This window comes from Giraffa tippelskirchi, chromosome 6 (genome assembly GCF_054371585.1).
Source record: "Giraffa tippelskirchi isolate mGirTip1 chromosome 6, T2T-mGirTip1v1.2.pri, whole genome shotgun sequence".
NCBI lineage: Eukaryota > Metazoa > Chordata > Mammalia > Artiodactyla > Giraffidae > Giraffa > Giraffa tippelskirchi.
In genome coordinates this window covers 34,083,217-34,227,395 of record NC_137280.1, presented here as the reverse complement: position 1 = coordinate 34,227,395, position 144,179 = coordinate 34,083,217, and the positions used below count along the sequence as shown (strand labels likewise).

The 144,179-nt window shown below is 38.2% G+C and overlaps 3 protein-coding genes, 1 long non-coding RNA gene and 1 other non-coding gene across 5 annotated transcripts; 1 reads left to right on the top strand and 4 right to left on the bottom strand.

Moving 5' to 3' along the window:
* Positions 1–77,098: 77,098 nt before the first annotated feature.
* TRNAR-CCG (transfer RNA arginine (anticodon CCG)) lies at positions 77,099–77,170 on the bottom strand. Its single transcript has one exon. It is a non-coding gene; the product is annotated as a tRNA-Arg (tRNA).
* Positions 77,171–90,614: 13,444 nt separating this feature from the next.
* On the top strand, positions 90,615–97,793 carry LOC145508759 (uncharacterized). Its single transcript, XR_014055593.1, has 3 exons — positions 90,615–90,706; positions 95,420–96,063; positions 96,821–97,793. It is a non-coding gene; the product is annotated as an uncharacterized LOC145508759 (long non-coding RNA).
* Positions 97,794–104,046: 6,253 nt separating this feature from the next.
* On the bottom strand, positions 104,047–108,777 carry LOC145508949 (myelin P2 protein). Its single transcript, XM_081496731.1, has 4 exons — positions 108,705–108,777; positions 106,608–106,780; positions 106,292–106,393; positions 104,047–105,267 (listed from the first exon to the last, which is right to left on the bottom strand). Exons 1-4 carry the CDS (start codon positions 108,775–108,777, stop codon positions 105,217–105,219), a joined length of 399 nt encoding a protein of 132 aa, XP_081352857.1. The 3' UTR covers positions 104,047–105,216.
* Positions 108,778–118,088: 9,311 nt separating this feature from the next.
* FABP9 (fatty acid binding protein 9) lies at positions 118,089–121,771 on the bottom strand. The gene is made up of 4 exons (XM_081496732.1): positions 121,699–121,771; positions 119,337–119,509; positions 118,435–118,536; positions 118,089–118,271 (listed from the first exon to the last, which is right to left on the bottom strand). The coding sequence occupies exons 1-4, from the start codon at positions 121,769–121,771 to the stop codon at positions 118,221–118,223; spliced, it is 399 nt and encodes a 132-aa protein (XP_081352858.1). The 3' UTR covers positions 118,089–118,220.
* An 11,200-nt stretch (positions 121,772–132,971) lies between these two features.
* LOC145508947 (fatty acid-binding protein, adipocyte) lies at positions 132,972–137,335 on the bottom strand. Its single transcript, XM_081496729.1, has 4 exons — positions 137,190–137,335; positions 134,288–134,460; positions 133,653–133,754; positions 132,972–133,189 (listed from the first exon to the last, which is right to left on the bottom strand). The coding sequence occupies exons 1-4, from the start codon at positions 137,260–137,262 to the stop codon at positions 133,139–133,141; spliced, it is 399 nt and encodes a 132-aa protein (XP_081352855.1). The 5' UTR covers positions 137,263–137,335; the 3' UTR covers positions 132,972–133,138.
* Between the last annotated feature and the right edge of the window lie 6,844 nt (positions 137,336–144,179).

Below are 144,179 nucleotides of genomic sequence, written 5' to 3'. Positions count from 1 at the left end.
ATTTTAAGATATTATTGTTTTCCTGTGTTATAAAACAGTTATTTCAGTTGATTTCCTTTAACTCATTTATTTTCTTTCACTTAATGTGAAATTGTTCTATGTCAAAGTTAGTGACTGTTTATTAGAGGACAAATAAGCCTAGACTAAAAACACAGTTGTATTTCCTGGGAGCTGATATTATGGCCGTTACTTGATGGTAGGAGTAACTTGCACATTCAAGATAGAATACAGACTCGTTAGTGTGACTTAATAGGTTTAGTGCAGTTGTTTCTAAGGTGGCATGGAAGTGATACACCCAGATCGCTGCTGGTAATGGGGAGTAGCACAAGAAAGCAAGATAAATCAAAGTAACCTGGCTACTATCTCACTTTCTTGTTAAGTTGGTCCTAGGTCCTGATATTTCCATAACTGGCTTATTCCATAAACCTCAGAGAATTGTAACATTATTTTTGCACTATTTTGGATACAGCCATAACTTAAGTGATTTGCTTTCCCTCTGAGTGTTTTTTATTTCTATATCTTGAGAGAGAATTCATTTAGTTTGTCACCATCTCATACAAAAAACTGTTACTAATAAGTTTTATTCCAAGCTACTACAAAGACCATTGACTACTCTCAAGTTCAAGCTCAATCCAGAATCAGCCCAATCCCTAACTCCATTATTTATGTGCACAGTATCAACTTTTTCTTCTCCTGATATATACACCATGAATCTTATCAAATAAATGTCTATAAACCATACTTGCTCTTTCTGTCCTCAGGGGTGATATAATGATTGTGGTTATAGGAATCCAGAATTTTATAGAACTTGTTTTGGTCTAAGACCTATTATTATCTGGTTCTCCCTGGCTACTTCAATTGGTTTCCCATTACTCTTCTCCTTTCTATATTAATAACAAATGGATTATTACTAGTCTCCAAACATTCCATGATTTTCTTGTTGTCTTTTTTTTTTTTTGCATATGTGCTTCTCTTCCACTGTATTATTCCATTCCCTTGCTTTATCACACAATTAAGTTCTTCTCAGATTTGCAAATTTGGGATGGGTACCACTTATAGGATATCTTTCATGTTCATTCCTAAGCTCAAAGAAAATTTTAATTTTCATGAATAACTTGAGGTTAGAGACTTTAGTAGTATATTACTTGGGATAGGAGTGGTTGCTCTCACATACAGTACTCAAAATATATAAATTATCAAGTATGTATGATAGAAATTTACTTTTCAGTCACATAAACTCCCAGAGATATTACTGTGAAACTTTTACCTAACTAGTGATTCAGGATTTTAGCCTTGTACTACCTTGTAGGTTCATCATTTGACACTATGCTCATCTGTATCCAGCTGGTGGAAGAAAAAGAATGAAGAAGATGTAGTCACTTCTTAACAACCTTAATCTGGAAGTAATACACATCACTTCCTCTTGTTTCCATTGGTAAGAACAGGTCACATGGCCCAAACTAAATGTACTGAAGTTGAGAAGTTTGTTCCCTGACTGGGCTGCAGTTCCTGGCAACAACTCCAGGAAGGAAAAGCATACATCTGGGGGATAAGAGTTAGCTATCTTGGCTAGAGTTAATATTCTTATGTTTGCAATGACATAAACTTCAACTTGTGGTGGTGGTTTAGTCGCTAAGTCATGTCCGACTCTTGCGACCCCATGGACTGTAGCCTGCCAGGCTCTTCTGTCCATTGGATTTTCCAGGCAAGAATACTGGAGTGGATTGACATTTCCTTCTGCAGGGGATCTTCCTGACCCAGGAATCGAACCTGGGTCTTCTGCATTGCAGGCAGATTCTTTACTGACTGAGCTATGAGGGAAGCCCATACCTCAACATAAGAAAGCTTAAACAACAAGGTTACTTTAGTGAAGTCACTCAAGAGGTAGTTCTGAGAATCCAAGAAAGAGCAGAAAGGATCAGGCAAACTGGGGAACTTCAGATATGAACCTGGACACACAATGCCACCTTGGCTATCTATGTCTCTGTTTTTCCAGCTTATTAATTTGTCCTCTCCTATTGCAGATAGATGATTTCATGTACATGGTGAGGGGTGGGAACATAGACAATTACAGGTTTAGAGACTCCAAGTTTTATGATTCCAGAGCAAAGTAAACATCCCCCCATCCCATTTTGCTATATAAAAATTCCACAGACAGACTCAGGTCAGTTTGGCTCATGTGTTTCCTCACTGGACTAATCAGCATGACTACTGCTAAGAAGTGAGATATATATAAACTTTAGAACGTTTGTGGGCCCAGTACCTGCATGACTTGGGACATTGCAATTTTATTTCAAAATGTCCTAGGGTAAGTGGAAGAATATTACTGTCAAGGTGGATACAATCTTGGGATAGAAACTAGGTTAGAGGAAAGGCTTCAACACATTGGAGAAGTGTATGCACTGAATAAGGAATATGGAATCATGTCAGCTTCTGCTGCTTTAGCTGAAGTCTAGGCTATGTTGTTCCATTTATAGAGCACAGGACAGCAGACTGAGCAGAATTCTGAAGGGCCCTGGGATTTTCATAATGGTAAATGAGCATCAGTTTTACCATAAAGTCACCAGCTGCATTAGCCCCCAACAACAGAGTCAGCCTGTTCTTTCAAGTGTTGAAGTCAGACATTGACTTTTCCTCTCTAGCTATGAAAGTCCAAGTTGGCATTGTCTTCCAGTATAGGGTGACATCATATACAATGAAAGTCTGCTGTTTTCTGTAGCCACCTTAATTAATCATCTTAGCTAGATCTTGGATAACTTGCTGCAGTTTCTATATCAGCACTTGCTGCTTCATCTTACAGTTTTACATTATGGAGATAGCTTCTTTCCTTAAACCTCACAAACCGACCTCTGCTAACTTCAGACTTTTCTTCTGCAATTTCCTCATCTCTCTCAGCCTTCATGAAATAGGATCTTAGTTACTATTAGGCTTTTGGCTTAAAGGGATGTTGTGGTTGGTTTGATCTATCCAGATCACCAGAACTTTCTCCATGTCAGCAATAAGGCTGTTACATTTTCTTATTTATGTATTTACTAGAGATCAATTTTAAGTTCCTTCAGTAAATTTTCCTTTGCAGTTAACTGGTGCAAGAGTTCTAGCTTTCATCCTATCTTGATATTCAACATGCCTTCCTCACTCAGCTTAATCTTTTATAGTTTTTGATTTAAAGTGAGAGACATGTGACTTTTCCTTTCACTTGAACACTTTGAGGCTATGGTATGGTTATTAACTGGCTTAATGTCAATATTATTATGTCTCAGGGAATAAGGATGTCAAAAGTTATGCAGAGAGGAGAGAATGACTGGTGGCTGGAGCAACCAGAACAAAGTATTTGAATAAATATTTTTCCAAAGAAGATATATAAATGACCGATAGATACACGAAAAGGTACTCAACATCGCTAATCTTCAGAGGAATGCTAATGAAAATCACACTGAGATATAACCTGACACCTGCTAGAATGGCTCTTTTTAAAAAGAGGTAGCACATGCAGGGGGTATGGAGAAAAGGGAATGCTTGGGTACTGTTGGTGGAAATATAAATTTTTGTAGCCGCTATGAAAAACAGTATGGAGTTTCCTCAAAAAAAAAAAAATCAATAATAGAACTACCCTATGATCCAGCAACCCCACTTCTGATATACAAAGGAAACAAAACTTATCTCGAATATATTTTGGCCTTAAAAGAAAGAAATCCTGTCATTTTTGACAATATGGATGAAACACTGTGTTTCAGTGAAGTTGAAGAGAACATTGTGTTCAGTGAAATAAACCAGACAGAGGAATGGTATCATTTATATGTGGAATTATTTAAAAAGTCAAACTTATAGAAGCAGAAAGTACAAGCAACTCTACCTGTAATACAATCCCTCTCTTATTTAGAAAAATTATTCAATTTCCTTATTCCTCATGTATTAAGCTGAGTGAGGAAGACATGTTGAAAGTCAAGATAAGATGAAAGTTAAGACTCTTACACCAGTAAGCGGAGAAGAGACTGCAAAGGAGAAGTTCTTGAAGGAACTTAAAATTGATCCTTTAGTGAATACACAAGTAAGAAAGCATAACAGCTGTATTGCTGACGTGGAGCACCTTGGTGGTGGGGTAAATAGGGAAAAGTAGGTAAAAGGGTACAAACTTTCAACTTTAAGATGAATAAGATCTGAGGATCTAATGTCTAACATAGTGACTGTAGTTGGTAACATTGTATTGCATAATTGAAATTTGCTAAGAGAATAGAACATAAATGTTATAGGCCAAAACTGAGGGCTATTATGGGAAATGATGGATGTGTGAATTCACTCTGTGAGGGGAATTCTTTCACAATGAACAATGTATATCAAATCATCACATTGTCCATTTTAGATATATTTCCATTTTATTTTCACTATATCTTAATAAAACTGAAAAAAATAAAAATGATAAGTCAGTGTTTCTCAGCCTTCTTTTTATTATTACCTATGGAGCCATTTTAGACATTATTTTCTAGTAACCATTATTTCCTGTGAAACTTTAATAATACCAATATTCTATATATCTGTTTATGTTCCTTGGCCCCTTTGAGGGACATAAGCCATTGTAATATCAAAGTATTTTTCACTCCCCCAAGAGTCAATTTTTGCTGGTGGGGCATACCGTCCCCACTGAATCCACAGGTTAAGTGAATAGTACTGCTTTCAATACCATCATAATTAGTTGAATAGTAAAAAGAACACGCAATTTGTAGTCAGTTGTCTTTGGGAGATTAAAATAGCAACTCTAACTCGTACTATATTCCTCTCTTATTTAGAAAAATTATTCAGTTTCCTTATTCCTCATGGATTAACTAGGGTAAGGTTAAAATAATAAGCAAACAAAGAAACAGGATGGAAAATATCTTATCTGCCTATATCACGGGGTTGCTGTGAGAGTAATTTTTCCTGAAATCAGTTTATTTATCAAGATGGGACTCACTACAAGACTATCAGCTCTTTCTTCACAAAACCAGAGTCTTGAAGTAATCAACATAAAAAACATTAGATGTGTGCACAGCAGTAACAAAAATGTGGCAATCAGCTCTGCATTTCAACCGAGCAAACAGTCAGACAATAAGCTATTTTAGTGGAGATTTTGTCTAAACATAAAGGAGAACTCATGCCTAATGGAGGGAAAAAGTCGCAAAGGGAAATCTTAGAATATATTCCTTTTAGGAACTTTGAGAACAATACCAAACATTGCCAGGCCCTGGATTAGGTGTGTTATAGCCATGGTTTCCAATCCCTATAGCAACATGTAGAGTTAGTATTACACACAGTTGTCTGCTGTGCCTGTGTGCTCAGTTGCCAGGCATGTCTGACTCTTTGCAACCACATGGACTGTAACCCACCAGGCTCCTCTGTCTATGGAATTTCCCAGGCAAGAATACCAGAGTGAGTTCTCCCTACTCCAGGGGATCTTCCTTACCCAGGGATCGAAACTGTGTCTCCTGTGTCTCCTGTATTGGCAGGTCAATTTTTTACCACTGGGCCACCTGGGAAGCCCCGTTGTCTGTTGTAGCAACAGTTATTTTATTTACTTCCAAGTCTGTGTGGCAGTAAGGTGGTAGCTCCATTGATCTTGCTTGGGGTCACTCATGTGGCTGCAAACTGTGGGTGACTTGTTTGAGAGCTAGTTGGTCTAGGGAGCCTCAGCTTGGATGCCTTGCTTTTGCTCCACATGATCTTTCTCCCACAGCTTGGCCTGGGCTGGATCTCACTGCTACACATCCCAAGAGGGCAAGAATGGAAACTGCATAGCTTCCTGAGACCCATACTCAACCCACACAACATTACTTCCATTGGTCCTACTGGTCAAAGCAAGTTACAAGGCCAGCCCAGGTTCAAGGAATGTGGAAACAGACTCCACCTCTTGCTGAGAGAAGCTGCCAAGTATTTGTGGCCATTTTAAATTTAATCTATCTAATCATTCTTATAGATGAATTAATTTGTTATTTATTTTGAGGAATTTCCTAATAAAGTTTTTAAAATTAGTAATTCACCATCTTCAACATTGTACAATAAAGAAATAGGGTAGGGAAATTAAAACTTGTAACAATTCATGTATTGTTGTTCACTCATGAAGTCATGCTCGACTTCTTTGCATGTAGTGACCCACTGAAGAAAAATTCTTATTGTTAAAATTGAAATGAATTATTTCAGAGATAAGTCAAATAAATATACCTGGGATATAGACACTTCCCCCAAATGCTGTTTGTGTAATGAATTATTTTATCATGAAGTGCTGAGGAGGCTGGAACCAGAGGTTTAGGCGATGCTTGGTGCTCTGGAGCCTTGCCCCTAAGTTAAGACTGTAGGTGGGCCCACTAGTAAACTAGAAACTGCTGGGGATGAGGCTTTCATAGGGCCTTTAATTTTGGTACATCCCCCTTTTCTTGCCTTGAAAATCCCATGGACAGAGGAGCCTGGCAGGCTATGGTACATGGGGTCGAAAAGAGTTGGACACAACTTAGTGGCTGAATACACACACACACACACACACACACACACACACACACACACACACACACACAGCATCCTTACACCTCCTCTTTGCTTCCAGAGCTGGTAAAGAGAGGCTTTCTCTTCAGCTTGAGCAGTAAGGTAGAAATAGTCTGTCAAATGAGCTTCGTGCTATGGGGGTTAGGGGTTTGTTTTCCCTTGGTAAAAGGAGGCAGCTGAGCGCAGTGCACCTTAGGATTATACAGATCTGTTATGCTCTCTGATCTATCATTTTATTTTATTTGTGTGTGTCATTAAAACTTTATTTATTTTTAACTTATTTTTATTGAAGTATGGTTGATTTATAATATTAGTTCAACAAAATAAAACATACAACCCAATTATCTCTCTATTCAATTTACATACTAAACTTTCAGTACAAAAGACAGGTATAAAATGAAGCAATCAACTTTTTGATCCAAGGTAAATCATCTACAGTCTGGGAAGAAATTTCTTTTATTTCTAGCATATAAAATCACTACATTTTAAATTATTTTTAAAAATTTACTATATATTGCGACCACAGATTATCACACTAAGTAAAATAAGTCAGAAAGAGAAAGACAAATACTGTATGATATCATTTATATGAGGAAACTAAAATAAGGCACAAATGAACTTATCTACAGAGCAGAAACAATCTCATAGACCTAGAGAACAGACTTGTAGTCACCAAGAAGGTGGGGTGGGGAGAGATGAACTGGAAGTTTGGAGTTAGTACATGCAAACTATTACATACAGAATGGATAAACAACAGGTCCTACTGTATAGCACAGAGAGCTGTATTCAATATCCTGGGATAAACCACCATGGAAAAGAATATAAAAAAGAATATGTATATATGTGTGTGTGTGTGTGTCCCTGAAGGAGGAAATGGCAGCCCACTCCAGTATTCTTGCCTGGAAAATCCCATGGACAGAGGAACCTGGCAGGCTATAGCCCATGGGGGTGGAAAGAATTTGACATGACTGAGTGACTGAGTATGCAAGCATATATATGTATAACTGAGTCACTTTGCTGTACAGCAGAAATTAACCCAACATTGTAAAGCAATCACATGGCTCTATCATTTTAAAATTTTGTTTTCTAGTTCAGGACTCTAGAAATTTATGTCTCTGATCTTCAGTTTTCTCATTTTCAATGTGGAAATAATACATAACTCATAGGATTGTTGTAAACACTAAATAATTAATGGCATTGAATATCAAGTATAGTTGAGGGCATGAGGTAGATGCTTATTACAATTATGAGTAACTGTGAGTAGAAGTAAATTAAGCTGAATTTTACTTCCCACAGATAGCTTATGGGACCATATTTATATTATTTCTTCATTGATTCAAAAAAATTTATGGTGCTACTTCTGTGTGCTATGTATACTGTTGGATTTTGTGTATACCAATATACAGCAGACAGGGTCCGTGGTCACATGGAGTATATGTTCTAATCTCTTTAGTACCTAGACTATTGTCAAAGGACCAGCAGCATTTGCATCACCAAGGAAATTGTGAGAAGGGCAGACACTCAGGCTCCTTCCCAGACCCACTGAATCAGTCTGAATTTTAACAATTTCTTCCACATGATTCATGTACATTATTGTTTGAAAAGCACTGGTCTACTGAACCTGAAGTGGATGGAGTCTATGATATTTATTTCATTTGGTACCTAAAGGGGTCCTGGTCTGTAAATCTGAGATACAGAACTAAAAATATAGAGATAACAAGCTAAAAAGAGTTTGGTTTTTATCACCTAATTTAGCAGAAAGAAATCAGGTAAGACCTACATGCCAAAGTACTAGAGAGAAAATAATGACAATAAAAGCAAAGGCATGCACATTCTAGGGTCCTTTCTCTCATCGTTGGTTGTGAAGGATGTGGTGCAAGCTTTGACATAACCAACCACATCCTGCCCTATACCCCACCCCCCTCAGTCTTGCTGTATTTATGGGATTCTTATTGAATGAATGATATGTTAACGGACTTTTCACTGCAGGACAAGGGAGAAGATTTCACTTGCTGAATGTGCCAATGTCTAGGTCCCCTTAAAGATCTTTATCAGTGATGTGAATAAAGTCATAGAAAGAAAGCCTTCATATCTACCAAGGGCACAAACCTGGGAAGGTGTGGGAGAAGCTACTCGTTGTCCCCCAGTACCTGTTCTCACTCTCTTACTTCATAGAATTTTTCTTCTTAGCCTGAAACACAGCTGCTCAGAATAGATTTTATTTTTCAGCCTCTCTTGCAGGTAGATGTGGCCTCATGACTACATTCTAACTAGGTCTATAAACCAAAGTGTTATATGGAATGACATTTTGGGTTGATCATCTTAAACAGACTGGAGACAAACTTCTTGGTTCTTTCCTCCTTCCTGTTAGCTGGAAAGTGGATGTGACAGCTGAAGCTCTAGCCTTCATCTTTGACTATGAGGTGAAAGAGGTGTTTAGGATCCTAGAACCCAGTCAAAGGGATCAGAATCCCTGATGTTCACAGTCACCAGTCCAGTCCTGAGGGGTATGTCTATAGTCTTTGTTCACATAAGATGGAATATAATTCTATTTCATTTAAGTCATGGTATCTTAGTGTCATGTAATTCATCGTCAAATCTAATCCTAGCTAATCCAGAGAAGTTACTTATATAGTAAATAATGAAATCAAGATTAAAAAGCTTTTGGGGGAGGGATAAATTAAGAATTTGGGATTAATAAATACACTCTAAATATATACAAAGTAAACAACAAGGACCTACTATATAGAACAGAAAACTATAGTCAATATCTTGTAATAACCTATAATGGAAAAGAATCTTAAAAGAGTACATATATGTATATGTAGATATTGATATATAACTGAATCACTCTGCTATACACCTGAAACATTGTAAATCAACTATGAAAGTGGAAGTGTTAGTTGCTCAGTCGTGTCCCACTCTCTGCAAACCTCATGGACTATACCCACAGGCTCCTCTGTCCATGGAATTCTCCAGGCAAGAATACTAAAGTGGGTTGCCATGCCCTTCTCCAAATGAACTTACCTCAATTAAAACAAAAAAAAAAACTCTTGAAAGACTGAAATGACAGCCAAAACTATCATCGTATTTCACATCTATGTTTTACAACTATATAGTTGTGAAATAAAATGGAATAAAATGTAAATACCAACATTTAAAAAATATTTCCAAAAATAGACTGGAGAAGTGGCTAAAGCATAGTCTGTATATAAAAAACTTCAATGTGTGTTGGATGAGGGAAGTTTCAAGAACAAGTTTCATGTGGGTAGTCCAGGTAAGGAGGCTTTTTAAAGCAAATATCAGTTTAAGCTAAGCTAAACTGTACCCAGACCAAGGGAGGTTCAGACTTTCAATTTTCTGCATTGGCACAACATCTTTGGAGTACTGTGTTCACTTCTGGGCCCCATATTGTTCACAGCGTCACACTAGAGAGTGACAAACCAGAATGTTTAAAGGGCAAACAGGATGGCATAGCATGTGACAATTGTATCACAGTCAACAGATGCAACTGTGAAGTGTTAGCCTGGAGAGGGGAAAATGTAGGGAAACACAGGGGAAATGTACTTTCAATTATTTGAAAGGTTGTCACCTGGGAGGTGGAGATTGATGCCTCATTTGCTTTTTTTCCCACAAGGGATACTTAAGGTCAATGAATATGAAGTACTAGAGGCAAAATTCTGCTCTATAGAAGAAGTCATTTTTTAGTAACTCTGGCCATCTCAAATGAGAATGCACTGCTTTGTGAAATGATCATCATAGAATTATCACGAGTGCTGATCTTCATTTGTTGCTTTCCCCTGGGCCTTCATCCCCTGGAGGAGGGCATGGCATCCCACTTGAGTATTCTTGCCTGGAGAATCCCATGGACAAGGAGCCTGGTGGGTTACAGTCCACAGCGTAGCAAAAAGTCGGATAAGACTGAGCATGCACACAGGCACACACGCATGGGGCAGGCACTTTGAATGTGTTTTCTCATTCAGTCCTTACAAAGCCATGAGGCAGACTCTATGTTTATCTCTGTTTTACAGATTTGGAAGTTGAGGCTTAGAAAAGTCAAGTAACCTACCCAACATGGTCCTATGGTGAAAGTTGGTGCTGCCTTGTCTCTCCCTCCTGTTGACCATCCATGGAAGCCGTCTGTTAAGCCACATCTAGAAAAACCTTTGCTTCTTTATCTTGGAGCATTTTCCTAACTGTAGAAGTAATGAGACTGTGTGATAAGGCAGGAGAAACCCCCACTGGGATTGTCTAGGAACCTATAGCTGAAAAGGGGAAATTATGAGATAAGTAGGGGAATAGATCAAAACACCTACATTTAAACCTTGAATTTTTTTAAACCTCGTTTCTAGTTGTATGGTTTGGGACCGGACATGGGAATTGTTTGAATCTCAGTCTCCTCAGGAATAAAATCCAAATAATTAGACCCAACTTGCACAATTGTGGTGAGACCTGAAAATAGAGCGATTAGCTCAGGCCTGTGGTGGAGAAGATCCATAGAATCGGTCATTAGTTCTCACTGACACCTGGCATGTGCTGAGGCATGCATTAGTTGCAGTTCATGGTTAGAAAAATTCAAATACTAGAGCTTCTCTAGGACTTAGAGCAGAAATTTAAGTGCATTTAGACTGTATGATCTTTATATTAATAATACCTCATTTATTACTTGTCTCAAAATTTAGAACTTCATTATTTTGATGAAACATACATTGTTGGGACTGGGAAGCTGAAAACTACATTTCCTGGCTCACCCAAAATTAGAGATCTCGATGTGATGTGGGTTTTGCCTATCAAATGTACTCATGCATGGCTTGAATAAGTGAACAAAAAAGTGGGAATAGAGGCAGTGGCATGCAAGCAATGGGGAAATATAAAAACCAAATTCCCTGCCAACCTAGAGATTCTCCCCTCAAAAGTAGAAAAGAAAAAACTTTTATTATAATAAGCCTGAACCAAAATGTAGTATGAATTATAGGTGATCTGGTAGGAGATTGCAAAAAGAGAAAGGAATCTCACCCTTTTATAAAGCCAAGGAGATACACCCCGTTCCATCCATCTTCTCAAGATAAACAGCCCTGGACAGCACCATTTATCACACATAGTTGGTAAATTCACTTGGTAATTGGGGCAACCATCTGTCTTTGCTCACCGCCTTTATCCAAAGGAAAAATAACTTTCTCATTTCGTTATGACAGAAGGTAGGTTTGCAACTTGGAGCCAGGGTCCAGCTGAAGTTGGGCTCCTACCCTCCCACCAAAACTGAGAGAGGGGGATTTTCCTCCTTGATGCTTACATTTCAAAGAGTTGGTTTCCAGGTCTTTGTGGAAATATTCCTGTGTTATAAAATTGGCAAGCGGCATTTTGAGTTTTTAAAAAAGAGTTACAAATATTTCAATGAATGGGAGGAACTACACATTTTCTAAAGTAAAAGCTCTAAGAAAAGGAAGAGAGAGAAATGCTTCACTTTTTACAGTGGAAAGAATTAATTTTTTTCCCTTATTTTTAATTTATATTTGCCCTTATGTAACTCATTATGCATCCATGGTCCAGAGGCCAACATCTCAGTGGTGGCTTTCCATTCTTTGATCCCAATCAACAGTTACAGGAAATACTCTTTTCTCATATTGTGGCTAAGATGATGGTCCAGTTGAGACTGCAGCTTCTTGACTTGCCAGCTTCCTGATGATGACAGTTAGCAGTCCTTTGCTCAGCTGGTTCTACAGTGTTGATCTATAGCATCCTGGATCTTGTACATCCACCATTTCCAGTGAGTTTGTATGCACCAAAGTCACGATATTAAATCCCTTTCCCCTTAAATACCCAAAGTGGTGACTTTTTTCTACAAATGAACTCCACCTAATATAAAATCTAATAAAAAATATTTCATCTAATGAGCCACAACTCTGTTTTAGGTGAAACTTCATTAAGATTATTAGTTTAAACAAGAGATGTCCAGAATTTGATACTTAGATGATTTTACTATTGCAGTTAATACTCTAACATAGGTAAATATCTGTAAAGTTTTGATCATTTTATGGATAATATAAAACAAATGAGACTTGAGTGTGTTCTTAATTAGTTTGGGAAACTTAAAAAGCAAATTTCTTTTGCAGGGATTTTCTTTTAATTCTTTCTTCTCTTCCTTCTTTTTTCTCCTTCATGTAATAAAAGAAATGCAATTTTTGAGTAAGGTAGTCCAAAACATAGTGAAATTTAAAAATAGAAGGGATATGACTTATTTGGGATGTTCTCTTTCCCAAATTTCAAGAAACAATCATGTTTCATATAATATTCAGTTCTCCCTACCATTGTAGACATATGTTGGTCTTCTCATCAACAAGTAAAGGCAGATTCTCTTTGCCTTGAATCTGTGCTGACCTTATTATTTGCATTGGCCAGCAGAATGTGACAGAAATGATTGCAAATTCTCATCTAGTCCTTAAGTTAGTTAGTGTTAGTCGCTCAGTTGTGTCCGACGTTTTGTGACCCTGTAGACTGTAGCCCACCAGGCTCACCTGTCCATGGAATTCTCCAGGCAAGGATACTGGAGTGAGTTGCCATTCCCTTCTCCAGGGGATCTTTCTGACCCAGGAATCAAACCTGAGTCTCCTGCACTGCAGGTAGATTCTTTACTGTCTGAGCCACCAGGGAAGCCACAAGGGTCCTGGCAAATTTTACTTTTGCTTTTTTGGAAGTCAGCCCCTGGTAAAGAAGTCTGACTATCTTGCTGAAGAGAAAAGACACTTGGGAAGAGCTCCAGGGATATGAGACTATGAAGGGCAACGACCAGCCCCCAGCAATTCCAACTGGTTTCTGAGATGCCAGACGTCTCTACGTCTTTGCATCTGCTGGCCCTTCACTGGAAAGACCTTCGCTCTCTCTTTTCCTAACTCCATCCTTCCTTCTAGACACCACTCAAGTGTCACTAGTTGTAGATCTTTCACAGAAGCATGAAAATGTGATAATCACTGCCCAGTTCTTCTAGGGATCCTAGCCTGGTGGTGAAGTGAGAGAAATGGGAGAGGCTTTGCTTGTAATTAAAATCATTTCCTACATATTTATTATTTAATAAATGATTATTAATTGCTAGTTCTACTAGTACAAAATACTAATACAACTAAATATTAGTCATTATATAGGAATAAATGTTATATATTACAATGTAATGCATTATGTATAGGAAATTTGTATAAGTAATATTTGAAATATATTAGTAGTAATACATTTATGTTTGATACATATAAACAATGATTTCATAATACTTATTATTACAAAGAGAGTTTCCCAGGTGGCTCAGTGGTAAAGAATCTGTCTGCCAAGGCAGGAGATGCAGGTTCAATTACTGGGTCGGGAAGATCCCCTGGAGAAGGAAATAGCAACCCACTCTAGTATTCTTGCCTGGAAAATTCCATGGACAGAGGAGTCTTGCAGGCTATAGTCCATGGGGTTGCAAATAGTCGGACATGACTGAACGCACACACACACACATTATTACAAATAGTACTCTACCTCTTAACAACAGTAATAGGTATTTAGTAAATAACAGTAATTATTGAGAGATAAAGTGCTAAATATTATAAAGCAATGAATAATATTTAGACTCTAAATATTACTTGTAATTGTTCAAAATATTTATTTTCTGTAGCTCTATTTACAAACCCCAAACTCATAGATAATTCACTTTAATTCTAAAATATCAGGCTTTATTAATAATGTTAAAATTTCAGCTTTCGTTAACTAACCTCTGCAGTTTTGTGCTGAAATTCCTGTGCATTAGTTTGAAGCAGCTTCTGTTTATAGTGTCTAGGACTTTTCAAAAGCTCTTACAGCCAACAAAGGAGCACAAGTATGTTAATACAGCATAATGCACCCTACCATGGTATGTCTTAGTAAAGAGGTTAAACAGCTGATGTATAACTGATACAACACAGAAATAAAGTCAGGGGAAAAGCAGGAATACTGTCTCATGCAATCTTACTGGATCGTCACTTGGTTCTTCATGCCTCTGTAAACAGATGTCATATACCATGTCTCTTAATGATCATAGTATTTAGAGAAATAATGACATGCCAATAAGGAATATCCCTACTTCTGATTTCTCCTGTCTGTTTCTAGCTGAATGTTGATGCTGTTCTCACTGAGTCCATTTGCCAACCAGGAAACCTGCTGGCAATAAAGAGATGAGTGCAAACTCAATGAGCCATTGATGCCAAGGATCAAGTCTTCTGAACGTCCCACCAAAGTGCTCTTGTATTTTTTTTTTTTTAGTTATTTTTGATTCTCTAACTCACTAGAAGAAGAGATGCTAATATTAGTAAGATGTTTTAATTACCACTAACCTCCAAGAAAAGGTTTCCTCACCAGGCCAATAGAAAATCCAATAATGTGCTTAGTCGCTTAGTCGTGCCTGACTCTTTGTGACCCCGTGGACTGTAGCCCCATCAGGCTCCTCTGTCCATGGAATTTTCCAGGCAAGAATACTGGAGTGGGTTGCCATTTCCTTCCTTCCATTTTCCAGAGAATCCAGAAAATTTAGGTCCAAAGCTAATATTTGATTTAGCATGCACTATGCACCAAGCTGTTTGAGTTTAAGGCACAGAAAGATTCAAACTAGGGGAGGTGAGTTGGGAAGGGAGGCAGCAATCATTTAGGGCATTAGAAGAAAAAATGTTTAAAGACTATACACCATGATCAATTGGGAATTATTTCTGGAATGCAAAGATAGTTCAACATTGTTGTTATTGTTCTGTTGCTAAGTTGTGTCTGGCTCTTTGTGACCTCTTGGACTGTAGCATTCCAGGTTCATCTGTCCATGTATAACTGAAGAGTTCTTCAAATAGCTTCCATGCAGAATTAAGAGTTTATGAAAGGTTAAGTAATAAATACAAGTTAATTTGAAATATGTATATATATATATGTATTATTACAATTCAACATGACCACAAAAACTATATGCAATCTAGACCACAAAAGCTTTTTGCAAGGAAAAGTAGTTTATCATGAGATTTAAAAAATTGCTGGTCCATGGTAATATTTAAAAGCAGATCACCTAGCTTTTTTTATTACCATTTTTAAACTCTCAACAAACTGCGCATCCTCTGATTGCCTGCACTCAGAGTGGAACACTCCTACTGCTCCATCCTTGGTGGCCACTAAGGGATTTTACGATTCAGCATATAAAGGCGTAAAATCCCTTAGTAGCAAAAAATATGGGACAGTGAGAGTGATCCACTGTGAGCGTAGGCAATAATGAGATGTGTTGTCTAACGAGAGCTCAAAAATCAGCGAGGTGGTCTACATTTGAATATTACCATGGACCAGCTACTAAAAGAAAAAAAAGACTTCACGATAAAATACCCTTCCTTAAAAAAACCTTTTCTGGTCTAGATCATATAGGTTTTATGGTTATGTTGAATTTTAATAATATACATATTTTAAATTAGCTTGTGTTTATTACTTATCCTTTCATAAACACTTAATTCTGCATGGAAGTTACCTGAAGAACTCCTCAGTCATACACTTGGTCTCCTATCAGCATGAAGATTCACGTATGTGTATTCAATTCTGAGGGCATGGTTGTGATTTTTTGAGCTCATATTAGGTACAATATGTCTCTCTGTATATCCCTCAGTGTAAATATTAAAAGAAAATATAGTTTTTCTTTTTTATGTGCTTAGAATCAGGAGAATGCAAATTAAGACTAAAAGGAGATAACACTAAATCCCACAAGAATAATTAGAATTTAAAATAACTGAGAATGCCAAGTGTTGACAAGGGTGCAGAACACTGCAGGATATCTTTGAGAAAATTATATTTTATCTATAAGAGTTAAACATATTCATACTCTATGACCCAGCAGTTATATCCCCAGGTAAATATTTAACAAAAATGCAAATAAAAGAGATAGTATAGAATGCTGGAAACAATATCATTTGTAACTGGAAACATTTCAAAGAGTTGAATGAATAAATAAACTGTAGTAGATTTATACAATAGAGTAACACACAGTAACGAAGGAAGCACTGCTTCTCTCAAAACCTGGATAAATCTCATAAATATAACATTGATCTTGCATCAAACCTGGACTGGACCCGGAGGGATGGGATGGGGAGGGAGGTGGAAGGGGGGTTCTGGAAGGGGAAAACATGTACACCCATGGTGGATTCATGTCAATGTACGGCAAAACAAATACAATATTGTAAAGTTAAAAAATAGATAGATAAACTAATTTAAGATAAAAAAATAAAAATAAAAACTAGAAAAAAAATAACGTTGATCTATGAAAGCCTTATACAAAATGACACATAATTTATAATTCCACTTAAATAAAATTCAAAAACAGGAAAAACTGTTCGGTAGTGTTAAAATTAGGGGCAACTGGGGCAACTTAAATATGGTCTGGGAAGGGCATGAAGGTGCTTTCCAAGGTTGTAGGAATGTTCAATTTTTGACCTAACTGGTATGTACATGGGTGTAGGCCCTTTGTGGTAGATCAGTAAATTGTATCTTTATGATCTGTATACCCTTTTGAGTGTATAATTCAACAAAATTTTAATTGAAAAATTGCTAACCATTAAGATATTATCAACAGATCTCACAGGCATTGCATTTTAGGGGTATGATATACAATCTGATATGGGTAGACTCATGAATTTAGCTGTAACACATACAGATGAAGTTACCTTTAAGAAAACCTGAAACAAAGAAATCCATATTTACAAGAAAAATAAATGAAGAGCAGTGTTATTTATATAGTATTCAATGCACCCTTTAAGAAATGACCCTCTCTCTTTCTTGGTGCATTGAAATGTAGTGTGATTTTCAAATATTTCATTCTAACACCCAGAAAGAAGTCTAGATAATTTTTTAAAGTGCTCTAAGTATTCCACCTTCCACCTCCCATCTATATGTTTCTCTTCCCTGCATATTCATCATGTGTGTACTCAGTCATATCTGATTCTTTGAGACCCTGCCAGGATCCTCTGTCCATGACATTTTCCAGGGAAGAATACTAGAGAGGGTTGTCATCTCCTACTGTGGGGAATCTTCCCGACCAAGGGATGAAACCCACATCTCTTGTGTCTCTTGCACTGGTAGGTGGATTCTTTACAGTAAGTGCCACCTGGGAAACCCTGCATATTTATATTGTGAAACTCTAATCATCACCATCTTTAGTATCATCATCATCATTGTCAGTATTCCGTTCCTTAACAGCAACAAAGAGCTTTTTTGGATTGCACAATAAGCATCAGAGTTTAAGAAGGTAGATATAAGACTCACATTGCACATGAGCAAGCAGGCTCAGACTGGCTGTAAGAGTTTCATCATATCCCACTGCTTATATGAGATGAAGCTGCACTATAGTCTGGTAATCTCTGTTCATTAGCCCTTGATTGCAAACTTAGTCAAGTGCCTTGGTTGAGAGCCACTGAGACCAATATGGTCCAAAAGAGAGAGACAGAAAGAAACAGAGAGAGAGATGCAAGGAAGGAGAGAGTGGGGGAGGGAGGTGACGTTGGACGAGGGGAAGGAAAAAGAAAATCAAATCGAAAAAGTCAAAATACATATATCAGAAGCATATTTCGTACTCAAGTATTAACCCGAGTCTGGAGCATTCATCTTTGAAAGCTGGCAGCTCTAGGCAGCTCCCCAGGCTTGGCAGTGGGAACCATGGTACAGAAACAATCTGGTCTTTGTGCTGCTGCTGAGATGACTCTGAAATCCAAAAAGATTGGTTACTTGCTCAGGATTCAGAGTTCCAGGAAGGAAGGCTGATGGACTGAGTTTGGGTTTTATGCCCACTCCCTTACTACACTAAGGGGCCAGGAAGGATTTGAGTCCTTTCATTCCTGGATGGAGGCAGTCACAGTTGGGGAGTTTCCCAAAAGGGATATTTGAGTATGCGTGTGTGCACGATAAGTTGCTCCAGTTGTGTCCCTCTGTTTGCGACTCTATGGACTGTAGCCGGCCAGGCTCCTCTGTCCATGGGATTCTCCAGGCCAGAATACTGGAGTGGGTTGCCATGCCCTCCTCCAGGGGATCTTTCTGACCCAGGGATTGAAACTGTGTCTCTTTCGTCTCCTGCATTGGCAGGCTGGTTCTTTACCACTAGTGCCACCGGGGAAGCCCCATTAGAGTATAGGATTTCCCCTAATGGGAAAGTACGGTGTTGACTGGCATGAGCTGTTGGAAGCTGGACAGTCTAAGAATGGCGAACATCTTCAGCAATACTCATTTTCTTACTGGAGAAAAGACCACATAGATGAGTCATGTTAGCAGCTGACTAACACAATCGAGGTGAAAGGAAGTCTGAGGGATGGTGTAGGTAAGAGCACAGGATTATAATGAACTTCACAGATATTCAAAGATGAAATGACCCTGTGCTCCTTGTGGATGGTTGGAGCTCAGTACACAAATGCTCTAAGCTGAACCTACCACTTGCTTATCTGACTAAGTTGACTCAGTCCTAACTATTGAAATACAAAATAAGCCTGCGTGTCAAGCATTGTAAAGACATACGGGGGTGAAAAAAAAACAAACAAACAGAAAACAATCACAACAGAAGAGCTAGCAGATGCCCAAGAGGATATAAAAGAGCAACTAATAATGCTGTGGCAACAAGTTGATGCTGCTGCCAGTGTAGCAATAGTTTAGGAAAACAAGAGAAATATTAAGGGAATGTATTTGTCTGTTGCACTTTCCAGGTGGTTCAGTGGTTAAGAATTTGCTTGCAACACAGGAGATGCTGGTTCAATCCCTGGGTGGGGAAGATTCCTCGGAGAAGGAAATGGCAACCTGCTCTGGTACTCTTACCTAGAGAATCCCATGGACAGAGGAGCCTGGTGGGCTACAGTCCATAGCGTCTCAAAGAGTCAGACTCAACTGAGAAATGGAACACACGTGCATGCATTTGTTCATTAGGTTTGGGGAGCTGTGATTCTTCAATATAATTTTCAATATGATCAGTGGATTTTTAATACAATCATGGTTGTGATCATTGTGTGTATGTATTAGTTTGCTGGGGCTCTATTGACAAAGTATTGAGAACTAAGTGGTTTAAACAACAGAAATTTATTTTCACACAGTTCTGGAGGCTAGAAGGTAAAGATCAAAGTTATGGTGAGGTTGGTTCCTTCTGAGATCTCAGAGCACGAATCTGCTAATTGTTTCTTTCTGTCCCAGTTTCTGCTGGTTTATTGGCCATCTCTGGCATTCCTCAGCTTGTAGATGCATCTGGATCTCTGTCTTCATGTTCACAGGGCATTCTCTGTGTGTGTCTATCTATGTCTTCATCCAAATTTCCTCTTTATATTAGTAGTAGTCATAGTAGTGTTAGTCACTCAATCATGTCTGACTCTTTGTGACCCGATGGGTTGTAGCCTGCCAGGCTCCTCTGTCCATGGGATTCTCCAGGCAAGAATACTAGGGTGGCTAGCCATTCCCATCTCCATGGGATCTTCCCAACCCAGGGATCAAACCCAGGTCTCCCACATTGCAGGTTGATTCTTTATGGTCTAAGCCACCAGGGAAGCCCCTTTATATTAGCACACAAGTTGTTTTGGATTTCAACTCACCCTAATGATCTTATTTTAATCTGTCTTTGGAAAGATCCTATTTCCAAATGAGATCATATTGTGAGGTACTGGGAGTTAGGGCTTAAACATATCTTTTAGGGGGACACAATTCAATCCATAACAAGGAGAGTGCTTGTTATTAATCATTAGTAATACTTTGTAGCTTATAGTATCTTTTCCTGGGGGCCCAAAACCATGCTCCATACTGTTTCATATAGAGGAACAGCTTGGTTTGGGAGAAGGTCAGTGATATTACTAGCCTCAAGACAATGCCAGGGAAGTAGATATTTCATCTTGAGGTCTGACCTTTACTAATTCTGCTAAATTCTTAGTGTCAAGTTTACTGTAAAGTACAAAGTCCCTTCATAGAAAAGTACTGACTTTGTCATATTCTATGTAACATATTCATTGCATTTAAAGGTTTTATTTCCTCCATTTCAATCTCAGTTTTTCAAAACTTGTATAAGATTTTGCTACTGTTAAAATGTTTTTGTGTTTTAAATATGATATCACTGGTGTGGAGGTCTTCTAGGTGTGGAATTTAACAATAATAACTAACATCAGGAACACTTCGCATTTGGAAATTTTCTCGTTCAAAAAGCATCAACTTTCAAGAGTTCTGACTGCCTTCTTAATTATTTTTGAACCCAGCAAGCGCTCTTAAAAGGAAGTGACTTGTTCTTTAACTCTCTTTCTACCTGACTGATTGTATACTACGGCTTTCGGCAGGTTTTTTTTTTTTTTTTTTTGGATGGGCTTGAGAACTTTACAAATAAATCCTTAATGATCTTTACCATTTATTCAGTTTCTCTAGGAATGCGCTGAGGTGTGCAGATAGTAAAAGTGGTGTGATGATGACTAAATTGGATGGCGAATGGAGTCTTCTCAGCTATCAGCCAGCCAGTAGCACCCAGGCTTTTCCCAGGGCAACAGAAAGTTTCTCTGTGGGCCAATAGCAAGGCAGAGAAATGGCCTGATCGCACCAGGGCCAGTGCTGACAGCACCCTAATGCTTCCAGACCAGCCAGCCCAGGCAGAGCCCCGCCCCCACTGCTGACAGCGCAGAGCAGCACTGACAAAGGCTCCCTGTTGGCTCAGGGCATAGACCTCCCACAGCTACAGATGAAACAGAGGGAGATTAACATGCATTAGAAACTAAGCAAATAACTTAGGGGACAATATTTTTAAACGCTTAGATATCTAGATCCTGACCTTTTAAAATTCAGCGCCAAGGTATGCACATATGATGCAGGAGAAACTCCTAGTCCCTTGCAGTCTGTGCTGAAATAGCCCCTGCCTCCTGCAAGGCTCAGGGTCTAAATCTCACTTAGCTATCAATTCGCTTAGCCAGAAGTGTGCCAAATAATTTGTACATGGAGAGGGACGGGGGAGCCCAGAGTTTCACTGACCAGGGAGGGAATTGAGGATGAGAGTTCAGAAACTGAAACCATGGTTTCTTCCCTCTATTCTTGGCCCCCTTGGTGGCCTTCTGCAAGTCTGAAGCAGGAAATTTCCTTATAACAACAGAGGGATACAGTGTAGCCTAACGTTGTTTCTTATGAATAGTTATCTTTATCTTTTTGAATTGGAAACTCTTCTGTAACCTATTCATACTGTTCATGTGGTTCAAGGGGTTCATGGGTGCTGGAGAAGACTCTTGAGAATCCCTTGGACTGCAAAGAGATCAAACCAGTCAATCCTAAAGGAAACCCCCTGATTATTCGTTGGAAGAACTGATGCTGAAGCTGAAGTCCAATACTTTGGCCACCTGATGTGAAGAGCTGACTCACTGGAAAAGACCCTGATGTTGGGAAAGATTGAAGGCAGGAGGAGAAGAGGGTGACAGAGGATGAGATGGTTGGATGGCATCACCAACTCAATGAACATGAGTTTGAGAAAGCTCTGGGAGATGGGGAAGGACAGGGAAGCCTGGCATGCTGCAGTCCATGGGATTGCAAACAGTTGAACATGACTTAGTGACTGAACAACAATTGTAAACTATTACACTAACAAAAAATGTATTAATAAATTGTGAAAGCCAGATGTAAAGAACAGACTTTTGGACTCTGTGGGAGAAGATGAGCATGGGATGATTTGAGAGAATAGCACTGAAACATGTATATTACCATATGTGAAAGATATCGTCAGTCCAGGTTCAATGCATGAGACAGGGTGCTCAGGGCCGGTTCACTGGGATGACCCTGAGGGATGGGATGGGGAGAGAGGTGGGAGGGGGTTTCAAGATGGGGAACACATGTACACCCATGGCTGATTCATGTCAGTGTATGGCAAAAACCACTACAATATTGTAAAGGAATTAGCCTCAAATTAAAATAAATAAATTAATTAAAAAATAGGTTGTGAAAGCTAAAAGTAAGCATTTTGGGGGTTATTAGATAAGAAGTGTTAACTACCTGTAGAATATTGTTAACATTCAGTAAGTGCAACTGAATTATGCAATAGATTATTTTATTATCTTTATGGTATGAATTTACATTTATCCCATAAGAAGAAAAGAAAAAGACTCCAATTACTATCATCTCATATCTCTGAGTTTGAACTATTGGAATGATGTGTGGAGTTGCTTCAGTCATGTCTCCATGGACTGCAGCCCACCAGGCTTCTCTGTCCATGGGATTCTCCAGGCAAGAATACTGGAGTGGGTTGCCATGCCCTCCTAAAGGGGATCTTCTAGACCCAGGGATTGAATCTGCATCTCGAATGTCTCCTGCTTTGGCAAGTGTGTTCTTTACCACTAGCTCCACCTGGGAAGCCGTTGGAATGATGGTTTTGCTAAATAAGCAAAGTTAACCTTCATATACCTGCATTTTCCCTGGATAATGGCATTTAGACCATCATAGGATAACCAACTATTAGTCCAAATCTGTTCTGGAAGCCAGTTAAACAGAAATAATCTCAGAAAATGAATATTCAGAAAATGATGTTCCCTTTATTCTGGGAAAGGAGTGCTTTGAGCAGCTAGGAGAGCAGCAATTCTCCTGCTCATTTCTCCCTGCATGGGTTCCTGTTCAGGTTGAAGAACCACATTACTTCACAGGGGATGATGCAGCAAATACCAGGAAGACATACTGGGACAGGGAAACAGTATGATGATCTACGAGTGGGAAAGCGTTGGTCACCACATGCTGCCGTCCTCTCTGCCTGCCTCCTAGCCCTCGTCTACTCCTTGCTCATGGGGTGCTCTCTGTCTCTTTCTTTGTGTCTCTCTGTTTCTCTCACTGTAGTTTTTAGTTTGGTCCCAAGAAAATGGTTCTCCCTTAATAATTTATACGTGGCACACAAAACAACCATTTCTACATTTTTCAGTATTCTAAAAGAATAAGAATTCTGATGCCTTCATCCTCTAAGCAAATGTCACTTGCCATAAGAGTTAACAAAGTATGTTTCAGCCACCAAGCCAAGAGCCAAACAGCTGCCCCGCCCCAATGGTGGGCCTTGAAGGAACTTAGGGTGGAGACAAAGAGGCTGCCAGCCACCGAGCCATCAGCCACTGCCCCAACAGTGCACCCCAAGGGCGTTCAGGATGAAAAAGAACAGGTTACTGGCCCTAGATAGATGAGACGCCAAAAGAATTTCAGTGAGCCCGGACTCTTGCATCTTTCCATACACAGAAAAACACTAAACGCACTAACTTGAAATATCTGGTTTTTCTTTAATTAGCAGTAATCTTATGATGTTCTGGCTACTTGGCTTTTGTTGCAGAAATTCCCATATACCCTGGCTGCTCACTTGTCCCTTTGGAACGGTCCTTCAGAGCTGAGAGACTGTCTTCTGGGCTTAAGTTCTCAGAAAGTTCACTGAATAAAAAATAGTTCTCAACTTTTAAGTTATGCATTCTTTTTTCAGTTGACATTCCCAATAATTTTAATAGTTTCTAGACTCACTCATGGAGGTGCTAGATATTGAAAAATCTCTTGCAGAGTGTATATAAACCCTTACAGAGCAGTCTCATGACCACAGCCTTTGATACACATTACTCAACACAACTTGCCTTGGGTATGTCAGGCACTGGGATGTTGATAACAATGTTGGGAAATACTGTAGAGATGCAGTAAGGACCAGTGAGCTTTCCCAAGGAGTGCCCTATTTCTAGGCTAGAGATCATAACTCAGTGCTAATCAAAAGGCTGAAAAGACCCAAGGGAAATAATTTCAGAAAAATTTCAGAGAATAATTCTTTAGAAACTCCTGAGACTAGCTACTAAATTCATAATGCTTTCACCGAAAGATCTGATTGTTGGCACTCTCTGTTTCAGAAATGCAACTGCCTGAGCAGAACTGACTGACTAGGCATGCGGAAACTTTTTTTTTAATTGCTGCCAATTATAAGAGTTTGCCATTGTTAGTCATTATATATCATGAAATGTCAGTAAAAAGGGAGCAAATATGAAAAGTGACCCGTAAAAACCCGCCAGTTTTTACGAAGTTGTCATAATAAATAAGGGATTTTTTTTTTTTTTTTTACTACTGAAAATAACAAGTTTAATCTTATCTGCGTGTCAGTAAGAAAGCTGGTGAGGAAGTAAGGAAGAATGAATGCCTCAGATAAGCAGAAAACCACAAACATTCAATCATGTACAACCCTATGTAACTCAACCCTCGAGTTTCACTTCTTATTTTGAGGAGACAGGTTTCTTGAAAGAAGTGTGTTCAGGCCATACACATCAAGAATAAGAAGGAAAGTCATCTCAGGGGGGAATTTTTATAGGCAAAGAGGTTACTTGTTGTTGTTGTTTAATCTCTAAGTCGCGTCCGACCCTTTTTCAACTCCATAGATTGTAGCCCACCAGGCTCCACTGTCCACGGGATTTCCAAGGCAAGAATACTGGAGTGGGTTGCTATTTCCTTCTCCAGGGAATCTTCCTGGACCAGGAGTCTTCCCAGATCAGGGACTGAACTGTTGTCTCCTGCATTGGCAGGCAGATTCTTTACCACAGACTCACCAGGGAAAACCCTAAGGGAGTTACTACCACTATTATTAAGCACCTACTATTTATCAAGCACTGTTCTTAGCACTTTGCATATTTGATCTCCTGTGTTCTTAGCAGCTCTATGAAGTCAGTAAAATTATCTCTGAATTTCATATGCTTACCAGCAGGAAGTCAGGTAAATTTTGCAAAGTCTCACTGACAGTGACTTCAGAGAGTCCCATTTCATTCTGATTCCAGATCCAAAACTCACACTTCTGCTTCCTCCACTTTTAGATGAGCAACAGGGGCACTCAATAAAGGAGAGGTGAAATCCCAGGAGGGCTGCCTGGAAGAGGCCTGAACGAATGAAGGTAAAATCTAGCTGTTGGGCCACGGAGAGAAGCATATTGATTTTACTCTCCTATCCTTAAACCATGCAAATCCCCAGCAACAAACCCAAACCACAATGGTATTAGCTCATCACCTCAGTTCCTGGAATTCATGCGACCTCCAGTTTCCTCTTGTTTCTCTGATCTTGTTTAGCATCTCATCTTGGCTTCCAGTCATTGCCCTTCACTTCCTTACATTCCTGGGTTCTTCTCTCTACACCTCCTCATGTGCTCCACTGGATGGAATTCTGTGATTCTGATTTGTATGTTTCAGCTTCTGCCTTTCACTCGTGAAACCTGTGGGCCAGGCCTCTTGCCACACAGCTCAGATCTTGGCCACAGGAAGGCATCATGTTCAGAGATGTTTTTTAACTAATAGTGACAGTATTTGGACATCTTCCTAAAAGTTGTTAAGCTATTGCTTTTCAAGTTGGTAAAACCATCTTTTGTTTCATTTCATTCATTCCATTTTGCTTTTACTTTAATGTTATGATAAACCATTAAGCTTGGTTCTCTGTCAATTTAATCATTTGATGACTTACTTCTTTCCTCATTTCCCACTGGGGAGCTTAGGAGTGATGCTTCAACAATGTTCAGCTCAGTGGTTCTTTCCTTTGGTTGAGCTTCTACGTCCTGTAAGTAGAAGTGGAACTCCTGAGTCAGACCCTAGAGGCATGTGGCCAGGGCATGGGACACAAAGAGGCATTCTATTTGGGTGGTGGGGGTAGTAGGTAGAACTTCCTATGGATCATCTGGATCAGGACAGTCTTATTTCATTAGCAGGACTTCCCCGATGCTCACCTGGGGCCAGACTGCAGCATCTCCCTCTCTAGGTCATGTAGAAGGAAGCAGAATTCAGAGCCTTTTAAAATCATTTATTTCCCTTTCTTTATAGAAATCCTATGTGAATATGTTGAGAATTAAGAATTTTAAAGAAATGGCTGTTAACAGCCTTTAGAAAAATGCCCAAGTAAAGTCATGATGATTAAATACATTTTTCTGAACATAGTTAATATTTACCATTTCAACTGGAAACCAGCTTATATCAATTTTTATTTCAAACTTTTAAGCATCATTTTCATTTTGCTAAAACTTTAGCATCTAAATTTTATTTTTTTTTTGGATTTCTGGCTAGCTTTCTTATTTTTCCTCACAATTTTATATTGATCATGACTAAATATCAAATTATTTTGAAGAACAAATTGCCAATCCATTAAAGTGTTCACTGTGAAACATTCTTGCTCTCTTTCTGGTGATTTGAGTTGTTTTATGTTTTTAAGTAGAAATTTTCTACAAACCATTACCCATCTTTCTGTTTTTTTGAAATTCTTGATAGAAACCAAAATATTAGCATTTTATGTCTCATAGGACTCTCTATTAATTCTGATGCTCTTCAATTTTAAATTTAATTTAATGAAAATTCAACTTAATTCTAATTATAAATGAATTTTAATTAAAAATTTAATTTTCTGCATTTTACAACGTAAATTAGTTAAACTAAAAATCACCTGCTAAAAATGTAAATTAAGGCTGACGTGCCATTTTGGGAATTGATAAAATAATTCTAAATTACATTCTGGAAATAGCTTCATTACAAAACACTTGAAAAAAGTGAAAGTCACATGCTGAATGCCAAAAAAATTTGATGGAAAAAGTGGTTCATATTGGCATGTCTGGTGAATTTGTGATTTGTCACCATTTTAGCATTCTTTTAGGATTATTTTATCAGTTAGCCAATCAAATTCAGTTTAGCCATTATGCAAAAGGATATATTTGATTACATGTAATAAAAATATTTTCATTAAAACTACAGTTTGTAAATTTTGGTCATTCTGCAAATTGACCATTTCAAGAATTGATTTTTAGTGAATTGGCCCACCTCAGTATCCAGGACTCTATAGTTAAAAACACAAATAATAACATCAATAATAATAGCAACATTTGTTGTAAATAGACAGTGAGCTAGCATTGAGTGAAGTACTCTGCTGTAATTGTTTTCATTGAGTGCAAACAACTTTTCAAATTAAGTATTATTATCATTTTACTAGCTTCTCAGGTGGTGCTAGTGGTAAAGAACCCACCTGCCAATGCAGGAGACGTAAGAGACACAATTTTGATCCCTGGGTTGGGAAGATGCCCTGGAGGAGGGCATGGCAACCCACTCTAGTATTCTTGCCTGGAGAATCCCAGTGGATAGAGGAGCCTGGCAGGCTACAGTCCATGGGGTTGCAAAGAGTCAGACACAACTGAAGTGACTTAGCACATTATCATTTTATAGAGAAGGGATTTGGGGGCTCAAAGTAATGAATAATATAAACTGCCCCAGGGAGGAAGAATCAAGAATTCTTGTCTTAGTGGCTAGGTTGCTTAATAAAGTTCCCAAGCTGTGAAATGCAAGATGGAAATGACCCATCTCTGCCCTAGATCTGTATAAACCGAGATGAGGAAAGAGATTGCTCCTGCTTCACCGTCTAAATAGAAAGAGCTCGGCAGCTCCACAGATTGCAGCATCTGGGGCAAATAGCAGGTGGGCTGGGACAGTTTCCAGCCCACTAACTGCTGAGGGCATAGGGATGGCAGTAGAGCTGACACAGGTGATGGGTCAGGTCTGAGCATCCAGTTTGCAGGGAGTTAGAGACTGGCCTCTCCTGGTCGTGGCCGCGTCTCCAAATTCAGCAGAGTCAGCTGCCTGCTGGTGCTGGCGCCTCAGCACAGTTCTCCATTCTTCCCCTATAAGGCCCTTAGGTCTGTTAGATTCAAAGGGATGGGCTGTGGCTCCTAGAGCAGCCTGGAACTGATTACTCTCTGAAAGGATGCCAGTCAGCCCTGCATGGCTGGAAGGAAAGTGAGGTCTCTTGTCTTCTAACCTCAAAGGCATAGAACTAAAGGGCCTGTGTTCAAATCTGCTTCAAGGGTTCCTAGCTGTCAGGGTCCACGGAACAAGAGGGATGCCTGTGGAGTGCTTCTGACTGACATGTAGCAAGTTTTTGTTTGGGTAGATTGGGGTGAGATGTTTATGGGCTGAAATGTTGTATGAGTCTTAGGTTTTTATTAATACCAGCTAACAAACACCGCCTCCTCCCTTTCCTGTCACTTTCTGTAACTGTCATTGATCAGCCTGGAGGGATTATCCTGAGTTTTTCGAGTCCGGGGACAGGTCTGAGCGTAACTGGGGATTGCCATGTGCTCTGTCACTTGTGCCTCGATGCTGTTTCCCCTCTCCCACTGCAGCTTCAGGGAGAACAGGGTTGAAGAAGGAGGGGAAAGGGACCTGGGGAGATTTCCTTTTCCTTCTGCTCAGGATGACATGATATCATCTGTCACATTATTTTTCTCTTTTAATCCCTCGTCTCATACTCTTTTCGAATTGAATGTCTCTAATTAGTGAGATGGCAAGTTTTATATGTAATTTTTAAATTACATATACAATCTATTTCTTATATATCAAGTTTATTAAATTTCTTTTTGTAATTCAGTGGCTTTTAATATATTCACCACATTGTACAGCCATCACAAAGTTGTGTAACAGAACAATGTCACAATCCTCAAAAGAAACCCTGTTCCCATTAGTCCCCTTTCCCCTCCCTTCCCAAGCCCCTGGCAACCACTAATCTACTTTCTATGTCTATTGATTTGCCTTTTCTGAACATTTCATAAAAATAGATTCACAGTATATGACTTTTTGCTTCTGGCTTATTTCACTTAACATGTTTTCTATGTTCTTCTATGTTGTAGCCTGTATCAGGACTTCATTCCTTCACATGGCTGAATAATATTTATCCACTCGTCATTTGATGGAAAATTGACTTGTTTCCATTTTTTGGCTATCATGAATAATGCTGTTATAAATATTTACATACAGGTTTGTGTGGAAGTATTCTTTCCTTTCTCTTGGGTAATACTTAGGAGTAGAATTCTTGGGTCCTATGGTATTATGTATTTAATTTCCTGAAGAACTGCCACACTGTTTTCCCCAGTGGCTGCCCCATTTTACAGTACCACTAGCAATGGTACATAGTAAAGCAAGATAATAAATTAGTGCCAAGTAAGGCAAGTAAATTACTGAAACTAGAAATGGACAATGACATTAATGTGTGCGGTAAAAATGAAAAAAACTATAACAGTTAGTGACTGCAAGGCAAGATAGGGGAGGTGTTGCTTGAAAGAAGAAATAAAAAACCATCTTAATTCTCTGATGTCAGTTAAAGAAGCAGGATTTATTCACACAACAAACGCTAAGCTAGAAAGCTGCCTTTTACATGCAAGAACAAAAGACTAGGAGAAGAAAGGATATCCTGAAATATTCTAGAAGCTTCCCTTTTTCTGTCAACCTGATAGATAAAAATAGGGAATTGCAAGGAATGCTTGTAAACTATTTTTGTTTTTATCAAAATTCCCCAGATGAACAGAGGAAATCAATATAAACAATAGAGAGCTCTGATAGGTTTAGGAAATGGAAAACAATGACAACAGTAAGAGCCGGACAGATCCGAACTGATACAGAGAGATGGTGTAAAATTCCATCACCTTCTGAATATTTTAGATAGCATATTTAAAAGCAGAAATGTAACTTTGCCAACAAAGCTATGGTTTTTGTTTTTCCAGGAGTCAGGTACAGATGTGAGAATTGACCATAAAGAAGGCTGAGTGCCAAAGAATTGATGCTTTCAAATTGTGATGCTAGAGAAGACTCTGGAGAGTCCCTTCGACTGCAAAAAGATCAAATCAGTCAATCCTAGAGGAAATCAACCCTGAGTATTCATTGGAAGGACTGATGCTGAGGCTGCAACTCCAATACTCTAGTACTTTGGCCACCTGATGTGAAGAGTCAACTCACTGGAAAAGACCCTGATTATGGGAAAGATTGAAGGCAAAGGATAAGACAGCACATGAATCAGAGCAAACTCCAGGAGATAGTGAAGGACAGGGATGCTGCAGTTCATGGGGTTACAAAGAGGTCAGATGCAACTTAGAGACTGAACGACAGCAACAACTGAATATGTACTATAGCAAAGACTATAGACTATAGCAGAACATCTACTGCTAACAGTTAGTGCAACGCTGAGTTAAAATGGCCGAATGAATCAAATACATTAGTTAAATTTTTACCCCCATATCTAGGCAGTCTTTCACAGGTGTTTTTTACATAAGGATCAAGGCAATGGCAAACTACTCCAGTACTCTTGCCTGGAAAATCCGATGGATGGAGGAGCCTGGTAGGCTGCAGTCCATGGGGTTGCTAGGAGTCAGAAGCTACTGAGCGATTTCCCTTTCACTTTTCACTTTCATGCATTGGAGAAGGAAATGGCAACCCACTCCAGTGTTCTTGCCTGGAGAATCCCAGGGACGGGGGAGCCTGGTGGGCTGTCGTTAGCAGCAGCAGCAGCAGAAAAGAGACATGCTCTGAGCTAAGTATGGAGAAGGCTTGATTAGGATTATTTACAAGCATTTTTGATAGCTCTGGGGCATTAGTCTTAGCCAGAGGATGTTCTGCTTAAAGCCCCCAGAAGTTAACAGGAATTAATATAGTAAGCAGATCTGTGACTCCAAATACAATCCTCCAAAACAGAATTATGTCCCAATTAAGACCACAGGGATGATTTGTTGAATGACAACTGAGATTCTGGTTCTTAACCCTGATGTGACGAACATATTAGAAGTTCTAATATTAGAACTCTTCTCACTACTTTCAGAGCCTATTTTTGGATCTGTCACACACAAATCTTTTGCAAAATTTCACTATATTTTGGCTTGCCAACCATATTTGTAGAGACTAGGTTTCATTACATGTTACAGAGTCTCAAAATACCAATGGTTTAAACAAGATAAAATTTTATATCTTTCATGTAAAGTCCAGAGGTGCATGATGCAAGGTGGATATGGCAGCACTAATCCTACACTAAGCCTGTAGGTGAGGTTACTGAGATGCAGGGAGCTAAGCTGAATACACTAATGAAACTAATTATTAAACTCTTGAGAAAATAATTTCTATTTTCACCACTATTGAATAATAATCTCCTGTAAATGTAAGATTTTGTCAGGCTCTCACAGAGATAAGAACGACTAAAACTAATGTAAATTATTAATTAATGTAAAAGCCTTACTCACTTAAACTTTGGAGCAAATTCCTAAACTTGGAGCAAATTCCTAAACTCCTAAGAGAGGAAAGAAATATCCATAAAAAGACATAGTTCATAAAGAACAAACAAACAGAGTTGAACAATACACTGAAAGGAATCAAAGCAGAATAAAACTGAGGCAGAAGCATGAATAAGTGACCAGGAAGACAGAAAGATGGAAATCACTGCTGCAAAACAGAATATAGAAAAAAGAATGAAAACAAATGAAGACAGCCTAAGACACCTCTGGAACAACATTAAACTTGCCAACATTCCCATTATAGGGGTCCCAGAAGCAGAAGAGAGAGAAAGGACCTGAGAAAATATTTGAAGAGATAATAGCTGAAAACCTTCCCTAACATGGGAAAGGAAATATTCAACCAAGTCCAGGAAACACAGAGAGTCCTAAGCAGGGTAAACCCAAGGAGGAACACACCAAGACACATAGTAATCAAACTGACAAAAATTAAAGACAAATAAAATATTAAAAGCACAAAGGAAAAATGACAACATACAAGGGAACTCCCATAATGTTACCAGCTGACTTCTCAACAGAAACTCTACAAGCCAGAAGGGAATAGCATGATCTATTTAAAATGATGAAAGAAAAAACCTACAACCAAGAATACTCTACCCAGCAAGACTCTTATTCAGATTTAATAGAGAAATCAAAAGCTTCATACACAGGCAAAAATTAAGAGAATTCAGCACCAGCAAACCAGCTTTACCACAAATGCTAAAGGAATCGCTCTAGCCAGGAAACAAAAGAGAAGGAAAACACCTGCAAAAAATAAACCCAAAACAATTAAGAAAATGGTAATAGGATCATACATATTGATAATTGTCTTAAATGTAAATGGATTAAATGCACCAAACAAAAGACAGATTGGTTGGGTGGATGAAAATATGTATATGTACGCATTTTCACATAACACATCACTCCACTTAACCCCCTAAATTATATGTAGTTATTTTATGTTATTAGGTTAATCATGTTTCCGTTATGGCTTACAATTGTAATTGCCTTTTATTTTTTTAATTGAGTATGAAAACTGATAAACAGCTTTTACTATTGTGCTTATGTAACTATTATTCATTTTAATACCATTTTATGATTGGTCAACAGAAAATAATAGAATTCTACATCACTAAAACTACCATTTACTATGTAATCACTTTCTGAAATCCAGATGCACATTAGAATTATCTTGGATTTTTTTTGAAATAAAGGACATAGTTCAGAGGATGAAATTGATATTTAATATATTGTCCTAATGAACTTATCTACAAAACAGAAATAGACTTACTGATGTAGAAAAGAATTTATGGTTATCAGGGGGAGAAGGGGGAGAGATAAATTGGGAGACTGGGATTGACATATACACGCTACTTACACAATATTATATATAAAATAAATAATTAATAAGGTCCTACTGTATAGCACAGGGAACTCTGCTTAATACTCTGTAATGGTCTATATGAGAAAAGAGTCTAAAAAATAGAGACTGTATATATAGCTGAGTGAGGCTTCCCTGGTGGCTCAGTGGTAACAAATCTGCCTGCCAATGCAGGAGATGTGGGTTTGATCTCTGGGTCAGGTGGATGCCATGGAAAAGGAAATAGCAACCTATTCAAGTATTCTTGCCTGGGAAATCCCATGGACAGAGGAGCCTGGCAGGCTACAGTCCACGGGGTTGCAAAGAGTTGATCACAACTTAGCAACTTACAAGAAATAAACAATAACAAATTGTTAATTCACTTTGCTGTACACCTGAAACTATCACAACATTGTAAATCAACTATACTCTGATAAAAAATTTTAAACATAAAGTATAATATTGTACTTTTCATGCATGCAAAAGAGCCAGTCAATATTTAAGTATAGTTATCTAACTACGAACATTTAAAAGAAAAAAGAAAGAAAATTAAAAACAAACCATTAACTGTTTTTCACCATTTATTTCCCACACTCTCATCTCTTCATAGTTTAGTGGGCAAGATATAATTTTGGAGGGTAAAACCTAATGAAGAAACCCACCACTCTGGCCATCAAGGCTGAAGCCAAGACATCAATTAGCTAATAATTATATTTATATTTTATTCTCATTTATTTCTAAATTAGCTTCTTCTTTCCAACATATTCTTCCAAAAAAAGATTTGGAAAATATTTTATCTGCTTCTATTGTTTAAGGAACATTTTCTTTCTTGCTTTGATTGACCAATGAAGAATACATCATCAATTTAAACAAGACTAGAGATAATCTAACCATGAAGCTAAAATAACTGCTAACCTTCTATCATTTCTGCATCTTCCACAGAATGACCTTCAGTCTGTAAAGTTCATTGTGAAAGTCAATAACAATTCCTGTCATTGCTCAGTGTCCTTGATAAGCGTGCTCAGAAAAGAGCTAATGTGACTCAGGCCAGTGCACTAAAGATGTCATTCCTGGCTCTTTTAAAGGGCACTTCTGTCAATTTTGCTGCTGTGGGCATCTATCCTTCCTTAAGATTACTAAGCTAAAATTGAACAATTTATGAAAAGTTGTCATTGTTATAAAGTGACATTAAGCTATAACAGCCTTTAAAATGTAGTACCACATTCTTAACAAAGGTTACTGGGATGGCAAAATAAGGCAAGAAACAATAAAAAAAAAAAAATGAACAGAAGGGATTTTGTAGGATGTGCAGTTGGTTTGTCCATTCTCTCTTTTTCTCTTTCCTTCTTTCCTTTTCTCCCTTCCCTTCTTCCTTCCTTCTTAGAAACTGGTTACTGAAAACCTGTTCCTGAATGATTTTGTAATGGCAGGACATGGTCTGGCAACATCCCAAATGCTTGAAAAGATTAACGTGAGGAACAGGCTGGCAGCTTATTGAATTCATTTAAAAGACATCAAATGTTATGGAATAAACAATCAAAAGAGCACCAGCTGGATTTTAAAGTAAAATTTCTTAATTAAAGACTGGTATTAATTGAACTAATTCTTCAATGCATAAGGGCCATTTTCACACTGCTAAAGTGCATTTAGTATAAGTTATGTCTTCTTATGCCCTCTTCTGAGAGATTATAAAGAGCTTGTGACCTTATCTGAACAATTAAAATTCACAGTACCTGATCACCAAGATGTCCTTCTAGGAAAGAATTTCACTTAAGTCCCAGTTAAAGTGGACTTTAATATTCATAAGAATGTTGTTTTCTGAGTAAATCTATTATGCATAGTGCTGTAGCAAGAATTAAATAAAGCCCAGAAGCTTAACATGTTATGGAAATTTTTCTTTCAAAAGCTAGAAATAAAAATAGAAATAATTTAATCTTTCAGTTCATGGAAATGAGTTTACAAAACTTCCAAACCACAAATTTTAAGGTAGATTTCACAGAAAAAGAGGAAATTAAAAAAAAACATGAGGTTTGGGGGGGTTTTCAGTTAGTTTTATGCAAATAACTTTGAAAACTTGAGTAATACAAAGAATATTTTGAAAAATATAACTTACCAAAAACTTGACAGGTAAAAAACAATGTAGGCAGATAGATTTCCAAAGAAGAAATATAAAAGGTGATCCCAAAGTTGCTTTTGTTTCTTTAAATGCTTTCCTGGGAGAATTTTATCAAATATTTAGAAAACATTTAATTCCAATGTTACTTAAATTGTTTCAGATCAAAGAGAAGAAGGAAAGCCCCGAAGTGCATTTAATGGAACAAGTAAAACATTTTTACCAAAGGAATGACAAAGATCACAAGCAAGGAAATCTGTAAACAGACTCATTTATTAATAAAGTTCAAAATCCAAAATAAAATATTAGCAAACAAAATTCAGTAGTTCCCGAGAGGAGACCAAGGTGGCAGAGTAGAAGGATGCAGAACTCATCTCCCTCCATGAATGTGTCAATCATATAACTACATGTGGAACAATTCTCACCGATAACTAACTGGGGACTGGAAGAAAGATTCCTGTACAACCGGGGCTATGAGAAAGAGCCACATGGAATCAGGTAGAAAGGGAAGAGAAGCAATCAGTTTGTGAACTGTGCCCCTGGGAGGGAAATCACAAGAAGAGAAATATTACTTGGGTGGAGATTCTCCCTGGGGAGTGAGCAGTTAAAGCCACATATTGAGCACCCCAGCCCTGGGGTCAGACACAGGGAAGATAAGTCCCTTTGTTGGTTGGAGGGGCAGTGGGACTAGGGCTGAAGGAAGCTTGGACTCCACTTGTGAAGAGTATGCATATGCTTGCTTATGCCAGAAACAGAGTGGAGAGGGCACATTGAAATTGCACACGATGGTGGCAGGTTTCCTGCAAGCTCCCTGGAGCGTGCTTCAGCCTGAGCTAAGCATCCGCCTTGGTCCCTGACTGTTTCAGAACACAGCTCCATACCATAGCAAGAGTGGCAGTGGCTGAGGGGAGAGCTCAGTTGTGAGGGACAAAGGCAGTTGAGATCTGGAGGGGCATCTGAGCCTGGTGGGGGAACAGTCACTACTGTCAAACAGGCAGCACATCAGAAGCCATCCAGGTCACTAAATGTGACCAGGGTAGTCACAGTCTATACTTAGATCCATGCTTAACACTTGCACCAGTTCCTTTTGCTCCAGCAGTACTCCTTTCTGGGTTGAGGTTGCTGATTCTGGGAGGAAAGGAGCACACATTTAAAGGGAACAGAGGGAGCTCAAACCCAGCACTCAGGACTTCTGCTCCAGCAACTTGAGACCCCCTCCCACCCTGGATAGGGTGCTAATGGCCACTGAGCAGAGGAGAAGCCTAGCCACAGCAATCAGACAATAAATAAATAAATAAATAAAAGACATGCAAATGGAAAAGGAAGAAGTAAAATTGTCACTGTTGCAGATGATGTAATACAATATATAATAAAAAAAACCCTTATGTCTTCACTGCAAAACTATTAGCACTAATAAATGAACTTAGCAAAGTTTCATGGTATAAGATTAATACATAGAAGTCTGTTGCATTTCTTTATATTTACAATGAAATATCAGAAAGATAAAGTAAGCAAACAATCCTGTTTAAAATCACACCAAAAAAAATAAAATACCTAGCAAAAAATTTACCAACAAGGTGAAAAATTTATACACTAAAAACCATGCTGCAGTACCAGTTTCTGGATGAAAGCTTCTAGACACTGGCAGTTTCCATATACTTTCTCTTTTTTATAGAACCCAAATACCATATTGTGAGCAAGCGTAAGCCTCCCATTAGAGAGGCTTGTGTGGACAGGAACCAATAGCCAGTATCAACTCTCCAGCCATGTGAATATGACATGTTGGAAGACCTTCCAGCTTCAACTGAGCTGTTTCAGTTGCAGGGAGCAGAGATGAGCTGTCCTCACTATGTTCTGCTTGTAATTGAAGATTTGTGAGTGCCATTATGGGCTGAATCAGCATGGCCTTTTGAAATATAGCAACAGGCAACCAGAGTAGCCATGATTATTATTTTTCATCTTTTTTAGAAAGACAAAAATCCAGAAATTTGACAGCACAAGTCTATGTGGAAATAGTTACTCATACACATTCCTAGGAGATAAGAATGTGGATTGGGGCAGCTGTGGAAGCAATTATTTTCCTGTATTTTTCCCTTTTCCTCTCTTTGATTTTTGGAATCATATGACTAATATATCTTTTCCACAAGTCTAATTAAGGAAGAAAAAAACTTGAAAGTTTATTTAGGTTATTTTATTATGTAGGAAATTTATACATAATATGTGTATTGACCTATAGAATTTATAAGACAATTTCACAAATACTGACTCATTTTATTAACTGTAGCAATTCTGTGAAGAATGCACAACTAGGGTAATTATTATAATCTCCAATCACAACTTCAGAAATGAAAACTCTATTTGTTGATGGCATGGTCAGAATTTAAGCTGAGCAATCCTTAAAAAAAAAAGTAATAGCTTGGCACAGTGGAAAGCAAACTAGAAATCAGAAAACCCAAGTCCTATTTCCAATTTTGTCTTTAATTCCTTGAATATTATTGGGCCAAATGCTTAACTTATTTTGCATTTGATTTTATCATCCAGAGACCAGACCAGATATGAAAATACCTACTGTTCTAACCTCCTCTGTAGAGTGTTAAAGGGATAAGATAATACATGTGAAGATGCTTTGAAAATAAATAAATACAGAGTATCATTACCAGCAACTGTAAATATAAAGATAAAATAGAACATGATCTGCTTAAAGATAACAGACTGAGAAAATACAGTGAATTTACAGTAATAATGATTTTGTTGAAGTTGCTAATTTGTGTCCAACTCTTTGTGACCCTACGGGCTGCAGCACTCAAGGCTCCTCTGCCCTCCACTATCTCCTGGAGTTTGCTAAAATTCATGCCCATATTCGATCCAACATATAACTACAAAATTCCAGAAAGAGAGGATAGTAAAATTGAAAGGAAGAATTATCAAAGAACTAGAATAGCAGTTCTCAAGGTGTGATCCAAGGACCTCTCAGGTCCTCTCTTTTCTTATTAACCAAAACAACATATCTCAACAGTTACAAAAGGATGTCAATAGATAATATGAAAAATTAGAAAATCTGGAACTAGCTGCCTGAGTTTCTTATCTAGAGATAATAACTATTTAAAGACATGACTACTACAAGAAACAGGTAAATAAAGAGATTATCTATGGAGACAGGGATGCGGAGAAAATAAATTAGTCAAGGATCCTTTAAATTTCAGTATTTACAAATCTAACTAGATAGCTCAGTTAATATGAAAGTGTTAGTCACTCAGTCATTTCTGACTCTTTGCAACCCCATGGACAGTAGCCCACCAGGATTCTCTGTCCGTGGAATTTCCAGGCAAGGACACTGGAGTGAGTTGCCGTTCCCTTCTCCAGAAGGTCATCAGGAAGACACCCAGGAATCAAACCTGTGTCTCCTGCATTACAAGCAGATCCTTTACCTTCTGAGCCAGTTAATACAGGCTTCACTATCATAAAGGAATTTCTCATGGTTGCACTTTAGGAGACTGAGAGTTGGTCCTTCTTGAGGTTTTGGAGGTGAAAATTATTGACATGACTGTAGTCTGCAAGTGGGTCCTACAGATGACCTCTGTGCATTCCCCTCCATGCAACTGTGAAATGTTGTGTGTGTTTGAGGAACACTGTGTGTGTTATCCTCCTTGTTCTTAAACCATGAAGTGATTTAAATCCCTGCTAGATTTTCTAGCTCTTCTATCTTCCTGTCCCTGTCCTCCTCTCCAGCTCCTTGTTGCTGCTGCTGCTGCTGCTAAGTCACTTCAGTCATGTCCGACTCTGTGCGACCCCATAGACGGCAGCCCACCAGGCTCCTCCGTCCCTGGGATTCTCCAGGCAAGAACACTGGAGTGGGTTGCCATTTCCTTCTCCAATGCATGAAAGTGAAAAGTGAAAGTGAAGTCGCTCATTCATGTCCGACTCTTCACGACTCCAAGGACTGCAGCCTACCAGGCTCCTCCATGGGATTTTCCAGGCAAGAGTACTGGAGTGGGTTGCCATTGCCTTCTTCACTCCTTGTTGGGTTGTCTCTTTATAACGCCTTATTACAAACTTGAAACACACCAGCTGAAGTTATTTTTTAGCAGTGTTATGTTTTTCTGATGGACAGGGAGGCCTGGTGTGATGCAGTCCATGGGGTCACAAAGAGTCAGTCACGACTCACCAACAGAACTGAGCTGAACTGAATGTTTTTCCGAAGAAGAACAATGGGACAATTTGTATTGAGGCAGGGTCTTAGAATCTCTTGCCCTAGTTTGTAGTGGAATATTTGGGGAAATCCAGGGCATTTCTAGAACAATCAAGCTCTTTAGATTGGGTCCTGTCTCCTGAAAGGGGACATTAAATGACGACGTTGAGTAATGGACATTCTGGAATGGAAAGGTGGAAGTAGGGTAGAGACACTCAAGAGCCTCCCACCCCCGTACAGACACGTGGGTCTACTGTTTCTGGAATTATGGATGTCAGTCATTAACTTGATATATTTCACATGCCATCCAAAGAGGAGGGTAAGGACACAAATATATTCTGCAGCATAGTAATTACGGTGTGACCAACCATCCTGGTTTGTTTGGGACTACCCCAATTTTAAGGCTTCTTGGGTGACACTAGTGGTAAAGAACCTGCCTGCCAATTCAGGAGATGTAAGATACGTGGGTTCGAGTCCTGGATGGGGAAGATCTCCTGGAGGAGGAAATGGCAACCCATTCCAGTGTTCTTGCCTGGAGAATCCCTTGGACAGAGGAGCCTGATGAGCTAGTCTATAGGGTTCCAAAGAGTCAGACACAACTGAGTCGACTTAGCACCCACACACATACCAGTTTTAGCATTGGAAGTCCTGCATTCCAGGAAACCCCTCAGTACCAGAAACATTGGAACAGTTGGTTATCTTATGATCTGATGTCCAGTGAGGTGTCAACTGCCTAGAATAAAATCCCAACTCCACCAGATATTAGCTGTGTGAATTTGTTGAAATTATTTAATTTCATATCTTCTCAATTGCCTTGAATGAAATGGGGATAACTCAGTACCTAAGTAGTGGGATTGTGATAATAAATGACTGAACACATGTAAAGAATTCAAAGTGGTGCCTAGTAGGTAGAAAACAATAATAAATATTACCTAACAAAACCAATAGAAAAATTACTATTTTCAAGTAGAAAGATGATTTATTACATACCAAAATAAAGAGTTGTATAAATAATATCATTCTGTTTTAGAGATTGATGAGATCAAATAGGGCCAATGAATATTCTGAGATATCAGTTAGGTGAATAAAAGTCAAGTACTTATTTGGTTAATCCTATAAACTCTGCAGAAATAGTTGTCAGGAAAGGCAGCACTCCATATTCATCTGAGCTATAGACAAAGCTTCAAACAATGTGGTGATGGTGGTTTAGTTGCTAAGTCATGTCCAACTCTTGCTACCCCATGGACTGTAGCCTGCCAAGCTCCTCTGTCCATGAGATTCTCCAGGCAAGAATACTGGAGTGGGTTGCCATTTCCTTCTCCAGGGGATCTTCTTGACCCAGGAATTGAACCCGGGTCTCCTGCATTGCAAGCAGATTCTTTCCCAACTGAGCGATAAGGGGTGCTATTAAAACAACCCAGTAATCAAAGCTACTTTCATACCTGATTAAAAATATGAGATTAGGTTCATCTTGCATCAAATCTGTATCACTGAAGTAGACATCATAAGCTATGTACTGTTGACAATAGAGGTAGTAAAACATGGAATGTAGTCAAATAGGGCCATGCATAATTGAGCTTGAACTGTTCTAGTATTTATTTTTTGGAAGGCAGCTATATGTTCACCGCTATATCACCAAGGCTATTGTTTTAATATTAAGTAAATTCTAAGTCTTCTTGAAATTGATGGTTGTAAGAAATGTACAGTAGATATATCTTCTTTTGGTTGTTATTTTGTTGTTGTTTGTTTGTTTGTTTGTTGGTATTCAACATCTGAACATCTTTCTTCTTCTTGGGTTATCCCCTAGCATATGGGCATTGATCCCACTCTGGAACTGAAGAGGCCAAATTCTGCTTCCTCTTTCTCTGTTGTAGCTATAACAGTATTCATCAAAACTTTGTGTGCATCAGAATCACACTGAAAGTTTTTTAAAACATGGATTGCTCTTAGGGGGGATTTACCATAGTTTTGCTGTAATTTGTTCTTTCTGTTTGTGCTAATTCTTTGGAGAAGACGGGAAAAAATTCTGTAACGATGTGTATCAGAATCACAATAGGCAAGTCTCACTGAACTGAAAAGTTCCTGATTAAACAAAACAAAACAAAACATGGATTGCTGGGCCCCATTCCCTGGAGGGATTGATAATTTAAATTTCTAAAAAGTTCCCAGGTGATGTTGATATCACTGGTAAAGGATAACATTTGCAGGACTAATGAGTTAGAATATGCACACAGGACTCAGGTCAAACAAAGAGATGCATCTATCTCAGACTTGAGACAATAATGCACACACCAGGTCAACTGAGAAATTATCTGTAAATAGAGCAGGCATGTCAGGAATCCAGTTCTGGCAACCTAAGTGTTCAACAGCAGGCTTTAAAGTAGATTTTTTTGTGTCCTTTAACACAGCCTCAAAGTAGGGCACAAAGATACTCAGTCTGTTCTTGGTAGTAACAGTGCCATCAATAAAAGGAGTGAGAGAAGTTCTAGCAGAAAAAACTCAGATGAGGTGGGATGATGCTTCTGTAAGTGGCAGCTCCAAGGAGTGATGAGTACGTGGTCAAAAGCCTGGAGAAGAGACTGGTCTGATCACATGACCCCACCCCAAAGTTACTTCCCACTACGTGACTCACTACGTGATACACATGATGAGCCATCTGACTTTCAGCTCCTACCCTGAGTGATAAATCAGACTGAGATTTCATTGTAATAAATAACAAATTAGAATAAAGGAATTTGCATGCACTATAAAACAGAGCATTCTTGTGGAAAGGGCAACAAGACTGACATTTTTAACATAAAAAATAAACACTTCTTGCATCAGTATTTCTACTGGCATTTAAGACCACTTTTCTGAATATCACTCTATTTCATGTTGTTTTAGCTGATACTGAGTTGGAGCTGCGACATGTTCATTATTCTTTCTTAAAAATTCTTATAATTCAAGAGATTCAAAGTTCTTTCTAAAATCCAAACCAGAAAAGTAGATAGTTAGATGTTAATTTAGTCTTCTTTTACATCTACAGAGTGTCTGTCCTGTGTGTGTGTGTGTGTGCTAAGTCACTTCAGTCATGTCAGACTCTGCGACCTTATGGACTGTAGCCCACCAGGCTTCTCTGTCCCTGGGATTCTCCAGGCAAGAATACTGGAGTGGGTTGCCATGCCCTCTTCCAGACCCAGGGACTGAACTATGTATTTTTATGTCTCCTGCATTGGCAGGTAGGTTCTTTACCACTAGTGCCACCTGGGAAGCCCTGTCTACCCTATGGATTATATTAATTTAATTTGTAATTAAAATTATTCCCACAAAGAAAATTCCAAGACCAGATAGTTTCATTGGTGAAATCTATCAAATATTTAAGGAAGAACAACTACCAGTTTTGCACAATCTTTTCAAGAAAATGAAAAAGAGACTATTTCTGTAGTAAAAAATTTTTATTGAAGTATAATTGATGTATAATATTGTGTGTAACAGGTGTACAGCATAGTGATTCACAATTTTTAAAGGTTATACTTCATTTATGGTTATAAAATATTGCCTACTTTCCCTGTATTGTACAATATATCCTCATAGTTTGTTTATTTTATACAGAATAGTTTGTACCTATTAGTCTCCTACCCCTGTGTTCCCTCTCTCCCTTTTCTTCTCCCTGCTGGTAATCACTACTTTGTTCTCTGTAACTGTGAGTCTGTTTGTTGTTGTTGTTTTTGCTGTTATATTCACTAGTTTGTTTTATGTTTTTTATATTCCACGTCTGACATTTCACTAAGCACAGTGCCCTCCAAGCCCTCCCATGTTGTTGCAAATGGCAAAGTTTCATTTTTTTTTAATGGCTGTTGTATATTTGTTTCTGTGCATCCTCAGTTGCTTCAGTTGTATCTGACTCTTTGCGACCCCATGGACTGTAGCCCGGCAGGCTCCTCGGTCCACAGGATTCTTTAGGCAAGAATACTGGAGTGGGTTGCTATGCCCTCCTCACGCTTCTGAGAGGTGTATTAATGCATACTCATTTTATGCTGTCACCAACTCTTAAATCTTTTTGTTGGAATTAAAAGTCATCGCATTGTTTTGATGTTTCTGAGACAGTGAGTAAGCAGTGAGCTGAAGCAGCATCCTTCACCTGGTTCCCAGGTCTAGATGTTTCTTTTCTTTCAGTGCATTCCCACAAGACCATTTCCTTTCCCATCTTTCTTCACTTAGCCCACACCCAGCCTCCTGGGCTTCAGACATGCTTTCTAGCATTGCTGTCACATCAAGACACTTCTGCATATTGTGTCAGAGGCCCCCATAATTTGATCATGTTATGCTTCTCCCTGGAAATCACCAGCAGCAACTTATTGCTTAAAGAATAAAGTTGAAGCTCCCTAACATGCCATGATACTGATACATTAACATATCAAATTAGAAATATTTACAATGATTGTTCCATATTTTAGTGTTTCTTAAAACATTTCTATGAGGAAGAGAGAGGTCCAATAGTCTCCCTAATTGTAAATTAATGAAACAGAGGTGAATTGCTTTCCAGAGCTCTTCAGAATTAGATGATGAAGCCAATAGCAAATTATATTTTTAAGTCCTCTCTTTTGCCTCGAGAACAGTGATTTTATTCTTTTATTTTTTATAATGCTTTGATGCACACAATAAATAACTCACATTTTCCACATGTTCCCCTGTGCATACTTGTGACATGTCCAATTGATGGCCCTTTTCTATGACTCATAAAACCTATCAGCCCATTCTTGTGAGAAGTTGTATGGGATCAAAGTTAAAAGCCAAACACTATAGCTCCCCAGGTTTGTGTTTCAGTCAGTCTGTTAAGACTCTGAGGCAAACTGTTTAACCTCTTCAAGGCATCATTTTCTTATCTCTAAAATGTGGACAACAAAACAGATTTTAGAGTTTTAATAAGAATAGAATGAGATGCTGATAGAGTTGTTAGCACTTTTTAAGTATTTAGTGGAGGGTCAATTTAAAATTGTTTTCTCATTTATTTTGAAGTTTCTTGCTTGGGGTTCTGAAGTCTGTTTTAATAAAAGTCCCTTGCAACACAACCTCCCAACAGGTCATGACTAAGAAATGTGTGACGATACTGCTTTCTAGTCAATGCATTTTAAAAATAGTTAAGTAGCTGGGGGCACTGTCTGAGTTCCCTTGTGCAGTTTGCTCTTCTCCAGACTCAAGTGAGATTGGAAAAGAGGTGCAGAGCACAGCAAACACATACTGTGGCCCCTCTACTAGCTGCTGCTGCTGCTGTGAAGTCGCTTCAGACGTGCCCGACTCTGTGCAACCCCACCGACTGTAGCCCACCAGGTTCCTCAGTCCATGGGATTTTCCAGGCAAGAGTACCGGAGTGGGTTGCCATTGCCTTCTCCTCTACTAGGAAGCCCCTCAAACTATTAAAAGCAGAAATGTGGAGTAGACTGCAGTCACTGGTTTCTTTTCAATAAGGCTTTTGAAAAGAACATTCTATTTTATTAGGAGTTAATAAATACCAAACAAGCATCTAAAACATTCTTAAATTTATTTGCACAACTATTGGATGATTGCTGATTCTAGAATTCCCTGGTAGCTCAGCTCATAAAAAATCCACCAGCAATGCAGGAAACCCTGGTTTGAGTCCTGGGTTAGGAAAATCCCCTGGAAAAAGGATAGGCTATCTATTCCAGTATTCTTGGTCTTCCCTGGTGGCTCAGATGATAAAGAATCCACCCACAGTGTAGGAGACTTGGGTTTGATCCCTGGGTTGGGAAGATTGGAGGAGGGCATGGCAACCCACTCCAGAATTCTTGCCTGGAGAACCCCATGGACAGAGGAGCCTGGTGGGCTACAGTCCATGGGGTCTCAAAGAGTGGGACACGACTTAGCGACTAAGCACAGAACATAATGAAGAACATTAAAATTCAAATCTTTGGCTTCCTCTAGAGCTGGATTCATGTCTCTACTCCTTCACTTACTAGGTATAAATCCTGAAGTTACTTGACTTCTCTGGGTCTCTTTCCATAGTTGTGTGATAGGAAAAAAAATAAAACCTATCTCATAATAAAACCTACCTATCTCATAGGTAGCTGATTTGAAGATTAAATGGGCTTCCCAGGTGGTACAGTGGTTGGTAAAGAATCTGCCTGCCAATGCAGGATATACAAGAGACATGGGTTCTATCCCTGGGAAGATCCCCTGGAGTAGGAAACAGTGACCCACTCCAGTATCCTTGCTTAGAAAATTCCACAGACAGTGGATTCTGGTGGGCTCCAGTCCATGGGGTCGCCGAGTTGGACACAACTGAGCACACACACACACAAACACATTGAAGATTAAGTGAGAAAAGAGATGTATTAATAAAATGTTTAGTACAGTTTCTGTCACATCCTAAGGACTCAGATAATAATACTCATCATTTTCCCATTTGAAATCACTTCTCTGTTCTATTTGATCCCATTTTGAAATATTTTTATTTTTCTATGGAAATCCTTCTCAGTACCACACTCACTTTTTCTTAATGTCTTGTATCCAAGGAAATTGTGTCTACAGCAAAAAAAAAAAGAAAGAAAGCTCAACTTGGGGAGAAAATGGAGTTGGACGGATGACAGAGGACCTAGTGTTCAGATTTGTTGGAAGAGGCTCAACTGGGACGATGTTGGTCGGGAAATGTTAGCATCGCTATTCGTCATGCTCAGAGGGGATCTGACCAAATGGAAGGGACCACAGGGCCCAGGAAAGGAGAGCAAAGAGGTTCTGGCTGCTTCTCCTTTCAGAGTTCTCATTAACAGTCATCAGGAGCAGGCGAGCTGGCTGTGTTCTGACAGCCTTCCAATTTGTGCAGGAGAAAGCTGCTCTGAGAAAGGGCTGCTTTGAGCCTTCCTGTTATGCCTGGGAATGTCAGCAGGCTGTTTGGTACAACTCTAAGCCTGATTATATTTTGGCATTTATATACTGCCATCTGTCCACGTGATTTATTGTATCCTTTGTAACACTCATTGGGATGTTTTTAGGTGAGATAAATGATAAGAGTAAATCGCTCCTTGGAATCAAAAAAACACATGTGATGAAGATTAGCAGTGCTAAGCACTTTAAAATGTATCTTGTTCCTAAGGGAAAATCTTACAGACATTTGTACAATCAATTACAAGGAATCCACAGTAGCACTCAGAATTGCCTCACCACTTTCTCTAAACTCATTAATGCTATATTCATTTTCAATAGAAATGAGTGACTGCCTTTTGTTAAGCTTGCCTAACAAAACAATTGCAGACCTAATTGGTTCCTGGAAGAATTCAGCCTGCTGCTGGAAAACTCAGTAATGTTGTAGGATACTGGTAACAAAATGTGGTTTCTGGAACTATCTGGGTAATTGCTGAAAAATATACCAGCAGACTGTGGGTTAAGCTGCTACTCAGCACACTTTTTTCAGCATTTTGTCTCTCTAGACTCTCTCAATAGAGTCCTCTTTCCCCCTTCACTTACGTCCTTCAACTGCCTCAAAAAAACCCCCCCAAAAACAGACTTACACACACACACACACACACACACACACACACACACACACACACACATGCACCTTGATATTTACACATTCACAATATTTCTCTATCCCTTCTTCAGTACTCTTTTGCTTAAAGAAAAAATGTTTCAGGCATCAGATCACTATGCTAATTTTCTTCAAGCTTATTACTAGATAATTATGCGTTAATTAGCAGTTTAGAAAACTGGCAATTTCATATATAAGAAGTTACTCTCTGGAGTTAAAAAAGATCATACAAGTCACAGGAAATGCAATAAAGCTAAAGAAATCATTGTTGCTTCTTTAGAGTGGTTATCTAGTATAATTCTCTGTTAGCTATAAGCCCTGTGAAGGTGGATATTGTGTCTACTTTTTCCATAATAGTATTGTCAACACTTAAAAACAATGCCCACTGTATGGCAAGGATGCAATAAATATTTGCAAAGTGTGTAATCTTGTGGTGAACCTACAATATATCAAGCCCTGAGTTAGGTCCTGAATAAGATGCAGTCTGAGCACCAAAGGTGTTCATGGTCTATAAACAGCTATGGGAACACTGAGGAGCCATGGCTTTTGCTCATGAGCTGATTGGGGAAGACATAGGGAATATAATGATGAGAATTTGAAATTTAAACTGGACCTGTACAGTAAGTGAGAGTTCCTCAGATAAAATGGAGTAGGGAGAATAATTCTAGACAAAGAGAATAAGATTACAAAAGTCATAGAGGCTTGATAGTGCATTTGGGAACCATAAATGAAAACTGTAGCCAGGGTGTAGACTATATATGAAGGCATGAGGCCAACGAGGTTTGAAAGGTAGCCAACGAATTTGGACTTCATCTAGTAAAGGGAGCCATTTTGGATGATTGCTCTAGAGTGGTGACTTGACTCAAAGTGAGAGAATGGATGAAAGAACCTGGATAAAGTACTCTATTTGGCAGACATCACCAATGTGCCTGAGGGAGCAGAGGAGGGCCTGGATGAGAAGACAGCTGATGGGCGACGATGGAGTGGGTAATTGTAGGCAACAGTGTGTGGGCAGAGCTAACAGGATTTAACTACTAACTGAAGGATATGAGGGAGGTAACTCACCTACTCAAAGTTTCTCTAAGAAATGATATGCATACTTGGGGACATTTACTGAGACAGTAAATGGAAGAGTAGGAACAGCTTCTGGGAAAATAAGGAGTTTGTTTAGAAGATATTTATTGATGTTTCCAGGTTTGATAGTTTCACAACGATAAATAGTGAACCATTGGAATGGAGTTCAGATCTCAGAAGATGTGTCAATGCAAGAGACAAAGAGTGATTTGCTTAAAGGTGATGGTTGAAACCTTTGATGAGCTAGCCAAGGTAGGGCATGACAGATAAAGGACAAGAAGACTAAAGACTGAATCTTGGGAAATGTTTCTATTTGAGGGGGAATCAGAAAGGAGAATGAATGAAGGAATAGAGAAAAAATTGTTTTGGAAAAAAAACACAGTAGAGAAATAGAAACCAGTAGGGGGAAATTTCACAAGGGAGAGGGAATGTTGAAGGAACCTGATCACTTAGAATGCTTTTGGTATTTAAAACTTCATTGGTTTCTTTGGAAACTAATGGGTGATTGTGGGATTCAAACTACAGAGAGTTAAGGAGCAACTATGAAGTGAGGGATGAAGGTACTGAGCATTTTAACTATTCTATGAAGATTTTAGCAATTAAAGGAAAGGAAGAGCCATTGAGAGTTTGATGAGGTAGCAATATCAGAGAAGGTTTTATTAAGATCATAGAGTAAGCTGTCTAGGAAAAAAAATTATCAGAGAGGAAGGGTGGAAGATTACAAAGAGAAAACATTATTTATGGAACAAACCAGAGGAATGAAAGAAGGAAGTAGGGTCTATTGTTTGGGTCTTAAAATGATTAAATTCATTCTCTCACTGTTTTCAGATGATAGATATTGGGGGTTCTCTGAGGTCCAGAAACATTAAACTTTTTCTAGAGAATATGTGTTAGGTTACAATTATAAAAATAAGAATTGATGCTTTTGAACTGTGGTGTTGGAGAAGATTCTTGAGAGTCCCTTGGACTTCAGGGAGATCAAACCAGTCAATCCTAGAAGAGATCAATCCTGAATATTCATTGGAAAGATTGACACTGAAGCTGAAGCTCCAATACTTTGGCCACCTGATGCAAAGACCCTGATGCTGGGGAAGATTGACGGTAGGAGGAAAAGAGGGTGACAGAGGATGAGATGGTTAGATAGCATCACCAACTGAATGGATATGAATCTGAGCAAACTCTGGGAGATAGTGAAGGACAGAGGAGCCTGGCATCCTGCAGTTCACGGGTTGCAAAGAGTTGGACATAACTTAGTGACTGAACAACAATGATAGCAAATAAAAATAACTATGCTGCTTAGGATTTGATGGGGGGGTGGTGTTTGTTGAAACCTTATGATACATAGGGAACAAACTCAGTCTAGCCTGAACTGAGAAGTTGGCAGCCAGCACTCTGCTCCAAGGGATAGCACCTCTGCTTTGGTTACCTTTTCTTACCTTCACCACGGTGACTCCATTTCTTAGACTAAGGAAAGTAAGTATTTATAATATAGTCCAATCAACTTGGATCTGCAATAGAAGAAAGCTAATTCTTGGTTATATTGTGGTTGTAAAAAATATTGCTCATGTGTAATGGGCAGACTGTGGGTTAAGAGATTAAAAAATCCTGAACACATTTTTTCTGGGTCTGTGAACAGAGCTTGAAAGGTGATACTGGAGCATGAGTGAAAACCGTGACTGAGGAATTAACCATTGGACCAACAAGTGCACATATTGCTTTCAGGCAATATTGAAGCACAGGGTGTTTTCCCTTTTCAATTATCCTTTCTAGGAAAAGAGATCAAAGAGAAGTTGATGACATTTGAATTCAATTACTGTGCGTGGTTGTAGAGGACTTGTGAACTCAAGATACTTGGAGCGTTAGTAATAACCAAATAAAGAATGGGTTTGGACACTTATCTGATGGGCTGTTACATGACCTTCATATTGGATTAGGCTTTGTGTTTCAGAGCAAACACTGGTTTCTCATGAAGCAGAGTATATCTCATGAGGTTTCACTAAGTGAAACTCTTTGTAGAAAGTAAAGATTTTCAGCAATTAAAGTGCCCGATGAATATCAAAACCATCAGGCAGTAACTTGTACAAACAAAACAGAGGAGCCTAAGAAGGTACAAGTTTTTCCACTTCTAAGCCATAGAGATAACTTCAGATTTATAAGAGTTAAACCTTTGGCTCTTTGAACAAGCTTGGCATTGCCCTAGTTGCTAGGTGACGAATGTCCTGAAGGAGAAGAGCAAGGAAAAAGTGGTTTGCTAAGTAAAATATTTGTAATTCTTTTTTTTTTCAAGTAGTCAGTATTTATGAAAATACCAAAGGAAAATGTCAGTAAGCAATCAACAAAATCGCATACTCAGGTGTTCTTACATTTTTATGGTAGGCATCATGGTATGCATTTGTGGCCTATCTTGAATTTCAAATTCTAGGAAACATGGTTTGTTAGTTAAGAGTGGGATACATGTGTACCTGCGTGCTAAGTCATGTCCAACTCTGTGCGACCGTATGGACTGTAGGCTTCCAGGCTCCTCTGTCCATGGGATTCTCCAGGCAAGAATACTGGAGTGGGTTGCCATGCCCTCCTGGAAGCAATCTTCCTGATCCAGAGATAAACAGGAGTCTCTCAAGTCTCCTGCGTTGGCAGGCAGATTCTTTACCACTAGCGCCACTTGGGAAGTCCAACCATGGGACAGGACATACCCAAAGACTTTAGACTTGAAACTAGACCCTCATCTTTCAAGATGAACAGAGTTGCTCGGGAAGAACTAAAGATCTAAGATGAAGGACAGAAGAAGGTATTAAGGCAATAAGAACACCCAGATAGCTGTCCTCTTCATCTTTTTGTTCCTGGAATGTGCATAATTCTTGGTCCATATATAAGAAAATGAAAAAATGATTTTTTGACTAAATGAAATGATCAATGATCATTGATCCCATGGGCAAGTACAATACAAGGCTGGGACCTTCAGAAATGGAAACACTCAGGAATTCAGGATATTGAAATAAGAGAAAATTCTGTTAGGAGACAATGGAAGACAGACCCAGGTAGGAATTCAAGGTCAGGACCCAAATCTGAAAAGAAGAGGACTAGTCCTAAGGGTGCTGATATTGAAGGAAATTTGTCAAGGCAAGTTCTAGGCCTAAGCAATAAGGCAGAAATCAGTTAATCAGCCCTGCATCATTCAATTCATTCGGCGGTTGGTTATTGAGTGCTTTTTCTGTAACAGACACACTACTAGATGCCAAGAATAAAGCAAAACCAGACAAAGATTCCTGTCCTCAGGTAGCAGATAGTAGAAAGGAGCCAGAAAAAAAGAAAGTAAAATACATATAATGCTATGTGAGTAAATGTTTTAAAGAAAAATAAAGCAATTAAGAGAGATAGTATTTATTTATATTTTTGACTGTGCTGGGTCTTCATTGTTGTAAGCTGGCTTTCTCTAGTTGCGGTGATTGGGGGCTACTCTCTAGTTGGGGGTGCGTGGGCCTCTCTTTGCGATGGTTTCTCTTGTTGCAGAGCACAGGCTTTATGCACACAGGCTTCAGTAGTTGTGGCACATGGGCTTGGCAAGACTTCCTTGTGGCTCAGCTGGTAAGGAGTCTACCTGCAATGCAGGAGACTCGGGTTTGATTCCTGGGTTGGGAAAATCCCCTGGAGAAGGAAACGGCCACCCACTCCAGTATTCTTGCCTGGAAAATCCCCATGGACAGAGGAGCCTGGCGGTCTACAGTCCATAGCATCGTACAGGGTCAGACACAATTGAAGCGACTTAGCATGCACGCACAAGTGGTTTACTATACACATATTTGTAGTTAATTGTGTTTGTTGAAGTAAAATTCCTAGTGTGATTTAACTTTTAAAGAAATATAATAAAAACAAAATGAAGCCTAAATTTAAGTAAAACATAAGTGATATCCTACATTCTAATTCTAGGTTGTCTACCACATTCCACTACCCATTTTCTAAACCAGTTTCCAGGCACCATCCTAAGTGCCAGAAGAAGGGAACTTCCAGGACTAGACATCCAGTGGAGACATTTATAGACCAATTTCTATTTGACCAAAGTGACTGGGTTGTTCATTTTTAATTGTGCCAAAATCCTGAGCACCTTCCCTTTTAGCTGGGATGCTTCTTTACATATGTGTTTAGTCACTCATTTATGTCTGACTCTTTGTGACCCTATGGACCGTAGCTCCCCAGGCTCCTCTGTCCATGGGATTTCCCAGGCAAGAAGACGGAAGTGGGTTGCCATTTCCTTCTCCAGACTTTACATGATAGGCAGCAAAGGAGTAGGAGAGATGACACAAGTTTCTTTGATTTTTCCCCAGAAACATTACCTCTTGAGTTGGGGCTGAGGGGTAGGGGGCCAGAACTCTCTAGGAATTAAGTGATATCCTATTTCATATTCATTACAAGCCAAAGCCAGGCTTCCACAAGTCTAAATTCAATTGTTCAGCCACTGCTTAGCACAGCTAGTTTATCAAACAGGGTATTGTGCAGTCTAAATAGAAACAAAAAGCCTTTTGATTTGGGCAGTTCTCATGAGAGCTCATTGAACTTATTGTGATATTTCTGTTTATACAGAAAAGAACCAGATTAGTATCTGATCATAGATCAGCACATTTATAAATGCTGAATACTGAGCTGTGGGCAACATGGGATTGGATACAGAATTTGTAATTATTTTTGCTTTATTGTGTTTGCTGCAAGGACAGGGCGAATTTAGGAGGCTCTGATTTCATTGGCAGGGGCCTGGGATAGCAGCCGGTCACTGAGGTGCACACTAGCCCCACACGGAGCTGGATCCAAGCAGCTCCCAAGAGGCTGGACCCGCAGGTGTTAGCGCTAAATGTGTAGATTCAGAGCAGAAGGCGGGGATGGAGCATGCATGTATCTTGCTGCCTTAATCCATATGTGAGCTGACAAGTGTCTCTATTATCTCGTGGCAAGATATCCATCCTGTAGGGGAAATGGTGGTGAAGATGGCGCCACAGTTGGTTAGGAAAGAGGAGTTGTGGAAATCGTTCAAGAGGCAAGTGTCAAGGCAACTGACTCTGAACATTTGCCTGAATGATCAAGTAGGAAATCAGGGGGTCTTTTTTTTTTTTTTTAAGATTTAAAAGCATGTAATGACATAGCATGTATTTAACTGACTTCCAGCTTTTCTTAGTGGTAAAGAACCTGCCTGCCAATGCAGGAGACATAAAAGATGCGTGTTGGATCCCTGGGTTGGAAAGATCCCTTGGAGGAGGGCATGGCAACCCATTCCAGTATTCTTACCTGAAGAATTCTAGGGACAGAGGAGCCTGGCAGGCTACAGTCCATAGGGACGCAGAGAGTCAGACATGACTGAAGCGACTTAGCATGCATGCACATGTATTTAACAGAGGATAAAAGTGGAGAGGTATAGGTCGTAAAGACTGAGCCATAAGCCTGAGTGACCACCTCCCTGCTCAGGACCAGCCTCTGGAATTCATTTCTATCAATGCCATTTTGATCTTGCAGTAAGATGAAAATTTGTCATTATAGTCATTCCAGTGACAGAGAAATGCATGCATACTATGTATCAAATACCAAGGGAATGAAGCAAATTATTAATACAGTGTTAATGCACAAGTAAGTAACCATTGGGGCACCACTACTTTGTCCAGTCTGAGACTAGCAAGATCTGTTCCACTTGTACACCTACTAATGATTTAAAGGGTTTATTATACTTCCAGTTTTATTATACTTTGTACTAGAATTATCTCAAATGTATTTCAGAAAAAAATTAAAATTATAGATTATTTAAAACAGTGTCAGTTTTCTATTCCTTCTTAAATACTGATATTCTCGACGTTTGTCAGAGCTGATGCTGAAAAGTCACATCAAGAGACAAAATGTTAGCTGCTCAGAGGCAAGAAGAGGTTCATTTTCCTGGAAGTGAATTAGACCAACCAGCTGTGGAAAGCAATACTTGTCGTTTATATGCTGTAAAAACAATACAATACACGCACATACTTTTTATTGAAGTATATACAGAAAAGTGCACATTTAATAAGGATACAGTGAGAAGAACATTTCCAAATTCAGCCACTCATGTAACCAATATCCCCACCAAGAGACAACATTATCAGGACACCTTTTGTGTCCCTTGCCAGTCATTACAATTCTCATTTAAACCACTATCCCAGCTTCCAATAACATCTGTTAGTTTTAGTTGCTTTGACACTTAATGTAAATGATACACAGGTTGTCATCTTTTGTGCTTGACTTCTTTCACTTACCATTATTTTTGTCAGATACATTTATTAGCCTCCCTTAACCTTTACTAGCACCCCCTACCCCCCAACACCCACCCCCACATGCTCCTCCAGAACCAGATACTTCTATCGTGAAGTTTCTGATCTGTATTTTTAGCAGAGCTTTCACGAACATTCTAGTACATTCTTTTGGTAACTACATGTATGCGTTTCTGTTTGGTATATACCTAGAAATGGAATTACTAAGTCATAATAAAGTTTATGTTTAGCTTTGATAGATACTGCCAGTTTTCTCAAGTGCGTTATACCAACTTCCATCTGTCATTTTAACTGTGAGTGGCACAAAAGTTTCCACTTAGCTCTTGCCTGAAGTACTTCCTTTCTTCCTTCTTGTCTTAAAGTGTATATGTTTTTGGGTAACAGCAAGGCTTTCTGCCAAGTCCCAAGAAGTAGAGATTGTAGAATAAAAGGAAGGAGGAATATAGGGAACAGGCCTGAGAATTAAAAAAATTACCTGAGATTACATGACTTGGGCCCCTATATCTCTTTAGCTCTTATTCTTTAATCCAAGTAAGAACTTGTATTTAACTTATGCCTCACTCAGGACTTTGACCCTAATTCTCACTTTCCCCAAAGCGCCCAACTTCCTCAGACTCACGCACCAAGTCACAGAAAATGGATCTTAGGACGCCTTGTGCATTGGGAATTGGTTCTGTAGTATCTGAAGTTTGGCCCTCTAGTCATATTTTCTCAAGAAAATAGTGTAAAGTGACTGGGTTGAATTCTACAGTTGGGATAGTAACATATTACTTAATAAGCCTTTTAGGGCTGTCTGTAATCCAGCCTGGATGTATCACATTAGACCCACAGGAAAAGCAGTTTTAACAACTTTTTTTTTTTTAAGTGCTGGGAATCCAGATGGATAATAAATTGGGAACCCCTCATCCTTACATATCAAACCTGAGTGTTCTTGATGTATAATAATTATTAATGATAATAGAAGCCACAAAATAAATTAATGGCTGTCTGGAAGCAGTCTTTGTAATGAGGGCCAGATGTGAGAACATACTCTGCGAGCAGTCAGAAAAGAAGGCAGTATCTCTGTGCTTAACTCTAGAACAGATGGCTATGCTCAGCACCTGGGCTGGTCTCTGATTACACAGATTCTTCTATTAGCCTTCTGCCTTAATCTCACTTCTCACACAGAAGGGAGTTACAGCTGTATGGTTTTCAACTATTTTTCTGGGTTAAACAGTCCTTTATGACATAAAGCAATGCATGTCTTCCCTCAGGTTAGAGCCCCTTCCTGAATATGGGGATAAGCGCACATGCTCATTTCACTTGACAAACCCCACAGTACTACAGAGGCCACAACTACCTTAAATGCTTATTTTATTAAAATCTTGACTACATAGCTCCTGTTGTATTACTATAATGTTGAAAAATAAAGTTATATAACTCAGTTAACTGCTGACCTCCAACTGTGAAAAAAAAAAGGAACCTAAACAAAGCTAGTCAATTGTGTCTAAGTTGCACAGACCCACAACCACTTCTGACTCATTGGAGAAAACCGCTGACATGTTTTGGAATTAATGCTTAAAGTAATATAATCTTATGCTTACATTTTACTCATGATGTCTGCTATTAGTTCTGATTATACACATCTATTCTCTTGAATTAAAAGATATCCTCTGGGAAGAGGATTCTGGGAAGATAATAAAGTAGGAAGCATCAGGAATGCATGTCCCCACCCAGACAATAATAATGCAGGCAGAATATGTCTGATGTAACTATTGTGGAACTCTGGAGTCTACTGAAGGCTTAGCTTGGCAGCAGTCACTCATCCCCCTACTCCCAGCTGTGGCAGACAGCTGTACATGTGTTCCTGGAGCAGCTTGCATGGCTTTGGGGAGCCCGAATTTGAAATAAGACTCTATCCTCCAAATATGGAACATCTGTAACCTGGTTACTGATTGCTGCTTCCTGTCTTAGAGGTGTAGTCACAGAGGCAGGCAGCCATTGTTGTTGCCTATTTCCCTGATGTGACAAGACCCTTCCCCTCAGACTGAAGTGACTTCTAGGGGATTTAAAAGGCCAACACCTTCCCTCCCTGCTTTCATTTTTCTCTTTTCCCCCTATTGTGGTCCTGATGTTAAAGATATGCAAAAGCAACTGCATACGTAGAGGAAAGTAGAAAGTCATTGCGCATGCCCAGGGAAAGGCATAGGCACAGAATAGACCTGGAAAGACCTTAAATTTATACCTCAGGCTAATCCTTGGCACAGAGGAAACCTACAGAAACCAAAACAAAACAACAAACAACAGATCTTGAGGGAAGGATGAGAATTTGATTTCCAGAATTACCACATTACTAGATTCAAATGTTTTAATTTGCAACAAAAAATCACAAAGCATACAAAGACACAAGAAAATATGTTTCATGCAAAGGAAAGAATAAGCCAACAGAAACTGTGTTTGAGAAAGACCTGATGGCAGATTTACTAGATAAAATCTATATAAACAACTGTCTAAAAGGTGCTCAAAGAACTAAAGAAAGACATGGAGAAAGTAAAGAACAATGATGTATAACAAAAGGGGAATATCAACAAAGAGATGAAAAACCTAAGAAGAATCCAAAAAGACATTCTGGGGCTGAAAAGTACAATCACTGAAAGTAAAAAAATCCATTAGAGGAATTCATAGGCAGATTTGAGCTGGCTAAGAAGGAATCAGAAATTCTGAAGACTGGACAATAGAAATTATCAAGTCTGAAGAATTGAAAGAAAATGATAAAAAAAAAAAGTGAGCAGAGTCTAAGGGGCATCAACAAATGGAGTAATATATGCATCTTGGGAATCCCAGGAAGAAAAGAGAGAATATTTGAAAAAAATAATTGCACCTAGAGCCAGACATCCTGGAATGTGAAGTCAAGTAGGTCTTAGGAAGCATCACTATGAACAAAACTAGTGGAGGTGATGGAATTCCAGTTGAGCTATTTCAAATCCTGAAAGATGATGCTGTGAAAGTGCTGCACTCAATATGCCAGCAAATATGGAAAACTCAGTAGTGGCCACAGGACTGGAAAAGGTCAGTTTTCATTCAAATCCCAAAGAAAGGCAATGTCAAGAATGCTCAAACTACTGCACAATTGCATTCATCTCACATGCTAGTAAAGTAATGCTCAAAATTCTCCAAGCCAGGCTTCAGCAATATGTGAACCGTGAACGTCCAGATGTTCAAGCTGGATTTAGAAAAGGCAGAGGAACCAGAGATCAAATTGCCTACATCCAATGGATCATCGAAAAAGCAAGAGAGTTCCAGAAAAACATCTATCTCTGCTTTATTGACTATGCCAAAGCCTTTGACTGTGTGGATCACAATAAACTGTGGAAAATTCTGAAAGAGATGAGAATACCAGACCACCTGACCTGCCTCCTGAGAAAGCTGTATGCAGGTCAGGAAGCAACAGTTAGAACTGGACATGGAACAACAGACTGGTTCCAAATAGGAAAAGGAGTACGTCAAGGCTGTATATTGTCACCCTGCTTATTTAACTTATATGCAGGGTACATCATGAGAAACGCTGGGCTGGAAGAAGCACAAGCTGGAATCAAGATTGCCGGGAGAAATATCAATAACCTCAGATATGCAGATGACACCACCTTTATGGCAGAAAGTGAAGAAGAACTTAAGAGCCTCTTGATGAAAGTGAAAGAGGAGAGTGAAAAAGTTGGCTTAAAGCTCAACATTCAGAAAACTAAGATCATGGCATCTGGTCCCATCACTCCATGGGAGATAGATGGGGAAACAATGGAAACAGTGTCAGACTTCATTTTTCTGGGCTCCAAAATCACTGCAGATGGTGATTGCAGCAATGAAATTAAAAGACATTTATTCCTTGGAAGGAAAGTTATGACCAACCTAGACAGGATATTAAAAAGCAGAGACATTACTTTGCCAACAAAAGTCCATCTAGTCAAGGCTATGGTTTTTCCAGTAGTCGTGTATGGATGTGAGAGTTAGACAGTGAAGAAAGCTGAGTGCTGAAGAATTAATGCTTTTGAACTGTGGTGTTGGAGAAGACTCTTGAGAGTCCCTTGGACTGCAACGAGATCCAATCAGTCCATCTTAAAGGAGAACAGTCCTGGGTGTTCATTGGAAGGACTGATGTTGAAGCTGAAACTCCAATACTTTGGCCACCTGATGCGAAAAGCTGACTCATTGGAAAAGACCTTGATGCTGGGAAAGATTGAGGGCAGGAGGAGAAGGGGACGACAGAGGATGGGATGGCTGGATGGCATCGCTGACTCGATGGACATGGGTTTGGGTGGACTCCGGGAGTCGGTGATAGACAGGGAGGTCTGGCGTGCTGCGGTTCATGGGGTCGTAAAAAGTTGGACACAACTGACAGACTGAACTGGACTGAACTGAACTGAATTGCTAAAAGTTTTTTAAATTTGATGTAATACATTAATATGAACATCTGAGAAATTCCAAGCAAAGTGAACTCAAAGTGACCCACAACAGAATACATTATAACCAAACTGTCAAAGCCAAAGACAGAGAATCTTAAAAGCAAGAGAGAGATGACTCTTCACATGTAAGAGATCCTCAATAAGATAATCAGCAGATATATCATCACAAACTTTGGAAGCCAAAAGGCAATGGACTGATATATTTATAGAGAAAAAGAAAAAAAAAAAAAGCTGTCCAGCAAGAATCACAAATCTGGCAAAACTCTGCTTCAGAAGTAAGAGAGAAATCAAGATCTTCCTAGATACGCAAAAGCCAAAGGAGTTTTTTACCTCTAGTCCTTACCTGCAAGAAATGTTCAAGGGAATGCTACAGGGTGAAATGAAAGAGTACTATACTAAAACTTGAACTTGTGTAAAGAAATAAAGATTGTGGTTAAAGTAAACACATTGGTAGTTATAAAAGTTGGTGTTATTGTAATTTTGATTTGTAACTCCACATTTTGTTTTTCACATAATTTAACAGATGAATGGATTAAAGAACAATTAGTTTGTATTTTTGGACACAGTAAATAAAGATGTAATTTTGTGACAGCAACAGCTGAAGGGTTAGAGATGGAGCTAAATGGAACAGTTTTTTATGTCATTGAAGTTATAGTGTATAAATTCAAATTTTAGTGTTAAAACTTTAGGATGTTAACTGCAATACCCATGGTAACCACAAAGGAAATAACTGTAGAATATACACAAGAGGAAATGAGAAGGGAATTAAACTGTTTCGCTATAAAAAATATCATCAGCTCAATACAAAAGAAGACAGTGATGCAGTATATGAGGGGGGGAACTATAAATCACAGAGAAAACACAGGAAAATGACAGAAGTAAGTCACTTCGTATCCATAATAACTTTAAATGTAAGTGAATTAAATTCTCCCATTAAAAAGCAGAGATTGGCAGAATGGATTTTTTTTTAAAAATGATGATTCAACTATATGATGTTTACAAGAAGAGAGAAGAGAGAGAAGTCGCTCAGTCGTGTCTGACTCTTTGCGACCCCATGGGCTCCTACCAGGCTCCTATGCCCATGGGATTTTCCAGGCAAGAATACTGGAGTTGGTTGCCATTTCCTTCTCCAGGGAATCTTCCTGACACAGGGATCGAACCCAGGTCTCCCGCATTGCAGACAGACACTTTACCATCTGAGCCACCAGACTCACTTTAAATTTAAGGACACAAATTGATTAAAAGTGAAAGTGTAATAATAAAAATATATTTCAGGGAATAGTGACCAAAAGAGAGAGAAATACGATAGAATATTATTCAAACTTAAAAAGGAAGGAAAATTTGATATATACTACAAACATGAATGAATCTTGAGGATATTACACTAAGTAAAATAGGCTAATCAGAAAAATACAAACACTGTGCAATTTCATTTATATGAAGTGCTTATAGTAGTCAAAATCAGGGACAGAAAGTAGAATTATGGTTTCCAGGGCCTGGAGGAGGGAGGAATAGGGAGTTCGTATTTAATGGGTACAGAGTTTCTGTTTTGGGAGATGTAAGTATTCTGATGGTGATGGTTGGACAACAATTTGGATGTACTTAATGCCACTGAAGTAAGTATACACTTAAAAATGTTTAAGATGACGAATTTTGTGTTGAGTGTATTTTACCACAATAAAAAAATTGAGAAATGATATTCTCTATTTTTTTTCTTAACTTTTAAACAATGAATTTGATTATACCTTCTGCATATAAATTGCTCTTTTATAGAAATCATTGTGGTTTCATTTGCAGATGTAGTAACAGGTTGAACAGATTTCATACTAACCCTAAGACAAATCTGTATAAATGCTTTTATGAACAAATTCTTATTATTAGTTTTTTGAGTAAATATTTTGCTCTTTCCCATAAATTTCTAGGTCCCAGGAGGAAAATTGTTTATATTTCTGGTAAAGAATAGCTCAGCTCTGCTTATGTGATATCTTCTTGCTTCTTTAAAAATTTTTCTCGAATTAATGGATAAAATGTGCTCTTAAAAATCAACCATGGATGCTTTATTGTGTACTTAATAGGTAAATAATTGAATTATGGAAAGAACCAGAGAGAAAATCTTTGACCTTGGTGAACTTACATCTAGCTAGTGTATGGTTTTAATTAGAGCTCTTTAGTTTTTGTGGCAGAAACCCAATTCAAGCAGACTTATGGAAGGTAAGAAATTGATTGTTCAGCTCAGGCAGACATCCTCGCTGTACTTAAAACTTCGTTCTCACTTGCCTGACTACTGGTTTCCAGCATCTATGACTCTTTAACTGCAGGCTCTTTTGACCTTGAGTGACTGAGTGCTGTAGAATTAATAGCTATGAGTATTCATCAGTCAGTGACAGGAGTTGGAGAATAAACACCCCAGCTCCCTTGCCTCTCAGGCAGGATAACTGAAACGTGTCCTATACCAGAGTTCCCTAGCAGGAATTTGTTCCTGTTGCTCTAAATGGCAGCTTGCTTGATAATCTACCCTTAATTTTGTTGTTGTTTTTTATCTTCCCTATCTCACTGAACCAATCTCTTGCCAATATCTTCTGGGGTCAATCCCTAAACAAACTACTTGTATTATCATCCTTATCTCGGTGACTGCTGCTAGGTGAACACACACTAAAATAATTGGCTCTTCTAAGTGAGAAGTCCAGTGGTAAACTTTGGAACACCGCTGTATCCAGGGATATAAATGCATCACTGAGTGGATTTCTCCTGTTCAGTTCATCAGTCCTTTGTCCTAGTTCCATTCTCACACACTGGCTTCCATCAAGGGTACAAGATCATTACCAGCAATCCATCTGTAGACCACATCCTCTTAGCAACAGCAGCCTCAAAGATCTAGTCTTCCTTAGGTTTTCTGATAAAAATTGGCGTGATTTAATTGTCTTGAATTTAGTTCCTACTTAACTCTAATCAGTATGAGGCAAAGAATGGAATATGCTGACTGTTTTATACCTGGGTTGAGTATTTAATTCTGGAGCCAAAGTAAGATCAGGCCAATCCATGTTACGTTCTCCGCAAATGGATAAATGGGTTTTCCAAGGGAAAATCAGGCTGCTATTTACAAAAAAAAAAAAAAAGGGTAAATAGAAAGATAAAAGCTGTAAGGAAGCAAGACATTTATGTTTAACAGCAAAGTACAAAGCAAATATTGTTGTCGATATGAATGAACTCAAAGGGAGGATTATTACCTAGAATTCAGAAATCACACCAGGAAAAGAAAGAGAAAGAATAATAATTTTTGTTAATAAATTGCTGTGGACTTAATAGTGCCCCCACCGATTCATATATTGAAATTCTAACCCCCAATGTGATGATATTTGGAGATGGGACATTTAGGGGGTAATTAAGTTTAGATAAGGTTAGGAGGGTGGGACCCTCGTGATATGATTGACAGCCTTATGAGACACCAGAGCCTGCACCACCCCTCTCTCTGCCACGTGAGGACACAATGAGAAGGTAGCCATCTGCAAGCCAAGAGAGAGCTCACACCAGAACCCAACCATACTAGCACCCCAATCTCAGACTTTTAACCTCCCCAACTCTGAGAAAATAAATTTCTATTGTTGTAAGCCACCCAGTCTGTGGTAATTTGTTATGCTGGCCCACAATGATTACACGATGTATCGATCATTGGTCTCCCACTGTGAACCACGACCAATATTACGTGTTCTGAAATATCATTCAGTGAATATCATTTGAAATTAGATATAGAAAAACTCCATCAAAAGTAGCCAATGACATGCAGAATTTTTCTACAATTCAATCCAGAATGTCAGACACCAAAGGGAGTCATCGGAAAAAATTATATCCAAGTATCTTGTGGATTTCACAATCTCCATCACATAAATACTACATGCTTTTTTAGACAGTAAAAACATCAAATAGTCTATGGCACACTTTAATTATTTGGTAACATGTAAATTAATTTATTTTGTAAGATCTGATGGGTCAGAGTTAATGCAATGTGAAAAATATTAACAGTAGTACTTATATGATAGATACTGTGAAGTCCACAAGATACCTTGACACAATCTTTACCTCTCTCTGTCCTATATATGGAAGCAAGAAAACTGAGAGTGGCTTTCTCTGACTACCTGATGACCCCCTTGGTGACTGTCATTCTTGACTGAACTGAGCAAGATCTTTACTGAAAGGCAAGTGCTATGGTCTGAATATTTGTGCACTCCCCTGAAATCCATGTGTTGAAACTTTAACCCTCATGGTGATGGTATTAGGAGATGATTAACCACATTATGGGGCTTCCCTGATAGCTCAGATGGTAAAGAATCTGCCTGAAATGCAGGAGACTCCGGTTCCATTCCTAGGTTGGGAAAATCCCATGGAGAAGGGATAGGTTACCCACTCCAGTATTCTTGGACTTCCCTGGTGGCTCAGATGGTAAAGAATCCTCCTGCAATGTGGGAGACCTGGGTTCAATCCCTGGGTTGGGAAGACCCCCTGGAGGAGGGCATGGCAACCTACTCCAGTATCCTTGCCTGGAGAATCCCTTGGACAGAGGAGCCTGGCAGGCTACAGTCTATGTGGTCACAAAGAGTCGGACATGACTGAGTGACTAAGCAAAGCAGCAGAAACCACAATTTGAAGGAAATTAAGTCATAAGGACAAAGTTCTCATGGGTGGGATTAGTGCCCTCATAAAAGAACTCCCAGAAAGCCCTCTTGCCCTTTCTTCTATGTGAAGACACAGTGAGAAGATATCTGTCTACGTGGAAGGGTGCTCTCCCTGAACATCAAATCTGCATGTGTCATGATCTTGGACTTCCCACCCTCCAGGACTGTGGGAAATAAATGTTTGTTGTTTTTAAGCCACCTAGTTGAATACTATTTTGGCAGAGCAGCCTGAATGGATGGAGACAGAGAGTCTATCAAGTTTTCTAGCACTGGAAATTTTGACCTCTTATCAGTTAAAGGAGGAAACTAATATCACCTGATAAATTTGTTGCAGTAGAAATATGGAATTAGATAACTAGCCAGAACATTGTGTGTACCACAGAGAACTCTACTTAATGTACTCTGGTGACCTGAATGAGAAGGAAGTCCAAAAGGGAGGGGATATCTGTCCACGCATGTTTGATTCATTTTGTTGTACGGTAAAAACGAACACAACATCACGAAGCTTTTCTGTTAGGGGAAAAGGTAATTTAGGCCAAGTATTACAGATACCCAGCAGTCCTTTTAGATTCAAAGAGAGAAATTAGAGCAGTCAGAATAATGGATACTCACGGTCTTTCTAAGTACCGCTTGTTGATGGTTTAGTTGCTAAGTCATGTCCAACTCTTCTGATCCCATGGATTGTAACCTACTAGGCTCCTCTGTCCGTGGGATTCTCCAGGCAAGAATACTGGAGTGGGTTGCCATTTCCTTCTCCAGGGGATCTTCCCGACCCAGGAATTGAAACTGAGTCTCCTGCATTGCAGACAGATTCTTTACACACTGAGCTATGTTACTATTAAGTAGCACTTAGTACCATTTAATTCATATGGGCCTTTTTTATTTTTAAGCAAGAAAAAGCTAAAATATCATCACAAAAGATTATAGAACTCAAATTACAGTCTGGAGTGTTGATGTTTTCTGTATAATTTCTCTGTGTATGTACAGGAGGACACCAGGTGTATTAAAGAAGGAAAAGATTTGGACTTGGACTCACCGATGTTCAAATCGTGGATCCGTATGTTGTGAACTGCATGAACTTATGGTCTGTAACGTTCTTCAGATCCCTGAACCTTAGTAACCTCACTTGTAAGTCTGGTTTGACAATACCTATCACAAATTTTTGAGGCTTGAATGAGATCATAAATTTATATACAACATCTGATACCTCACAACTCAATACATATTTCTACATGAATAAGGGACCCTTACAGAATGCGATGATGATGACGCAATGATGATTTTTTTTTAAAGAAAAATACCCAACTGAAGCGTAGAAATAGGTACAGAATATAATTAAATAACACAGTTTTAACACACCCATAATTTGGTTTGTCATGTTCAAAAATATTTTTAACCAAGGAGAGACCATAAGAAGCCTAACTTAACCCAGAGTGCTGGTATATTCCTACTAGTCAAAATTGATCTGACAATTCACTTTCTACTTTGCGGTAATAGAAAAGAAATAAAATGATTAATTTTCTCAAAAAGAAGCAAATACACAATCATGAAGTGAGTTTCTTTCATGTTTCTTTGTGGGAAAATCATATAACCTTTTGCTTCTCTGTCCCTGTTGGGCACAGGAAGTATGCTTTTGGTGGCTCTGGGCCATTTTACTTAATTCCTTACAAGACAGAAATTTGACCTAGAAACTTTTCTCAAGAATTCAGGCTGTAACTTTTAATAGCTAAACATACTTGTGGTTTATTTCTTTCCAAATATTTGTTACGTATATTGAATTCAGTTCAGTCAGTCTCTCAGTTGTGTCCGACTCTTTGCGACCCCATGGACTGCAGCACGCCAGGCCTCCCTGTCCATCCAAACTCCCAGAGTTTACTCAAACTCATGTCCATTGAGTCGGTGAAGCCATCCAACCATCTCATCTTCTGTCGTCCCCTTCTCCTCCCGCCTTCAATCTTTCCCAGCATCAGGGTCTTTTCAAATGAGTCAGTTCTTCACATCAGGTGGCCAAAGGATTGGAGTTTCAGTTTCAGCATCAGTCCTTCCAATAAATATTCAGGACTGATTTCCTTTAGGATGGACTGGTTTGATCTCCTTGCAATCCAAGGGACTCTCAAGAGTCTTCTCCAACACCACAGTTCAAAAGCATCAATTCTTTGATGTTCAGCATTCTTTATAGTCCAACTCTCACATGCATACATGACCACTGGAAAAACCATAGCTTTGACTAGATGGAACTTTGTTGGCAAAGTAATGTCTTTGCTTTTTAATACGCTATCTAGGTTAGTCATAACTTTTCTTCCAAGGAGCAAGCATCTTTTAATTTCATTGCTGCAATCACCATCTACAGTGATTTTGGAGCCCCCCAAAACAAAATCTGTCACAGTTTACATTGCCTTTCCATCTATTTTCTATGAAGTGATGGGACCAGATGCCATGATCTTAGTTTTCTGAATGTTGAATTTTAAGCCAACGTTTTCACTCTCCTCTTTCACTTTCAACAAGAGGCTTTTTAGTTCTTCACCTTCTGCCATAGGGGTGGTGTCATCTGCATATCTGAGGTTATTGATAATTCTCCCGGCAATCTTGATTACAGCTTGTGCTTCATCCAGCCCAGCATTTCTAATGATGCACTCTGCATGTAAGTTAAATAAGTAGGGTGACACCATATAGCCTTGACATACTCCTTTTCTTATTTGGAGCTAGTCTGTTGTTCAATGTCAAGTTCTAAATGTTGCTTCCTGACCTGCACACAGATTTCTCAAGAGGCAGGTCAGGTGGTGTGGTAATCCCATCTCTTTCAAAATTTTCCATAGTTTGTTGTGATCCACACAGTCAAAGTCTTTGGCATAGTCAATAAAGCAGAAGTAGATGTTTTTCTGGAAGTCTCTTGCTTTTTCAATGATCCAACGGATGTTGACGATTTGATCTCTGATTCCTTTGCCTTTTCTAAATCCAGCTTTAACATTTGGAAGTTCATGGTTCACGTACTGTTGAAGCCTGGCTTGGAGAATTTTGAGCATTACTTTACTAGAGTGTGAGATGAGTGCAATTTTGTGGTAGTTTGAACATTCTTTGGCATTTCCTTTCTTTGGGATTGGAATGAATAATGTCATGAACCTTCATCCATAGTTCTTCAGGCACTCTGTCTATCAGATCTAATCCCTTGAATCTAGTTTTCACCTCCACTGTGTAATCATAAGGGATTTGATTTAGGTCATACCTGAATGGTCTAGTGGTTTTTCCTACTTTCTTCAGTTTAAGTCTGAATTTGGCAATAAGGGGTTCATGATCTGAGCTACAGTCAGCTCCTAGTCTTGTTTTTGCTGACTGTATAGAGCTTCTCCATCTTTGGCTGCAAAGAACATTCAGTTAAGTTCAGTCACTCAGTCGTGTCCGACTCTTTGCAACCCCATGAACCACAGCACACCAGGCCTCCCTGTCCATCACCAACTCCCAGAGTCCACCCAAACCCATGTCCATCGAGTTGGTGATGCCATCCAGTCATCTCATTCTCTGTCGTCCCCTCCTCCTCCTGCCCTCAATCTTTCCCAGAATCAGGGTCTTTTCCAATGAGTCAGCTCTTTGCATCAGATGGCCAAAGTATTGGAGTTTCAGCTTCAACATCAGTCCTTCCAATGAACACCCAGGACTGATCTCCTTTAGGATGGACTGGTTGGATCTCCTTGCAGTCCAAGGGACTCTCAAGAGTCTTCTCCAACACCACAGTTCAAAAGCATCAATTCTTCAGCACTCAGCTTTCTTTATAGTGCAACTCTCACATCCATACATGACCAATGGAAAAACCATAGCCTTGACTAGATGGACCATTGTTGACAAAGTAATGCCTCTGCTTTTCAATATGCTGTCTAGGTTGGTCATAACTTTCTTTTCAAGGAGTAAGCGTCTTTCAATTTCATTGCTGCAATCACAATCTGCAGTGATTTTGGAGTTCAGAAAAATAAAGTCAGCCACTGTTTCCACTGTTTCCCCATCTATCTGCCATGAAGTGATGGGACTGGATGCCATGATCTTAGTTTTCTGAATGTTGGGCTTCAATAAAGATTCTTATTTTAAAATGTTTTAAATTCCCTTTTCATTTAGTTTTCTTGAGAATTTGTATTTGGGGGGGAGAGAATACGAGACAGGAGGCACTTAGAAATCGTGTACTGATTGGCACTTATGCTCTCCCAGTCAAGTGAAATAATTCAAAGAACACCTAGGTTTCATTGCTCCATTAGACACTGAGCTTGAAGACTAGGGACCACTGAAGGGGAGGAGAAAGGACTGGGTGTGGTCAGAAAGTGAGGGGACCGTGGTAGGTGTGAACCTAAAGATAAAGTTTATGAATTATCCTTTTCAAGGTTTATTGAAACAGATGAAAAGAACTGTATGGAGGCCCCTTACACAACCAAAGTACTAGGTCCTTCTCAAACTTCCCTTCTCCTTTGATAAATTATATTGTGCACAGTCTTTTTTTTTTTTTTTTCCATTTTACTATTTTTAAACAATAACAAAAAACACTAGGGGTGTGTTTTGATTTTGCAGCTGCAGTGGTATTGTTCTTGTCCACTTGATGTGATGATAGATACTAAGAATTCAACAGCGATGATGCTGATGACTTCTGGCAGGCAGCTTTAGAGAGATCTCCGGGGTTTTGTGTGACTTGGGTCATGTTTTTCCTGAACTCTGAAAGGGGAGAGGCAAGATTTCATTACCTCACCTTTTGGGAAGTGTCCTGTAGTCATCACAGATACAGAGAGTGACTTGAGCTGAAAAATGATTATATATTGAAAGAACTAAGTGCTGTTGAACAAGAAGACAAGAGAGGAGATGGGATAGTCAGCAAAGGGAAACAGAGAAACTGACTGGAGTGGTATTATTAAAACAACAAATGAAATGGAAATACCTTCTGATGTACTGTAAACTGAGACACATAGTGTGGGGGCGGGGGGGAGAGGGTGGTACAAGCTGTAAGAACAGCATTGACCTATATATACTCTATACTACCGTGTGTAAAATAGGTAGCCAGTGGAAAGCTGCCGTGTAGCACAAGGACCTCAGGTTGGTGTTCTGTGATGACCTAGAGGGCTGGGATGAAGGGTTGGGGGTCGGAGGGAGGCTCAAGAGGGAGGGGATATATGTATTCTTATGGCTGATTCATGTTGTGATATGGTAGAAACAAACACAACAGTTGTAAAGCCATTATCCTCCAATTAAAAATAAATTTAGAAAAAGATTTAAAAAATAAAGTTAAAAAAAGAGAGGCACATGAAGGAAATCTTAAAAACATTTAGTAAGATGTAGGAGCTCAACACTTCTTTTACATTTGGGAAGGCAACATTTATCTATTTTCTCAAAAGAAAAAGCACCCCAAACTTCTTCCATGTTTTATAGATTTATTCTTGGCACTGGCATAGAAATCACCAACCAACAGTTGTAACACCTTCTGTCAGTGAACGAAGATACTCCAGGCACAGCTGGCAGGAGCAAGCGCTCACCTGGTAGATTTTAAAATGCCAGAAATCTCATCTTACCCAAAATACCCTGCCCTGCCAAATGTAAATCCCTGGTATTAGTGTTAATAATGAATTAGATAGATACATAGTCCGTATATGGCTATCTGATCCTCTCTTATCAGTTTATCACAAAAGGATACACTTTAGGAGAAGCAGGACGTCATCAAGCCCTGTTGTAGGGGGTAGGTCCAAGGTCAAAGTGTGAGTCACAATACATGCCTGGGGAGGGAACAGTCATTCCGGAGGGAAGTGGGTGGGATATTCGAATGCTACAAGAATTGTTTTTGTATAATTCCTCTGCCTCCTTTACACGTAAGTTTGTTGCTCAGTCATTTCCGACTCTTTGCCACCCCATGGACTGAAGCCCACCAGGCTTCTCTGTCCATAGAATTCTCCAGCAAGAATACTGGAGTGGGTAATCATTCCCTTCTCCAGGGGATCTTCCCAACCCAGGGATCAAACCCAGGTCTCCTACATTGCAGGTAGATTCTTTACTGTTTGGGATTCTGTGTTACTCCAGTCTTAAAGAGAGAAATATCTCATTAACTTTTGCTCCTAGGAAATCAAATCTGAAAATCATTAGGGTGGGATACTACAGAAATTATGCAGCATTATTTTATCTCCTGAAAAAGAATGCCTGAGCTTGAGGTTCAGTTTGGATACAAATTGGCCAAAAGCCAATTCATGGGTTCTACACTAGTTCCCCCAGGTCATGGAAAAATTCCAGAATGACAGCTTTCTTCATTTTCTTTCCTGTTATCAGGTACGGACTCCACCCTGCTGTTCTGTTCCAATGGTTCAGTTACTGAAAAAGGAGACAAAGCAGAATATGAGCAGAAGCATTTACTTGCCTTCTCTTTAGACCTTAATGATATATTTAAAATGAAGCCAAAGAATGGAATTCGTTCAGGTGTATGTAATCTAGTGGAGCCAGTAGCATTGGTGAGATCCATGAATGTGCTGAAATGTATTGCGCATTTTAGGAGTGGAAATATACATATAATGGAAGTCACCCAGTTGCGTCTGACTCTTTGGAACCCCGTAAACCATACCCCACCAAGCTCCTCTGTCCATGGGATTCTCCAGGCAAGAATATTGGAGTGGGAAGCCATTCTCTTCTCCAAGGGATCTTCCCGACCTCAGGACTGAACCTGGGTGTCCTGCTTTGTGGGCAGATTCTTTACTGCCTGAGCTACCAGGGAAGCACTATGTCTTTTCTGTGGGAAGGAGTTTATATTTTTCATCAGCTTCTCAAATAGAAGCATGACCCAAGAAAGTTTAGGAGCTATCATAGAAGATTTAAAGCTCTGAGTGAGTGGGTGGGGAAAGGACGTAAAGAAGAATTTATAATGAAAACACTTTAATGATGTTATCTGGTGCAACACAGCATAAAACACACTATGATGTGCAATCATAATTTGTTTGAATCCTGTTGCAATATGCACAGTTACTTGCTCCTGTATGTATGCAGAACTTCCTGTTGTTGTAATTTGCATTTCAGACATTTAGGGGAATGGAAGCTGAACTGTTGCCTTACTAAGTTTACTTTTCTACCAGAAGTTAAGGGTGTTCTTAAAAATGGTGGAATCTGAATAGTGTGATTTAAGTCTTGATGTCCTTTCCTTTTATGTTAGTTTAAACGATTGCTTTCCTAAAACTTAGTACTAAAATATGAACGAATTCTTCAATTCCTAGCCATTTAACTCCTCCCAGATCTGTTTGTGTTTGTGTGATGATTATTTAAAGAGAGTCAGTGATATGGTACTTCTCAGGTGGCGCTAGTGGTAAAGAACCTGCCTGCCAATGCAAAAGATGTAAGAGACTCAGTTTCAATCCCTGGAGTGGGGAAGATCCCCTGGAGGAGGGCACGGGCAACCCACTCCAGTATTCTTGCCTGGAGAATCCCATGGACAGAGGAGCTGGCAGGCTATAGTCCATGGGGTGGCAAAGAAACAGACATGACCGAAGCAACTTAGCATGCACACATGCATGCATGCATGTTATAGTTTTAATAAAGAGTGAAGTGAGATGTTAGTCAAGTCTTGAATAGGAATTAATTATTAATATATAACCTCCATTTTTCCCCTAATGGTATAGCACTTAATATTCTAACCTGACAGCATTTCACGATTCTTTTACCCTTTAACTGAGGTTAAGTGGGAAAATAATATGAAGAAAGAAATGAAATTACTTTTTATCTAAGTTTGTAAAATCACTGAAAACATCAGTGGCTTATTCCTTTTCATTTAAAAGGGGAAAATAAAAATTTTAGGAGTGAACAATTATTTAGTCATGTAAATTTTATTGTAAGTAATAATTTCCAATTGCTCTGTACTTGCAAAATAAAATAAAGATGAGCTGTGGGTAACATGAATATTACAAACTCACTTCAAAATATGGAAATGTTTGAAAAGAATAATAATTTCATTCAGAAAATCAACTTGATATATTTTTATGTTGACTAATTTGATAAAGAAGACAAAATAATTAAAAATAATAATATTTGAAGTACATTTCACCATTGTGCTATTTCTTGTTGAATAATTAAAGAATCATTAATGTAAAATAGATATATTTTGGTAATTGTACTTTATAAATATTTCTGTGTCAGAAAATATAGGCTTAGTTTTTTCCAATTACTCTTATCAAAAACTTTAGTATAAAATCTAAATATTTCTTATTTAAAAATGTTTGCTCAGTAGTTATTGCATGATGATGAGATGTACCATCTATAAAAGACCACATGCATTAGCTGTTTATTTTCCCAAGTTAAATGTGCTTTCTTGACAATTTTTCTTTCAAACAAAATCCACTCTTTAGTCTATCGAAAGATAAACAAGGAGCCAATTATGACCAGCACTGTTACTGGGTTAGGTTCTTAAATTACATCCTATGTGCCCAGTGAATAGAATAATATGGTTGAATCAAATGCTAGATAAGCAGCATGTTATTTAAAAATGGGAAATGCACAGCTGAGATGACATTAAGATAAGAGCAGAATCAAGAGTTCTCACTTAGTAAAAATCAGCAGAAGGATTCTAAGTCTTCTAAGTTTGCAAGATCTGGTTAAGATCTAAGACAAAAATCCTCTATACCAGTAGCTTCAAAATATATGAATAATTACATATACTGCTTTAAATTTCACAGAGTGCCTTATAGCCCTTTGCTGTATCTCACAACAAACCTTAGATTTTATGAGGACCAGGTATGTATTTTTTTTTCACTATAGTATTCTCTGGGCTTCCCTGGTGGCTCAGACTAAAGAATCTGCCTGCATTACAGGAGATCTGGGTTCAATTCCTGGATTGGGAAAATCCCATGGAGAAGGGCATGGCAGCCCACTTCAGTATTCTTGCCTGGAGAATTCCATGGACAGGAGAGCCTGGTTGGCTACGGTTCATGGAGTTGCAAGGAGTCAGACATGATTGAGCAACTAACACTTTCACTTTTTTCATTCTCCATGTCTTCACTATGCCAGGCATAGAGTAGGCACTCAGTAAAGTTTTAATTGGATGAGTGAAAGAAAGATAAAATGACTTGGGCAAAGCTATCAGTGTGTAGAGGGATTGGTTCACTCTTGATTTTTTGATTCTGAATCCTTGGTCCTTTTTATAATTTTAGCTTTCATCTTTTCTATAGAGATAATGTTTATTGTGTATGTTTTCCTTTTTTTCCTCCTGATTTCTAAACAAAAATCTTTTGAGTTCTACATAACTCATAACCTCTCTTATCATTTTTAAGTAGTGAAGTTATGTAGTTTATATCAGGTGTTGGCAAACTTTCTCTGTAAAAAGCTAGTTATTAAATATTCTCAGCCTTTTGGTCTTTATGGTCTCTATTCTAACTCTTAACTTGCTGTAAAAAAAATCATAGCTGACAGCAGATGAACGGGCACAGCTGTGTTCCAATAAAGCTTTATTTACAAACACTAATATTTCCATTTCACACAGTTTTCTTGTGTCACAAAATATTCTTTTTTATTGAACTACAGTGGATTTCAAAATTATATGTTTCAGGTCTATAGCATAGTGATTTAATATTTTTATAGCTTATACTTCATTCAAAGTTATAAAATATTGGCTATATTCCTATGCTGGACAATATATCTCTGTAGCTTATTAATTTTATACATAGTAGTTTCTGTCTCTTAAACCTCTACCCCTATTTTCTCCTCTGCCCTTCTTTCTCCCACCTGGCAATCACTAGTTTGATCTCTACATCTATGAGTCTGTTTCGGTTTTGCAATTTTCATTTATTTGTTTTATTTTTTAGATTCTACACCTAAGTAAAAACATAGTGTCAGTCTTTCTCTGTCTGACTTATTTCACTAAGAATAAGGCCATGTTATTCACTAAGTTCAGTAAGTCCAAATTCACTAAGTCTATCCTTGTCATTGCAAATGGCTCAGTGATATCTCATTGTGGTTCTGATTCACATTTCTCTGGTGATTAACAATGTTGAGCAATTTATCACGTGCCTGTCAGTCATCTGTATATCTTCTGTGGAAAAATATCTATTCAGGTCTTCTGCCCACTTTTGAATTGGGTTATTTGTGTTTTTTTGGTATTGAGCTGTATGAGTTGTTTTTATCTATTGGATATTAACTCCTTATTGGTTATACCATTTGTAAATATTTTCTCCCATTCAGTAGAATGTGTTTACATTTTGTCAATGGTTTCCTTTGCTTTTCAAAGCTTTTAATTAAGCCCCGTTTGTTTATATTTGCTTTTGTTTCCTTTGCCTTAAGAGACAGATCCAAAAAAATATTGCCATGATTTGTGTCAGAGATTGTTTTGCCTCTGTTCTGTTCTAGTTTTAAGGTTTCCAGTTCTACATTTGGGTCTTTTAATAACTTTTGATTTTATTTTTGTATGTGGTATTGAAAAAAATGTCTTAATTTCATTATTTTACATGTACCCATCCTATTTTCCCAGCACCACTTATTAAAGAGACTTTCACTTCTCCTTTATATATTATCTCCTGTGTCATTGATTAACTAACCATAGATACATGGGTTTATTTCTGGGTTCTCTATTCTGTGTCATTGATCTTTTGTGATAGAACCACACTGTGTTGATTACTATAGATCTGTAGTAAAGTTGTTATTCTTCTTTTGATTTTTAAAAACTATTTAAAAGTGCAGAAGCTATTGTTAGTTTCTGGAATGAACAGAAACAGGAAGGTTTGGTTTCTAGGTTTGGTTCATAGATCTTAGTTACTCAACTCTTGGTTTAAGTAATAAAAGTAACAATAATAAGAGCTCAACTTTCCTGTGTAGTAATTAAGTAAAAATCAATCCAATCATTCTTTTTTTAAATTGAAATATAGTTTACATAGGGAACTTCCCTGTAGCTCAGATGGTAAAGAATCTGCTTGCAATACAGAAGACTCTGGTTCTATCCCTGGGTTAGGAAGATCCTCTGAAGAAGGAAATGGCAACCCACTCCAGTATTCTTGCCTGGAGAATTTCATGGGCAGAGGAGCCTGGAAGGCTACAGTCCATGGGATCCCAGAGTTGGACATGACTGAAGCAACCTAGCACATAGTTTACATGCCATCTTATGCTAGTTTTGAGTGTCCTACATAATGATTTGACATTTGTATACATTTTATGTCTGTTAACCATCTGTCCGCATACAAAGTTATTACAGTATTATTGACCATATTCCTTATGCTGTATTTAATATCCCAGTGGCTTATTTTTATATAAGCAGAGGTTTTTACCTCTTAATAATGCCCCTCACCTATTTTGCCCATCCCCTCACACCCCCTTCTGGCAAGCACCCATTGTTCTCTGTATCTGTGAGTCTATTTTCAGTTTGTGTTGTGTTTTAGATTCTACATATAAGTTGTATTTGTCTTTGCCTGACTTATTTCACCTAGAATAAATCTATCCATGTCGTTGCACATGGCAAGATTTCACATTATGACTGAGTAATATTCCACTGTGCATATATATATATATATATATATATATATATGTATGTATGTATATATGTATATATATACACATACACATACCTCATCTTCCTTATCCATTCATCTATTGATGGACAGCTTGGTTGCTTTCCATATCTTGACCCCTTTCAATCTATATGTGTCTTTAGATTGAAGTGAGTCTCTTATAGGTAGCATATATATGGGGTATTTTTATGTGTGTCCATTCAGCCACTCCATATCTTTTGAGTTAGTTTAGTTTCTTTACATTTATTTATAGATAGGTATGTACTAGGTACTCATTGCCTTTTTGTTGTTTACTGGGTTTTTTAATACTTAATTTTTGTTCCTTTCTTCTTTTATTCTCTTCCCTTATGATTTGATGACATCATTAGTGTTATGCTTGGATTCCTTTCTCTTCTTTTGTGTGTATCTGTTATAGGTTTTTGGTTTGTAGTTACCATGAGGTTTATATAAAACAGCCCATATATTCATGATTATTTTAAGCTGATTATCTCGAGTTCAAATGCATTCTAACAATCATGTATTTTTACTCTCCCAGACCCTATTTCATGTTTTTGACATCATATTTTATACCGTTTTGTTTTACGTATCCCTTAATGACTTATCATGGATATAGATTATTTTACTACTTTTGTCTTTTAACCGTCCTACTAGCTTTATAATTGGTTTATCTACTACCTTTACTGTATGCTTGCCTTTACTAATTAGATTTTTCTTTTCTTAATGTTTATGGTTCTTGTTGTGGTCTTTTCTACTTAGAGAAGTCCCTTTAATATTTCTTGTAAAGCCAGTTTAGTGGTGCTGAATTCTTTTAGTTTGGCTTGCCTGGAAGACTCTTTATCTACTCTTAAAATCTAAATAATAACCTTGCTGGTAGAGTATTCCTGGTTGTAGTTTTTTTTTTTTTTTTTACTTTTCATCACTTTGAAAACCTTGTGCCACTCCCTTTTTGGCCTGTAAAGTTTATTCTGAAAAGTCAACTCACTGTCATATGAGAGTTTCCTCGAACCCGATTGCTTGCTCTTTTTTTTTTTTTGCTGCTTTTAAGATATTTTTTCTTTATCTTTAATTTTTGTCATTTTAATTATAATGTATATTTGTGTGGACCTTTTTGTGTTTATCTTGTTTGGGACTCTCAGCATCTAGATGTCTGTTCTGGTTAGAAAAGATGTTTAGCTATTACTCAGTTTGGGATTATGTCAGTATTGAACTTACCCATGACTTTAGGAAAAGAAATGCTAGAATAACAACAGGAAGGTTTTCCTTTCTGAAAACAAGCAAAAAAGAACATAGTTGTTTTAAAGAACAAAATATTTTTTTGCTTGAAAATTGATGCATCTATCCTGGTATATTTATAACCAATGACAAGAACAAATCTCAAAGATTAATAGATGGTTGAGGGAAAGCATAGACATCATGTCCAGTTTCTATAAAGAAATTAGGAATGAATTCAATGAAAAGATACAGGCATGTTGCTTAGGGAAGGATGAGGAATAGTGGAAAAAGGTAGACATTTCCAAAATTAAAAGAGAAAGAAGATGAGGCATAACTGATGCAGGAAGAGAGGCATTGGCTTTCTCTTTCACTGTGTATTGTATTTTCAGAACTGTTTATTAAGATGCTGAAGTACTATCAGGGTATGATTATAAGGCAATATGTCATGTTACATAAGAAATTTCCTGGAAAATATAACTTCATGATAAGAATCTCTGCATTCATTCATTTACCATTTTTGTGATTAGAAGAGAAGGTTATGGCCAACCTAGATAGCATATTTAAAAGCAAAGACATTACTTTGCCAACAAAAGTCCATCTGGTCAAGGCTATGGTTTTTCCAGTGGTCATGTATGGATGTGAGAGTTGGACGGTGAAGAAAGCTGAATGCTGCAGAATTGATGCTTTTGAACTGTGGTGTTGGAGAAGACTCTTGAGAGTCCCCTGGACTGCAAGGAGATCCAATCAATCCATCCTAAAAGAGATCAATCCTGGGTGTTCATTGGAAGGACTGATGTTGAAGCTGAAACTCCAGTACTTTGGCCACCTCATGCGAAGAGTTGTCTCATTGGAAAAGACCCTAATGCTGGGTAGGATTGGGGACAGGAGGAGAAGGGGACGACAGAGGATGAGATGGTTGGATGGCATCACTGACTCGATGGACATGGGTTTGGGTAGACTCCGGGAGTTGGTGATGGACAGGGAGGCCTGGCGTGCTGCGATTCATGGGGTCACAAAGAGTTGGACATGACTGAGCGACTAAACTGAAATGAACTGATGGATAAAATGCAAAGTAAAAAATCATAATATTCATTGAAGTGAAGTTGCTCAGTCGTGTCCAACTCTTTGCGACCCCATGGACTGTAGCCTACCAGGCTTCTCCGTCCATGGGATTCTCCAGGCAAGAATACTGGAGTGGGTTGCCATTTCCTTCTCCAGGGGATCTTCCCAACCCAGGAATCGAACCCGGGTCTCCCGCATCGGAGGCAGACGCTTTAACCTCTGAGCCACCAGGGAAGCCATAATATTCATTAGGGGACACCTATTTTTTAAAATAAGTTTCAAATGTGTTTTCAGTCCCATTCATTTACTGTATCTCCCAAGAAGCATATGTTTCTCTTATTTTGGAGGGAAAAATTAGCATGTGAAAGTTTTCTTCTGAGAACTCAGTTTATAAAGATTTTCCTGGTTCCAATGAGGATACATCTGTTTGGGTTACATAGGTTGCTGCTAACGTGACAATGACTTGTCATCCTACTGAAATGAGGAATTTTTCTACAAACATTATGATAGGATCATGTTCCAGAAAAGATTTTGTTAAACATCCTTATGGGAAATAAAACTTTTGTGTGAAAAGCTAGCAGACATCTCCTCAAAATCATCCTTTAGTCTCAGCATTCTAACCCACACAACAAGGCAGGTGATCACCATCAAATATTCCTATTCATTTAACTTCAAACATTTGTCGTGGTTTTACTCAGTAGAAGGTAAACCACGAAAACATGGAGAGACACAAGTTCTTCTGAAACACACAGCAAAGTCTGAGATGCTGATTGCCAAGTACAAGGTTTATATTTAATCTTGAATGTTTGTTTCTTGTATGTGAAGCCCCCACCCTTTCAGTGTTGATTTGCCATTTTCAGATGTTCATTTCTGAAGTATTAGTGAGGGTGCATTTCCTATGCGTGACATAGGAGTTTTTGTTTCATCTTCCTTCTTGAACTGAAATATTAGACTATGACCTCCTCTTCTTATTTTCTTGACCAAGCCCTGCATCTCTTCTGGTGAGAATCTTTGGGGACCAAAGGGATTTTATTCCATTTGTGTACAAGCTGGGATGGGGGTTAAAAGATAAAGATTTCTTTATTTGAAAGATATCCTGTTTAATGTCAAAGAAGACACACACTGGTTCATTGTGACAAAACACACTGGTTTGTGTCAGCTTTGCTTTTAATTGCAACATTGGAATGTTGAGATAGGCACCAAATCTCTTTCAGCTTTTTTCATTTGTAAAATGAGGTTAATTGAACTACATTTTGGTCAGGATAATGATGGTTTTGTTGTGCTACCAAACATGTCCCAAATTTCAGTTGCATAAAACACCAAAGGTTTTTCACATTGTCCATCACGGATTTGTGGGAGACCTTAGGCTTGGGTCCTCTCTTAGGGACTCAGACTTGGCACCTCATCAAACACTGCCCAAAGCAAGCGACATATGCACTAGTATTCAGTTTCCCTACCTCTTCCCAAGAACTTGAGTTCCTTAAATGCATCATAAGTTTATGCTTCCACTTTATTTCAGGTGAGGATTTACTAAATGATTTGCCACAGAATAAAATGGAATGCAATTCTTTATGCTTCCACTAACAGTTTCCTTGCCAGTCACTACTTGATTCCTAACCCAATGCTGTGTATTTATTTTGGTGCACTACCCTAATTATTGGTTTCCCAGATGGTGCTAGTGGTAAAGAACCCGCCTGCCAAAGCAGGAAACCTTAGAGTCCTGGGTTTGATGCCTGAGTTGGGAAGATTCCTTGGAGGAGGGCATGACAACCCACTCTAGCATTCTTGCCTGGAGAATCCCATGAACAGAGAAGCCTGGAGGGCTACAATCCACAGGGTTGCAAAGAGTTAGACATGACTGAAGCGACTTAGCATGCACGCACCCTAATTATACAAATTAATTTCTATACTCATCAGGTTGTTATGAATCATACTGTAATAGTAAATAACCTCCCACAAAACAAATGACTTTAAGCAAAAAGGCTAGTTCGGTCCCATCACTTCATGGCAAATAGATGGGGAAACAATGAAAACAGTGACAGACTATTTTCTTGGGCTTCAAAATCCCTGCAGATGGTGACTGCAGCCATGAAATTAAAAGACGCTTGCTCCTTGGAAGAAAAGCTATGACAAACTTAGACAGTGTATTAAAAAGCAGAGACCTTACTTTGCTGACAAAGGTCCATCTAGTCAAAGCTATAGTTTTTCCAGTAGTCATGTACAGATATGAGAGCTGGACAATAAAGAAGGCTGAACACTGAAAAAGTGATGCTTTTGAACTGTGATGTTGGAGAACACCCTTGATAGCCCCTTGGACTGCAAGGAGATCCAGCTAGTCAATCCTAAATGAAATCAATCATGAATATTCATTGGAAGGACTGATGTTGAAGCTGAAACTCCAATACTTTGGCCACCTGATGCGAAGAACTGACTCATTAGAAAAGACCCTGATGCTGGGAAAGATTGAAGGCAGGAGGAGAAGGGGACGACAGAAGATGAGATGGTTGGATGGCATCACTGACTCAATGGACATGAGTTTGAGTAGCTCTGGGAGATGCCGAAGGACAGGGAAGCCTGGAGTGCTGCAGTCCATGGGGTCACAAAGAATCAGACATGGCTGAATGGCTGAACAACAACAAGAACACATTACATTAAGTATTGCTTGGCTGTTTACTCATTGCAGCCCTTCAAGGATCCAAGTGCGATAAAATGTAGCTACCACATCAAACTTTGTTGCAAAGCCAGAGAGCAAAGAGAAATCTGATGGTATCATACCAGCAATTAAATACACAGCCTGAGTATCACATGTTCTTCCTACTCAGAACTCAACAGCAAGAAAAAGTCATATATCCCCACCAGGGGACCAGAAAATGGTAACTCACAAGTGTTTGTCAAGCACTAATGACTATTACAAGCTATTCCCTTCCAATCATAAAATTACATGATGGTGTGATTCTTCAGTTCAGTTCAGTTCAGTCGCTCAGTCGTGTCCAACTTTTTGTGACCCCATGGACCGCAGTACACCAGGCCTCCCTGTCCATCACCAACTCCCAGAGTTTACTCAAACTCATCTCCATTGAGTCGGTGATGCCATCCAACCATCTCATCCACTGTGGTCCCCTTCTCCTCCTGCCTTCAGTCTTTCCAGCATCAGGGTCTTTTCAAATGAGTCAGTTCTTCGCATCAGGTGGCCAAAGTATAGGAGTTTCAGCTTCAACATCAGTCCTTCCAATGAACACCCAGGACTGATCTCCTTTAGGATGGACTGGTTGGATCTCCTTGCAGTCCAAGGGACTCTCAAGAGTCTTCTCCAACACCACAGTTCAAAAGCATTGATTCTTTAGCACTCAGCTTTCTTTATAGTCCAAACCTCACATCCATATATGACTACTGGAAAAACCATAGCTTTGACTAGATGGACCTTTGTTGGCAAAGTAATGTCTCTGCTTTTTAATATGCTGTCTAGGTTGGTCATAATTTTTCTTCCAAGGAGTAAGTGTCTTTTAATTTCATGGCTGCAATTACCATCTGCAGTGATTTTGGAGCCCCCAGAAAAAAGTCATCCACTGTTTCCACTGTTTCTTCATCTACTTGCCATGAAGTGATGGGGCCAGATGCCATGATCTTAGTTTTCTGAATGTTGAGTTTTAAGCCAACTTTTTCACTCTCCTCTTTCACTTTCATCAAGAGGCTCTTTAGTTCTTCCTCAATTTCTGCCATAAGGGTGGTGTCATCTGCATATCTGAGGTTATTGATATTTCTCCTGGCAACCTTGATTCCAGCTTGTGCTTCATGCAGCCCAGCATTTCTCATGATGTACTCTGCATATAAGTTAAATAAGCAGGATGACAATATACACCCTTGACGTACTCCTTTTCCTATTTGAAACCAGTCTGTTGTTCCATGTCCAGTTCTAACTGTTGCTTCCTGACCTGCATACAGGTTTCTCAGGAGGCAGGTCAGGTGATCTGGTATTCCCATCTCTTTCAGAATTTTCCACAGTTTATTGTAATCTACACAGTCAAAGACTTTGGCATAGTCAATAAAACAGAAATAGATGTTTTTCTGGAACTCTCTTGCTTTTTTGATGATCCATCAGATGTGACAATTTGATCTCTGGTTCCTCTGCCTTTTCTAAATCCAGCTTGAACATCTGGAAGTTCATGGTTCACATATTGTTGAAGCCTGGCTTGGAGAATTTTAAGCATTATTTTACTAGCGTGTAAGATGAGTGCAATTGTGTGGTAGTTTGAGCATTCTTGGCATTGTCTTTCTTTGGGATTGGAATGAAAACTGACCTTTTCCAGTCCTGTGGCCACCGCTAAGTTTTCCAAATTTGCTGGCATCTTGAGTGCAGCGCTTTCCCAGCATCATCTTTTAGGATTTGAAATAGCTCAACGGAATTCCATCACCTCCACTAGCTTTGTTTGTAGTGATGCTTCCTAAGGCCCACTTGACTTCACATTCAGGATGTCTGGCTCTAGGCGAGTGATCACACCATTGTGATTATCTGGGTCATGAGGATTTTTTTTGTACAGTTTTTCTGTGTATTCTTGCCACCTCTTAATATCTTCTGCTTCTGTTAGGTCCATACCATTTCTGTCCTTTACTGTGTCCATCTTTGCATGAGATGTTCCCTTGGGATCTCTAATTTTCTTGAAGAGATCTCTAGTCTTTCCCCTTGTATTATTTTCCTCTATTTCTTTGCACTGATCACTGAGGAAGGCTTTCTTATCTCTCCTTGCTATTCTTTGGAACTCTGCATTCAAATGGGTATATGTTTCCTTTTTTCCTTTGCTTTTCTCTTCTCTTCTTTTCACAGCTGTTTGTAAGGCCTCCTCAGACAGCCGTTTTGCTTTTTTGCATTTCTTTTTCTTGGGGTTGGTCTTGATCACTACCTCATGTACAATGTCATAAACTTCCATCCATAGTTCTTCAGACACTCTGTGTATCAGATCTAGTCCCTTAAATCTATTTTTCACTTACACTGTATAATCATAAGGGGTTTGATTAAGGTCATACGTAATGGTCTAGTGGTTTCCCCTACTTTCTTCAACTGAAGTCTGAATTTGGCAATAAGGAGTTCATGATCTGAGCCACAGTCAGCTCCTGGTCTTGTTTTTGCTGACTGTATAGAGCTTCTCCATATTTGGCTGCAAAGAATATAATCAATCTGATTTCAGTGTTGGCCATCTTGTGACGTCCATGTGTAGCGGTAGTGTCTTCTCTTATGTTGTTGAAAGAGAGTGTTTGCTATGACCAGTGCATTCTCTTGGCAAAACTCTGTTAGCTTTTGCCCTGCTTCATTCTGTACTCCAAGGCCAAATTTACCTGTTACTCCAGGTGTTTCTTGATTTCCTTAGTATGGTTCAAAGAAATCTTTGAGTGCTAACCCTTGGTCACAGAGAGATAGTCATTATTCATGCATAAAAAATTAACATTTAAAGAAATATTCCTGGATCTGTAAAGGCTGTGAGATTCAGCACTTATGAGTGAAGATATCTTATCAAGACTTTAGAAGATAATGGACTCACTGTATTTAGCTCACACCTCATGAGCTACTTCCTCATGTCTTGATTTCTCTGGGACAAATGCAGTCAGTTCCAGTGAAGGCTGGAGTCAAGGTTGGAAAAAGGCACAGTGCACACTCCTCTGGTTTTTATCCAGTGTGTTGGCTAGCATTGACAGCAGGGAATTTGTTGGCAGCCAATTTTCCACCTACATCCATTTCCAGCAGCTCTGGGGGGATTGCTGAGCCAGCAGTCAAGAACAGAGGCATCTTTGTTTGGCAGTGGTGTAAGATATTTTAAGCACACTGATTGATGTTCAACCTGCAGAACACTGTAGCTTCATTGTGCAAACATTTCCAAGCCCATATACTGGAGCAAAAGATAGTACTGGAGACATACAAGGTAGCCAAGAATGTGTTCCAGTTCTGTCATCCCTTGGTGCTTTCATAGCAAGCGCATGGACATGAGCTGGAAATGGGAGAATAGAAAGATTATTTAACACTGGTTAAATGTGCAAATGGTTATAGTTTGAGACTTCAGCTTAAGAAAAGAAGTTTGTTCTTCAGAATGTGGTCCACAAACATGAAGGCTAGGTAATGCAGACAATGAGTTTTGAGAAAGGAGTGATGGGGCTGTGATAGAAGAGGGCTTGATTGCCACTAGCTTTTGGGGATCTTCAAGTTCCCAAATCTAACAACTTCCTGACTTATGATTACTTATGATTACATCTTGCAGAAGTTTAGTCTTCTAGACTAGAAGATCTAGAGTCATCTTTGACAGCCTGACTCTGCAAACTTTTAGCTGTACAACATGGGGCAACTATTTAATCTCTCTGTGCCTTAGTTTCCTGGTAAATAAATGTGTTACCACATGCAAAGTTAGTCCATACTAAGTACCTAAATTGCTTTAGCTTATGGGATCAGGAGTCATCAGTTTCTGAGGAATATCCATGGCAATATTACGTCTCTTTTTAAGAAAAAGTTTATTTTTTATTGATGTATAGTTGATTTACAATGTTGGACTAGTTTCTGCTGTACAGCAAAGTGATTTAGTTGTACATGTATATACATATTCTTTTTCAGATTCTTTTCCATTATGTTTTATTACAGGATATTGAATCTAGCTCCCTGTGCTATACAATAGGACTTTGTTGCTCATCTATTTTATATATAGTAATTTGTATGGGCTAATCCCGATCTCCTAATTTAATCCTCCTTGCCCCCCTCACCCTTGGTAAACATAATTTTGTTTTCTATGGTTGTGAGTCTGTTTCTGTTTTGTAAATAAGTTCATTGGGTCATATTTTAGATTCCACATATAAGTGATATCATATGATATTTGTCTTTCTCTGTCTGGCTTACTTCATTCAGTATCGTAATCTCTAGGTCTATCCATGTTGCTGCAATGGCATTATTTCATTCTCCTTTATAGCTGAGTAGTAGCCCATTGTGTGTGTGTGTGTGTGTGTATCACATTTTCTTTATCCATTCTACCAAGCAACCTTTTAGGTTTCTTCCAGGTCTTGGCTATTATAAACAGTGCTTCAGTGAACTTGGGGAACATGTATCCTTGAAAAAGTTTATTTGTATGCAAAAATATAAATATAGCACTCTTTTAGTGTTCCTAAAGAGAATATTTATCAACTGGAACATATAAAAGTATGCATGTATAAACTTTTAGTGACATTTTGAGATACTATAGATAACAGAAATTGAGAAGTCATTTGTTTTAATTAAAAAAAAACTTTTTTGTTGAAGTATAGTTGATTTACAATATTGTGTAAGTTTCAGGTTAATAGCACAGTGATTCAATGTTTTATATATATATGTGTGTGTGTATGTGTGTGTGTGTGTGTGAAAGTGAAAGTTTAGTTGCTCAGTAGTGTAAAAATCTTTGCGACCCCATGGACTGTAGACTACCAGGCTCCTCTGTCCATGGGATTTCCAGGCAAGAGTACTGGAGTGGTTTGCCATTTCCTTCTCCAATATATATATGTGTATATATATACACACACATATATATATGTTCTTTTTAGATTCTTTGCCCTTATAGAGTATTACATAATACTGTGTATAGTTCCCTATACTATAGAGTAGACCCATATTGGTTATTTATTTTATACATGGGTAGTGTGTATATGTTAAGCCAGATAAAGACAAATATCATATGATATCCTTCATATGTGAAATCTAAAAGAAAAAAAAAAAGACACAAATGAACTTATTTCCAAAACAGAAAAAGACTCACAAACACAGAAAACAACCAAAAAAAACCTTACAGTTACCAAAAGGAAAGGCTGACAGGAAGAGATAAAATAGGAGGCTGAGATTAACATATACACACAACTATGTATAAACTATTACTTCTAAATTGTGAGTTTAAAAACAAATTCTCAAAGTGGTCAATTAATTTAAAGATGTTCTTGGAACAGATGGGTCTTCCCAGGTGACTCAGTGGTAAAGAATGAGCCTGCCAATGCAAGAGGTGCAAGAGATAGGGGTTTGATCCCTGGGTCGGGAAGATCCCCTGGAATAGGAAATGGCAACCCACTTCAGTGTTCTTGCCTGAAAAAGTCCATGGACAGAGGAGCCTGGCAGGCTACAGTCCATGGGGTTGCAAAGAGTTGGACATGACTGAGCACACACACACACATTGGAGCAGATAACATATTTCCCCTGCTCCTCCAGAGCTTTCTGCAATTTGACTCCAAAATCGCAAAAGTGCTTCTGTGTTCTGAACTTGTTCATAAAGACTCAGGTTCAAAATTCCCGGTATGCCAATGTCTTCTGGAACATGAAAAATCATAGTTCAAATACTCAACTCAATTTATTCTTCTTAAACCCCTTTAGGAGAAAAGAATTTTCTCTTAAAAAGAGTTGCCCTCAACATTAAAACAATTCCTCATAATAAGTTTTAATCAAATAAGTTGATGAATTTTGGATCAGAGTTTTAAAATCAGTGAAATATTCTTTAAAATAAACTCTACCATGGTGTTAACAGTTTAAAAATAGTTGAGTTTTTGTCATTGATCATAGCAGTGGTTAAAAAGTAAACATTTTCTTTTTCATCAACAATCTTATCCCATGGAGAAAGGTAGCTGTTTCCATTTTTCAGTCAGTTTCAGAATCAAGAAGACTGCTTATTTCTCAAATTCAGAAGATTCCTCTCAGGCCAACATAGCTATGTTATATGTGTAGCTAATAAACATTTTGATGAAAAATTTAGTTTATTTCGGTCGCTCAGTCGTGTCCGACGTTTGCGACCCCATGGACCGCAGCACGCCAGGCCTCCCTGTCCATCACCAACTCCTAGAGTTTACTCAAACTCATGTCCATTGAGTCAGTAATGCCATCCAACCATCTCATTCTCTGTCATCCCTTTCTACTCCTGCCTTCAATCTTTCCCAGCATCAGGGTCTTTTCAAATGAGTCAGTTCTTCACATCAGGTGGCCAAAGTATTGGAGTTTCAGCTTCAACATCAGTCCTTCCAGTGAACACCCAGGACTGATCTCCTTGAGGATGGACTGGATCTCCCTGAGAGTCCAAGACTCTCAAGAGTCTTCTCCAACACCACAGTTCAAAAGCATCAATTCTTCTGCACTCAGCTTTCTTTATAGTCCAGCTCTCACATCCATACATGACTACTGGAAAAACCATAGCCTTGACTAGATGGACCTTTGCTGGCAAAGTAATGTCTCTGCTTTTTAATATACTGTCTAGGTTGGTCATAACTTTCCTTCCAAGGAGTAAGTGTCTTTTAATTTCATGGCCACAGTCAACATATACAGGGATTTTGGAGACCCCAAAATAAAGTCATCTACTGTTTCCACTGTTTCCCCATCTATTTGCCATGAAGTGATGGGACCGGATGCCATGATCTTAGTTTTCTGAATGTTGAGTTTTAAGCCAACTTTTTCACTCTCCTCTTTCACCTTCATCAAGAGGCTCTTTAGTTCTTCTTCACTTTCTGCCATAAGGGTGGTGTCATCCGCATATCTGAGGTTACTGATATTTCTCCTGGCATTCTTGATTCCAGCCTGTGCTTCATCCAGCCTGGCCTTTTGCGAGATGTACCCTGCATATAGGTTAAATAAGCAGGGTGACAATATACAGCCTTGATGTACTCCTTTTCCTATTTGGAACCAGTCTGTTGTTCCATGTCCAGTTCTAACTGTTGCTTCCTGACCTGCATACAGGTTTCTCAGGAGGCAGGTCAGGTGGTCTGGTATTCCCATCTCTTTCAGAATTTTCCACAGTTTATTGTTATTCACACAATCAAAGGCTTTGGCATAGTCAATAAAACAGAAATAGATATTTTTCTGGAACTCTCTTGCTTTTTCACAACAAACTGTGGATGCTGGACATGGGTTTGGGTGGCCTCCGGGTGTTGGTGATGGACAGAGAGCCCTGACGTTCTGCAATTCATGGGGTCGCAAAGAGTCGGACACAACTGCGCAACTGAACTGAACTGAACTTGCTTTTTCGATGATCCAGCAGATGTTGACAATTTGATCTCTGGTTCCTCTGCCTTTTCTAAATCCAGCTTGATCATCTGGCAGTTCATGGTTCACGTATTGCTGAAGCCTGGCTTGGAGAATTTTAAGCATTACTTTACTAGCATGTGAGATGAATGCAATTGTGCGGTAGTTTGAGCATTCTTTGGCATTGCCTTTCTTTGGGATTGGAATGAAAACTGACCTTTTCCAGTCCTGTGGCCACTACTGAGTTTTCCATATTTGCTGGCATATTGAGTGCAGCATTTTCACAGCATCATCTTTCAGGCTTTTAAATAGCTCAACTGGAATTCCATCACTTCCACTAGCTTTGTTCATAGTTATGCTTCCTAAGGCCCACTTGACTTCACATTCCAGGATGTCTGGCTCTAGGTGAGTGATCACACCTTCATGATTATCTGGGTCATGAAGATCTTTTTTGTACAATTCTTCTGTGTATTCTTGCCACCTCTTCTTAATATCTTCTGCTTCTGTTAGGTCCATACCGTTTCTGTCCTTCATTGAGCCCATCTTTGCATGAAATGTTCCCTTGGTATCTCTAATATTCTTGAAGAGATCTCTAGTCTTTGCCATTCTATTGTTTTCCTCTATTTCTTTGCATTGACCACTGAAGAAGGCTTTCTTATCTCTCCTTGCTATTCTTTGGAACTCTGCATTCAAATGGGTATATCTTTCCTTTTCTCCTTTGCTTTTCATTTCTATTCTTTTCGCAGCTATTTGTAAGCCCTCCTCAGACAGCCATTTTGCTTTTTTGCATTTCTTTTTCTTGGGGATGGTCTTGATTCCTATCTCCTGTACAATATCGCGAACCTCCATCCATAGTTCATCAGGCATTCTGTCTATCAGATCTAGTCCTTTAAATCTATTTCTCACTTCTACTGTATAGTCATAAGGGATTTGATTTAGGTTATACCTGCATGGTCTAGTGGTTTTCTCCACTTTCTTCAATTTCAGTCTGAATTTGGCAATAAGGAGTTCATGATTTGAGCCACAGTCAGCTCCCGGTCTTGTTTTTGCTGACTGTATAGAGCTTCTCCATCTTTGGCTGTGAAGAATATAATCAGATTTTGGTGTTGACCATCTGGTGATGTCCACGTGTAGAATTTTCTCTTGTGTTGTTGGAAGAGGGTGTTTGCTATGACCAGTGCGTTCTCTTGGCAGAACTCTATTAGCCTTTGCCCTGCTTCATTCTGTACTCCAAGGCCAAATTTGCCTGTTATGCCAGGTGTTTCCTGACTTCCTACTTTTGCTTTCCAGTCCCCTATAATGAAAAGGACATCTTTTTTGGGTGTTAGTTCTAGAAGGTCTTGTAGGTCTTCATAGAACTGTTCAACTTCAGCTTCTTCGGCATTACTGGTCAGGGCATAGAGTTGAAATACTCTGATATTGAATGGTTTGCCTTGGAAACAGACAGAGATCATTCTGTCATTTTTGAGATTTCATCCAAGTACTGCATTTCGGACTCTTTTGTTGACTATGATGACTACTCCATTTCTTCTAAGGAATTCCTGCCCGCAGTAGTAGATATAATGATCATCTGAGTTAAATTCACCCATTCCAGTCCATTTTAGTTCACTGATTCCTAGAATGCCGATATTCATTCTTGTCATCTCCAGTTTGACCACTTCCAATTTGCCCTGATTCATGGACCTAACATTCCAGGTTCCTATGCAATATTGTTCTTTACAGCATCGAATCTTTCTTGTATCACCAGTCTCATTCACAACTGGGTGTTGTTTTTGCTTTGGCGCCATCCCTTCCTTCTTTCTGTAGTTATTTCTCCACTGATCTCCAGTAGCATATTGGGCACCTACTGACCTGAGGAGTTCATCTTTCAGTGTCCTATCTTTTTGCCTTTTCATACTGTTCATAGGGTTCTCAAGGCAAGAATACTGAAGTGGTTTGCCATTCCCTTCTCCAGTGGACCACATTCTGTCAGACCTCTCCACCATGACTCGTCCGTCTTGTGTGGCCCCACATGGCATGGCTTTGTTTCACTGAGTTAGACAAGGCTGTGGTCCATGTGATCAGATTGGCTAGTTGTTCGTGACTGTAGTTTCAGCCTGTCTTCCCCCTGATCCCCTCTCTCAGTGCCTACCGTCTTACCTGGGTTTCTCTTACCTTGGACGTGGGGTCTTACTAAGGGGCGGCGGCTGCACTTTGTTGGAGCAGCCGTGAAGAGAGACCCCGTGTCCGGGGTAAGAGAAACCCAGGTAAGACAGTAGGCACTAAACAGATTAGAAAAAGCAAAACATCCAGTCATTCATTCAACATATATTTCTTGAGCACCAACTCTGTTCTGGACTGGAAACTATATATTCAAGGCTGATAAAGGCAGACAAGATTCCTGCTCTCAAGATTCTGCTGAGGGAGGTGGGCAATAAACCAGTAAACAAAATATATAATAACAGATAAAGACAAATGCCATAAGATAAGTATATGGTATATTGTGATGAAGAATAACAAAGAGGCATTGATTTTATATAAGGCAGTCCAGGAAGGTCTCTCCACTGGATAACATTAAGGCAGAGACCTGCGGAAGACACCGGACTTGGAAAGAGGAGGGAAAAGAGAATTCCAGGTAGAAGAAACAAAAGTTTGGGGCAGAGAATATGTGCAGCATGCATAGTAAGTTTACCAATAACAATCAGTATATTTTGTTTGCTTCATGATTCTTTGAAAAGTCTCCATGCTTTAGAATTGTTACCCAAGCTGCCTCTTGTTCACTGTAGCTTCCATTTTTAAAAAAATTTCTTTTAATTGGAGGATAATTGCTTTACAATGTTTTGTTGGTTTCTACCATACAATGTGTTAAACTTTGATGGCTGAGGGAGAAAAATAAGTACATAGAAGCCCCAATAACAATGTATTTCAAAAATGTACAGATCAAAATACTGAAATGTAAAGAGCAAAAAATGCTAGAAGATGATTCATTTTAGCAGTATTTTTAGGTAATCATGGTTGTAGCCAGTTTTTAATTGTGTTCCTAAAGTAAATCTTACTTTAAAAAATTTAATGGACATGTTCAATCTCCCATATTTATCTGGGTATGTGTTTACATTATAGTCAGAAGAATTATCTATTCCTTGTTCTGCTGGTCTAGAAGCAGGATTGTTTTCTCCATTTCAAGTATAGGGCGCTCTTCCAGCTTGAACCCTCAGGGACTATATCTGGAAATCTCATTGGCCGAGCACGTAGCTTGCGTCAGCCCTTCCGTGCTTTCAATGCATCACCTCCTTACAGAACGGATGCTTAAGATACGATTAGAATCTTGACCATCCCCTTTGTGTACTGACCCTTTCTTCAAATATTGAGGAAAACATTTTGAAAATTGTATTGAGACGGTCTGATTCTCAAACTTATTAGAGAACTGCTGAAATCTGCCAAGTTCACCTTTTACCCTGAAACTCAGGGGGAGAATCTGAAGATATTTGGTGATGAAGTTTGTTATTTCAAAGATGTTCTAATCCTTTTGTCCTTTCATGGGTCATCTGCCCAAGATGTACATGCAGTTTGAAATAGAACACTTAGGCAAAGAGGTTACAGCTTCCAAGAAAGCATTTGACCTTTGCTTGGGAACAGTGTGCAGCTCTTACCTGGCAGGACATGTGTCGTCAGTGTGTGAAGGCTAGTGGCCAGGTCTGGCAGTGGCTTTGGCAGAGAAGCTCTTCCTGGACAAACTGACTTGTCTTTTCCTAATGGAAAAATTCCAAAAAGTGAAGCTGCAAGTTTCCTGTTTTGGAAAGGTAATATATGTTTTGAAAATTTTGGATAAAGGCAGAACTATCGATAAATCAAAGATGATGTTAGCCTGGAAAGAAATATCTTCAGAAAACATGGTATTTGACTGACTGAAATGAGACTGACGTGGACTGGGTGCTGAAAATTCCTAGAGGAATTGACAGCCTGCCTCCTACATAGTTCCTGCTCATGTGCTTGGTGAGAATTGCTCACAGGGAAAGCTCTTAACACAAACACAGCTTGTTTTCCTCTCTTCCCTTGTTTGTGATTATGTTTAGCTTCTAATCAGGAAGAGGTTGAATATCTTTACGAAAGTCTAAAAGATTTGTTTATCTGTCCCCGTCATTGGGGGATGAAATCTTTGACTAGGTGGCTACAAATTACGTGATCAATTTTCCCCTAGCTTTACTCCAGTGACTTCCATGTATATGTTAAGTTCTGGATTTAATCTACTCCTGTGCCCTTCTGCTTTATTTCTTCTGTCCTTTCATCATGGCATACTAGTAAAAGAAGAACTAGTTTGAAGTCAGAAAACCAGTTGTTTGTGACTTGAGTGTTGCTGAACATCAAACTATCATAGTTTCCTAAAATCTGTAAAAAGATAATTGTAATCCTGGCCTCTCTCCCAAGGATGCAGCAAGCATCGAGTGGGTATGATTATGAAAGTATTTTGTAGATTGTAAAGGCTTAAACAAATGTTAGCTGTTATGTATTTGTCTTATTTTTGGCTTGAAGGAAGAGGATTGATTTTAGATTGCTAATTTCTTGGATGATAGAGGAAAAGTAGAAATGAAAGTATCAAAAGAGATTAATGTCCTGAGCGCTCCTGTCAGTAGCTCAAAGTGTATCTTTAGGAGAATGTCCTATATACTTTCATGTGCACAGAACTCACCTGAGAAGGTTTAATTAAATGCAAGTTCTGATTCAGTAGATCTGGTTGGGGCCTGAGATCCTGCATTTCTCAAAGCTCCCAGGGCATACTCATTCTTCTGGTCCCTAGACTGCATGTTGAGTAGCAATGCATCAAAGAGAATAAGGAAATGGGAGGAGATTAACACAGGTGAGGGGAGTGATGAAGGAAGAGCCTCTCTGTCTCTCATCCTTGCATCTTGGTACCATATTGGTGAAATGACTTAAAGCAATAGTAACATAAGAAATCTTTCTGCTAATACTGTTAAGTATTCAAACATGGTTTCTTGTTCTTAACTGAGTCTATTTCCTGGGGAGTAAATCTAGTGCAACAGGCACATGGAAGAAATTGTGGTCTAACTTGGAACATGTCTGCCTCGCTTATGATCTTTTACCTACACAAACTAGGAAACTGTTAAAAACCACTTTGAATTCTGTCAACTGGGAACTGATCCGGTGGTGATAAGATCATTAGTTCTTGTGACCTTAGCCATATTCAAGGAGTATTCTCTTGGGATCCTAGTATAACATGTCTTGATTGGACATTGTGAACTAAACATCCTTGTCGTTCACATTTAGAACCAAATAACTTCCTTCTGGCATTTGCACAGTGATTTGGTCGTCTGCCATGATATTATGTATTGTTCAGAATAATTTTCCGTTACTGAGGTCAATTCCCCTGATTTATAGCTATTTGTAAAACCTGGCTCTCAAAAGGGGTAGAAAAGTCAAGAAGAAAATAACTTTACAATAAATGACTCCAAACAGGGAGCAGATGGTGAAATTCTTGACATACTGTAGTAATTCTATAAAGATATAGGCTGATGGTATGTAGCTGTTGCTGAACCGATTGAAATGCGCTACTGTTGCACATTTTTTTTTTTGAGACAAAGTGCTGTCTCAGCTCTTGATTGGCTACCAAAATAATCACTCCTGAAAAGGTGCTGTTGTGATCTGTAATAAAGTTAAACAGGCATAAACTTTGTTCAGGCATCATTCTCTAATATTTACTGCCTACCTAGTCACTCCAGACTTCCCTGTAGCTCAAATGGTAAAGAGTCTGCCTGCGAGGCAGGAGACTAGGGTTCAATCCCTGGGTTGGGAAGTTCCTCTGGAGAAGGGAATGGCAATCCACTCCAGTATTCTTGCCTGGAGTATTCCATAGACAGAGAAGGCTGCCGGGCTACAGTTTGTGGGGTTGCAAAGAGTCAGACATGACTAAGTGACTAACACACTAGTCACTCCAACTGCATAACCAGGACTTTGGTTGACATTACCTATATGGAAACGTATAGTGAATTATCTACTTACACAAATAACTCGGGATCTTTTAACTTGCTGTTGTATATTTTAAAAAGAAAATCAGACACACTCACTTTGTGAGTGAATCTCAACTGTATAGTGAGAACTCTACCCTGGGTTTTGTCCACTGTAAAGTTTTAAAAATGATTAATGTGGAAAATATAAGAAACCAAAATTACTCAATAGTTTGGTTCTATCATTTATTTTCTATTTTCTTTAAGAGGACTCCTTGAGGCTCTCAGCTGAGTGTGTGGTCTGTGTGATGGTGTAGTCTATATCCAAGCTGGTGGCTGTTGCTGGCGCCCAAATCCATTTCAAGCTCAGTATTAGGCTTTATTTGGAGAAGGCAATGGCCACCCACTCCAGTACTCTTGCCTGGAAAATCCCATGAATGGAGGAGTCTGGTAGGCTGCAGTCCATGGAGTCTCGAAGAGTCGGACACGACTGAGCGACTTCACTTTCACTTTTCACTTTCATGCATTGGAGAAGGAAATGGCAACCCACTCCAGTGTTCTTGCCTGGAGAATCCCAGGGACGGTGGAGCCTGGTGGGCTGCCGTCTATGGGGTTGCACAGAGGTGGGCACAACTGAAGCGACTTAGCAGCAGCAGCAGCATTAGGCTTTGATTGATTACTTCTGTGTAAGGGGATTTTTACACATGGCAAATTCTCAACATGTAATCACTCAGAGTTCTAGTACTGAGTCTTCACCAAGTAGCTTTACTGTCTCTGTTCTTAACTGTACAGAACTGAAAGAGGTTCCCCAAGCCTCCAAAAACATGTTGTGGGACATGAGCCAACAGTTGTTTCCTTGCTGGGATGGTCTCTTCATTTCAACACTTCATCTGACTGCAGGGGTCAGTGACTTTGCTACGCCTCTGCGTGGGGTGGAAAGAGCAACTTCCAAACTTATCACAAGTTGAAGAACTGCTGTAAAATACAAAGTCTCAGGATAAACTCATTAAACATTTCCCTTGACCTACCCATGAAGTGTTTTTATTTTTATTTTTTTAAATAAACTTTTTACTTTGTATTGGGATATAGCTGATTAATAATACTATGATAGTTTCAGGTAGACAGCAAAGGGACTCAACCATACATATACATGTATCCATTCTCCCCCAAACCCCCTCCTGTCCAGGCTGCCTGAAGTGTGGTTTTCGTGTCACGGCCATGATTCAGGGAGGCCATAGTGTGAGACTCAGTAGAGGAAATGGGTTATTGTGACTAGCTCTCTGTTTACCAGAGATCATCTGGTATTAATAACTTGCCTATGATATCTATAAGAATAATCAAATTGGAAGAATAATCAAATTAGACAACAATTTTTTTCCTCAAAATAGAGATATTTTAAAATCAATAATTAATAATTACTTGGGGAAAATTAAAACACAGAAAATTGTGCTTACACCCTCCCTCCCATAATTTCATCATCCAGAAATAAAATAGCTAACATTTTCTGTGAGCACTCATACCTTCTTCATATTCTTGGCAAGTTATTCAATATTTCACTTTTCTCTCATCTATAAAATGGGAACAAAAATAGTACCCATCCCCTAGGTTTGTTTTGAGATTTACATGCATTACTACCTATAAAACATATAATTTAGTGCATGACAATAAACAGTTAATAAATATTTACTAATATAATCACTATATGTACATATTTACAGCTAGTACATATGCATATTATTTCCAAAAATGGGATAAAACTTTGCTATGTAGTAACCTTTCTTCATTCAGAAATATGTTGAGGTCAACCCTCCATAACAGTAACTATAGACCTATATCTATTATTTTAAATTGCTGTATAATATTCTATTACACAAATGAAGTCAAATGTTTTAAAAATCTAGTCTTTCCTTGATCTTTCTCACTGGCACATCTTTGCAAATTTTCTCAAACTAAGTTCCTAGAAGTGAAAAGTGTCAAATAATACACACTTTAAAAAATTAAAAGTTTTTAATAGTTCAGTTTAAGTAATTTTAAACTCTTATAACTCAGCTTAGCTTAAATTGGCTTAAAAAATGCAATTTAATAATCTTATCTGATGAGAAAATGAGAGAAACCTGATGTGTGGCTGTATGCATTGTGGTTGTAAGCACTGACTTTGAGGAAGCTAACTGACCCACTATTCACTAGTTGCACAACCTTGAACAAGGTCTCAACCATTCTGTGCCTCAGTGGCCCTATTGTAAAGGAGGAATTTTTTAGGGTTAGAGTTGGGATTCGAGTTAGGGTTGGGGTTAGGGTTAGGTTATGTAAGAATAAAAGAGGGCTCTGTCACCAATGCTCTAAGAATAGTGCCAAGTTCATACAAGAATGTCAAAAAATATTATTGAACTTACTTTTTTTTGCATAGAGTTAAATAGAAAAGGGAGTAATTATCTACTGAAAATACTCTTTATGTAATTTAGGAGAAGTAATACAAATTTTCAGAACTTTTCCTCAAAGAACTATTAAAAAGCACCTTAATTCATTAAATTAAATTTTTTTTTTCTCTCCCAGTGGTTCAGACAGTGAAGAGCCTGCTTGCAATGCAGGAGACCCAGGTTCAACCCCTGGGTTGGGAAGATCCCCTGGAGAAAGGAATGGCAACCACTCCAGTATTCTTCCTGGAGAATCCCATGGACAGAGGAGCCTGGGAAGCTACAGTCCCTGGGGTCTCGAAGAGTTGGACTTGACTGAGCAACTAACACTTTCACTTTTTCATTCCATATAGGTTGTTAAATTAACTGACTGGGGTGGTTCTTATGCCTTGGCAGCCCATGTAAGCAAACCAAAAGCTAAGCCTAAAGGTAAACACCTAAAGATTAAGAAACTGGAACCAAAGGACAGCCCATAACAAAGAGACAACTGGGCTTCTCTCAAGAAGGCAAACGCTTAAGCTACAGCAAGTTGAGTACTTTCTTGCTTTGCTTCTAGGTCTCTTTAAGCTCCTGTTGGTGGAAGGCTCCTAACCACTTTCGGTTTGTTGCTACCCAGTTAGAATCTATTTTTGCTCAAATAAACTCATAAAAACTTTAATATGCCTCAGTTTATCTTTTAACAATGTTGATATAGCATCACTGGAGGAAGTGCTTTGATTTGTTGGGGAATAAGAGACTGAATCATCTGAGCTAAACCACTCAGGACCTGCTCCTCATAGAGTGGTAGGTTCTGTCAAGTTGTTTGCATGCTGCTTTAAACTCTAAGACATGAATAGAACGAAATTTTTCCTTTGCTCCAGTTGATGCTTGGCAACAGACATAAAAGAAAATAATATTTTAAGAACACTGAAAGTACCAGCTAAAAAAACTTACTCCGCATCGTTCTTTAAATAGTATATGTTTTCGTTTCCGGACCTACCCTATTAATGTACTTAAGGTGAGGTTGCAGGCCTAAGTTTTAATTAAATTTTTTTTTAATTAAAAATATATATTGATGTTGGTTCAGCCTTCTTCAGCCTCTTTCAGTTAGTATCTTTTACTAATGATGTAGACTACTTAAAGAAGAAAAAGTAGAATTTGGCTTTCATATTTAAGGGGCTTCTCTGACCAATATAACTTGCTAAAAACAGAGAAGCCTGCTACCAAGAGTCCTAAGTGTTTCTTCTTTACCCCCCAAATGGGAACTACTTGATGTCTTCTTTAAGCACAGGAAGATTTCCCTTGTATTTATATAGCCCTGTTCTTGGCAGATCTGCTTGGTTGTGATTGGGATGAGACTGTGATGAAAAAGCAGGTTAAAACCCTGGGGCATCCTGGTCTGTGATCACAAGGCAGGCAGTCCCCCTGCATATTGGGCCCTACTGGGCTACACAGCAGTCCTCACCTAGCAGTCCTAGAGGAAATGTTTATTTGTGTTGTGAATGCCCAGGCTGAAGAAATGGAATGATACAACTGCTAAGGCATCTTCTTTGCCCTTCAGGTTTAATTCTCAATGAAGGAGAATGGAAGAGCAGAGGACCTCTCAACATTCATGCATAAGATCATGTCAACTACTTTCTTTAGACTTATCCTCAAACAACATAAAACTCATGAACATTTTATTCTTTGTTCTTAATTGACCTCCCTCAACAGTTATCCCTTCTGCCCTTCTCACCTGGCTATTGCTCACTGAGTTGTTACCTGGAGGCTGGACCTTCGATCATTCATCTTTCTTCAGAAGTAATGTGTGTTGAATGAATGACTCCACCCCTTGAATTTAGATTGTGATTTGTTTGTAGAATGTGGTGTCTAACATATTGTTGTTGTTAATGATTACTGTGTAGAAAGAGTTTTTTATAATTATTTTACTATATTCATTCAGTTCAGTCCAGTCGCTTAGTCGTGTCAGACTCTCTGCGGCCCCATGCAGCACGCCAGGCCTCCCTGTCCATCACCAACTCCCTGAGTCCACCCAAATCCATGTCTATATTCATTGGGATCAAGAAAACTGAGTGAGGGAAATAATTTAGTATTTCTATCATTTATGTATGAATCATACTTTTATTTTCTGAGTAAATACTGCAAATAGTGATAGGCTCAATTGAATATTTGGTGATATTGCTTTTTTTCTACTTCTTTCTACTCTCCAAAAATAGGTGTGTGTTCCTTTTTGTTCACTTGTGAGTTATTTCAGTGCTTACCTGGGAGTTATTTCAAATACCTTCACTCCATTTCTCATTGATGACCTATTGATGAGCGGAGAGTTTTGACCCAAAGGAGGCAAAGATGCTTCAGTTTAGACATTTGCTGGCTGTAGAATGGGCCGGCTAAAAGTGACCTCACACAGCTCCCAGATGACTCAACAAAACAGATACAAAACAGCAGGAAGACTGAGTGGATCTCTGTTGAAACCTGCAGGAATTCTAGACTCAATGAGCTGTGTGTACAGTTCCTAAATACATGGAAAACTGAAAGGAGTTTATTCTTCTGTGCTTTTCTGACTATTCCCTGTGTCCTTTCCTCTCAAATGTTTTCATAGTCACATCAACAATTCAAAAATCTAAAATCAACATGAATTTTCTACATGATAAATACTGAGGATGCAGCTGGAAATGGTAGTTCTAATCTCTACTCCATGTTGCAAGTGGAAATATATCTTCATCCTGTTACTAATTCGTGGATTCCCTGGCTTTTGTGACTTCTGAACAAGAAAATCCCTTGGCTTTCCTGTGGAATCAGGAATGTAACAGGAAATCTGTTAAGTCAGGTTTTTAACTCTCTCTGTGTTATGCATGTGACTGCCCAGAGAAACAGAAGCAGACAGATTTCCTGTTTATAGTGTAGCACTCCAGACCAGTCATTTCAAGAAGAAAGAAGGGAAAGTTAGATGTGACAGCACATTATAGCGGCATCTGGGTGCTTTTTGTTGTCTGTAAAATTCCTGGGAAAGGATTTACCTTGACTGATCTGTGTAAACATCTAACCATCTGTTTATTTTCAAACTCAGTGTGGAGAGAGCTTCTGTGTTCAGGAGACTGTGGTCAGAAGGGGTGAAGTTGTACTCAACCATGCATTTATCTATTCAGCAAATATTTGCAAAAACCTCTTCTGGGAGTTAAACACTGTGGCCTGGAAATTTTTAAAATCAGAATATTTTTAAACAAAAAATTTCTTCAGTTGCACTCTCACTCTGGAATTGTAGATGTGAACACATTGCTATATTGCAGTGTAACACAGTGCGGGGAGTTATTAAATTCTCCTCTTTTGAGACAGGATAGAGAAATCAGCATGGGATTGATAGTTCTTGAAATATGATGAGGAATCTATTGGATGGGAAATAGGGTGAGATGGGAAAGGGAAAAAATACAAAGTGCTTATTTCTCTTTCCATAGAACTTCCAGAAGTTTGGGAAGCTGCAGCTATTAAAATAGCTGCAAACATTTGCAAACATAGTAAGGTTATTTGAATATTAAATAGCCAATGATATTGATACAATGATATACAATTTAGAAATAATTAGGGTCTTAAAGATCATCCAGATAAGACCCTCTTTTATTTTTTTAATATTTATTTATTTATTTGGCTGCACTGAGTCTTAGTTGCACTGTGTTGAATCTAGTTCCCTGACCAGGAATCAGACTCTAGCCCTCTGCCTTGGGAGCATGGAGTCTTAGCCACTGGATCACCAGGAAAGTCCCAGTTGCCCTTTGAAAGATGAAAAAACTGGACCATGCAATGGTAAATCATTTATACAAGGTCACCCAGCCGTGGGGCTGTAGAACCAGGATCCTAGCCCATGACTTCAGATGTTGAAGCATCTTATCTACTCAGTTTCCCTTTATTAGTGGAATGTATGAAGAGTGTAACATATTTGACTTTATTCACTTTTCTTTAACAACTAATCATTTAGGAACATGATAAATAGAAAAGGTCTTATATGCAGTCATTATTTGGAGTGTTCTTACACAGAAACAAACAAAACCCCCAAAGAACCTGTATGATGAATATAGGAATTCATATTTATGTGTTAGGTAAGAAGAGACATAATAATATTTCATGTATGAGTAATGCTTTACACTTTACAAAGCATTTTCACATGCATGCTATTTTGTCCTCCCATATCAGATGTATGGGGTGCCATTATTGCCCCCATGGTACACACTGGGAAATTGCAAATCAGACTGTTTGACAGAATGCCACACAGGTTCAAAGTAGCAAAGTCAGGGTTCAAATCCATGTTTGTCCACTACAGTTGCAGGACTGTTGCTATTATACTTTCATTGTTTTTCTAACACTTGAAATATTCAGTAAATACCTGCACCTTCCCACATCAGTCAGGTATTTAGTTAACAGTCGCTGTGACCTAGCAATTTTCTGGAAGCTTTTATGGACACTAAGCAGCTTAGAATGTGATCTTATTTTCAACAGTGTACAATCTGGTTGAGGAAGATGGTACTTGAATAAAATGAGGCATAATATGAGATAGGTTTTAATAAAAAAAATCAAAATTTGTACCAGCTTCAAGTTTAGTTTAAGTTGAAGCTACAAGAGCTTCTCTCGTAGCTCAGGTGGTAAAGAATCCACCTACAATGTGGGAGACCTGGGTTCGATCCTTGGGTTGGGAAGATCCCCTGGAGAAGGGAAAGGCTACCTACTCCAGTATTCTGGCCTGGAGAATTCCATGGATTGTATAATCCATGGGTCGAACGAAGAGTCAGACACGACTGAGCGACTTTCACTTTAAGTTTAGTAAGTATTCTTCAGACGCCGAATTACATCAGGGGAATACAAGCCCACTGATGATTTGTTTTGTAAATCTTAAAGCTGAACTCTTATCATCAACTTACTTTGCATTAGTTACTTGTTTAATGTAATTTATATGCATTAATAATCTGATAAAACTGTAATTATAGAAAAATAATGGTGCTCAGGCTAGGTTGTGAGAAAATTCATGTTCATCTTGAATTTTAGCAATAAAGTGATATTATTTGGTCTTCTTCATGTATATGAAACTTTAGACTTGTCACAGATCCAGTGTTCAAAACCCTTTAACTGCAGACATCCACTATTTGGTGGTGCTGGGATATTCATCTTGCACTACTAGACCTATTAGAACTGTTGCACAGGTCAGTTACCATGGGCAGGATTTTATACTTCAATAATAGTGCCAGAATTTCAATCCAATAACTGTGACCTGAGCACTCTGCATTCCACTAATTTATATTTTTTTAAATAGTAAAATGTGAGAAATGCTATTTCAAAATGTAGTCCTGTACTATTTTTTTTTTTTTGAGTAATTTGAACTTATTTTCTAAATCCTGCTGAAAGGTGATTTATATTCTGTGAAGGTTTAGCATTATTTTAGTTTGTTTTCCCTGTTGATCTACATTTAGCTATTTTTAAATCTTCACTTTTCCATATGTCATGGATAACGGCCAATTATGTTGCTTGCAGTGAAAATAACAAAGAGGTAAACTCTGGCTTCCTGCTTACGAAGGACCTGATTACATCTGAGTTGATTTTATGGTAGTATTTTCACTACATGCTGCTATTTAGTGTCACATTGGGGACATTTGGTACTCCTGATTTTTTTATGACATTTTACTCCATTTTAATTGATAACCACGTGAGAAACTACATTAAATGTCTAACTTTGGAAGACTTTTTGGCACAGTGGCTCTGAAGCTGGCCACACACTGGAATTTCCTGGGGTGTTTTCAGAAAAATACTGATGCCTGGGTCTCACCCGTCACCCATATATTATGACTTAATGGATCTGTGATGCTGTCTTGTTTTAAAACTTTAAGATGTTTAAAAACTTCTAGATGATTCTAACGTGCAGCCATACTTAGCGAGGTACCACCTGCTTTAGAAGAAATCATCCTAAAAGCTGAGCAGCAATGTCTTTTTAAGAAATCACCAGGTAAATCTCTAATCAAGAATTAGAAATATTGTGGTCAACATGAAACTAAGACTTCCAATAGTAAAATCCAAGTACTGTGTTACTTCTAGGTAGTGATACGCTAGTAAGTGTTTAAAGCTGTCTCAAGAAACAAAGCTCTCATTGGTTGTGCTTTGCCTCTTTCCATGATGTTAATAAATATTCCCATCATGGCTGATTTCAAGCTACCAGTGGTTTAACAACGAGCTTGCCAAATTCTTGAAAATCTATCAGCTCTTGTGAAACAATTGAGCCAGCTCCAGCATACCACTGCTGTTAAAAGAATGACTTCCAGGAAAATTGATATCAGATAAGTTATTTACCCTTTGAGGATTAAGTGTATTTATTTAGGCTTTGTGTAGCTCAGAGTAGATAATCATCAATTGACATTTTATAAAGTTGCTTAGGTTAGCAGTTATATAGCAGTGTTGGTTGGGTTTTCTTTGAATTCACCTCGGTAGAATTTTTGATTGTTTTCACTTTTGTGTAAATAATATTCTTAATAAAGTTAGTCACTTGGTATAGTAATCAACATCAACAGCTCCGAGATCCTGTCAAGTTCTCATCTGTATGAATCTCATGTGCATTACTAGGTAAATAATAATAACAAAGACCCTTCTATAATGCTTTTCTTGTGCCATGCACTGTTGTAAGCACTTTATGTATTAACTTATTTCTTATTTACAACTCCTTAAGGTATATTCTATTATTAACCCCATTTTTACAGGTAAAGATATTGTGGATCTGAGAGGTGAAGTAACTTGCCCAATGACACACAGCTAGAAAGTAGCAAATTGGAATTTGAACTAGGCAGTCTGACTGCTCTTAATCAGCTTACATAAAAAATAACTAAAGAATCAAAATTATTTTCTGAAACTATTTTTGAATCTAATTTTTCCCCCTCCTCTCTTCTGGTTGTTTGAAGATCTTTTTCAAATCTAACAATATGTAGTACCTGCTGAAATAATTACTTCATCTTCCTCATTATCAGCATAATTCCACTTTTCCTGTTATGAGAGCAAAAGTTCCTGTGATTTTTGTATAATAATGCAATTATATTTATTGAGGAATACATTTTATGGTGAGTCATATTACCACAGACCTCTAAAAATAACATCATAGTTTTTAAAGTCTCTTTTTTATGGGTTTATCTGGCTGGAGCCAAAATATAAAAATAAAAAAAAAAAACATACCTTGGTTATGATTTCTCCCAGACATGTGTTAATTGAATGCCCAGAGGCAGAGAAGAATCAAGTATAGCTTTAAAAAAATTATTTGGAAATAACTTCAAACTTGTATAAAATTTCAAGAATCAGATTATTTCAAAGAGAACACATAAAGTTCTTACTGAGATTCATCTATTGTTCAATTTTACTCCATTTGCTTTACCTATTGCTTTCTCTGTGTATCTCTATGTAATGTGTACACACACATAATCACACTCAAAATATTTTTTTCTAAAATTTTTAAGAGTAAACCCTATACATTATGTTCACTATTCCAAAAGAGTTCACTGCATATAGGGAGATTCTCTTGCATAATCACAGTCAGCTTCTATTAGTATCTAATTTACCCCTTATATTCCAATTTACCAACTAACCTAATACTGTCATTTGGAATATTTATTTTGTCTCTAGTACAGGATCCAGTCTGGGATAAATAACTGCATTTAGTTGTCAGGTATTTTTAGTTTAATGTAATCTGAAACATTTCCACAGAGCTTTTCTTTGTCTTCTGGGACATTGACATTTTTGAAGAATTCCATCAACACCCCCTCCCTCCTCTTTTATAACAGAACATTCTTCGTTTGGAATTTGTCTGCTGTTTCCTCTTGGTTAGATCCAGATAAGGATTCCAGGCCAGAATACTGCATAAGCCCCGTTGCTTCATTCTCAGGATATCACATTTGAAGGCACATGGTTTTCATTTACCCTTATTGATGAGGGTTATTTTGATTAAAGAAGAGGTGGTCCAGGTCTTCTACTGCATGGTTATTATTTTTTCCCCTTGTAACAAATAAGCAATCTGTGTGGAGATATTTTAAGACCAAACGAATATCCTACTCCTAATCAAATCTTTGCTCTAGATTTTGCCACCAGGGAAATCCTCTAGATTTTACATCTATTGACAATTCTTGTCTGAGCCAGCTTTGACTGAAATGGTTGGAAAAATGTCAGTTTTTCCAATCCTAGCATTTTTTCCACATTTAGCAGTCAGTTTATGACATTCTACTGTAAGGAAGACACTTTCTTCTCCTCTCTCTCACCCTCTTTTTCTTTCTTTTCCAGTGTATTCATGGATTCTTCTCTTTCTCCCAATGTTTTATTAACTTATAATTTTTCAACTTGTTCCCATTTTGGCTAGTTGAGAGTACCCTCTAATATTTTGGTGACGTATCTCTATTATTTTTTGGAAAACTTCCTTAATTTCTGGCATAAAAAGATATTTTATGCTTATGTTGTATCTACTCTGCTCTCACATCTTAATTAGCCATTTCTCTAAGGAACCATCATTCCTTTTAGAAGAGAATATATTAGACACCAAGATCTGAGCACTAGGTATACTCATTCCTACTGAGTTGTCTTTCCTTCTGAGTTCTTTCGGTAGAGCGATCTAAGAAAAATATGCACGTACATACATACCCATACATATGAATTTACATTTATTCCAATCCATGTGTACCTGGTTCTCTCTTGTCTCCCTTCTGTCATATTTGCATGTTCCTTCTTCCAAAAGGAAAATTGTAGCTGCTAACAACATCAACACATCTCATTTGCTCAATCATGTAATATATCTAAGTTAGTTTTATTACTTGGGCAGAATGTTACCCTATTCCTGCCTGACAAAAATAAGTTGGACTCAGTAATTTCATGCCTAGTTAATATTCAAAAGAAAAGGAACTCATATTTCCACAAACAGCCTTATACAAGAATGTTTATAGCAGCTTTATTCATAGAAGCCAAAACCTGGAAATAGCTTATTGTCTTAAGAGACGAACGGATAACTAAGCTGTGATATATTTATACAATGGACTATTACTCCATGATAAGAAGGAACAAATTATTGCTGCATGCAACAATATGAATGAATTTTTAAATCATTATGCTGACTTTAAAAAAGCAGATAGAAAAGAACACATAATGCATGATTCCATTTATATGAAGTTTGATTACAGGCAAAACGAATCTATGGTGATAGAAACTAAATCACTACTTGGTTCTGTTGGAGCTGGGACAGGACAGGACATTGACTGGGAAGAAGCATGAGAAAACATTCTGGGATCAGGGAAATGTGCTGTATCTCAATCAGGATGTGAATTATATGAGTGCACGTATTCATCACAATGGTTTGAACTCCATCTTTAATATCTGTTCATTTCACTGTCTGTAAATTAGCCACCTTGTCTACGACCACACCACCCTGAACATGCCTGATCTTGTATGTAAATTAATGCTCAATTTTTAAATTGGTTGGAGTAGTGGCTGCTCTTTTTAGCTGAAACTAGAACTCCTCATTTTAAAACAGATCCTTCTAGTTTGCCTCACTTCTGGTCTTCTAACCCCCATCACTCTCCTGGTCTTTGAATGCGTTTGAGCTTGCTACCCTGATCAATTTACTTACTTCCTTTTACTATCTTATTACTTCCTTTTACTATCATTGCAAATATTTAAAATACAACATAAGTTAGAACTTCACAGATAATTAAATGACATTATCCATTCTTTAGGTCTAGCCAATATACATACTTTAATCTTTAATATAGTAAAGACATGAATACAAATTGAAAATGTTTAAATAATACTGAAATTTAGATTAATCCTCAGTGTAAGACTTTGTTTATCTGATCTATTAAAACAAGAGCAAAAACAAACAGCAGTGTGGGCAGGCCTTGCCAATGGAAACAGCTGATTTCCAATATCAGATGATCAAATATCACTTCAGTAAGGAAACTTTTCTCAGGCTTTCTCATAAATTCTGGTGCAGACCACATCCTTCATCTTACATTCCTTAAAAAAAAAGAAAGAGATTAATTGAATACCTAAACCTCAAACTAGGGTATAGCAAATTTGTAATAATAACAGATGTTATAAGAAATCTCATAAGATTAAACTCAGAAATCAAATATCAATATGTCAGTTGATATCTGGGAATTCAGAATCATGGTTGTTGAAATAGGGGAAACAATTTTAACATTGATCTAAGTTACAACATAGTTATATTTTTGAAGCAGCAAATTTTTATGGATTATTTGCACAGATTGAAAGCTATTAAAACAGTGGTTTTCAGGACAATCTGCACATTTGCATCATCTGGGGAACATTTAAAAATACCAATGGCTCCTCCTCCCTTAAGAAATTTGCTTTCAATTGGTCTGTATTGGGGCCCCCATATTGGTATTTACTCTCCATGTAAATCTTCTGTGGAGCTAGGGATCAGATCCTCTGTACTAAAGGAAAAAACATTCAAAGCACCACATGAATCTCTTTATAGTCAATGTATGTGTTGATTAGTGAGAAAAGCACTTCAGACAAAAAAATTGTTAGAGGTCATCTCATATAACCTTTGTCATCATTTTTATCTGCCAACTATAAAAGGTCTCCAATGAGCTCAGATTATATTGATGACATGTTTTAGTCTAAGTTACTATGGACTCTTGAAAACATTATGCTTAGATATCTACAAATATACTGCAATTGACCATTTTGCAATGTGCTTTGCTTATAAAACTTAGAATTGCTTTTGCTTTTCTCTTTGTGAGTCTAACCTAACTTATCCATACATTTAAAAGAAAAATCATTTTTATATGTTGTTTCTAAAGTAGCAGATAGATTTTGCCATTTCTAAATTCTTGAATCTGAACCTGAAGTACCTGTAGATGACTCTATAGTTTGAATATCAAACATTAACTCTGTCTTTATTTTTAACCATTTTTTCCATTTGTATTCCAAAGAAGAGACTATTTTGAAAATAACATAACCATTTTCTCTATTTAAATAGCATTATTTCCATAGTTAGAGTAAAATTGCTCACCACCACCATTTTTCCATCCACCAACTTTCTCTTTATTGTTGTCTCTTTGCCATCCCATTTCTGTACTTGATTCAGTGAGCCTCTTGCCAAGGTTACAGTGCTCTGCAAAGACACATTCATATAATTGAATTTCTAGGACTTTGGTTGGTTAAAGAAGCAGTTTATTCAGCATTGAGTCATTTTCGTAACAGACGTTTCATGAGGCGCATTTATTTTTTGACAGAATGAAGTGGGCTACCCTTTTGAACACTAGTAGGAGTAATCTGTCTCAAAGCAGTAGATGTAACTAACTTTGAAGAGAAACAATAAAGTTTACCTTTGTTTTTCTATTATCAGCTGTGGTTTCTTCAAATTCCTGGCCTAGCTTGAAGGAGATCTCTGTATTTTTAAAGGGACTTTCAGTTCTTATAGTTATAATATCCCCTTTCTTGCTGATGATCACTCTGGGTTTGGCCAAATTTCCCAGTTTTCTGGTGGCTAATCCCACACCTGAAAATCAAGATAGTGTTAGAATTTTGTTGACCGAAAGAGCATCTACCTAAAGGGATTATATGGGTGGTTATATTCTATACTCAGTTGTGCTTTGTGTGTGTAGGTGGCAGGTAATATCACTTACTACTAAGGACCTCCTCCCTTAGTGCTTCATCACCTGATGGAAACACATGTCCACCAACTTGGATATTTAAAATTTTGTTATTACAAAAGTAATGTCTGAAGATTTTAAACACAAAAGTATTTAGCCTAAATAGTGCAAGTCATCTACTTTTACCTCATCCAATCCCATGCTCCATTAAGAAGCACTAATTATAGTTTTGTATGGATCATTCCAGACATTTTAGTTTGTACAAATAAATATTGTAGATATATTTTTTTAATGAGACTGTGACTTATATATGCTCTTCTATGATTTTTTTCCCTCAGTAATATATTATAGATATAGATAAGAATTCCTCCCACATCCTTGATGGAAACTCATTTCTGAAAGTTTGTTGTAGCCCCTAAATGTATTTATACCACTGCAAATGATAAAGGTAAATAAAATAATTTAAAAAATATTTTTCCATTTGATAGCAAAACAAAATTAGACTCAAGTATCTTACTGTATTACCCAAGATTATAGAAATACATAGAAAAATAGAAATGTGAAATGAGAAAGATACAAAAAGAAAAAAATAGTTATATATAAATATACATGTATTCATGGCTATATATACATAAAGAAGTGTGCAGAATTAGAGCCAATAAATGATTATGAACTTTATTCTTTTTTCCGAATTCTGATTAATTGTTTCTTATTGGATGTGATTTTGGACTATGTTTTTCAAACTAAACTTCTGCAATAGAGCCTAAGAATCTACATTTTACCAAGCTTCAAGGTGTCTTTTTGCACTCTAAAAATTTGACAATGATTCAGTTAGGGAGTCTTTTGTTGAGATGTTCTTATATTTTGCTTCTACCTCAGCTGCACAGTGAAATCCATAGATCTAACCAAACTTAAGAGTATGGATCTATTCCCATAAGCTCCCATAGTTTTCCAGGCAGCAAAACATGATTTGGCTCATTTTATCTAAAAATAGAAGCCTTCTTATAAGCTTTCTGAATAGGTAAAATTACTGGTACTTTGATGAACATAGAAACCTGTGGTCATTGGCTTCTCTCGCTCCTTATTTATACAGCTCTGGAAATTTCCAAAGACTATTCACACCTCTTGTGCTCATATCTATGGAACATTTCCTAGAAATAGTTGCAAATAAAGCTGATGGTGGTAATGACTAGACTTTCTGTCTCTATCCACTGCTCCAACTCCAGGAAAGTATGATATTAGTGTAACCGAACTTGAATTCACTGTCACAACACATTTCTTTTTTTCTCAATAACTTTCCTAGACTGAATATCCTGCTTTATGAAGCATTCACTTTCCACAAACAGCTTATCCACATACTTATGTAATAACAGACAATCTAGAGGTAGAGAAAGAAAATTTCTGGCTTAGCTAAATAGCACTTTTAAATTGAGGTTTTCCATTAACTCTAGTATATTTAACTGTTTACTTCATGAACACTTTAGTGTTATAAAACTAACTTTCAGAAAAGCCAAAGAATGGGTTGACTATGTTTCTAAGATTTCTTTCCTCTGGGTTTGAACCAAAACCCTATTGATTTGAAACTGCCTTTGAAATCAGTAGGCATTTTAATGCATTTAAGCAGCTCTTATTTGAGTTAAAGTCTATCAATATTGCACAAACAAAGTGAAAATTATCTGATTGACACAATGGAAGATTAATCCCAGAAGAGGATTGTACTTCAACCTGTGCAAGCTCCCAGACTCCTGGGAAAGGAGTTAGAAGGAAATAGTCAATGCATTTTTCTCAAAAAGGATCCTCTCAATTAGAACAACAAAGAACATTTCTTACCCAGAGCTTTCATGTACTCATCAAAGTTCTCACTGGAGACAAGTTTCCAGGTGCCTAGGAATTTGTTGCTCATTGTGATGGATGAAAATTCAACCCAGTGATAGGTGAGATTCAGGAGACTCAAATGAGATGCTGAAGCCTCAGAAGATTCTTTTCAAAGATGTCTGAAGCATGTGACTCTCACAGAGACCCAATGGGGAAAAGCAGTGTCAGGACTGGGCAATGAATGGCTCTTCAATCATCCACTGGGACAAAAGAAAACTTCACATAATGTCTCCTTCAGTCTCCAAAAATGTTTATAAAAATCTATGAGAGTCCTATTTGAATCTTTAAAAATTTTGGTTGATCTTACATTTTTAAGAAGTGCTTCGGTCCTTAACACTTTGAAAAAGAGTCCATAAATTGAGCCCTATGCTGTATTAAATTATATGAGCATGAATGAATGAATATGTGTGTGTGTGTGTGTGTGTGTGTGTTTAGGCATCTTGCTCACTCTCAATCCTGAGTCTGCACAATTAAGAATTCTTGTTGAAAGAGAAGAAAGAGAGGAAAAATGTCCATGAGTATTGTGATAACTGCCTCAAATATGTTGTGGGAGAGAAATGCAGGAGAACAGTGTGAGGAAGTATTCATAGGTAAGGGAGGCTTGGAATAGTTGGCATATCCAAGGCAGGCAGAGTAGGCAGACAATACGGTCAGTTTATTACAGCAGAGCACAGAAATTGCTTTCATGGGTGAAATAAAAAGTAGCACTAAAACACACTCTTTGACCATAGCAAAGATTTTAATCTTAAAAAAACCTTTTAGGTCTAAATTAAGGAGGATCTTGGTTAATACAACAAGTTTAAGTCCTTTAAAATAAGTCTACAGTTTTAGAAAGGATATTCTATAAAAATAATAAATATTGAAAAAAATAATATATATTGAGAGCTCAATAGTCACTGTGCTAAGTGCTTCTTATGGATTATTTTATTTGGTCCTTTCAACAACTCCAAGAGTAAGGCATTATTATTACATCCATCTTACCAATGAGAAAACTGGAACTTGGGGAGGTTAGGTGACTTGCGTCCAAACTTGAATAAAGAGAGGTATGATTTGAACCTGGTATCGTTTCTCAGTGCATAGATGTTAACCTATTATTTTACACTGTTTCTGCTATAATATATATGCTGGAGGTCCTGGCCAAAGATCAGGCAACACTGACATCACCATGACTGGATAGAGACACTCATTCTCTGCTCAAAAAGCAAGAGAAGTGTGACTTCTCGGGTGGTCCAGTAGTTGGGAATCCACTTGCTGATGCAGGGGACATGGGTTCAATCCCTGGGGTAGGAAGATCCTAAGTGCCACAGAGCAACTGAGCCCAGGAACCACAACAACTGAACCCATGTGCTGCAACTAGTGAAACCCGCATGCCTAGAGATGAAGTATCCAGGTTATATGATACATTAGACTCCCAGTCTTAGACCAAGCGGAGCAAATACAAAAACACTTTGAACATAAGTGTGGCTCTTGGGAATACCAAGTTGATACCATACCCTTTCCTAACAGGTTTTTCACACTGACATTAATCCTGGCCTGAGACAATGGATATTACCAGGTTACATGTTTAGTACACAGTTTGGCACTCTTCCCAATAATTAAAATAACCCATTATCAATTTACCCACAACTGGTAGAATCACTGACCTCTAGGTCTCAGGTTACCAATACCATAGTTGTATCATAACCATTGCAGTTATGTGTTTAGAGTCCAAGTTGGGTTAAAAAAATGCAAAATCATACACAGTGAGTCCAAGTATCATCTTAAATTACTTGTGCCTGAATAACTCAAGGTGGGAATGAAATAGTAACTAAAACAATTCCTCTGTTAGCTGGCTAACCCAATCATAGGCCAGGAGAATGTAACTGGAGGAAGTATATTGTACTGGGATAGAAGAAACAGCTATGAAAGAAAGGGTTTTTGATTAGCAGAATGTGTTATTTTCTAAAACACTTAATAAAAATGAATAATGCTAGGACTTGTGTCTTCAAAAATTTAGGTATTCTGCCTAAATCTATATGTGGAATCTAAAAAGATAATACAAATGAATGTATATAGAAAAATAGAAACAGACTCACAGATAGAGAAAACAAGTTAGTGGTTACAAGTGGAGAGGGGGAAAAGGAGAGGTGCATATTAGGAGTGTGGATTAAGAGATACAAAGTACTTTGTGTAAAACAGATAAGCAGCAAGGATATATTATTTAGCATAGAGAAGTACAGCCATTATCTCTTAATAACGTTTTGGAGTATAATCTGTAAAGTGATTGAATCATTATGCTGCTCATCTGAAACTAACATAATGTTGTAAACCAACTATACTATATAAAAAACTATATAAAAAAATAAATAATCATGCCCATAGGGTCAATCCTGAACTCTCAGCTCAGTCATTCTTCTCTACCTTTGGAGTGACAGTCTTTAAATTTCAATTCAATCATCTTTCCTGACATTTTCTAGTATACCTTCATTTAGCACTCACTGCAATTAACCATTTAACATGTTAACTTTAATTAATTTTAGACATCATTTCATTAATATGAATGTTATGCATTGAAGTCTTGATTTCATGAGTGTGGGGATAATATGTGATTCTATTCACATAATATAAGGTAAAAGAGGAGAGTAAGAAAGCTGACTTAAAGCTCAGCCTTCAAAAACTAAGAACATGGCATCCAGTCCCATCATTTCATGGCAAATAAATGGGAAAACAGTGGAAACAGTGACAGACTTTATTTTCTTGGCACTGCAGACCGTGACTACAGCAATGAAATTAAAAGATGCTTGCTCCTTGGAAGAAAAGCTATAACAAACCTAGACAGTGTATTAAAAAGCAGAGGCATCACTTTGCCAACAAAGGTCCATATAGTCAAAGTTGTGATTTTTCCAGCGGTCATGTATGGATGTGAGAGTTGGGCCACAAAGAAGGCTGAGTGCCAAAGTATTGATTCTTTCAAACTGTGGTGCTGGAGAAGACTCTTGAGAGTCTCTCGGACAGCAAGGAGATCAAAGCAGTCAATCCAAAAGGAAATCAACCCTGAGTGTTCATTGGAAGGACTGATGCTGAAGCTGAAGCTCCAATACTGCATACTTTGGCCACCTGATGCAAAGAGCTGACTCACTGGAAAAGACCCTGATGCAGGAAAAGATTGAGGGCAGGAGGAGAAGGAGGCGACAGAGGAAGAGATGGTTGGATGGCATCACCAACTCAATGGAAATGAGTTTGAGCAAATTCCGTGAGATAGCGAAGGACAGGGAAGGCTGGCGTGCTGCCATTCATGGGGTAGCAAACAGTCAGACACAAGTGAACGACTAAACAACTATTCACATAAAGGTCCAAGTACTTAAACCCATTTATGTATACAGTAGGTAACCATTTGTTTACTGCCTGAATGAATAAATGAAATGTAAATTTTGTACTTATGAGGGTTTTTCTTTGCATTAAATCATATAGCAAATGTGAAAGCATCTAAAATTCATGCTTATAATCAATAATATGATTCTTCTAAACTTCCTTTCCTCTTTTTCTCTCCCTTCCATTTTCATACACTCTAGAGTCATGGAAAAAGCAAGGCTGTGAGTTACACTGTAGTGTAAAACTTAGTTGTAGTATGCATTCCTTCATTTAGTCATTCCATTGGTCAGTGGTAAAGCAGATGGTTCTTCCCCTATTAAGGATGACACTATCTTATGACAGCACTAGGAAAGTACATGTAAAATAATTCCAAGGTTCGTTGAACATATGCTCACCGCATGCACACAGATAATTGCTCAACATGAATTTATTGAACTGAAGTAGCATTGGAGATAACATGGTGAATGAAACAGCAACTCTTCCTGCCCTCATGGGCCTTATACTCCAATTAGGAAGACATACATTAAACAGACACTCAGAGACATTTTAGAATATGCAATTATTATTTTTTTTAATCATTTGCAGATGGAGACAGTGAATGACACTAAAGAGTCAGTGAGCCATTTCTATGTTGGGAGATACTTTTCATAATTTCTTACACACCAGATGCCCTGAGACCAATAGTCTTATTTATCTTCAGAACTCAGACACTAGGGCATCTGGTGCTCCTCCAGACATCTATTTGACAGAATGTGACAATGGCATTTCAGGCTTGATAGCTTCCTCTTCCATGTTGCAAGTAAGTGTTTTTTGTCTCATCTTAAAAATGCTGAGATTAAAGTTGTTTTCTTAATGAAAACCATTTCTTGGAGCTTTCTCAGCCACCAACAGGTGTTTGATTTTTTAGTTACTATGGTGACAGTTGCATTATGCTGCCCAAAGGAAGTTAATAGCTTTTTTGTTGTTGAATGGCAATAAATAGAGGGAAGACGTAGTTTGTCATTCCTCCAAACAATGCAATTAGCTTTGTTTTTACTAGACTTGAACATACATGGCCTCTTTTCCAGAGACTGGTTTTAAGATTTCACATCATTATTCCTAATAGAACACCTGAGATCTGGTTACTCATTCACTGGGGAGGTAACCAAAGACAGACTTTCTGCATTTCAGTGTTTTTCTCTAGTCATTACAGCATATATAGAGCTAGTCACAGTTTTTTCTACTCCATTTGCATTTCTTCTTAGAGAGAAATTGATATCAACAGCATTAAAATAGGTAGTATTTTTCAGGCATTAGCACAAAGAGCTGTAGGAAACACTTTTCAGGACTCAACCATCTGCTCCCTTATAGTCCATGGGAGAAGGCAATCTCTTCAAAGTAATTCATTTGAGAAGCACAGTGAAAAGTGTGTGAGTATATGAGTGAGTGTGTGTGTACAGCTTTATTTCATAAGGAACAAATATAAACTCACAAAAATTCCGATGATTTTCTAATCATGTGTTATCCAGGGTGCCTACTTTATTTCCTTGATTACGTTTTACAAAATTTTTCAATAATTGAGATGGTAAAATGTGGTTTATGGGCTTCCCAGGTGGCACTAGCAGTAAAGAATCCACCTGCCAATGCAGAAGACACAAGAGATGTGGGTTTGATCCCAGGGTCAGGAAAATCCCCTAGAGGAGGAAATGGCACCCCACTCCAGTATTCTTGCCTGGAAAATTCCATGGACAGCTGGCATGCTATAGTCCATGGGGCAATGAATAGTCAGACATGACTGAGTGATTGAGAACACACAATGTGGTTTACACACACATATGTATGTGTATACACACACACACGTAAACACGTATTTCAGATAAGGTAAAGTTATATCAGAGAATCAGTTCATGTATAAACTGTACTTTCATTTGTTCATATCAAACCACGCCTTCCTTCAAACAATGGAAAACTAGTTTTGTAGTTGAATTCTAGCCTATAACATGCTCATGATTGGGGATACATGGTGAAAATGCATTATCTTAAATGGGCACATTGACTCAGTAATGTGAGCTGCTGCCATGAACCCAAGAATTTCAGAAGTTTAACCCAGAAGTTTATTTCTTGCTCCCTGTCTTGTCCACTGCAGGAGCTCCTGATCTATGGGTAGCTTTTCTCCATAGAGAAAGGCTCAGAGGCTTTGAATCCATTCATTTCATGCCTATAGCACACTTCAGATTTCAGAGTCCTCTCCTCCAAGCAGCCAGGGGTTTGGGAAGATGAAGAAGTCACACTTACCTCTTTATTCTCTTGACCTGAAAGTGGCACATGTCACTTCCACTTAGACTCTGACGTAGGAAGTAGTCACATGACCCCAAGGAGATAGGTGGGTACTGAGCCATGTCTGGCTTGCAGATGCTTCTCAATGCCAATACTGTATTGGCAAGCCCAGATTTCTAGTGGGAAATTAACTATCTCTTCTATATTCAAATCTGGGCACACTAAGTCCTGACATTATGTTTGAATAACTATCTTAAAGTCTATATTCTGATAGAATGTTATAAGGAACTTGGAATACTGGTCTAGCTTTACCACCGACCAAATGGATAGCATTTGGGTTGTAGCTTTATCACCTATACAATATTGATTGTTCTGAGAACCAAAAACAGAAAACCTTTGTGAAATTGTTTTGTAACTTATGTATTGACATATGAACTCTATTTTACAAAGGAAACCAGAATTGATTTCTCCCAAATCCCATTTCTAACTGATTAGTTGCTCCTAGACCCTGCCTACCTCTGCTGTAACACTCTTCCAATCCAACTTTGTCTGCCCACTGTTTTAGTGCACATGCCTTCAATTCTGTGGTTCCTATTCTTTGCATTCCAATTGCCTTATTATCTGAGAAGGGGATGTGGGAAAAATGAGAAGACATGAAGGATTCCTTGTGCTGGCCCATTGAAGAATGTCTCATTTAGCCTCATAACAACCTTGTGAAGTAGACAGTCTCTATTTTGCAAAGGAGAAAACCAAAGTGGGTGAACAGCTCATTCAAGCTCACAAAACTGTCAATGGCAGAAGCAGGATTCAAGTCCTGCTCTGTCTAGTTCTCAAATTTCACTTCCTGCAATGTGTTTGGGAGGTTAGCAGGCACTTCCTCTTCTATCATGAGGCTGGTTGTTAGAAGGTCCCTCCCAACCCTTACCCTCTCAAAAAATTACTCAAGGTCTAGATTCCAACCTTCAAAGTGGGCAGATTATAGTTTTCTGTAAATGTTTAAAATAGAAATAAATCGAGGATTAGGTTATGTCCTGATTTCTTCATCCTAAATTTCTATTTTCTGTTACTACCTTTGAAATAGTCAGTTGTCTTTTAATCACTTTCAAAGCATGTTCTTTTATGATTATTACACTTTTGTGCAAATATATGAAAATTAAATGCACTAAAAATGTTCAAAATAAATTATCTTTGTCAGTGGTTTACTAAATAGTATTGAGTAGCAAAAAAAGAAATCTGGTGAGTTATTCATTGATAATAGTATTAATCATGTTTTTAGTATGCTTGATATTTGGATAATTAATTCTTTTCTGTAAACTTCAGTGTAAATTTAAAATGTAATAGTTTATCACTAAGTTTTCAGTCTAAAAATATTCAAAAAAATATATTTTATTTTATGGTTCATAAAATCTATCACTTCCTCTACTTCAAGCCCTTTTGGAAAGTGAATAATGGCTTTTTATTGCTCAACGATAATTGTCATTATTATCCTTTTTCTATAAATCCAGTGCAACTTGACAAGTTGTTATTTGTTTATAGATAAATAGTGACAGTTTTTGAAGGTAAGTCAAATATACCAAGAGACTGAACATGTGAACGTCCTTAGTAAAGACTAATAATTCTAAGTGTAAACTTTAATGAATTTTCTTATAGAAATATTAACACAATTTGACTGAGGATAAAAATGAAATCAATAGGGTTTCAAGATGCTTCTGTTACTTGTAACAATAAAAGGCAGTTGTGAATTCTATCCTTAACTCATTTCTATTTGCCACCACCTAATAGAGTATTGATGGAGAAGAAAATGGCAACCCACACCAGTGTTCTTGCCTGGGAAATCACATGGACAGAGGAGCCTGGTGAGCTACAGTCCATGGTGTCGCAAAGGAGTCGGACATGACTGAAATGCTAAACAATAGAGTATTGAACAGATGGTGGTCATTGAGTAAGAACTTGCAAAATGAGCGACTTTCTCAGGAGTAGCATGCTTGATTCTACCTACTAAAGACTCCACATCAGAATTTTTATCTCATTTAGGCTGTCTATAACTTGAGCTGTGACATTATGAGAAGAGAAATAAGTCTTGAAAATTCAAAACTAAATTATTCTTTTTAAAATTTTGCCTCTGTAAAGCCAAAGATTTAAATGAGTAAGTGCCTAGTGCTTTTGAAAATGCCCTAATCCTTGCGGAAAACAGTTCAGCCAGTGATCTGAGTTGTTGCTGAAGTGCTGTCATCTGTGTTCCCATCGCAGAGACCATGCTGAGGAAGGCAGCATCAGCCTCTGCTCCCGTTTGTGCACAGCATGCTACCTTGGGGCTTGAGAACCTCTTTGACTTCTGGAGAATGAGTACAGGTACATTTTGTATGTACTTGAGTCCTTTAGGAAGGGCAGAGGCAAGCATGGGGGAATGACTGTCGCTGCCCACATCTGGCAGTAGTGCGGCCACTTCAAGTGCACAGTTTTATGCTGAGGTCTTCGGGTTTAATATGACAGTCCTAGTTCCTTTCCTTGGACAAGAATTCAGTTAGTGTCCCAACCCCATGCTAAGTCCTTTTCATTTCTCTTTAATTTCATCCTTACTAAGGTAACCATGTTTTTTAGTTTGCCTAGGACAGTCCCAGTTTATGCTTTTGGCCCAAGTGTAATTACTGATAGTGCCTCTTTTCACGTCTCATTCAGTTTAGATGACAAACTAGCACAAACTAAACACTACCCTCAGGGATTATTTTTGACTAACTACTGTCTGGTTTAAGTTTAATTTGCAGCATGAGACATACAGAACTCTTTCTCTTTTTCCTTTTCCTCTTCCCACTGCCACAAACACACTCAATTTTAAAATTTTACCTGTAATTACTCTGTTTCGCCCTAAGCCCTGAGAGTACTTCCCAGCAACAGTAATCAGTGAAACTATTAAGGGACTTTATGAAGCTCTAACAATTATATTCCCACTAGGTGTTTAGAAGTTCAGGACTGGCATTTAGTAAAATATCATTCTGCAAAGACTAAGTTGTTAGTGATGGTAACAGACGCACTAGCCTGATTATGTTAAACGCATTTATGGAAAAGTAGGATAATGATTGTTTTAGACGTTCTATAATAATTCAAGCACAGTGTATAATGTCCAGGCTATCTTTTGTAGCCTTTTTGTCTCTGTGTTTGTCTCTCTCCCCTTCTCCCTGTCTCTCTCATCTATCTATCTATTATTCATTATCTATCTGTCTCTCATCTATCTATCCTATCTACAAGACTTTATGCAGGGCCAACCTTCTGCAGAAATAGACAGCAACATTGGTTTTCAACACCTATGTTGTTCAAGGGGGATGTTAGTCGCTCAGTAGTGTCCACCTCTGTGACCCCATGGACTATAGCCTGCCAGGCTCCTCTGTCTCTGTGATTCTCCAGGAAAGAATACCGGAGTGGGTTGCCATTCCCTTCTCCAGGAGATCTTCCCAACCCAGGGATCAAACCCAGGTCTCCTGCTTTGCAGGAAGATTCCAATGATTATAATAAATCCCTCTTTGAAGTCACATGAATTTTAACAGAGCACCCTTTGATGGAAAGCCTTAACCTAAATGGAATGGGTCCATCGAAGGAAAATCAAGGATTGTAGAAGTCAAGTGTGCAAAGAATAAAGGGCGCTTTGGTGATCTTACAATCATGCCAGAGACAGGTAGTTTCTTGTGTCACCCATTTAGATTGTCCCTAACTCTCAAGATTACACAGCTCCATAACTGCACTTAGTTTGGTTTTATTGAGCAATTTTATGTTGAGAAATTTTTTTTAAATCACTGGCCCTGAAGCACATCTTCTTCAAGTCCCAGTTTCCTGTTAGCGAACAAGTTTTCACTGATGCATACAGTTTCTTCACACCTTTTCATAGACACCAGTGCTGACAACATTATTCATGATATATTCCTAGAAGCAAAGAGGGATCTATTAGAGTTGGTACATGACAGGTTAAATTTGCTCTGTCCCTCTTTCCCCAGACTGCCTACTCGGGCTATAAGACAATTGAATGATTTGAAAGGTATGCGTCAAATAGTGGCATCAAAAAATTTTTAATTTAGAGAAAACTCACCACTACCATTTTTCCATCTACAATTTTTCTTTTGATTGTTGTCTCTTTACCAAGCCATTTTTGGACATGAATCATTGAACCAGCATCTAGTGTTATGATGCTCTATAAATGTAGAAAGGAATCAGTCAGAAATAACAATTCACAACATCCTAATGACACAAGACTAGATATTTATTTTTTAATTTCCATTTTGAAATTCTCTTCTCCAAAATTCTTACATCAGTTCTCGTCCTAATTTAATACCATCAAACTAGGGAGGTCTCAAGAGATTATTCAAGTGATGCTCTTTTCCCCCAGGTAAGCAATACCTAAACTATTTGTGAATGATTGTTCCATATTCTCTTTTATAAAATGACAAAGAATGGGCTTCCCTGATGGTTCAGTGGTAAAGAATCCACCTGCCAATGCAGGAGACAAGGGTTCAACCCCTGATCTGGGAAGATCCCACATGGCACTGAGCAGCTAAACCCGTGCACCACAGCTATTGAGCCTGTGCCCTAGACCCAGGGAGCCACAGCTACTGCAGCCCGAGCCCTAGAGCCCCCAGAGCCTCTGCTTCACAAGAGAAGCCACTGCAACAAGAACCCTGTTCACCACAACTAGTGAGCAGCCCCCACTCACTGCAACTAGAGAAAAGCCCATGTAGCAACAAAGACCCAGCACAGCCAATCAATCAATAGATAAAATTAAAAACAAAGAAAAAATGACAAAGAGAGATCAGAGAAGCAGTGAAAATGCGTTGAGTTTTGGGGCCCTAAATCATTTGCGAAAGAATTGATTTTAGAGATGTGCGCTATTAACTAACAAAATAAACTCCAACTGACTGGGTAAATTAGAACAAACTATGCCTAACCGCCTTCTAGATTTTTCCTGATTATGAAGCAGGAAGATTGAGTTCTTACCTTTACTTTCCGGTTATCTATGGTGGTTTCATCAAATTCTTCCCCAAGCTTGAAGGAGATCTCAGAGTTCTTGAAAGAACTTTCAGTTTTGATGCTAAGCTTATCCCCGTCGGCACTAATAATGATTCTTGGCTTTGCTGATCCTGCAAGGTTCTGGACTGCCACACTCACTCCTATAGGAATGAGTGAGAAGAAAATTCAATGAGTAGAGGAAACAACTTGCCTTCTTAAGAAGTTTAGGAAGAAGTGCTAGCAATCATTTTGGAAAGCAATTCAAAAAGAACGCATCCGCTTCCGGACATTTTGGATAGTATGCCATATTTTCTTCAGTGCTCTCTGTATGAGCTGGTTGAGCCAAACCTCCCAATCAGAAGACATATCTAGTAATTATACTTGACATTTTGAAAGCTAAGTTCACTTTCTGAGACTATTGTGCTTCATCTAAAATCACGGAGACTCTTATACTTCATCTAAAACCTACATTTGTATGGTGCCTTTCAATCATGTGCTTGGGCTTTACCTCATGAAGTGTTTCAACAACAGTATTTCAACAGCAGGGGGTATTATTACCCTCATTTTAGAGATGAGTATACCGACTTCCAGAGAGGTAGAGAGGCTTATTCTAGATGATGTGCTTGGTAATTAGCAGAACTGAAATTTAGACATAGGTTTTCTAATTGTCCATGAACTTTAGCATGCTTTTTTTTTCTTTAAAAACAAAAACAAAAACTTTCAAAGTATCTAACCTACTCTAAAAGAATATGACTTATAAAGTGCAGGCTTCTCTTATATGTAGGTACAATTCATATCTGGCTGAATAAAGAGGAAGCAGGCAAATTAGACAATTTGGCTGAGAGCCTGGCCCTGCTATTCATGTTGGGAATTGTCCGTTGTTGAACTTGACTCCTGCAATAGTTGAGCAGAAGGGCTGACTCCCATCTCTTAATATTGATAGAGGACTTGATTTCACATTCATATTATGGGCAGATGGGAAGCCTCTGACTACATAAAAGCAGACAATCTTGAGATATAGTTTTTTATTAAAAGGGAGGTTTCTCTTAAATGTTTAAAATTACTTAGTGAAGTCGCTCACTCATGTTCGACTCTTTGGGGCCCCATGGACTGTAGCCTACCAGGTTCCTCTGTCCATGGGATTTCCCAGGCAAGAATACTGGAGTGGGGTGCCATTTCCTTCTCCAGGAGATCTTCCCGACCCAGGGATTGAACCCAGGTCTCCCACATTGTAGGCAGATGCTTTATCATCTGAGCCACCGGGGAAGTCAAAATTACTTAAGTAAATGTTAAAAAATTACTATTCTTCTGGCACTGGTAAAGAATAGTTTAGTTATTATAGTTATCTGAGCCATTGTAAATGATATTCATTTCAACTTGAATAAGAGCTAAAGTATGTAGAACTTATAATTCTGAGAGATGTCCAATGGTGGGAAATTTCATGAGCAAAAATGTTCTATTTCTATGTGTTTTATTTCAATAAAACATTTGAAATGCTTCAAAATAATGTTTTAAAAACCTCCCATGTGGAGGCGGGGCTAAGATGGCAGAGGAATAGGACGGGGAGACCACTCTCTCCCCCACAAATTTATCGAAAGAACATCTGAACGCTGAGCAAACTTCACAAAACTACTTCTGAACGCTGGCAGAGGACGTCAGGCATCCAGAAAGACAGTGCATTATCTTCGAAAGGAGGTAGGATAAAATAAAAAAGATAAAAAGAGAGACAAAAGAGTTAGGGATGGAGACCCATCCTGGGGAGGGAGTCATAAAAGAGGAGAAATTTCCAAGCACCAGGAAACCCTCTCACCAGAGGGTTTGGGGGAAGATTTCGAATCTCGGAGGGCAACATAACTGGGAGAAAAAATAAAACCTCCCATGTGTATCAGAACTCTAAAAATTAACCCAACTAGAAGTTTTGCTTGTTGCTATTGCTCTTTTGAAGTTATAACTTAAAGTAAACCTTGAAACAAATTTAGTTAACAAATTTATTATAGATAGGTATTTCTATCCATAATGTGGAGCTGGGAAAAGCTATTTAATGAAATTACCAAGATAAAAAGAAACTCTATCATGAGGGAAGGATGAAGTATTTTCAAAAAGGATATATGATCTAAAAATATAGATAATGATTAGGAGGAAGTATCTGTGAGCCTAGTATTGCAGAAAGAGATAATTATTAATAGTAATAAAAGAGTAAATGTAGATACATAAACTTTGTTAACCCCATGAATATACCCTAAGATCCCAAATGAACAAGATAATTGTAGGAAAATTCATTGTAAAGTGTAATCCCAGCCACATCAAAAAAGCATTGCCAGTTTCCAAATCTTGTAAAGCTATTTCTCACCCAGCTCTTTCATATATTCATCAAAGTTTTCACTGGAGACCAGTTTCCAGGTTCCCAAGAAGGGCTCAATCATGATGGAAAGCTTGCAGAGGAGAGGTGCTCACAACCAAAAGCCAGAGAAACTTAAGCAACACATTGCTACCAGAATCTTAATTTAAAAGACATCTTCATCATGTGACTCTTCTGAAATGGCCAATGGGGAGCAGCAAGACCAAAGATTCTAGGCACCAGTGTTGACTCATTTTATTTACTTTCAAATAAAGACACAGAAAATTAACATGTTAAGCTGAATTTAAGTCAATGATTATAGCTTATAATAAACAGATTGGTAACCTAAGAGTCACCTGATAAATATTGTGGAATGGAGACAATTTTCAATAGAGATCAGCATTTTGAACTATGAATGAATGCTGAGTCAACTCTGAAGGAATAATCCAACAAATGTCTAATGAACACCTGACTGAGATGTTTTCCTACCTAATACAGGGACACCCTTGCTTGCTCTACCTCAGCTGCTTTTTATTTGGACAAGTCACAGTGCCAGAGTACTCTCTTCATTATAAGAATATGCGCCCCTCCCTTCCTTGCAGGGCTGATGAATTGATACTACTTAATGTAACTGAAATGTCTACAGTTGATTGGAGTGAGGTGTAAGGTATCATTGTTGTTAATTAAGAGTAATTGCAGAGTGGGAAGAAAACTAGCAATTATCATTGATGGTGTTTTATAATTTAAGCTCTAAAAATGAGGGGAAGCTAACGCTAAAATTCATCTTTTAGGATAACAAAGAAATCTTGATATTAAAAGAAGAGTAATTAAAATATTAATCTTGATAATAAATATCAAAATATATTGATGTGAAAATAAGATTAATTAAAATTTTAATCTTGATAATTAATATCAAGAAATATTGATATTGAAGTTTTGAATGGAAGTTTTAGGTAGAAATATGGTATTCTGATATTTTCATTCTAAAAGAAAGACGAAGACAGGAAGTAATTTAAATATCTGTGCCATTACTTCTAAAATCATCTTCTGTAACCCAAGTAATGGAAGTGAACTTTGCAGATAAGGCCTTTACTGGGAAGGATTGGATTCTGAAGTTGTAGATTTACGTGACGGCTTTGAACTCCAGTTGTTTTAAAGAAGGCTGGAAAATTAGAGTGAAGAATAATATTTATACTATCATCTGCCTGGGTCAAAATATTCCTTCAAGTCAAAGAAATCTTCATTCAGACCATCTGTTTGTGGGGAAATTAAAAAAAAAAAACAGATGCTTTGGCACCACAAAGTTAAATCTTAAGTGGTATAAAGAATTTATTTTGATGGAAACATATAAGAAAGTTATTTATAATATAATATAGGGGAAATAGTTAAAATATCTGGAGGGCAAAACAAGGAAAGAAAAAATCTTAGAGTCAGTTTTAGGGAACTGAGACTTGGACTGAATGAATATAAGTGCCTTAGCAGTTGAAAGCACACTCAGAGGTGATGCTTAAGTAAAGAGCAAGTGACTTGATCTTGCTTTACTGGTTCTGGATTTGTATGTACTCAGCCTGACACATGGCAGGCATACAAGTCTGTGTATGTTTGCCAGTGGGGTAGCATAATCAAGGTCTCCCCTTAGTCTAACCGGTTTTGTTCCAAGTATTCTAAAACTGATTGATTCAGAAATCAACCCTGTGGCCCATGAGGCAAAAGAGAATGTCAAACTTCTGCCTTTTCTAAAATTCCCTCACCCTTGAGAGAGAACCAGAGGGACAGTCCCCTCCTTGGCAACTTTTGCTCTCTTGTATGATATTTAGGGGCTTCACAGGTGACATTAGTGGTAAAGAACCTGCCTGCCAATTCAGGAGATGCAAGAGACACAGGTTTGATCCCTGGGTCAGGAAGATACCCTGAAGAAAGGCATGGCAACCCACTCCAGTAATTGGCCTGGAGAATCTCATGGGCAGAGGAGCCTGGCAGACTGCAGTCCATAGGGTCTCAAAGAGCTGGACATAACTCAAGTGGCTTACCACACACACACATACACATACACACACACGATATTTAGAACTGCTGCATCCATTGTGTTACCAACTCAAACATGAGGCCAAAACTGAGAATGGGAGAGAGGAAAAGAAGGAAGAACTCAAGACCACTTTGTTTCTGGAATCTTTATAAGGAGAATTGATGAATTCCATTATTATTTTAAAAACATTGTGTCTGAGTTTTTGTTCCTTGCAGTTTAAACCTTCCTAACTGATATGCCTTTGTAAACAGCTCCACCTAAATTTAGACTTTGAAAACCAATTCCAGGACTTCCCTGGCGGTCCAGTGGTTAAGTTTCTGTGTTTCCAATCCGGGGGGTGCAGGTTTGATCCCTGAACAGGGAATTAGATTCCATATGCCATTTGGTGTGCCCCTCCCCCCAAAAAAAGGATTAAAAGAAAATCCTATGTATCATGTGATATTGGCCTCATGCATAGTATCTCCCAGGTCTCCAGATCCAACTCAAAATCATGTTCTCTGTGAAACTGGTTCCAAGCTGGCTGATCCCTGTTTATGTGAAACAATTATACCTTAATAGAAGTGTATTCTGGAACTTTTCTCATAGTATTGCATCGAGTCCTCCTCCAGCTGTCCCCCAAGCTCTTTCATGAGTACATCAAGTAAAGAAAATATTTCTGATTCATTTCTGAATCCTTGAGAAACAGTGCCCGGTATATTGTAGGTGCTCAATAAACGTTTTATGAATGAATGACAAGAGGAATACAATGTTTATTTTGTTTTAACTGACAGTTTCCCTCATCACTGATATTAATTTCTCTAACAAGTAAAGACAAAGATTTTTTAAATTAAAAAAAATTTTATTGTGGCGAAATCACATAAGACATACTATTTTAATCATATTTAACTGTACGGTTCAGCAGCATTGTGTACACTCACATTGCTGTGCAGTTCTCACCATTATCCATCTTCTGAAATTTTCCTCACTTTCCTAAACTGAGACTCTGTCCTCATTAAACAACAACTCTGCACCCCATCCCCACCTCCCCCACCCACTGGATCCCTGGCATCTACCAATGTAATCTCTAGCTCTATCAATTTGACTATTCTAGGTACCCCATATTAGTGGAATCAAATTGTATTTAAGACAGAGTTTTAATACACTGCTCTCTCCTGACCTGCTCATATGACAGGCCTTTCATTATGGTCATCAAACAGTATAGGGATTCTCAGACTCCCTTCACCTTTGCTCAGTGTTTCATTGTTACCATACACATTTACCTCCTCCACCAAGAAAGTTCTCTTCTAGTCCTGCCACTATCACTACTAGCTTTGGCATCTTTGTTTGGTTATTTTTTTTAAAAAAACACCATTCCGGATTTCCATGGTGGTACAGTGGATAAGAATTTTGCCTGCCAATGCCGGGGACATAGGTTCAATCCTTGGTCCTGGAAAATTCCATATGCCGCAAAGCAACTAAACCTGTTTGCTGAACTACTGAAGCCTGTGGTCTAGAGCCCGTGTTCCACAAGAGAAGCCACTGTAATGAGAAGCCCACACGCCAAAGCAAAGAGGAGACTCCACTAGCTGCAGCTAGAGAAGGATGGAGCACAGCAACAAAGACCCAGTGCAGCCATAAATAAACATGTTTTCTAAAATTATCATTCCCTCCAGTAAAAATATTTTTTAATTAAAATGTTCTTAATTGTTAATACTAGCAAAGGAACTAGAATATGGTATTCTGTTATAGAACAGTTATACATTTTATTTTCATGACAGTTTAAATACTTATTTCTCCATGATCTCATTTTTCTATGCTTTTCCAGTATCTCATTGTCTACATTAACTTTCTTTCTTGAGACTGTTTAGCTATTGCTGCTGCTGCTGCTAAGTCGCTTCAGTCGTGTCCGACTCTGTGCGACACCATAGACGGCAGCCCACCAGGCTCCTCCGTCCCCTGGATTCTCCAGGCAAGAATACTGGACTGGGTTGCCATTTCCTTCTCCGGTTTAGCTATTAAAAACACTTTTAAATAAATTTTAATTTTGAGATGTTACATTCTTCATTGGTGAGGAATACTGATAAAGTTAAATATGTACTAAAAGCTACAAAATGATTCAACAATATGACTGCTACTTTATTGCTGTACATAAAATAGCTGGAGCCACACTAGATTTTTTTTTTCTAATTTTTTATTGTGGTAGAATAGACATAACACAAAATTAACTATCTTTAGCCATTTCTAAGTGCATGCTTCAGTGGCATTCACATTGTTGTGCAACCATCACCACCATCCATCTCTAGAAATGTCATCTTACAAAGCTGAAACTCTACCCATTAAATAGTAATTCTCCATTCTCCACTCCCCTGCCTCCTGGTTACCACCATTCTACTTTCCACCTCCATGAATTTTACTACTGTTAAGTACCTTGTATAAGTAGAATCATGCAGTGTTTATTTTTGTGTGTATGTGATCAGCTTAGTTCACTTAGTGCAATGTCCTCAAGGTTTACCCATGTTGTAGGAAATCTCAGAATTCCCTTCCTTTTTAACACAATGGTATTCTGTTGGATAAAGCAAAATGTGTCATTTATATTTTGCTTATACATTCATCCTTTGATGGACATTTGGATTGCCTCTACATTTTAGCAATAGATGAAAAATGTTGCTATGAACATTTGTTGTTGTTTAGCTGTTAAGTCGTATCCAACACTTTGTGATCCCAAGAACTGTATCTCACCAGGCTTCTCTGTCCTTCACTCTCTCACGGAGTTTGCTCAAATTCATGTCCGTTGAATCGGTGATGCTATCTAACCATCTTATCATTTGCTACCCTCTTCTCCCTTTGCCTTCAATCTTTGCAACCCTATGGACTACAGCCCACCAGACTCCTCTGTCCGTGGGATTCTCCAGCAAGGATACTGCAGGGGGTTGTCACTTCCTACTCCAGGGGATCTTCCCAAACTAGGGATTGAATCCACATCTTTTGAGTTTCCTGCATTGGGAGGCAGGTTCTTCACCACCAATGCCACCTGGTTAATTCTATTTTTAATTTTTTGAGGAACTGTCCTGCTCTTCTCCACAGCAATTGTACTGCTTTACCTTCCCACCAACATTATACAAGTTTTCCAATTTCTTCACAACGTCACTAACAAGTGATTTTTTTTTATAGCCTCCATCTTAATGTGTGTGAGATGCATCCTGTTATGATCTTGATTTGCATTACCACTAATACTTAGCGATACTGAACATCCATTCATGTGTTTATTGACCATTTATATATCTTCTTTGATACAAGACATTTGCCCATTTTTGAATCAAATGGTTTTTTTGTTATTGTTTTTAGGAGCTGTCTATATATTTTGGATATTAATTCCTTATCAGAAATATTACTTGCAAATATTTTCTCCCATTCTGTGGGTCACTTCTTAAATTTTTATGCATGTATGTATGTATTTATTTTTGGCTGTGTTGGGTCTTTGTTCCTGGATGTGGGCTTTCTCTAGTGATGAGCAGGGGAAACTCTTTGTTGCAGTGCTCAGGTTTCTAACTGCTGTGGCTTCTCTTGTTGCAGAGCACAGGCTCTAAGCAGGTGGGCTTCAATAACTGTGGCACTGGGGCTCAGTACTGTGGCCCACAGGATTAGTTGCTCTGTGGCATGTAGAATCTTCCTGAGCTAGGGATCGAACCCATGTTCCCTGCATTGGCAGGGGGATTCTTAACCACCAGGGAAGTCCCGTGTGCCACTTTTTTACTCTGTTGATAATGTCTTCTAATGCACAGGATTTTTTATTTTCCTGGAATCAAATTTGTCTATTTTCTCTTTTGTTCCCTATGCCTTTGGTATTATATTCAAGATATCACTGCCAAGTCCAACGCTGTGAAGCTTTTGCTTTACAAGTTTTTCTAAAAGTTTTAAGTTTTAGGTCTTACATTTGAGTTAACTTTTGCATGTGGTGTTAAAAAAAACATCAGTTTTACTCTTTTGCATGTGGATATCAGGTTTTCCAGGGCTTCCCTGGTGGCTCAGAAGTAAAGAATCCACCTGTGATGCAGAAGATGCAGGAGACCCAGGTTCAATCGCAGGTCAGGGAAGATCCTCTGGAGGACAGCCCAGCAACCCACTTCAGTATTCTTGTCTGGAGAATCCCATGGACAGAGGAGCCTGGCAAGTTACAGTCCATAGGGTCACAAAGAGTTGGACATGACTGAAGTGACTTAGCATGCATATTTTCCAAGCACCATTTGTTGAGAAGATTGTATTTTATCCACTGAATGATCTTGGCAATATGCAAGAGTTCATTTTGGAGCTCTCTATTCTATTCCATTAGCCCATATGTCAGTCTTTAGGCCAGTATCACACTGCTTTGATTATAGTAGCTTTGTAATAAAATTTGAAATCAGGACGTATCAATTCTCCAACTTTGTTCTTCATTTTTAGGTTTGTTTTTTTTTTTTGCTTTTCAGATCCCTTGATATTAGAATGGGTTTTTCTATTTCTGCAAGAAACATCATTGGACTTTTGACAGTGATTCCATTAAATTGGTAGATCACTTCAAATGGTATAGCATTGACAACTTCCAATCTATGACTATGGGACGTCTTTCCATTTATTTACGTCTTTTATAGTTTTCATAGTACAAAACTTCCACTTCCTTGGTTAATTCTTAAGTATTTTATTCTTCTTGGTGCTATTGTAAATGGAATTGTTTTCTTAATTTACTTTTCGAATTGTTCATTGTTAATGTATAGAAGTGTAACTGATTTTTGACTAGTGAATCCAACTTCAGGTCTTTCTCAGGGACAGTTTCTGTTGGTTTAACATTTTCTTTGAATGGGCCAAAGTCTCCTATTTCTTTCTATGTACTGTGATTTTACTATTGAAAGCTGAAAATTTGAATTTAATAAAGTGCTAACTCTGGAAATTAGATTCTCCTCCTTTTCTAGGGTTTGCTGCTTTTTGTTTTTGTTTTCTGGTTGCTGTAGTCTGGCTCTTTGCCAAGAATCAGCCTAAGGAATAAACTTAAGGTCTTCTCATGTCCTTTCTGACCCTGTGCCTTTTCCTTGGAATGCGCAGTGACTTTCTAATACCCTCTGCATATGCAATTGCTTTTGAATGTCCTGGTCTTTAATTATGGCTCCTCAAAGAGGAAAAAGTAAGAAATGAAGAGAAGGAAAAGGTGCTGGCCCTTTAAATTTCCTGACAATCTCTTGAGGAGGGGGAGGAGGGTGGTATTTGCAACAATAGGAGGAAATGCAACAATAGTGGCCGCCACCTCTTCCTTTGTCTGCACTTCAGTGATCAGAAGCAGCAATCAGTGATTAGAACACACATTCCAGGTATTTGGAGGATAGGGTCTTCATTAGGCTTCCTAGGTGGCTCAGTGGTAAAGAATCTACCTGCAGAGTAGGAGCTGCAGGAGAGGTGGTTTTGATCCCTGGATTCGAAAGACCCCCTGGAGTAGGGAATGGCAACCGTCTCCAGTATTCTTGCCTGAAGAATCCCATGAACAGAGGAGCCTGATGAGCAACAGTACATAGGGTCTCAAAGAGCCAGACACAACTGAGCGACTAACACTAAGATGGTTTTTGCCAAGTCATTCCACTGTAAAATTAATTAGTAGGCAATTAATTAATTTTATAGTTATCTTTCATGGCCTAGCTCAACTACATCTTCTATGCTGAAAACCTTCCTCCAGCACATACTGAGTACTCTGCTTGTCCTTGGCTTCCTTCCAATCCATAAAATATACCACACAATTTATCATATAATTCATGTCCTCCTCTATATTTTGTCTTCATTCATTCCACTAAAATTTATTGAGTGATTACCATATTTCAGGCATTGTACTAGATACTACATATATACATAACTGTCCTGAGGCTGTGTCAGCCTAGTGATGGAAAAGATGAGAAATTAAAATGTGGTAGTATCATGTTATAGTAAGAACATGTATTTTTCCTGTGGTCATGGGAGGAAGGGTTTAACTCTTCTTAGATATGGAGGGTGAGAGAGGAGGAGAAACTATCAGAAAAATTTTCCCAGGTGATATGATGACGTTCGTGCCATTTCTCTACCACACTGAGGGCATGATCATGAACTGTTTCTGTGTTACAAACCACACCTAGCACAGGAAAGAGTGTTCACTCACTCACTCACTCAAAAACTGTTTACTAAACTCCGAATCTGTTGTTTATTTTGTCAGGGTCTGGGGACATGGCTACAAATATGACACAATCCTTGCCTTTGAGATGCTCTCAGTAACTGAGTTTTTCCTGTTGCCTAGCATTTTCTGGCTGTTTGGCTACACATAAACTATTCTAATATTGAGATGGGTTGGTTGCATAAATGGATGGACAGATCCATAATTGGATATAACATTAAAATTGTGTTTTCCATATCAGCTGAGCACAGGGATGTCCATTGATAAGCAATCTAAGTGCCATGTCTCATTCCCTAATCCAGAAATTCTTGGTACTCATAGACTCTGGTTAGAACTGCTATAACCACACTGCTCAGAAGCCAGATCTCAAATACCAAAAGCATTGCTACCCAAAGGCCATCTTGGAAGCTTACCTATTCCAAGTCAATAATTCACAGAAATTGGAGCTCAGTGGTAGTACTGATGGGAATTGCATAAAAGAAGGTATAAACTGGCCCAGTATTTCACCCGATTCTTAATATTTCCAAGGAGGGAGTGAGTGACTTTTTTTTCATATCTGTTTTAAGATATAGATGGGCTCTATGCACACACATCTCTGTCTGAGAAGCATCCATTTGATCCTGTCTCTCTTCCTTTAAAAGTAGAATCTCCTCTATATTTCTGTATGTGTGTTGATAGAAGCAATGTTAACAAAAAATTATGTGAGGTTCAAAGTGGTCCCAGGGAGGATAAATCAGAGAACTGACATTGAAGATATATCTTTTTATACAGCTTTAATTTTATGGTGAAAACAAGAAATTGACTTATCTAGCAAATTTACATTGGACTTAATCTTCTTATTCTATGCTTCCACATCAACTGAAAAATAAGAATTAAACTTGAAGAGTAGATTTTGAAAAAAATCCTTGAATGATCACAGCACCATTTATGAATTAAGCTACCACTTGAACACTGATGGCGTGTGTTCAATTGTGCCCACCTCTTTGCAACTTCATGGATTGTAGCCCACCAGGCTCCTCAGTCCATGGAATTTTCCAGACAAGAATACTAGGGTGGGTTGCCATTTCCTAGTCCAGGGGTCGAACACACTTCTCTTACATCTCCTGAATTGGCAGGTGGGTTCTTCACCACTTTGCCACCTGGGAAGCCCACTGAATACTGATGGTTTCTGGATCTATGTCCCAGCTAGGATTGCTCTCTCGAATATCAAATTCCTATGTCTATTCCCTACTTACTTTTACATACTTAAACTTTGAACTTCAGTTTTCTCATCTTTAAACAGGAATACCAAATCCGCATCATAGGATTATTTTGATAATAAATTAAGTTAGAGCATGTGAAGTGCATGGACCATAGTAAGTGTTTAATAAATGTTGATTTACCAAGAATTTTTCTAATTAATTCCTATAAACCTCTTTTCGAATTCTTCAATTCTTAAGTAATTTCAAAGTGAGAGTTTAACTCTCTGCTTTTGTAAAGTAAATTATTATGATCAGAAACTTAATTTACCTCTTCTGGCTTCTCTGTATCTTGGTGTTATGCATAGAGTGTGTCTGTGTGTGTGTGTGTGTGTTGTCTGTGTCTGTGTGTGTCTGTGTGTGTTAAGTTGCTTCAGTCATGTCTGACTCTTTGTGATCCTATGGACTATAGACCACCAGGCTCCTCTGTCCATGGGATTCTCCAGGCAAGGATACTGGAGTGAGTTGCCATGCCCTCCTCCAGAGGATCTTCCTGACCCAGGGATCAAACCTGCATCTCTTATGACTCCCACATTGGCAGGTGGATTTTTCACCACTAACGCCACCTATGCATATGGCGCATGTGTGCGTGCTAAGTTGCTTCAGTTGTTTCCAACTCTTTGCCACCTTATGTACTATATTCAGAAAACAATAAACTTTTTTTTTTTTTGCCATGCTGTGTGGCATGTGGAATCTTAGTTACTTGACCAGAGATTGAACTACTCCTCCTGCAGTGGAAGCATGGAATCTTAACCACTGAACTGCTGGAAATGGAAGTGTGAATCACTCTCTTGTGTTTACTCTTTGCAACCCCATGGACTGTAGCCCAGAAGGCTCCTCTGCCCATGGAATTCCCCAGGCAAGAATACTGGAGTGGGTTGCCATGCCCTCCTCCAGGGGATCTTCCCAACTCAGGGATCAAACTGGGGTCTCCTGCACTGCAGGTGGATTCTTTACCATCTGAGCCACCAGGAAGTCTTTAATAAACTTATTTTTAAAGGAAGCATCACAAATAGAATGTATCAATTGCAGGACACACTTTAAAAGATTTTGGCTTCCTATAAAAGCTAAGTATGTGATAGGGAAATTTCAGTCTATGTACATAGAACTCCAAAGATCTATAGAGGTGCTTCAAAGTTCCACAATGTGCAGAAGAAACGAATTTTCTCTCTCTCTCTCTCTCTCACACACACACACACAAACATGAAAACACACCCTTACTAGCTTTATTATCATTTTTGTTTTATATATTGAAATTCCAGGGAAATTTTATTTGCATAAAAAATTCCAGGACATATTCAATATCTTTTTTTAAAAAAAATTCCACTGGTAAGAAAAACAGAAAAATTTGGAAATGACTACAAGAACATTTACATCATAACTCATTACAAGCCTGTCATGTCTTTTCTGGAATAAATGTAGTATGTGATTATTTGGGCTTAATTTAGACAGATTCCAGGGATACCTTGGTTTATTAATAATTTTTCAGGTTAAAATTTATAGCCCAGAAACCTTTTTCTACACTCTTCATTGCTACTCCATCTCTCTGTCTTGATGCTCTAGGACAGATTTTTGTGAAATGACAACACTTGGGCCAGCTGACTGTGGACAATTTCACTACATTTAAAACTATCTTAGGTCCCTGAGAGGGTGTTGCTTGACTGTATGCTAAATAAGGACTTCATATTCAGTAATAGTACATATTTATCATTTTCTACCTAAGACTATGGGAAATTCATATTATCTTTTTCACCTTGGATTATTATTTTAAAAATCATATTACACTGGAAACAAAGCAATAATACAATTTTCTATTTCCATCACTAAATTATGAGTAAGAAATTGTTAAACACAATGAATAAATCATTACATAGCCTTATAAATCTAAAAAGTTTTATTTAACCAACACAACGATATCAAAATCAGTCTGGGAGAAAATCAGTTTCTTGCTTATTAGTGGCAAATAACAATATATGTTTGGATAACACATCCAACAGAAAGTCATGGAGTTCGAAGCAAACTTCATTCATTTCAATATCCCTTGGCTTATGCTCTCTCATAAACTCTGGTAGCAGTGACACCATTCATGACACATTCCTAGGCACAAAAGCAAAATATTGGTAAAATCCTCAGAACTAAACAACTAATGTTTTGTTTATTTATTGTCTCCTTCAATGTTGAGAAGGAAAAAATGTTCATCAAAAGATATTCACTCTTGGCTCTTGTTATATACCTGATATTGTAATAAACTAGGGAGACACCAAGATCAAGAAGATACAAGTCTTGCCCTCAAGGAATCTTACAATCTATGTGGTGAGTGAAAAACGTAATTAGAAATGCACGATACAATATGGTTCACATTGAGAGGGATAAGAGAACACTTCCTGGCGCACAGTATACATAGAAGGAGCTTAGAAGAATAATTGCCAGAGTGAAACCATAATCCCAATAGACTAACTTTTCATTCTACAAGGGCAATTGTCTATTCCTCTAGGTAGGATAACAATTATGGAATGACCTAGCACTAAAATCTAGAATTAAGTAGTGAGAAGATACGTACCAGCACCAGCTTATCATCCACAAGTTTTCTCTTTATGGTGGTTGATTTTCCATCCCAGTTTTGTACCTGTACCAGGGCACCTCCATCTAAGTTTATGGTGCTCTGTGGGGATAATTAAAAGTGGTTACAATGATGGAGGGAAAAAAAAAACAGAGCACTTTTATTTGCTTATTTTGAGGTACTTAGAAATTCTAAATTACAAGAAGATGTTGCAAAAGAAAACAATGAATGCCAAAACAACATGCAAAATTACATGTATATTATGATCAGAATATTATACAAACATGCATTTGAAAAAAAATACTGTGAAAGAATATAGATAATACATTTATGTGGAATAACATCTTAGGTGGTTTTTTTCCTTTTCCCCCTACTCTTTTAAAAGTTCTCTAACATTGTTATATGGTATGACAAATAAATTATTATGTTAAACATTTTTAAAGTAATAAGGACAATTTTATTAAATGGGAGAAAATTCACCAACTAAATATCAAAGGCAACATGGTTCAGATCTAGCAATCTGAGATTTTTGGCTTATAATGGAATGGCTTTCCTCCTTCTACAAAATGGCTTGTTGTAGGCAGCAGTCATTTATAAATCAGGCTTTTACTCTGCTCCAGTTCTTTATTCCTCACCTTGACTTTTCTGTCATCTGGAGTGACTTCATCAAATTCCTGGCCCAATTTGAAGGAAATCTCAGTATTTTTAAAGGTGCTTTCTGATTTGATGGTGACCACATCCCCATTCACACTGATGATCAAAGTGGGTTTGGCCATGCCAGCCACTTTCCTGGTAGCAAAGCCCACGCCTATAGTTGGGAAAAGAAAAATGTCAAGTATACGATTTTTCTCTCATATATTTATCTAAGAAAGAGCGGGTGTGTGTGTGTGTGTGTGTGTGTGTATTTAGACAGATGCGTGTGTGCCCATGTACCCATCTACACTTCAGTGAGTGTATTAAAGGAGAAAGACTCCAGTGAGTTTATTATTAAAGTCTTTATTTAAACATCTCCAGAAAATAAATAAAATCAGCTAATACTTAACACCCAAGGCACAATTAGATGTAAGTCTGTTCTTTAAATTTCCCCCTCTGGGTTTCAGATGAGACTCTTCAGGAGATCCATTGTTAATTTTCCATAAGCATATATAAAAGATTAAATTTTCTAGGACACACATATTTTAAAAGTCACTGCACTCTCAAAATAACTGGCCATCTCAACCGTGAGAGCAGCCACCTTCACTTTACTCAGTTCATGAAACACTTGGGAATCTCAACCATTGCTTCTTGAATAACAAAAATGATCTAATCCATAGTCAAAGGTAGAACTCTCAATAGGATTCAGGGGACCAATAGAGAGTCACTCAGTTAAAATTTAATTTGGGTGTACAAAAACCACATTTCATGGCATTCACTGCCACGCCTAGTTTTCTTGGCTTTTCAAAATTACTCTGAAATGAAGATTTTGATTAATTTTTCTGAAAGGCAAAACGTTTCTTGCATTCATACCATTTTAGAATGGGGATGGTACTCCCAGTAAATTATAGAAAACTTTAAAGAGGGCTTAGGCATCAATTGAAAATTTCAAAGTTTAAGAAATCATTAGTAAGTTCAGAAATTAATACTTTGCTTCCCAATCACTCAAGTGGCAAACTCCTCTTCTTTAAAAAAAAAAAAAGAAAAAAATAGGAATGTGTTTTGGGGGATGTTACAGCTTTGGGATGGGATGAATGATTTACAACTTAACATAGACAGCAGTACCTTACTGTTGCTGCATATGTTATAGAGATTTTACGACAGTCGTAGGTGTGTTGGATTTTTTAAATGCACGTGCACAAATCTACTTCTTTGACTATGTATAGATACCAAAATTTAAGAATAGTGGGGATCAGGGAGGCAAATATCATACAAAACAAGCAATGCCAAGGCTCTGATTTAGCTCCCTGTCTGAAAGTGGTGACAGGTGGGAGGATAATATGCTGTTTCATCAAGTCTTGTCTCTGTTACAAAATGTAACCTCAGATTCATGGAGTGAGTCAGCGCAGTGAACGTGTGAGACACCGGGTGTGGTGCCAGACTGGCCAAGCTTGGGAAAATCACCCTCTCCTCTTGCTTGATTCTGTTGCCATTTGACTGATGAAAACGACACCTGCTGACTGAAGGTAAGCAAGTAGAGCAGCTAATTTCAGAATGGACCTTATTGTCTTTCATTATCATCAATACTTAATAATTTTAAAAGGCCACGGTGCCTGCATGCCTGCTAAGTCCCTCAGTCATGTCTGACTCTGCAACCCTATGAACCACAGCCCACCAGGCTCCTCTGTTCATGGGATTCTCCAGGCAAGAATACTGAAGTGGGTTGCCATGCCCTCCTCTAGGGGAATCTTCTTGACCCAGGGATCGAACCCTCTGTCTCTTAAATCTCTTGTATTGGCAGATGGGTTCTTTACCACTAGCACGACATAGGAAGCCCAAATGCAATAGTATAAGAATTTAAATATAAATGCTAAAAGTGTAAAATGCTTCTGAAAATAAATAGGTAAATTGACTCAAGTCCTGTAATATCAATATCAGTGCATATTGATTAGTTGATTGAGTTACAACTAGTCCGTAGTCTGGAAAACTAGGTCTCATTCATATTGAAGTTCCTGACTTCTCTCTTGTCTATAAACATGGAAAACAGTAGTTCTGAACAAGCAAAAAATATACAAGATTTAGAAGAAGGTTAAGTCTTGAGATTTAGAGATTAAATTATAACCTCTAATAAGGATATTGTGGGAAAAAATCCCTCCCCAATTTGCAACCCATGGATACAACTTCATCATGCATGGGTGTGGCTGCCTGACTAAATTCCCGCCTCTCTGCTCCTTTGCTTTACCTTTGTAATTATCTGGGGAACACAACGGTGATGTTAGCAGAATCCAAAAACCTGAAAGCCTCTATTATTAACGATTCTGTGTCATGCCTTGTAATATTAAGTCAAACAAATATCTAAGACTTTTAAGGAAAACATTTTCAGAAATTAAGATTTTTTTCCTCCCATAATACAACCACACATTTTAACAGATTGACTTTAAAACAATAAAATAATTGGTTAACATACATTACTCAAAAAACTACATTGAGATGATAAATACAGTGCTTTCAGTTTCAAACGGAAATTATCACATGCTAGGGAATAAATATAGGCTTATTTCCAAGTTATTGCTTCTTTTATACGCAAAAGGAATGAATGAAAAAGAGGCAGAGCCAAGTAAACCAAAGATATTCAATTTTAGCAATCAAATAAAATCTTGTCATTTCTATACAATGCCATTTATACTCTTTTTCATATCAGTTCACCTTTAGGAAGTATTAGTTGTGACTTCCATCTAGAATGTTTCTGGAAACAAATGATTCTCACTTGTTATTTTTATCACCTCTGTATAGAAAGCAGCATTTCATGTTGGGCCAGTGCTTCCAGAGTGAAAAAGAACCACAGGCCTCTCTTTCCTAGAGAAAAAGTTATAAGCCCAGGCATTCAACAATGCATTTCCTTACCCACTTCTTTCATGTAATCATCAAAGTTTTCACTGGAGACAAGTTTCCAGGTACCTACAAATGCATCACACATTTTGTGAATTTCTAGAATTATTCTTCGAGATGAGAAAGAAGTGCAGCTTTCAGCAAGATGCTGTTACCCTCTGAGTCCAGATAACTTCCTTTTAAAGGTGCCCAGAACATGTGATCTTGGGCACAACCAATTGGGAATGATATCAGATCGTTTCCTTCATTGCCAGTCTCTGCAGTTTTTCCTCTGAGTCATGTTTTTAACAGAAATTTCTCAACTTTGGCTCCCCTTGGCAAATGGTCATTGGACTCAGAGTACAACTTATTTTTAACCTTTAACAGAATATTTTCAACAATCTTGTTTTGACAGCTTAAAATTCAGGGCATGGAATTTCCTATTTTTTCATACATATTTATCCCAGTTTAATTATCTTGGGATAAATTCTGACTCCCTTTTCTAGAGCTCCTATTAAAATTGTAATTATGTGGTTCGTTTGAATTGAGGAACGTAAGAATTACCTTGGATATTCTTAGGTAATTGCAAAGACTATTTGGGGCACTACTGTCTCAGGAATTACCTGGAAATTAAAACAAAATAAGTAATGGCATTTTAAAGTACTCCAGCTTTCTCATTTCAAATGTTTTATATGAATAAAAAAAAAGTAAATTTAATTCTCCACCAGGAATCTAGACAGCAGTTTTAATTGACAAATGATCATTTAACCTCATTCTTTCCATCCCCTAAATAAGAGCATAGTGTGGATTTCCACAGACTTCCTAAAAAAAATGGCACTGATCCAAAATATACTCCCCTTTCTGAGAAAATTCGTCCTGTTCCTGACCTATATTATAAGCTCTAAATTTATCCAGATCTAAATGGTGTTGCTTTACCTAAAAACAATCTGGAGTGGGGTAGTCACAAGCTACTGAAATCTAATTTCCTTCTTTTACATAGTAAATAAGTCATGAGAATGCTTTTCTAAAGTAATCATGTTTATTGGACCCCCCGCACCCCCACCAGAATGATAGAAGACAGTCACATGGGCAACAAACTCCCATGAACACACCCAGATTTTAGGAAAGAAAAAAGAAATTAAAATATCATGGGGTGTGTTCCTTATCACTGCACTGTGTATTGCACTGAACAGTATCTGCTGAGCATATCACTGATTTGTAAGAATCCTAAGGGCTTTCCAGAAATGGTTGAGTAAGAGGATTCCGTAAAGGACAGATTTTTCTATAGGCAAGAAATTTGCTAAGAAAAACTGGTAAAGTTGTGTTACATTAGTAACTTTAAATGGTTGCATATGTTAATGGCACATTGATAATGTTCATTTACTCTGAACTTGCATAGATATGTAGACTGTGGTGGGTGGTGTACCATTCAGGGTAGGCTTACTATTATGAATTCATCGAACAAGAAAATAAAAATGATCAAGTTTCATACAGGGATAACTTCATGTTCTAAATTAATAATGGCTTTTGTTTTTAGTTTGTTTTGTTTTTATGATAATTTTTTTTAGAGAAGTTTTAGGTTTATAACAAAATTGAGAGGAAGGTACAGAGATTTCTCATGTACTCCCTGGCCCCCCACATGCATAGCCTCCCCCATTATCAATATCATTCACCAGAATGGTAATTTTTACTAAGAATGAACCTATCTTGGTATATTATAGTCACTCAAAGTCCATATGTTAGCTTAGGATTCACCTTTGGTGTTGTATGTTCCATGTGTTTGGACAAAAGTATTAATATAATGACATGCTGTTGTTATTTAGTTACTATGTCATATCTGACTCTTTGCAACCCCATGGACCATAGGCCGCCAGGCTCCTCCGTCCATGGAATAGCCCAGGGAAGAATACTAGAGTGGGTTGCCATTCTTCCTCCAGGGGATATTCCTGACCCAGGGATTGAACCTGTGCCTCCTGCATTGGCAAGTGAATTCTTTGCAACTGAGCCACCATGGAAGCCCATAATGACATATATTCATTCTCATAACATCATACAGAGTATTTTACTGCCCTAAAGACCCTCTGTGCTTTGCCTATTCATCTCCCTCGCATGCTCCCACCACTGTCCCACAACCCTGTCAACCACTGTCATTTTTATTGTCTCCATAGTTCTGGCTTTTCCTCAATGTCATATAACAGGAATAATATAATATGTGCCTTATCAGATTGGCTTCTTTCACTTAGTAATGTGCATTTAAGTTTCTTCCATATTTTTTCATGGCTTAATAGCTCATTTCTTTTTAGCACTGAAAAATATTCCGTTGTCTGGATGTACTACAGTCCATTCATACATTCACCTTCCGAAGGACATCTTGGTTGTTTCCAAGATTTGGCAATTATTAATAAAGCTGCTGTAAGCATCCACATGCAGGTTTTTTGTGTGGACATAGTTTTCAACCTCTTTGACTAAATGATGGGGTAATAGTATATTTAGTTCTATAAGAAACTGCCACATTGTATTCCAAAGCAAATGCACCATTTGGCATTCCCACCAGCAATGAATGAGAGTTCTGTTGCTCCACGTTCTCAGCAGCATTTGGTACTGTCAGTGTTTTGATTTTGGCCATTTTAGTAGGTTGCAGTGGTATCATTGTTTTAGTTTGCATTTTCCTGGTGATGTATGATGTGGAACATTCTTTCATATGCATATTTGCCATCCATGTATTTTCTTCGGTGAGGTGCCTGTTAAAGTCTTTGCCTATTTTTTAAATTGTGTTCTTTGTTTCTTATTATTTGGTTTTAAGAGTTCTTTGTATATTTGGGTTAACAGTTTTCTATCAAATGTGGTTTTTGCAAATATTTTCTCCCAGTCTATAAATAATGGTTTACTTTTCAAAATGTATGTTGATATTTTATTCTAGTAACAAATTGTCTCAGGTAGATTTTCAAATGAGTATCACATTTGAACATATATCATGTGTATGTGATACTGCAATTTAAACATGTTTTTAGAGATGGACTGTCTAATACAGTAATCACATGGGGCTCTTGAATACTTGAAATATGCTAGTATGACAGAGAAACTACATTTTTATTTTACTTAATTTTAATGAAAATTTTAAAAATGGTCCTGATTCAGCTGTTATAAAACTTTTAAATGTATGAAAAGCTATGACTAACCTAGACAGCATATTAAAAAGCAGAGACATTACTTTGCCAACAAAGGTCAGTCTAGTCAAGGCTATGGTTTTTCCAGTAGTCATGCATGGATGTGAGAGTTGGATTAGAAAGAAAGCTGAGCGCCAAAGAATTGATGCTTTTGAACTGTGGTGTTGGAGAAGACTCTTGAGAGTCCCTTGGACTGCAAGGAGATCCAACCAGTCCATTCTAAAGGAGATCATTCCTGGGTGTTTATTGGAAGGACTGATGTTGAAGCTGAAACTCCAATACTTTGGCCACCTGATGCGAAGAGCTGACATTGGAAAAGACCCTGATGCTGGGAAAGATTGAGGGCAGGAGAAGAAGGGGAAGACAGAGGATGAGATGGTTGGATGGCATGACCGACTCAGTGGACATGAGTTTGGGTGGACTCCGGGAGTTGGTGATGGACAGGGAGGCCTGGCGTGCTGCAGTCCATGGGATCGCAAAGAGTCAGACACGACTGAGCGACTGAACTGAACTGAACTGAAAGAACCTGAATATGTGAATCTACCCTTTCAACCATAAATTTTATGCAATGTAAATATCTATCAACCATTTCAAAATAAACTTCAGAGTCTGAATGGAGGTGTACTGTTGGTATAAAATACATACTGAATTTTGAGGACAATATGGAAAAAAGTACAATATCTCATTAAAAATGTTTACACTGATGATATATCAAAATGACAACATTTTTATTTTTTACTATTTAGTGTGGCTGCAAGAAAAATTTAGGTTATGTATGTGATTCACGTTATGTTTCTATTGAGCAGTGCTGTTTTAGAGTACCATGACAGCAAGTTTCCTTCATATATTCAACAAGTCTCATAGGCCATTTACTAGCAACTGGGGATTCGATACTGCGCAAGCTACACCAGGCACTTGATTTCTCTCATGGAGCTTACATTCTAGTACTGGAGAAGATAATGTACAAGGAGATAAATAAATAAACTAATTCAGCTGTGTGTTTCAAAGAAAATAGAACAAAGTAATCTGAAAACCATGAGGGTTGACAACTCCAGATGGGGCAGTCTGAGAAGGTGAGTCAAAGGAGAGGGACAGTTGAGCTGACAACTGAATGATAAGAAGACAATCATGGTGAGACCGAAGAAAAGAATGTTCCAGACACAAGGAATAGCAGCAGTTGCTGGTTTCATACCTGTTCTTGCCAACTTTACCCAAACATGACCACCATGACAAAGGTGTTAATATATGTCCCTATAAACCATAACCAAAGTACAGACATACGTTCCTTGTGATCAGAGTCTAAGATCCGTTAAGGCAGGGTCTTTCACTTAGATTGTCCACTGATTTTTCACTGATGTTACTTGATGTATACCAGGTAAACAAGTTTCAATAAAATTCATAAAGGAAATCCTAGTTTGGTAGGTTAATGAGAGTTCAGCAAAAGTCCTGTAAAAATGCTTCAAAAATATTTGTGTAGGCTAGCAGCCTCATGTTCCAATGTCAACATATGTAGTGCCTGATCACTGGAGAAATGGCAGAGTTGAGACTTTATAGAAATAACCTCTAGCTTCTTTAATGATTTCATACAAACAAGAAGAGTAGTAACCTGAAGCAAAGAGCCTTGGCAATGAAATAATGGAGGTGTAAGAGGATAATTGAGTCTACATGAAGGAATTTCATGTTATCAGTTGTGTAGAGTAACAAAATAGGCTCGATAAAATTACTTACTTGAACAGATGTCTTTAAAAGCAGCTCAATTTATGTTCCAAACACATGGGCCTTTCTATGGGATGCTAATATACTTTCTATGCACAAGTCCTTTAAGTTATGTATCAGGCAAGATAGAAGAACTTTCTGCTTTGCAATAAGCAGTCCAGAAATTTAAAGCAGAGGCTCATACCTCCTGTTTTATGCATCTGCTCTACAGGACAGCAGGGAATACAAGTAACTGCCTAGTTCCTCCATAATTTATCTTCATCTCAGTTTCTAAGGTGCACTCTTGCTACATAAATACATAAATAAAATAGAATATTCCCTCACCAAATAATTATCTTTCACCACAGCATCCAACTGCATAGGAACCTGGAATGTTAGGTCCATGAATCAAGGCAAATTGGAAGTGGTCAAACAGGAGATGGCAAGAGTAAACATCGACATTCTAGGAATCAGCGAACTAAGATGGACTGGAATGGGTGAATTTAACTCAGATGACCATTATATCTACTACTGTGGGCAAGAATCCCTTAGAAGAAATGGAGTAGCCATCATGGTCAACAAAAGAGTCCAAAATGCAGTACTTGGATGCAATCTCAAAAACGATAGAATGATCTCTGTTCGTTTCCAAGGCAAACCATTCAATATCACAGTAATCCAAGTCTATGCCCCGACCAGTAACACCGAAGAAGCTGAAGTTGAACGGTTCTATGAAGACCTACAAGACCTTCTAGAACTAACACCCCAAAAAGATGTCCTTTTCATTATAGGGGACTGGAATGCAAAAGTAGGAAGTCAAGAAACACCTGGCGTAACAGGCAAGTTTGGCCTTGGAGTACAGAATGAAGCAGGGCAAAGGCTAATAGAGTTTTGCCACGAGAACACACTGGTAATAGCAAACACCCTATTCCAACAACACAAGAGAAGACTCTACACGTGGACATCACCAGATGGTCAACACTGAAATCAGATTGATTATATTCTTCGCAGCCAAAGATGGAGAAGCTCTATACAGTCAGCAAAAACAAGACTGGGAGCAGACTGTGGCTCAGATTATGAACTGCTTATTGCCAAATTCAGACTTAAATTGAAGAAAGTAGGGAAAACCACTAGTCCATTCAGGTATGACCTAGATCAAATCCCTTATGAGTATACAGCAGAAGTGACAAATAGATTTAAGGGACTAGATCTGATAGACAGAGTGCCTGATGAACTATGGACAGAGGTTCGTGACATTGTACAGCAGACAGGGATCAAGACAATCCCCATGGAAAAGAAATGCAAAAAAGCAAAATGGCTGTCTGAGGAGGACTTACAATAGATGGGAAGAGAAGAGAAGTGAAAATCAAAGGAGAAAAGAAAAGTTATTCCCATCTGAATGCAGAGTTCCAAAGAATAGCAAGGAGAGATAAGAAAGCCTTCCTCAGCAATCAGTGCAAAGAAATAGAGGAAAACAACAGATTGGGAAAGACTAGAGATCTCTTCAAGAAAATTAGAGATACCAAAGGAATATTTCATGCAAAGATAGGCTTGATAAAGGACAGAAATGGTATGGACCTAACAGAAGCAGAAGATATTAAGAAGAGGTGACAAGAATACACAGAAGAAATGTACAAAAAAGATCTTCATGACCCAGAGAATCACGATGGTGTGATCACTCACCCAGAGCCAGACATCCTGAATGTGAAGTCAAGTGGGCCTTAGAAAGCATCACTACGAACAAAGCTAGTGGAGGTGATGGAATTCCAGTTGAGCTATTTCAAATCCTCAAAGGTGATGCTGTGAAAGTGCTGCACTAGATATGTCAGCAAATTTGGAAAGCTCAGCAGTGGCCACAGGACTGGAAAAGGTCAGTTTTCATTCCAATCCCAAAGAAAGGCAATGCCAAAGAATGCTCAAACTACCGCACAATTGCACTCATCTCACGTGCTAGTAAAGTAATGCTCAAAATTCTCCAAGCCAGGCTTCAGCAATACGTGAACCGTGAACTTCCAGATGTTCAAGCTGGTTTTAGAAAAGGCAGAGGAACCAGAGATCAAATTGCCAATATCCACCGGATCATCGAAAAAGCAAGAGAGTTCCAGAAAAACATCTATTTCTGCTTTATTGACTATGCCAAAGCCTTTGACTGTGTGGATCACAATAA

Bases quoted from the DNA above. Each gene is read 5' to 3' on its own strand.
- LOC145508949 (XM_081496731.1), bottom strand. From the start codon at position 108,777: ATGAGCAACAAATTCCTAGGCACCTGGAAACTTGTCTCCAGTGAGAAC. The intron at 106,394-106,607 runs GTAAACTTTATT...GTGTCTTTGCAG, and splicing joins CTGATAATAGAAAAACAAAG to AGCACTGTAACCTTGGCAAG. The intron at 105,268-106,291 runs GTGAGCAATTTT...TTTTTTTTTAAG, and splicing joins TGGATGGAAAAATGGTGGTG to GAATGTAAGATGAAGGATGT.
- FABP9 (XM_081496732.1), bottom strand. From the start codon at position 121,771: ATGATTGAGCCCTTCTTGGGAACCTGGAAACTGGTCTCCAGTGAAAAC. The intron at 118,537-119,336 runs GTAAGAACTCAA...CTACATTTATAG, and splicing joins TAGATAACCGGAAAGTAAAG to AGCATCATAACACTAGATGC. The intron at 118,272-118,434 runs GTGAGTTTTCTC...CTTTGCTTCTAG, and splicing joins TAGATGGAAAAATGGTAGTG to GAATATATCATGAATAATGT.
- LOC145508947 (XM_081496729.1), bottom strand. From the start codon at position 137,262: ATGTGTGATGCATTTGTAGGTACCTGGAAACTTGTCTCCAGTGAAAAC. The intron at 134,461-137,189 runs GTAAGGAAATGC...TCCCAACTATAG, and splicing joins TGATTACATGAAAGAAGTGG to GCGTGGGCTTTGCTACCAGG. The intron at 133,190-133,652 runs GTACGTATCTTC...TTTTGTGCCTAG, and splicing joins TGGATGATAAGCTGGTGCTG to GAATGTGTCATGAATGGTGT.